The sequence below is a fragment of the Labeo rohita genome, chromosome 10, assembly GCF_022985175.1.
Source record: "Labeo rohita strain BAU-BD-2019 chromosome 10, IGBB_LRoh.1.0, whole genome shotgun sequence".
In the NCBI taxonomy this organism is placed as follows: Eukaryota; Metazoa; Chordata; class Actinopteri; order Cypriniformes; family Cyprinidae; genus Labeo; species Labeo rohita.
Genome location: NC_066878.1, coordinates 16228383 through 16372561, shown reverse-complemented (window position 1 = coordinate 16372561; position 144179 = coordinate 16228383). Strand labels below are relative to the sequence as shown.

Here is a 144179-nt window from a genome sequence, read left to right as displayed (position 1 = left end):
TATTATACTTATACGAAGAACGTGAAATGCACTTCAAAATTGAACTTTTGTTGTTGTATGTTTGTTTTTTTAACGAAGTTGTAGTTTCCTTTAGTCAGTGTATTGTAACGTTACTGCGGAGAATGAGCTCCATTGTAAACGAATAACTTCACGTTAACTTAACTGTCCCAGTTAGGTCGCTAGCAGTAATAAATTAAATAAATATTAGCAGAAAGTTGTAAAACTGTTTAGAGATGTATTACAGTAACCTAAAGTTAATAATTTATGGTGGAATGTATATAGGACTACTTATGTTACTGAAATCACCGTCTACCTTTACTACAGTTTTAGTATTATTTTACAGCTGATGAAGGGTTCTAGACATACAGTTTCTGACTACAGTTTGTTTGGTCGCATTAATGGTTATCACATTTAACTTTATATGGGAAATGGCTAATGTTAAATGAGACATTGTTGATTTAAACCGTGCCGCACGAACCTTTCAACTTCGGTCCAGTATGTAAGGTTAGGCTCAGCGGCCGCTCAGAGAGATGCGCTCAAATTCAGTTAATTCTCTGTTTAGAAAAGTCTAAAAATAATCACATTTCCCAAAAGAAAGACGTGATGGGAGAAACGAAGCTTTTCAAAGTTTCGAATCAATTAAACGAATAGCTTAATTCGCAAAATGATTCACTGCTTCCAATCGTTCGTGACACAACGGCGACGCCTGCTGGTCAAAACAGGGCAAGCGTCAGTTGTTTGGAAAGCGAGCACTAATTGGAATAACACTAAATGTGTTTTTATGGTTTATTTATATTGAATATTGTTATGCATATATTAGAATCGCCTCTAATTACAGCCATTTCTCTTATAAAGCTATGACAGATTTGCATGTTTTTTTTAAATGTGTACTAAATGTGTTTATACTTATTTTTAGACATTGGGTTCTTCAGTGAAGGAAAAACTACAACAGTGGAATCTCATACATTAAACATCCACATGCCAATTAACTGAAATATTTCAAGGTAAGTAAACTATTTATATTAGTGATCCATATACATTACCAGTCAAAAGTTTGTGGACAGCAAGATTTTTAATGTTTTTAACGAATTCCCTTCTGTCTAAGCCTGCATTTATTTCATCCAAAATACAGCATTTAAAATAACCGCTTTCTATTTGAATATATTTAAAATGTAAATGTCCAGTCTTTTCAAAGCTTTTAAAATAGAAAGCAGTTATTTAAAATAGTAAAAATATTTCACAATATTACTGCTTTTACTGTATTTTGGATCAAATAAATACAGGCTTAGTGAGTAGAAAAGAATTCTTTAAAAAACTTTAAAAATCTTACTGTTCAAAAACTTCTAATTAGTAATGTAGGTTTTGTTTGTTAGTAATGTAGTAATGTTTGTTTTATTTGTGCACATTTGTGTATGTGTTGATATAAATAAATATGAATTGATACACATTTATGACCCTGGACAACAAAACCGGTCATAAGTATCATGGGTACATTTGTAGAAATAGCCAAAATTGCATTGTATGGGTCAAGATTATCAAATTTTCTTTCATGCCAAAAATCATTAGAATATTAAGTAAAGATCATGTTCCATGGAGATATTTTGTAAATCTCCTACCATAAGTATATTGAAACTGAATTTCTTATTAGTAATATGTATTGCTAATAACTTCATCTGGACAACTTTAAAGGCAATTTTCTCAATATTTAGATTTTTTTGTACCCTCAAATTCCAGATTTTCAAATAGTTGTTCTATCCTATCAAACCACATATTAATAGAAAGCTTATTTATTGAGCTTTCAGATGATGTTTATATTTAAATACAAAAAACTTGACCCTTATGACAGGTTTTGTGGACCAGAATCACATTTGTTGGTTTTGAATTCAGTGTACATCTTGAAAATATGTCAGTTGTGTGTGCATATTTGTGTTTTGAATGTATTATATTTTCACATTCTTGTACACTTATTTTGTACACATTTGCAGTATGACTGTTTTACATTTAAAAATATATTTGTAAAAAAAAAAATATTTGCATATTTAAATAAAATATTTATTTGAAAACAAAGTAGTGTTATAGTGTATTTTTATAAAAAATAAATAAATAAATAAAAACTGATATAAATGAATCTAGATAATTAACTCAACTGTTGGGTTACTTTTAACCCAACTGGATTTTAACCCAATTCATTGGGTTAAAATAACCCATAGATGGGAAGGTGCTATACCAACCCATAGTTGGGTTACTAGTTGGGTTATTTTTAACCCAACATTTTTTAGTGAGTAACAACTGCAGTTGATCAGTTACAGAAGCATACAAAAACACTCTCAGCCACAGTTCATGTAAACATTTACAGCTGGTAGGATGATTTTAGATTTCTAACAGTTTATTATTGGGCTGGTTCGTTCCTGAGATAAATCTATTACACAACAGAGTATGGGCATGACAAGTGAAAGTGGCAGTGCATTATGTATTTATGTATAAAGGGAAAGTGGACCACTGATGTAGAATATGTAACTACACAATGCAATGTGTCAGTTTAAAGTATGCAGTATTTCAGTCAACAGACCTGTTACTGTGTAAAGAGCCGTAATGAGCAGCAGAATAACCACAGCCAGGTAAATGTTTAGTCCCAGAGCCTGGTTGATAAAAATGGCTCCTGCATACATGTCCGCCTGAGAGAGCAAAAAAAAGGAGACATGGTGTTTGAACTATCCATTTCAAAACAAAGTCCTGATATTTGAAATCTAAACCCACTTTAGTCTTTACTTAATAAGGTTTTCATTTTTTTTTTCTTCACAGCGATATCAGGGCAGTTGTATTGGCTTGACATTATACTCATGTTTAAAAAATATTAAAAATTAATTTTAATTCAGAATAAATTTTTAAAAAGCTGCATTTGATAGATGAATAGCATAGATGATCATAGATTATCAAAATGCTGGTTAATATTTTTTCAGTTAAGCGTCCCAACAGTACTGCATGTCAACAACCTCTCAAATTATTATGATATTACTATTTGGAGATTTTGAACTCACAGAGATTTTGGTGAAAATGTAAAGAAACACGGAGAGCACAGAGAGGTAAATACGGATACGCTGCCCACCAAAACGTTTCTTCAGGTACTCTGGCATGGTCACAACCTGCAGATAAAGACAATAAAGGATCATAAAGATGACAGCGCAGAGATAAAGCGGCCGACACAATTACACTGTAAAAAACAATTTGTTGAGTCAACTTAAAATAATTTGTAACCTGGCTGCCTTAAAATTTTAAGTTCAGTCAACTCAAAAAAAGTTTATTCAACTTGAAATGTTAAATTATACTAAGTGACAACTTAGATATTTGAGTTGAATCAACTTAAAAGTTTCAGGCAGCTGGGTTACTTACCCATCTGTTAAGTTTAGCAGACACAAATATCTAAGTTGTTACTTGGTGCAACTTAACATTTCAAGTTGACTAAACTTATTTTAGTTGACTGAAGTTAAAATTTTAAGGCAGCAGGGTAACAAATTATTTAAAGCTGACTCAGCAAACTGTGTTTTTTATTTTTTACAGTGTATGTTGTGCAAGTTGGCAATATTTGAAAAGTTTGTTCTGCCAAGCTGATTGGAGAGGAAGAAATGTAATCATACCCCAGCCTTTATGTAGATGGGCACGAACAGCCATCCCAGAATGATCACAAGAACAAGAGCCTGAGGAAACAAATGAAAGAGACAATCAGTTGTTTTCAATCATGATGTTTTCTAGACATATTCTCATCAGTGTGGTTACTGTTACTGTTAGCTAAATCTAAAACGACGAAAAGTTACTTGAAATGAAACTGGAATAAAATCAAATTTAAGATGAAAAATGTAAACTTAAGAAATAGGAAATTAGAAATGTTGCCTTTGGCAACTAACCAAAAATAAGTTGTTGAAGTGCTTAATAAAGTGCCAAATGAAAAAAAAAAGCTAATTAAAAACATTTAAAAATAAATTAAAATCACTAAAATTATGAAAAATAAAACATAAGATATTATTGTTATTACTAAATAACACTGATGTCACAGAACTTGTGGTTAACATGGTTTTGTTATAGTAAAGTGTAGTAACCTTGTTTTTTGGCATATTAATTACCATTTGTAAAACCACAGTTTTTTTTTTTTTTTTTTTTTTTTGGCCTTCTTCCTGCTTTTTTTTAACAGACAGTAGAGATTGACAGGAAAGCATATGAGGTGAAGAGCTGGGAACGGGATTGACAAAGGACCACGAGTCAGGACTCAAACTTGGGTCACAGAAGTGCCGTTGCACTATATGTCAGTGCGCTAACTGCTAGGCTATTAACACAGACTTAAAACCACATTTTTACTACAAATACCATGGTTAAAATATGGTTAGAATACCAAAACCATAGTTCATTTGTAGTTACCATGGTTTAAGTATAGTAACCATGTTTTTTTGGTCTTATTTGTAGTAAACCGTGCACTTCCTGATTTTGCTGAGTTAGATGTGTTCCTGGGTCAACATATTTTAATCCAAAAATTTAATCTTGACCACATCCCTACACCTAAACCTAACCTTACCCATGAGTAATCCCTAAAATCAGAGGAAATGATAGATGAATGACACTAATGTACAAGCACCAAACACTGATTGTAAGCCTAAACTTTACAAAAAATATAAACCTATTTTTTTTCAAATCTGATTGGTTAATCACAATGTTGTTCCAGGGTCAACAAAGATGTTGATCCCAGAACATGTCATACTTGGTAAAATCAGGTTCTGCGTGAATGCGTAAAACCGTAGTTAATTTTTGTAAGGGCTGTCACTTTGGTCTGGTTTATTCTTGGTTACATGACAGAGCCTTGACACACGTTTTCTTGTCTTTGTGTAAGCATGCGCTTCAGTTCGCCATAGGCCATGTGCTTTTGTATCTATGTGAGCATGCATGTGTTTATTTCCTCAGTGTACGCTTTTGTCTCGTGTCTTCGTTAATCGTGTTGTTGTGTTTGGTGTAGCACGTGGCTCAGTTCTCATCTGCCGCATGTTCTCGTTATGTTTTGTCAGAGCACATGGATTTGTTTTTGTTTCTATGTGCCATGTGCTCCCCCCGGCCATCTTGTGATCTGATTTTTACTTTAGTTGTTCCACCTGTCCCCCCCTTGCTTCCCTATTTAAGCTCCTGAGTTTTTGTCTGTCCTGTGCTAGTTCGTAGGCATACATGCCCTCATGTTTGGCCTGTTACTGAGTTTCTCCCCATGGAGAAACTCAGTAACAGGCCTGAGTTTCTTCCCCATAAAAGATTTCATTCAAGCTCAAGCGCAGAACGTTTGCAGAACTTTATTAATTGATCAACGTTTGCAGAACTTTATTAATTGATCAACTTTTTTAGCTACAATGCTTTAAAATCCAAAGTGCCTACTTACAGAATATTATTTGTCTTTTTTAATGGTCGATAAGCATATATAGTAGGCTAAAACATAAAATCTTGTCACATACCACAATTATTAGATTTTAAATAATTATAAAAATGTAATTGTTTTTTTGACATACATTCCACTCAAATCCTCCGATAGCAATACCAGCAGCTGCTCCAGTTCCTGCTATTCCCACAAAATGAACACTTCCGATGTTACTTGCAAAGAGAGAGGCTCCAATCTAAGAAACAAAAATCATATTAAAGCAAATATTAATATGCGCTTCATGTTATATTTACTAAAATACTATCTGTATATTTTCATATGATGGATTAAAACTGAACAAAAACATACGTGATCTGCTACATTTTTGAATGTCAGAAAGGTTCCAAAAAATTTAAGACTTTAGCATTGGATTGTGTGGAACTGCATTGCTTCAGACTATATTAAATCTGTCTGCTTGACTATATCTGATACAATCATCATAATGATAAGCTACAAAAACCGCGCAGTAATGATTGGAACAATGAACTTCGTAATAAAAAATAAAAAAACGTTAAAAAAATTGATAAAATGTGATAACTTTAGTATTGACCAGGGCATCGCCCTGACATCGCCATAAAAACGACATGAGCAAAGCATATCAGTACTTTCAGCTGTAATGAAATGTGAATCGCATCTGCCATCAGTGCATTATGGCCCCATAAAAGATTTCATTCACATGATATTGTGATATCAAGGTTCTGAAATGGAGGGGCAGTTAGGGTCCTTATCATGCCATATCTGTGATAATGTGAAATCACTGGTCATGCTATTGATACATAATTAGTTCCCATACTATAGAAATTCGCCACATTTAGCATCACAATACATCACTAATGATGTAGAAAATGATCAAGCAATATCATTTTGTCAATGCCAGCCACATTTTGAGTGCAAAACAAATTGCATTTAAGCTTTAAAGCACAGTCATCCTTCATCTTGGTCTCATTTACTTACCGGCCACCACACCATACTTCTGCCAGCCAGGAAAAAGCCCCCTACTGTGGCTCGATTGGTCCGTACCATTGCCTTTAAAAAGATCGAGCCATTCAGTTCAGCACATATACAGTTCCAGATACTTAAATATTAGACAAAATCATATGTGACTTTATAACATGTCATCCCTGTAAGATCAGACACACTTCATAATAACTCATCACATTTGTGGACCTAAAGGTTGATGGATTAGTGTTCAATGTTTTTGTCTGTTGTTTGATGAAATATGTTTACATTTTCTCAAGAGGCTTTAAAATTATATGGATTTCAGATGTGCAAATACAGCTAGAAAAATATGGTGTTATCAAGAAATCCCAGAAATGTCAATTCCAGCAATTAAACTAATTTGTAAATAATTTAGTAAAATAATTTCTAAAAATGTATAACCAATTTCTAAAAAAAAAATATTTTTAGTTTTAAACAGATGGAAGTATTATTAATAGTTATTTTCAATTAGTGAAACATCATTGGAACAATTTTTTACACACACACACAAAACTTGCAAAAAAATGCATTACATTTTATGTTTTTCTACAGGATTTTAGCATTTTTTAAATAAAACAACTTTCTGCAAAATCAGTCATAATCCTCATTCTGTCTTCAGACTTATCTCATACAGCCATTGCACATTTATATGTTGACACAAGGTTAAGACCTTTACAGGTGGATAGAAACTACTGATCACTTACCCATATTCCTACAGCCAGAACCACCAGAAAATATATAACAATCACTGAGATGTCCGCTGGATTGTTAATATATATGGTGACGTTTTTCCTGTTATCATTACGAACCCAAGAGAATCCAAAATAATCTTCAGCCATTTTAATTGTTTTTGAAGGGGGCTGGTGGACCAGCACACTGCATCCCTTTCTGAAACAACAGTGAAGATACCTTGATCAGATGCTCACCTGCAGGTGTGTGATCATATGTGCATGTGCAAGCGTTTACTTATATGTGTGCGTCTAGAAATGGGTGTGACCTTCTTAGAGTTCATTATATAAGTGTGTTTGTGAAAAAAAAAAAAAAAAGCTGTCAATAATTTGAGATTGAGAATCATTATGGATCAACTTTTATTGCAGTAAGTGTGAGACTGGGTTCCTTAAAGCCTAAGAGCACAACAGCCACATTACCTGCATCTTAATTAATGGGTGTCACTGAGTCAACAATGTCAAGTAAAAATCCACTACTGAAATTTATGGTCTAGACATTAGTGTATCTACTGTAACATTGGTTATAAGGACACCCTGAGGTGCTACATGGCATTGCAGCTTGAAGACAAAAGAAAGTAAAAATGGCTGATGAAACATCAAAGACAACCATTAAAAATTTAGCATTTAAGCTTCCTACAGTATAGATGGGGTTTCATCAGTCTCTCCTGTTGCGTCACTTGATGTTAATGGGGAAACACATGTTTACTGTTATAGAAGCCTGATTTTTGTAGTTATACAAACCAGTAGTTCTAATCAGCCAAATGAACAGTAGCCTACCGCTATATAAGTCGGGTCAGAACACCATTTCATCAGAATGTTTTCCTTTCAGCGACGAGATCATCTCTTTACTGACTCTTCTATCAAGAAGCCAAAGAAGAAGAAGAAGAAAGAAGCTCAGCTTGCTGGTTGCCACCATAGAAGACCCCCCCGGCAGAGGAAGTAGCGAAATGCCTTCCCCTGCGTTTACAAAGAGCAGATTTTTGAGCAAATTTCCTGTGACATTGTTGCAAATGTTACAATGCGACTCAATGCAGATGGGCATAGTGAGTGCATCACCTGTATGAGCAGTTCTCATTAAGTTGTAATGCTTTCACTGCGAAAGCAAGAGTTCACTCTTCTCTGCTTGTGGATCACCTTCATTAATGAAGGTGGTCCTCCCTGCTCTGCTCACCCATTTCCTTTCTTTCCTCTGTCATGCTGGCTAAGCTCCCGCGTGCACTCTCCCCTCATCGCCTCGTTTCACCAGTGTGCTTCACACGTGAGGATCAATGACTTGTCAGCTGTGAGTGGCTCATTTCCTTCTGCGCTTCTGAGTAGATTGCCGTTGATAACTCCATGTTCTTATTGGCATCAGATACTAAAGAGTGGGTGTGTTCCGGTGAAGAGCCTGAAACCAGTGTGGACAGCGAGATGATCTGCATGCTGACGAAGGCTGTGGAGGATCTCGGCCTGGCTTGGTCGGCTCTGGAAGAGCCCAACCACGGCCTCTTCGATCAGTGGTACCTAAAGGGCCGTGACAACAATCCTCAACCAGAAACCATGGAAATGGCGCCTTTGCCTCACGCAGATATGTCCTGAGAACTGGTTTCTGTTAGTAGGACTGAAGGAAGCTTACTTTCACATCCAGATAACCCCCCATCACAGACCGTTCTTGAGATTCACATTTAAGGGAGTGGCCTATCAATACACAATCCTGCCATTCTGACTTTCTCTGGCCCCACACAAAGTTCATAGACTAAGTATCTGTCAGACAGATGGGCATAGACTTCTGAGACTTCTCCACATTTTGAATTACCCGAACAATTGGCTGTTTTAGCCAGATTAGAATGGAAACTCATTCACAGGTCACTGCTGCTCAGCCACCTAGAGCACTTTGGGTTAAAAATTATATCAGGAAAACCCATCGCTGTATCAGAGCTACGGCCCCTTTGAAAGCTTCTTGCCTTTTTCATTGAGGCGTCCTCTCGGGACTGAGAAGATAGTTACAACAAACTCCTCCAACCTAGTTTGGGGTGCTCTGTAAGAGGTTCAGACCGGCATTCGGCTCCTGGTCAAACTTGGAGCAACAATTGCATTTCAACTGCCTCAAGATGATGCTGGTTTTTCTGGCCCTAAAAACCTTCCTGCCAGCCTTAAAGGGGCACCCTGTCCTGGTCCGCTCTGACAACATGACGGTGGTAACCTACATCAATCACCAAGGCAGTCTCAGTTCACGCTCCCTTCACAGGCTGGATCGTCAATTCCTGTTATGCACACAAGGCAAACTCCTCTCCTTGAGAGCAGTTCATGTGCCGGGCAGACTGAACCAAGAGGCAGACATGCTGTCCAGGGACAATGTATCTCCAGGAGAATGAAGATTACATCCTCAAACGGTTCAAATGATTTGGTCTGTCTTCTGGAAGGCAGAGGTGGACCTCTTTGCCTCAGAAGACAACTCTCAATGCCCAATTTTATTTTGAGACAGCGAGATGCCCTGGCCTATGAATGGCCTAGCGCCCGACTGTAAGTATTCCCCCTGATTGCCCTGCTTCTTCAGGTCATCAGATGGGTCAGGGAAGTCAGAGGCTTATGCCTCCTGGTGGCCCCACTCTGGAGGAATCAGACATCGTTTCCCGAGTTGATTCAGCTGAGGGTGAGTAAATAATGGGGTTATTTTTATTTTTAAATGAACTATCCCTTTAAGGAAGACTCTTTTGATTAGCTAGAATGAAATAATATTCTACATTTTTGATTGGGCTAGCGGGAAAAATCGTTCATGACAGTGGAAACAGGTTTATATGAGCCAGTCACATGAGCTGTACATGTCATGTGACTCATTACCCATCATGACAACAGTAAAACGTGGTCATATCAGCAATAAAAGGTCCATTGTCTGTTATCAATGAATAAGGCACAGGTTACACAGGTAACCAAGCCAAATTTGCATGAAAAATTTGAAACCGATGCAAAATGTGCATTGGGAAATCTTTCGCCCTTACATAAAATTACAAATCCTGCAGATTCATGTGGAATTGAATGGAGTGATTTACAGCATATGCTCGTAGTGCTAGCAGGAGCTAGCAGGATCATCAACTAAATCCTGGCCTCTTAAAAGAGAAGTCCACTTCCAAAACAAAGATTCGCATATAATTTACAGGATGTGGTTATTTTCATTTAAAAAAAACTATTTAAATACTTTTTAATCTCAAATGCTCGTTTTGTCTTACTCTCCCTGAACTCTGTGTATTCTGTCTCAAGACAGAATTGTATGTTGAAAAACACCAATCGCATTTTCTCCCTCAACTTCAAAAATCATATCAAAATTACCCTGCATCTGTCACGGAGTGAGCGATGAAGCGTGAAGCAGGTGGATCCAAATGCAAACTTTTATTAACAGGATGAGACAAAGACATGGTCAAGGCAGGTAGGGTCAGACAATGGCAGACAGGTATATAGACAGCAAGACAAAGAGTAATCCGTAACACAGGCAAGGGTCGATCCACGGCGAACGTTATCCGAAGGGAGAGACGAATAGAATAATCCAGAGAGTTCCGATAGGCAGGCAGCGAGACAGACAAGACGATATAACGATGCAAAGGTACAAGACTCGGATGACTAAGAACAAGACAGGACTAAACTAGAAAACACAATTGAACTAACTGGCTCCGTAAAGTTGCTAACACACAATACAGTGATAAATGCAATCCAATACTCGGCCGTGACTGACAGGAAGACCGGGGTTTAAATAGTGTCTCTGATTGGTTACAGGCGATGGCCACAATGGCTGATGCGGAATGTAGTCCGGGGTGTGGTGTAACAGTTAGTGAAATGTAAATGTCACAGCGACCTCTGGTGGCAGACAGACTGACGTTCAGGAGTGGGTTCGTGACAGCATCGCTGCAGAAGTACCGACCCAGTCTTTGCAAAGTGAACATGCAAAGAAGATCAAAAACCCTTAAAAAAGGTAAAACAGCAATATAGGATGATTTTGAAGTTGAGGGAGAACATGAGATGGGAGTTTTTCGACATACCCTAACTGTCATGAACCGGAACAAAAACAGTCCACGCACTGTAAGACAAGACGAGCGTTTGGCATTAAAAACGATATAAACTATATTATTTTTATTAAAATAGCCAATCGTTATGCTAGATAAGATCCTTCTTTCTCGGCTGGGATCATTTACAACTGCATTTGGGATCGTTTGAAACAGCATTTAAACTGCATTTTGGAAGTTCAAAATCAGGGCACCATATCAGTCCATTATATGGAGAAAAATGCTGAAATGTTTTCCTCAAAAAAATAATTTCTTTACGACTGACGAAAGAAAGACTTGAACATCTTGGATCTTGGATTTTGGTCCCTTGACAAAGTGTAACTTTTGTAAATCCTTTGCCTTTATCCTCTACATCAGGGTTCACCAAACTTGTTCCTGGAGGGTCGGTATCCTGCAGAGTTTACCTCCAACTTTCCTCAACACACACTTTCAAATATACCTTGATTAGCTGATTCAGGTGTGTTTGATTAGGGTTGGAGATAAACTCTGCAGGGACACCGGCCCTCCAGGACTGGGTCTAGCGATCCCTGCTATACATACACTACATAAATCGGAATCAATGGATATTTTGCACTTTTAGCTGCAGTGTAAACATGATACAACACTGCATGTCTTTAGGATCAATTATTAACCAGTGATAACTTGAACTTTTTCTGGCTGAGATAGTATGCACGTCTTGTTGGTTGTACCATGATACCTATTGTTTTAACAGGGAAATTGTCTATCTACTCTCTTTTAGTCCAGACATTAATAGATTACTTTTAAAGGTGCACAGATTTGAGTTAAAAAACAGATCATATGGTACAAGGTCTGGTTGAGAAAGACATTTTTAGCTTCTCAACAATCCCTCTGAAATATCCAAGAGTCATATCTCATCACAGCCATGAACATTTATCTTTAAGATGTAAGGTCTTATAGTCATAAACACCCAACCTTCTGAATGGCCTTCATCTTATTTACTTAACAATACTATTATAAATCGTTTATACAATGTAACTCCTGCATATCACTGATTATGATCTATTTGTGGTTAAAGGCATCTGTGCCAGAACATTTACATAATCAAAAAGAGCATGATTACATTGACCTAAGAAATGGTGACTAATGGGTTTTTCAGAAACTGAGTCAAAATTAATATGCATTTTAATGAAAGCTAACATAATCAGAAGTGACTTTAAGTTCTTAACGCACATTTTTTAAAATATTTAAAAGCTCTGCCTTGAAACAACTTTCCTACACAGATAGCATAGGCTAACGAATATGTTTGTTTCATTTGATTCTGAAAAACTAAAAGTAACAAACTTTCATTACATCTCAAATACATGCGAGTGGACACATCTTAATCATGATTAAAAATAAATAAATAAAATGTATTTTTCAAGGTAAATATCAAATATAATGAATTATTCATTCATTATGTTTTAAGGAGTCACACCACATGACATTTCACATCCTGAACTAACCTTGCAAGGTCCAATTATCTGATATTTTTAAAAGATTTATGACCCTGACAGTCATGGCGTAGTCATGAGGGTCTATAGGTCTCTTTTCTATAATGTAGTTTTCTGTTTTTGTTTAGTTTGTTTGTTGGTTGGACCACATGACAAAAGGTCTTTAAACATTAAATGTAGAAGTTTAGTTAAAATATAATTTTTATTCCAAGAAATAGTAATAAAAATGGTGTCAAACTACATTGGATCATCTCATCATTTTTTTTTTTTTTTTTTATAAATTTCTAATGATTTAAAGTTGATTTAAAATGATTTGATTAAAGACAGTTGTACCACCCTGACATACAGTGCCTTGCTAAAGTATTCATACCCCTTCATTTTTTTCATGTTTTGTTATGTTGCAGCCTTATGTTAAACTGCTTTAAATTACTTTTTTGCCACTCCACACACCATAATGACAAAGCACAAAACAGGTTTGTAACAACTTTACAAGCAAATTTAGTAGTAATAAAAAACTAAAATGATTCCGTTGCATAAGTATGCTTATCATACCCTTTTCTGGGCCACTTGAAATTGAGCTCAGGAGCATTCGTATCGCTTATAGATGTTACTACACTTTGAGTGGAGTTAAACTGTGGCAAATTCATTTGAATGAGTATGATTTGGAAAGGCACACACCTCCCAAATAAAAGGTTTAATAGCTGAAAACGCATTTCAGAGCAAAAACCAAGTCCTGAGGTCAAAATACCATAACTACCTGCAGAGCTCAGAAACTTGTGTCAAGGCACAGACCTTGGGAAGAGTTCAGAAAAATTCTGCTGCATTGAAGGTTAACAGAAGCATGTAGTCTCAATTATTCATAATGAAACAACTAGGACTCTTCCTAGAGCTGGCCTCCTGGCCAAACTGAGCAACTGATGGAGAAGGGCCTTGGTTAGACTGGTGACCAAGAAGCTGATGGTCACTCTAGTTGAGCTCCATGATCATATATGCATCATATATGAAGAAACTTACAGAAGGACAAACATCACTGCAACTCTCCACCAATCTGGTCTTTATGGCGATGAGACCAAACTCAATCCTCTCCTCAGTGACAACACATGAAAACTCACTTGGAATTTGCAAAACAGACCTAAAGGACCTTCAAACTGTGAGACACAAGATTCTCTGGTCTGATGAACCTCAATTCCCAGCATCATGTTTGAAGGAAACCAAGTACTGCTCATCACCTGCAGAGTACCATCCCAAAAGTATAGTATGGAGGTAGCAGCCTCAAGCTGTGAAGCTGTTTTTCAGTGGCAAGAACTGAGGGACTAGTCAGAGTAGAAGGAATCTCAATGCACCAAAATATTGAGATAGCCTTAATGAAAACCCAGTCCAGAGCATTCAGAATCTCAGACTGAGCAGAATGGTTACGTTCCAACAGGACAATGACCCTAAGCACACAGCAAGAGTGGCTTATAGACAACTCTGTGAATGTCCTTGAGTGGCACAATCAAATATTTCTGGAGAAACCTGAAAATGTCAGCCAGCCCCCATCCAAGCTGACAGAGCTTAAGAGTTGAAGAGGTGAGGTGAAGAATGGCAGATAATTGCCAAATGCAGATGTGCAAAGCTTGTCGCATCATATCCTAAAGACTCGAGGGTGTAAAGGTACTTCAACTACGTACTGATTTAAGGGTATGAATACTTATGCAATGTACTTATTTCAATGTTTTAATAAATTTACAAAGTTATCACAAATCTGTTTTTTTGTCATTATGGTGTATGGAGTGTAAATTATGTGGGGAAAATGTAATTTAAAGCAGTCTTAATTTAAAATATGCTGCAACATAACAAAACGTGAAAAAAAAAAATGAAGGGGTATGAATACTTTCGCAACACACTGTATTTAGTTGCATTCCCCCCAAAAAATATTTAAATAAACTTTAAATCAGCGTCATATCCCAACTTTATCTAATGAACACTTATTTTAATTGGTACAATGTGCTTCATAGGAATGATGTAAGCATGAACCTGTAACCTTAAACTAAAACCCTCATTGGGGAATGAACAGGTTGTCTGAAAATACTGTAAGATCATACAGATTTGTCACCACTTCGCCCAAACGTAAAATGGTTATGAACTGTCATGCGATTGTGTTGTGAAAGCAGATTAATTTTGGCTACATACAATCAAGTAATCAATTATTTATGAGTCGCGTGTGTTTGTGTGTGAAATTGTATAAAACAATAATGTGTGTAACCACAATAAAGTTCCAGAAATAGACTGCATTTTGAGAGTTCCCATGGTAAGCAATGTCTTTAATGTCATTCTTACATAACCTTGCATATGTAATCCTAATCAAAAGACTTTTGATCACTGCGTCTCGTAACAGAGTACCGCCCACATTTTGGACAACAACGTGCTGTTGCGAGATCAGCAGATATACACAATTCACAGGGCTAGCAAGGTGTACAAGGTGAGCTCGGGGAACGACAGACAAACACATCTAAGCAGTGATGGAGGTACAGTTTAAAGACAAGTGAAGAAGAACAACGTAATAAGGTGTAACATCAGCACTATACTGTGCCACGTACTCAAGATCTCATCCTGTAATAAGTGTTACAGAGTTTCTACAAAGATCGAGTCCTTACAAGTACACACTAAATAAATGTCACGTGGAGACCAGCAGGCTATCAGCGACTCGTTGCGGGGAGAAAGAAGAGAATCGTATACAGAAAAACAGGTCAAGGACAGGAAGAGAGGAATAGGTTGGGAAAATGAGGGTGGATAAATACCCCTTTTTCACCAAAATGGTCTCAGAACTGGCTTGAGGACTCAACAACTTGTTTATGATTATTTGACTGCAAATTTTGAACATATTAGCACTAAAAATAATCTGAATCAGTGCTATCAAGAGAAATAATTATATTTAATATGCTGTGAATGTTGAGAATACATTTAAATATTCAAATTAATTTCAGTTAGTGTCAGAATTCAATTTATGAATATTTTTTAAAATGCTTTTAGTTTTTAGAATTTTTAAAAGCCATTTGAACAATTTTATTTTTGCTGTCAAATTTTCTGTATGCTAATAATCAATTTGCATGTATGATATTTGTAAATAATTTCATTTCTGTTTGTTTTTGCTTGTGAATTTTACCAGTTGCAGTAAGAACTGCAATTCGTATTAGCATTCAAAATACATCACAAGTGATGCATAAAGAATAAAATGACACTATGCATCAACTGAATGCTTTATATTATAATGAAAGGGGTGCAGTTGTTTTGAGAACTTGGACAAGTGACAACTTGGACAATTATCCAGGTTTGCCATCTCAGAACCGCCTTTTCCGCAATGGAACGGTTCCAGGTACCGGCTTCCTGTTGGTGCAAAAGGGGTAAAAGAGGTGAGAGAGATCTAAAGAGAGGGAAGTGCTGCCCTGAGGAACCAAAAAAGAGCATTGAGGTGTCACAAAGAGACAGGAAAGATGGAATGGAGAAGAAAGAGAGAGAATGAAGGAGCAGACAGAGAGAAATAAGATAGAGCTTCAAAGAAGACAGTGTAGAAGGGACAAACGGGTGCTACTACAGCTAGAAGTGGCCGATCCCTCAGTTATTGGCGTCTCCTCCTTCGCTGTCCTGCTGGTCGCTGGTCCACAGGGTGAGGTTGTCCCGCAGGAGCTGCATGATGAGCGTGGAGTCCTTATAGGAGTCCTCGTTCAGATTGTCCAGGTGGCCGATGGCGTCATCGAAGGCTTCCTTGGCAAGCTGGCAGGCCTGCTCGGGCGCGTTTTGGATCTCGTAGTAGAAGACGGAAAAGTTGAGCGCCAGGCCCAGGCGGATGGGATGGGTGGCCGGCATGCCCTTGCTAATATCGAAAGCTTCTTTGTAGGCGCCTTCGGACGATTCGACGGCAGAGGCCCTCTTTTCGCCGGTGGCCACTTCGGCCAGGTACCGGTAGTAGTCGCCCTTCATCTTCAGGTAGAAGACCTTGCTCTCCACCTGGGTTTCGTCACAGTTCTTGATGAGGTACTGGTCCAGCAGGGTGAGGACGTCTTGGCAAACCGACTCCAGCTCCTTCTCGATGGTCTCTCGGTAGACACGCACCAGTTCCAGCTTCTTCTCGTTGCCATCCGCCGCCGTCTTCTGCTCTATGCTGGATACGACACGCCAAGATGACCGCCGGGCCCCAACTACGTTCTTATAGGCCACCGAAAGGAGGTTACGGTCTTCGTTGGACAATGGCTCATTCAGCTCTGTGACCTGATGGTACAGAAAATCAGATGTTGGGTCAATAAACAATTATAACACGTTTGGAATTGGAACTTTATGATGTACAAAAGGTGTCCAGACCAAAATCTGTGATTTGAAAGCATTTGAAAGACAACGGATAAGACAATATTCGGCTGAGATACAACTATTTGAAAATCTGCAATCTGAAGTGGTAAAAAAATTAAATATTGAGAAAACCACCTTTAAAGTTGTCCAAATTAAGTTCTTAGCAATGCATATTACTAATCAAGTATTAAGTTTTGATATATTTACAGTAGGAAATCTTAATATCCTAACGTTTTTAGGCATAAAATAAAAATTTATCATTTTGACCCACACAATGTATTGTTGGCTATTGCTACAAATATATCCGTGCTACTTATGACTGGTTTTGTGGTTCAGGGCTGCATATGTAATAATATTAATGAAAAAGTTCGCTAATACAATTTTAAATGGTGATATATTGCATATACGTCAATGTGAAACCTGAACAGTTATGTAAACATCATGATTAGTAGATGAGGATTGTTATGAATAATCGTAAGAGATTTTATTCTCAACCTCTCCGTTTTTAGTCAAAATATTTTTTATGCACCGACCTCCATTATGTTTTAGAACTGTATTAATCACCATCACTTCTCCAGGTCTGAAAGACACCATTTAAAAATTCCCATTCCCATGATATTTACAGGTTTTCCATCATCATAGGAACCCTTTACTGAAGATGCCAATGTCAAACAGTCAAAGTGGCACAAAAATGACTGTATCTAATTAAATCAAACAGGTGATTAGAGTGATGTTGCTTACATTAATTCAGAAACGATAAAAATATTGTAGAAATCAGCTGTGTCCTATTTGACCCACGCTGACTGACAGACTGACTGACTGACTTTCATCCTTTGTGCTCGGATGTCAAACCAGACAGCTGATGCGGAACTGCTGGGTCAAATATTGCGCTTTATTTCACCTGACGACAATTAAATACGAGGTGATAAAACAATATAAGATTGTTGGACTATAAAAGAGCGTTTCTAAATTAAAATACAGCTCTGCTGTTGTTTTTTAATCTATTTGCTTGGAGATACGGATGCACAATGGATGTGGCTGAGGGAGTCATAGCGCCGCCCTTGTTCATCCACTGTAAAGACTGACATACACGATACAGAACCGAAACCTACAATTTATTAGCCTTATGTCGCAACAGCCGTCGCGTTTTTGTCCGTTGATTATTTATTATAATATACCATAATGTTTAAATGCATAACAGTTGTTTTACAGCGATTAAAGGAAACAGATTGAAATATTTTCATTGTTTTCCTAACCCTCATGTCGTTTTACACCCGCATGCTTTTTTTTCTTTACAGAAAACAAAACGAGGTTGAGCGAAATTTACTGACTGACAGTAACCATTCACTTTCACTGCATCTGTTTTCCATACAATGAAAGTGAATGGAGACAGGCTGTCATTCTGTCTAACATCTCTCTTTGTGTGAACAAAGTAAGCTATAGTGGTTTGCAGTGACATGAAGGTGAATAAATTCTAACAGGATTTCCATTTTAAGTGAACTGTCCCTTTAACACCATATTTTATATATAACAAAGACGTCCTGCTGGTGACAAAGGCGAGAGCCTCTTCAATGGCATAAACTAGAAATGTACCTTTATTTGAGCATTCTTTAAAATATATTAATCTAACAGACACACACACACACAAACACAAATGCATACATGTTATATTGAAGTTGTTAATATACATGCAATGAATTGCATGTAACGTTATATTAATAAAAATGACCCACCAGCTTCATCGCGGAGGCCATGTCATCGTAGCGCTCCGCCTGCTCCGCCAGACGGGCTCTTTGGATCAGTTGTTCCCTATCAGCCATCCTCTCTGGTCAAAGGCTGTCGGTTCGCACCGGGTTCGGTCGCTTCTCAGCAGAACACACTGGTTGTGTGAGAGAGAGAGAGAGAAAGAGAGAGAGGGGGAACGCGCGCTCCGGTCAGCACACAGGGCGCGAGCAGAATCTGGAGCAGCCGCGCACGTGAGGGTGGAACGGCGAGCCAAAGGGTTGAAGGTGCAGATTTGTATTTTTCTGTACGTCTATGTATTTTTCGTAGCGCTTTCGTTCCCCTCCCAGCCCTCTATGTCCTCCGAGTTTCGCCTGGTTCTTTTTCGTTTTTTTCTGTCGTCTTGTGGGGTGCTGCTGCTGCTGCTGCTGCAAGCGTCCTGTCAATCCCAGCGAACAGGGTGGAGGGGGAGTTGGAGGGGGGGTGCGCGCACTCGCTCTATTTCACGATGACGTCATTTTCTAAAAATAGCCGCATGCCCTGCAGCCGCGCACCTGCGCAGTGAGGTTTGCTGCATTGTTCAATGCAGCTGCACAGCGCGCGTGCGCGCGATAAGCAACTCTTCCGCATTCAAATGAAGCGATGCTTCTGTCTGTCCCAAGACTTACGATTAAAGGATAATGGCATGCATGGACATGCCTCCTTAACAATGACTGAACACACAAAATGCATGGACTGGAGTGGACAGATGCTCTTTGCAGTTCATTCCTGGCACTGGCTGATGTCCCTGCAGTTACTGCATTATAACAATGGGGCTAAATTGGATCAATCTGACCTTGGGGATAATGTAAATTTAAAAAAAAAACAATATAATAGACCTTTAATTTTGTTGAAGTAGTCATGTCCCTAACTTATTTGTCTTTGATGAAGGTGCATGACAGTTATAACCATTAGCATAACCAATCTTAACTCCTGTTCAACAGCTTTGCAATAGCAAAACATTTTGTCCAACTTTAAACATAAGGCCGGGCTTGTACAAATGCACATCCATGGGACCAAGATTTTGAATAAAATATAGCTGCAAGCAGCAATTACCGGGGTTCAAGCGTTTTAAGGACTTAATAATTATAGACATTTCAAGATGGTTTTACCCCTAAAAGGCTGAAAAATCATAAATAAAATCACTACAAATATTATTTAATGATTTATCACTTTTGACAAGTACGCAGCACTGGTCCAAAAGTAATATGGTGTGGTTAACTAGGAGTGACAATGACACACATAATTTGGTGCCAATATACCAACCAATTGCAGAGAAACCGCTCACTCCTTTACTTATGAATGCAGGGTTTGTACAGATACTGTAAAATAAAATTCCAGGACTTTCAAGGACTTTTCAAGCACTCCTTTTTTTGTTTTCAAGGACTTTAGTCAGAGATCTCATTTACGGTTTGATGTTTTCTACTTTTTAAGAAAAAAAATCCAAAAAAAAAAAAAAAAAAATCTGCGAAAATGCTCCAAAGTTCCAATCTGAATCAAATGATTTGTGATCGCTCCAAAGTCCCGATCTGAATAATGATTCGTGAACCATCATCTCAGATCAGGACTCGGGTGCGGATTGCGAGTCATGCAATCATCTGAAGTTTCGATCTAAATCAAATGATTTGCGATTCATGACTTGAGGTTCCAAACTAATTTATTCGCAATATGCAAAGTTCCAATCTAAGTCAAATGATTCGCAAACCCGCTCCGAAGTCCTGATCTAAATCAAATAAATTTGTGATACGCGATCTGAAGGCAAGATTTGAATCAAATGATTTGTTTTACGCGATCCAACTGGAGTAAAAAAAGTTTGAATCAATCAGAGTGGTTCTGGCTTAAATGATTCACTCAGTTAATTTGTTTTTTCTGTTCCTCTTCTTGTGTCTTCAGCCATGTTTACACGAAACTGTCAGTACTACTGGTGTAGCTTAATAGTTTTATGACATGAAATAGTCTGAAATAGTCAAAACAAGTATGACTTTTTTTTTTTTAAATTTGCGTGAAAAGATGTGCTTATTAAAAAAAAAAATCAACACTTATTACATAGATAACTTGTCTTTCAATAATTCAAACACTTTTCGAGTACCTTTTCAGGAATATTGCACTTTTTAAGGTTTTTCCAGGCCTTAAATATCAAAAAGTCAATTCAAGCACTTTAAGCACCTTGCACGAACTCTGTGAATGGGAGAAACTGCAACATGGCAGAATAGTCCCGCCTTCTAAATGAAAGAGTCAATTACTGATTGGTAAAGTCATTGCATCACTGCAGCGACCGTTAGAAGCTCTGGTTCCGGCGCCAATGGCTGGTTTAGCCTGAAAAATAAGTTTTTACACACTATTTAAGCATAGGAAACAACATTCATGGGGCAGTTCCTTTCACGTTTTGTTGCTGATTTAAAATATGTAATTTAATTGTGAGTTCAGGTTGGTCTTGTATGAGCTGCCCGGAGGTGTTGCAAATATGGCCGCTGAGTAAACAGACTTTCCTTGAAAGGGGCTTTGGAAAGAGCCTTCTCCTGAACACTAGGTGGCACTATATTGAAACTGTGCAGGTAACCTCAGGACATGGTTGTCATAACAAACTCCATGTTTGGTCAGAATGTCTATTTTGCCGAGATCTTTGTCAAATTCATTTGTGCGTTATTTCAGAATGGTTGAGTCTGTCAAAAAGCTTTTGATAGCTTTTTGTTAGGACCATCTGAAGCGTTTCACGTTTAAACCCCTAAAAATGTGCTATATTTAAGAATTTTTTGCTGAACTCCACCCACTTTGGTTACTGTTGCTTGCTCACTTTTACAGAATTAATGCCAACTCTGATCAGTCAGCTGAAACGAGAAGTCTCATTTGAAAGCAACTGCAATTGATCACATTAGTATTTAGTGCATGGAACTAACGTTTCAACAAAATCTTACAGTGTTTCTCTGAAATGTCCACTGAAAACCCTGTAGAGACACAAGGCTTCCATTGACAGAGAAAAGCTTGTATAATAACATGGAGGACAAAAACAGATCTAAGGCACTGGTTAGTAATGTTTTTAAGATGAGGCCTAGCAGTAATCAACAAATTGATCCTATTATGTACAATTTGCTGAGGACCTACCGTTCACTCAAACCTAGTAAAAACTGATGGCTTCAGGACATTGCAGGTGCATGTACAGACACTCTGAAAACGTATGACTCATCCATTTGAGTGTTTGATGATGAGGCTGTTTGCTTTATTTCTCTCTGATTAGATGATAGCAGCAGTGCATTAGCTCTTAAAGCAGAGGCACACATTGCCTTTCCTCCACTGTCTTTTCTCAAGGGGCACTGGCGTTCATTTTCTCCACACAACTTTCCCAAAAGGTCACCAGTCGATTGTCCTTGTTGGCACAAAAGTCTGTGAAATCCCGCAGCAGGCGGTCGGCCAGTTTCTCGTCCCCCAGCACGCCAGTCCTCCAGGCTTTGGTTAGCATGGTGTTGTACGCCCAATTGTAGCCCACTCGCTCCTCAGAACCAAACAGGCTCTGATTGGCAGAGGTAGCGGAGTTACGGCGGCGCCGCTGTCCACTAGAGTATTTCCTTTTTGAGTAAGGTAGCTGAAGAAAAACTGTACCTGGATAAAGAGATGAACATTCCTGAGCGATAACAACAGAGCAAGATGAAGAGATGGACAGAATAAGAAAAAAAGTAATGCTAGTAGTTTATATCATTCATAAAAGCACGTACCTGTTACATGGATGTATTGAGGTTTGTTCTCTGATGGAAAGTTAAAAGCTGATGCTGAGAACTTGTCTTGAACAAAGCCAAATCTTCAACGAAACACAGGAAGTTGTTTTAGTATGGAAAAACACACCTTGATAAACAAATTTAACTAGAAATACACTACATGCATTCAAATCACTAACCCTAACTTTGAGAAACTGAATATTCTATGCTTTCCTTACCTGGAGAGTATGGCCTCCTGAAACAACTGCATTCTGTCCCAGTATGTCTCTGGCTCAAACCCTAAATGAGTACAGCAGTGACGTAATGGAGGATATCGTAATTTTACTTAACATAAAATGACAAAAGCAATTCCACAAGATATTGAGACAAATTCTGTTAAAGAATCCATCCAAGATTTTAATCATAAATAGTTTACATACACCTTGCAGAATCTGGAAAATGTTAATTATTTGACCAAAATAAGAAGAATCATACAAAATGTATGTTATTATAATTTATTTTTTAGTACTGACCTGAATATGATATTTAACATAAAAGATGTTAACATATCCTGAAGAGGTTCAAACATATCCTGAAGAGGTTAACTTCAAAAGGTTACATATGCTTGATTCTTAACATTGTGTTGTTACATGAATGATCCACAGCTGTGTTTTTTGTTTAGTGATAGTTGTTCACGAGTCCCTTGTTTGTCCTGAACAGTTAAACTGCATGCTGTTCTTCAGAATAATCCTTTAGGTCCCACAAATTCTTTGTTTTTCAGCATTTTTGTGTATTTGAACCCTTTCCAACAATGACTGTATGATTTTGAGATCCATCTTTTCACACTGAGGAGAACTCTCATATGCAACTATTACAAAATGTTCAAATGCTCACTGGTGCTTCAGCAGGAAACACAAAACACTAAGAGCCAGGGGGTGAAAACTTTTTGAATTTAAAGATTAGGGTAAATGTAACATATTTTGTCCTCTGAGAAACATGCAAGTATCCTCTGTAGCTTCTGAAGGCCAGTACTAAATTAAAAAAATAGATGATATTTAGGCAAAATAAGAAGAAAGTACACATCTTCATTCTGTTCAAAAGTTTTCATCCCCTGGCTCTTAATACATTGCGTTTCCTTCTGGAGTATCAGTGAGCGTTTGAACCTTCTGTAATAGTTGCATATGAGTCCCTCAGTTGAAAAGATGAATCTCAACATCATACAGTCATTGTAGGAAAAAACAAATTTGTGGAAACTTAAGGATTTTTCTGAAGAACAGCAGGCAGTTTAACTGTTCAGGACAAACAAGGGACTCATGAACAACTAACTATATGCGTTTCGTAAAATCTTTCCTATTTTGAACATTAATAATGAACATTTTGCAGATTCTGCAAGGTGTATGCAAACTTTTGACCTCAACTGTATTCAAAAGTCTTTAAATACCAAAATAGAATATTTACCTAATATTTGTGCATTATGAGTATCTAAGATATTAAAGTGTCAGCTTAGCAATGTGCAAAAGCCAAACAGAGCCAATGTATTTAATCAACATCAAATTAGTGGATTTTAAGACATCTATAACCATCACACCATTCGGTGAGTTACTTTTTCTGTCCTCACCCTCAAACAGGTTATCACAGCCCTCCTTTAGCAGGCACTGGATATTTAGGGGGATAAACAATTGGGCACGGAGAGGGTCACCATATAGGTATGATGACAAAGCAAAGGGCACCTCCAGCACAGGCACAAGCAGGAATCCGCAAGATGCTGCCTTTCTGTGCCAGCCTTGCACCTACGAAAGAAGAGTCGTTATGTTTGTGCCCTTAGTGGATAGTAGTTAACTACAAGTATCTAGTTGACCATGGTCGACAGTCCTCAATATGAAAAAAATGTCATCCAGAAACTCGTCACCTCTTCAAGGATTTTTTAAAATATGCTCATCCTATGCTCACCATTTCAAAGAGTACAGCTGCAGTAACAGCCATCCAGTGCAGCTTGATTTCAAAGGCAGCGCTGAGGGAGAAGTTGCCATGGTAATAGCAACTGCACCATTCAGTCCGATCACTGCGATTGTTCACATCAACGTCCAAGGTGACTGTTTTCTGCTCTGGAACCGTGGCAGCTGAGAGGGGAGGGGCAAAAACAGAGCGAGAAAGATAGAGAGAGTAGAAATTGCCAAAAGGATGAAATGACAAAGAGGTCAGACAGAGTTATTAAGAACTTTAATGGGTCAATGGAGAGTAATTGTGATAAAAGAGTTTATGGCAGTTAATGCTCATGACATCTGAAACAAAAACTGAGAATGAATTGAAGTAATGATTCTGAGATCCAGAAGATTTTTCATCATGCAGTGTATTAAAGGCATGATGTATGAAGCTTTTATGGCAGGAAAACACTGACAGCTGAGTGCACTGGTACAGTAAGCAAAATCAGACAGGCAATGGGTTGGCAGAAAAGCTTTGCTCAGGTTTGGGAACAATGCAGGAACATCATTCATCCAGCGGGAACAGGACAGATGGAGGAGAGCAGGAAGAACCCATACCACAGCACTACTGGACCACAGCCACTACTTCACCACAGCATGCACTACTGGTGTATAAGACATCATTATGGCCCACCCAACACAGCGGTTTGATTGGTATATTGGGGCATCAGTCCATGCTCTGATTCGAACAGCTTGCAAAGCAATTTGTATGCTGATTGGGTAGAATACATGTAACCACGCCATTTGGAGAGTGCATGTACCATCACGCGCTTGATGGCTAACGGAAGAATTGCAATCACTGTCTATATTAGTTAGAAAGGGAATCATGAAGTCATCGACGTGATTGGGGCATTGTGGGAATGAACAGGGTGAACTAAAGGTGGACTAGTTTTCTATAATAGCATGCAGTCCTGGAATGGAGAAGAGTCACACAAAGTCAGACGATTAAAATTTCTTGAAGAAAATGGTTGGATCAAAAGCTTGACTTGGTGTTTTCTGAGAAGAATATTATGTTGCATAGTCATTAAGTGATGTTGTTGATCTTGTTAGTTGAGTTGAGAAAGTATCCAACTGCGCATTGATGTTGGGTTGACTAGTAGATGGCATAGATGGAATCTGAATGCTTTAGTAATGAGAAGAAATGATTTGACTTTGTGTGACTCATTCATTCAACTAGCCTTCCAGAACGTTCAAGGGAGGGAGTACGGCATACTGCCACCGCTGCTCTGGGGCAGAGCCGGCTGTGTGTACCTAGCAGTGCGGCAGCTTGGCTGCGTCCTCCGAAGCTGCGGCTGAAGGAGCTATGCCTACTTGCGTATGAGGCTGGCCGGCTGGGCAACCAGGGCAGCAGGAAGGCAGGTAAGTCACAGGGCCGACGTTCCTCCATAACAAAGGCCACCTCAAACCACTTTCTCTGGAACAGGGCGAAGTCCTCCAAAGCTGCAGCAGACCATACACTGCCTCCACCTGGGGGAAGCTGAGTCGTAGGGGCTGCAGGGAATAGAGGTCTATTTTAATGGAGGGCAAAAGCACCAAGACACCAATAGTACTGCAGACAGTATTGCTTATGGATCCTGCAACCTGAACACTGATATCAGTTAAAATCAATGGAGGAGTAGTATTACTGTTTTGGTGGTTTCTAGTAGGTGATCCTACACTGCTGCAGTATTACTTTGGATCACTAGGCGCGTTTCCATTAAATATAAAAAAAAAAAAAAAATACCTTTGGCAATATTTTATAAATGTCAAAAAAGAAGTATTGCGAAAGGACTTTGTTTCCATTAACCAATGTTATGCAACTAAAACGTAATTTTTCAAAAGTCATTTCAATGGATTTTGGTGAGATTTTGACGGATTTTGGCTAGTGCTACTGTATTAGCCATTATATTTAATCAACCGAGGCGTATGCATTTATCTTTATAGAAACAGCACGGAGAGCTGCTTCTAGAACGTGCCTCGGCACAGCTGGTATAAACACAAGCATTGACTAAAGTGGCCGCGATCAGCTCCGATGTCAGAGCTGCAGATGTGTGAAGAGTATTCTAGGCATTAATGTTAGCGAAAGTGTTTCTTGGAGGTTATAGTACATTGAAGAATGATCATATGATTTATTTACATACGCCATGTGACCTGTAAATGCAAAAACATGTTTCCATTGCAGTTTCACAAAATATCCTTTTTTCGAATTGCCTGACAAACCACCTCATGCAAGCATAAAAACTTATTTGCGATATATGGGCATTTTTTTGAAAGTGACGCATTTCCATTAGGCAACCTACACTTCAGAAACTTGGGCCCTGTCCCAAATCGCACCCTAAACCCTTGCGGTCCACATTTTCATAACGTAATGCCGCTTAGACTGCTGGGTAGAAGTCTGCCACAGAGCTCACCTCAGCGTGGCCTCGGCAGAAGAGCAACCTTCTGAAAGGTAAAAAGATGAATGGGACACTCTACTGTTTCGTGGACTTAACAGACACGGTCACACAGTGGCCATTATAAGTCCGCAAGAGCGTAAATGCACATAAAGGGCCAGATTTACTTTCAGCTTGCGCTAGCACAAACCCTGTCAGGATTTACTAAATACACGCGGTATGAAAAATTGGCGTTAAAAAAGCCTTGGACACAGGTATTTTTTTGTGACTCACCTTACTGAATATGCATTTGTATGAATGTCCCTTTTGATTTGGTAAATTTATGGAAGGGGAGTATTCAAATTAATCACATAACGTGATTTACTAAGATTTGTGCTCGTCAATTCACTGGTATTTGTGGCATTATTTAACTCCCAAAAAAATGTCTTAAAGCAGGAATTAATTTGCACTGTTCTTGGTAGATTGCACTGGTCATTATGGAAATGAGATGTTGTGTCTGTGTTCTTTAATGTGCACCTTTTCAGTAATTCACCCGCAGAATTTTCCCCTCCCATCGGCGCTTTTATGGAATTGCACTCTAATGATACTAATTGAGTACATCTGGCCCAATCTGTGCCATTTGGGACAGGGCGTTGGCAACCCCTAGCCCAGTAATCTTGACAGTCAAGTCAACTCTTACCCTTCTCGTTGTCTTTGTCGACAATCCGGTAGAGGTAGAACCCATAGACAAACGTTCGCATGGCATCACCAGAGGCATGAACAATTAGACCTTCATCCAGCATTTTCTACAGGGGTATCATAGAGATGATCATTTTTTAAATACAAAAACAGACTACTGTGGCTACTACAGACTACTTCCGCAATTTTACCTGCATGATTTCTACTGCAATACCCTGTGTTGCAACATTCTCCACAGTGCTGATCAGCCAATGTACAACCTCAGCACTGACAAAGCAGTTAGGAGGCAGGCCCCTCTGCTCTGGCAAAAGCTGCACTCCAGTGCTGCAAGCACAGGAAGTCAATTTCTATCACACATGGGTGACATAATAGAAGACTAATAAATAATTAAGGATTCAAAGACTCTCACGTGGGATGCTTAATGGCTTCCAGGATCTCCATTAGTGTGGAAGATGAGGAAAGACTCAATCCACTGGACCCTGACTGCCCGCTGTAATGCGACATGAAAGTGGAACTTTTTGACTTAAATATATAGGAAGCCATGTTCTGACAATTGGAATAAGGTAAGACTCTCTCTTACCCAGTCTCTGCACCAGTGCCTGGGGTTTGGTCTCCTGTGGCTTGGGATGTAGCTGATGGTCTCTCTCCTGGTTGGTTGCCTCCTTTGTCCGACAACCCACTCTCAGTGTGATTTGCTGGAACCTGTTCAGCTGGCAACTGAGGAACCCAGTGGGAATGTGTCAAGATATCTTCATGCAAACAACTTTATATAACAGCACTACACAGGACTAACAAGGGGTGCAAAATGTTGAGATATCTTCATGCTATCTGCAAATGTTGACTAGCAAGAATGCATCTTACATAGAAATATCTGGTACTTGGCTATTTGGTGTTGTCAAAAGTACAGACCGCAAAACCATTCGGTATTGCAATTTAAAAACATCTATTTCCCGCTAACATTTGAGCGGTGTTGAGTGGGTTCTTAAACACTGCTGATTGACCATAGTGCTCATGCGCTCAACAAATATCAAGCGTAGCGTTAGTTCTGGCAGGTCATGTTAGTCAAGCTTGCATCAGCTGACTCTCAGCTGATCCATGTCTTCCTATAGGAATATGACGCCTATTTCCGCTTCCTATATAAGGTCCTTAAGTATTTTCAGCAACTTTCACATTGTTCAATAGCTAATGACCCTCCTCCATCCCCAACTCCTCCTCTAATCCAGTCAGAATTTGGCCTTCTGATTCTCTTTTCAATCAGACTCATTTCTGATGTCAATCATCTTTGACACTCACACAGATGCACACAGGAGCGTTTGTAAGCCGCGACTATCAGCAGATCTGTCTATGAGCAGATATATTAAAGGAGACGTTAACTTCCAGAACAAAAACTTACAGATAATGTACTCACTCCCTTGTCATCCAAGATGTTCATGTCTTTCTTTCTTCAGTCGTAAAGAAATTATGTTTTTTGAGGAAAACATTTCAGCATTTTTTCTCCATATAATGGACTGATATGGTGCCCCAATTTTGAACTTTCAAAATGCAGTTTAAATGCGGCTTCAAACGATCCCAAATGGAGGAAGAAGGGTCTTATCTAGCGAAACGATCAGTTATTTTAATTAAAAAAAATACAATTTAAACGCTTTTTAACCTCAAACGCTCGTCTTGTCTTGCTCTCCCTGAACTCTGTGTATTCTGGTTTAAAAAAAAAAGTTAGTGTATGTCAAAAAACTCCAATTGGATTTTCTCCCTAAAATTCAAAAATCATTTCAAAATCATCCTACATCGCTGCAGAAGTACCGACCCAGTCTTTGCAAAGTGAACATGCAAAGATCAAACACCCTTAACAAAAAAAACAAAACAAAGTTTAGGCAGAGCAAGACAAGGCGAGCATTTGACATTAAAAAGTATATAAATTGCTTTTTTTTTAATGAAAATAACCAATTGTTTCGCTAGATAAGACCCTTCTTCCTTGGCTGGGATCATTTACAACTGCATTTGGGATTATTTGAAACCGCCTTTAAACTGCATTTTGGAAGTTCAAACATGGGGCACCATTGAAGTCCACTATATGAAGAAAAATCCTGAAATGTCTTCCTCTAAAAACATAATTTCTTTATGGCTGAAGAAAGAAATCAATATCTTGGATGACAAAGGGGTGAGTACATTATCTGTAAGTTTTTGTTCTGGAAGTGAACTTCTCCATTAAGGGATTCGCTGATAGACGCAGCTTTCAAACACTCCTGTGTGCTTCTGTGTGAGTGCTCGGTGAAGAGCGTGAACACGTCGCATACACAAGTTCATTAAGTCAACAGCGTTCAAATGTTAATGGGAAATCGACGTTTTTAAAATTACTGTACCGAATGGTATCGTGGTCCATACTTTTGACAACACTACTGTCTACACAAAATGTCTACCAGTTTCTTTGATGTTGTCTTCATCACCTCTCTTCATAAACAACTTTGACATTATTTAAATGATTTACCACTTTATAGCATGCTTGTCGATTACTGTGGTATCATGAGGTATCATAGTTCTAGGAACTTTGACGTTATGGGAACTAGTCAGCAGGATGGTAAATATGTTTACATGGCTACAAAGGTCAGGTAACCGGTGTTTCGTATATGAAATCAGCATACACTTACGTCACAGGTATTTCCTATAGAACTGTTTTAGACCCTACTCTGAAGTTAATTTCTAATTTGGAGCTAATTTGGTTCCCCCAAACTGAGTTCCTAGAACTAAAACTGTTCCAAGTTCCAGCGGTGCGTACACACCAAAAAGTGGGTATTTCCACCAATACCTATAGGAACTATGAAAAGCTTCTTCCGATGCAAAATATCATGTCGTTAAAAAAAGGAAACTTGCTTTACTTGTTGGTCAGATGGCCTCTTCCCATCTGCTCCTGGCCAGAATTAGCTGCTATGTAGAACAGTTGCTGTATGCCGCTAGACAAAAATCTGGCTACGTGAGATTAGCAGTACTCTGAATGAGCACAGGATGTGAAGTGAGATTAAATGAAAAGTGTACATGCATTCTTCTACTGGCCAACAGGAGTGGTGCAGTCTAACACTACAGTAGAACTCATAGTGGTTAAGATGTTAAATGAAGTGAACCTAATAGTGCTTTTGCATTTTGTTGTATTAAGTATGGATACGCAGACAAACAGGAATGTCTCGTATTTTCACTCTGACTACAAAAACACCAGATAGAAACATCAACCTTCACATTTTACTGCTAGTGAGAGGTTGGACAAGTACACAGGCATGCACACATGGTTTAAACTCAGACACGCGCATTGCGAGAGACAGGCGGCTTTCACAGAGCAGAGAGAGGGCAGTGACTGACCTGAGAGTGACAGATGTAGGAGGAACGTGGACTACGAATAAAGTCCAAAATGAAGGCAGCATCCTGTCAGCATATTAGGAGGAAAACACCAGAAAGAGAGAAAATAACCCCCAGGGATCAGAGCAAGAACAAGGCAGTAATGGAAGAGCAAGAGGCAAAGGTCAAAAGAGGCAAGGAAGGAGCAATAAAACAAACCCACTGAAAATAATATCCATGATTCAATACCAAGACAACAGGAAGACATAAAGAACTACTAGAGATGTAAATTGATTAAAAATGCTGAACTGTATTAATGACGCTAAACGCAACTAATCACATATTTAACCCTGTGGCATTTTATAATTGAATTTCTTTTCATTCTGTTTCAAATACTGTGATCAGTCTTTGAAGGATAAGTACACTTCCAAAACAAAGATTCACATATAATTTACTCACCCCCTTGTCATCCAAGATGTTCATGTCTTTCTTTCTTCAGTCGTAAAGAAATTATGTTTTTTGAGGAAAAAATGTAGCATTTTTCTCCATATAATGGGCTGATATGGTGCCCCGATTTTGAACTTCCAAAATGCAGTTTAAATGCGGCTTCAAACAATCCCAAATGCGGTTGTAAACGATCCCAGCTGAGAAAGAAGGGTCTTATTTAGCATAATGATTGGTTATTTTCATAAAAATAATACAATTTATATACTTTTTTAATGACAAACGTTCATCTTGTCTTACTCTGCCTGGACTGTTTTTGTTCTGGTTCATGCCAGGGTATGTCAAAAAACCCCCATCTCATGTTCTCCCTCAACTTCGAAATTGTCCTATATCGCTGTTTTACCTGATTTGTTGAGGGTGTTTGATCTTCTTTACATGTTCACTTTGCAAAGACTGGGTCAGTACTTCTTTGTAGAATGATTTTGAAATTATTTTTTAAGTTGAGGGAGAAAATACGATTGGAGTTTTTCGACATACCCAGAATACACAGAGTTCAGGGAGAGCAAGGCAAGATCGTTTACAACTGCATTTGGGATCGTTTGAAGCTGCATTTAAACTGCATTTTGGAAATTCAAACTCGGGGCATCATAGCAGTCCATTATATGGAGAAAACTGCTGATATGTTTTCCTCAAAAAACATAATTTCTTTACGACTGAAGAAAGAAAGACATCTTGGATGACAAGGGGGTGAGTACATTATATGTGAATCTTTGTTTTGGAAGTGGACTTCTCCTTTAAACCAAGCAGACAAAGGTGAAAAATTGAAGCCAGCAAGCAATAAACATTGTACAAATACAATGGCTCTCTTCCCCACACAAAAAGCACAAAGAGGCACACAGGAAGCTAGAAACTAGACAACAGCACAGTCCCTTCGGCTGTCTGCCTTGGGCTCTCACCTTACGGGGGCTATCGACATAGGTGGTTGTTAGGGCAACGCTGGCAGCTTCACTGAAAGGTCCACATGATTTCCCACCATGCTGAGCAGCAAGCTGCTGCTCTTCTAAACTCCTGCAGATCAAAGACATCTCACTAGCATTGGAAAAAAGTCTGGAATCTCTGGCATTTTATAAAACCCTTACCATATGCAGCACTAGATAAAAGCCCAAATCTCTATGTCTCTGGCACGCACAAGCACTTGTTTCTTATTGACGTAGCACTGCAGTATGGTATTTTATTGGGTTTCCCGATATCTTCCTGCACAAACTCACTTCTGTGTCTGATCCAGCTCCAGAAGTGCAGAGAGGGCAGAGGTGCCCTTTTTCCCCACAGGGGGCGCTATAGGCTCCGGGTTGTGGGATGAGAGGGCTCCTGTGACCTGGAGGCCTTTAATGGTAGCTCCTTTCTGTAAAAAACAGAGCAATTGTTATTTTATCACCCTGATGGGAGGTTCATTAGTGCTTATCCCGAAGTTGTGTACTCACACGGATAATTCGATCAGATCGGTGACGGCGGCGAATCCTGTTCAGGCCTTCCAAAAAGCGAATAAATCCGTCCAAAAGAGACCAGTCCCCAGAGCCAGAGAGGCCATCCCGCCCTGCCCCCATTCCCTCCCCATACACGTCCCAGTGACCCTCACCATCCGCCACTCGCCTGGCTCCGCCCGCTGGCAGCAGCAAGAAGCGTGTGCGCCAAAACTTCAGAGAGTCGATAAGACTGTGGAAGAGAGAGGAATGGGATCTTATGGGGATCTGCCTATGTAGGTTTTGTGTCAGAGTGCTAGTAAAGCCACTTGCCTGAAGTCCTCTGAGCCGGCAGAGCAGATGTACTGGTCCAGATAGTTCCATTTGTACTCCTCCAGCCGCTCGTGGCTGAACTCCACCCAGAATGGCAGGAAGTGGGCATCTGCATGTGGAGGGCACAGATTGTAGCTGTACTGAATCTGTGTGGATTCATAGGGATACCTACAGACACAAAACACACTTGTGGGCATTCCTAGAAGAACAAATTACATGAGACTGAGGGTGTGTTCACACTTGCCATGTTTGGTTCGAATAAAACTAACTCTGGTGCAACTGCTCTGTTAGTATTCACACCAGGAAGTCCGCTAGTTCACTTGCTTTGGTCTGGACCAAACACAATGTTAATTTTTTTTATTTGGCGTGGGCATCTTTTGGGCAGGTGTGATAACAACAATCGCACTCGGTTGCAGACAAAACAACCGTACCAAGACCTAGCTAAGTGGTCCTAGTGGTCTCGGTCTGGTTTTAGGCCTGGCTTTCCAGACCAAAGCAAATGAACTATGAATAAATTATTTCCTGGTGTGACTACACCTTTGAACGCGTATCCAAACCCTGGTTTGCACCAAACAAGTGGAAATTGAAATAATGGAACTCTGATGCGGTTCGAACGAAATATGAATGTAACAAGGACCAAATACTTCTGAACAAACCAAAAACAGGAAGTAATGACCAGATGCAATGTTATGCGATATGTTTTCTTGAATAGAACAAGTGGTGCATCCAAAACAAAATGAGCAGAGGGCAAATGTGCAGCAACAATTCAACCTGACCAATTAGGTTGTGAACATATCACTATGCCTTTAGGTTTGTTGTCAAAAATGTCAGTGTGAATGCTAAGCGAACCAGGACCAAATGTATCATTTTCCTTTTTGGTCCGGACCAAACGAACCATACTACAAGTGTGAACACACCCTGAATGACTACAAACATAAACTGACTTTGGGAGGTAGCGGGTGACGGTAATGATCTTATCTTTAAGGCAGACTTTATGAAAGGTTCTCCCCATACTGAGCCAGTAAATGCTCTCCTCCTCCTCTGGTTTACGTCGAGACACCAGCCCTGAAAAGCACACCTTTAAATCTCTCACCACAATGGACCATGATTTATAACAGGAAGGCAAGTCTATTTTTCAAAATTCACGTAGTACGCAGAGCTGCGGGGCATCCAGCAGGGGATGTACCTCGGGAATAAAGGGGGCTGCTGCTGAGGGGCGGGGCTATAGCCGGCTGTGGCTTCCTATTAGGCTGTACAATGATCTGGTAGCCCTGCATCAGTCGTTGACAGATGAACTCTTCAAACACCTGATGGGCCGACATCACTGGAGATTCATCGTCACGTCTACAGAAGATGGAGTGTATTCATTTTGGATTAAGATCTTCAATATACACAAAATCACAAATGAGGTTTAAAAGTCTCAGAATACTTGTGAAAACATTTTTCTAGGCACACAAACATTCTCAGTGTTTCATGGGTGTAGGCAGGTGCTAAAGTGTTCTCTTGGTGCAAATTTCTTGTTTTAGTTCTTGGATTGGTGGAGATTTCTTTGTAACATCGTGAATAACAGTTTAACAGTAACAAACATAATTTATTTAAATAGCTAAAAGAATGGGAGGTGAGGCATTAAAGCGGTCACATTAGGCGATTTCATGTTCTACTTTGTCTGTGGAGCGTACAAGCGGTTTGTGCATGTATAAGATCTGTAAAGTAGCAAAGAATAAACTCTCAGAACTAAAGAGATATCCTTTTTAAAAGTTAAGACTCATCCAAGCCTCCCTAAAACGCCTCATTCAAACATGGCCTCACAAATCTACATCCCTGTGTGGACAGATTTGCATAACACCACTCAAATGTATACTCAAAGAAAGAAGGCGTAACTTATTTTAGTATGATTGCCACCGCTGCCGCCATGACGCGGAGATGCTGTGTTTCATTGTGAAAGCAAAACTACTTTGTTTGACCTTCCAAAAGAGGACACAAGAAATCAGAGGTTAAGATGCATTTACAACACTGTTCCAGCACAGTACAACCTAAATATTCGCATATGTGCAGCGTATTTTACAGAGGACTGTTTCCTGAACCTGTTTCTAAAAAGTGGGGCAATTCCAACTTGCAAGGACAGAGTGGCACTTCTGTATGTTTGTTTTCATATTTAATAAATGTGCTACTGACTATTCAAACACGAGTTTTGAGCAGTGTAGATTAGCGCTTGTTTTTCGTTTCTACAATCAGAAATACAGACATGGTTTTATGTTTACATCTGTTGTACCCACTGCGGCACAGCGCGACACAACACAATGCAACGCATAAGTAGGGGTGTAGCGATACATGTATTCATACCGAACCGTTGTGCTCTTGTATCCTACCTCTCTCATTCGGCACAAATCCAAAAATTTCCACAATATTTTCATATTTGTGATGTATCTAAATGCTAAAATATGATTTCTTATATAAATTATAGACTTTGTACTTCAGTCGCGTTCCAATGGTGACAGAATGAGGTGGGCGCGCTGATGTTTAGTTCACTGTATTTTATTTTGATAAAGTAACGTTAACGTTATCTACTGCACTGTCAAGTTAGCAATGGTGGAAGCCTGGAACTTACATTTTGTGTGTGTGTGCGCCGGCGCGATTACTTAAACTGTTTCCTTATACCAGCAAAATCAACTTAAAACACTGTCATTTATTGTCTTATTAATAATGCATCACTGTAAAAGGTCTTTTGTAAAATAAAGAAAACAAATAGAATGTGGCTTTCTGCCATTTGAGTTTCCTTTCTGTCACAAAAATGAACTGAAACTCAGCATATATAGGCTACGTTACGTGTGACACTGTTTTTTCCCTTGTTTATCTGTTAACTAAATCAAATATATTTCAAATATTTATTCCTTGTATGTATATATGTACTGCAGATTATATATATGTATAACATTATAATTTGATATAATATTTAGTATTTTCACATCTAGGTAAAAAAAAAAAATTGTAATGTGTACTACAGTCTGTTCAAAATAAATGAAAAGAAATGAACCGTGACATCTGTGTACCGTTACACCCCTAATAATAAGACGTTAGAATCGGTCATTATGTCCCCACTGCATGCAACAAATGCCTTGTTTATAACGGGTGTCAGTATTGCTTTGGAAGCTGATATTCCAGATATGGTAAGGGGCGTGGCACTTCTGTCACATGCTTGAGGTATTTGGCCAATCACAATGCACTGGATAGCTGGTCAATCAGAGTACACTGCACTTTTCAGAACAATGAGCTTTGTAAAAAAATGGCGCGTTTAAGAAAGGCGGGGCAGAGAGGACCAACAATAATGTACGGTATGTGAAAAATAATGTGTTTTTTGGAACCTTAAACAACATGAACACATTGCATTACAACAAATACACAAAATTATGTTCTTTTTAGCAACATCACATGACCCCTTTAAAAAAAGCAAATACCATTGATTAAAAACCTTGTAGCTCACAGTAGGTTCGTCTTTAAAGGTTTAAAATCTACAGTTAAAATCGGTTGTCCTATGGAAAAAAATGAATGTTTTTACTTCTAGAAGCCAATTGTTGCACTCTATAACAGCCAGTAGCCGATATATACACTGTCTAGCCAAAAAAAAAACAAAAAAAACACTGTCTGGATTTAAATAAGTTTATAATTTAAAATTAAATAATTTGTGCACAAAGAAAATTGCAGGGTCAGAAAACTCTTGGATTTCATCAAAAATATCCTAATTTGTGTTTTGAAGATGAACAAATGTCATACAGGTTCAAAACCACATGAGGGTGAGTAACTGATGACAAAATTTGTTTATTTAAATCCAAACAGTGATTTTTCTTGGCCAGGCAGTGTCTAGACTACCTACAAATAGGGCAAAAAACAGAAAGCAGTTTTTTACCCTGTACCACCCAACCCCTAATGTGTTTGTACCTCTCCATGTCAGTGTGTGGCAGCAGGTCATAGCATCCCTCGGTGTAGTCATTCTGCAGGGTTTGGCGGTCGGGAAAGTAATCGGTCGTGAGGGGGAGGCAGGCGGGAGTGGTGAGGGACTTCCAGTCCACCCCGACCGTGCAGCAAAAACTAGGCACTGTCGGAGGGGCAGACAGCAGCAGGACTTCAGGAGCACCCCCATCACACACACAGAGCGTCCCACAGCGCATCACACGTAGACACACGCACCACATGGATGCAACAGACCGCATTCGTACACATTCACACGTAAGGCCCGATTGAAAATTAGCAGACAGATTGAGAGAGAAAGAGGCAGTAGAAGAGAGGGTGAACAGTTTCAGGCAGACAGACACATACCAACACGCAGAACAAAGGAGAAAGAGAAAGTGGGAAAAGAAAAAGGAGTGTGTTACCATCATTGTCATAATTGAACTGAAATTACAGTGAACGCTACGTGCAAAATTAACATGCACTAAAGGCACTGTGAGCATCGTGACATCACTGATGAGTAATAAGTGTGAACGGCCATCTGTACAAACACACAATTGGCAGAAAAGACAACCAGTACTTGTAGCATTCAGGCAAGGCATGCGTTGGCACTGTGATTTTACATATTTGTGATTGGTGATTTTATTGAGGTTACAAAGCTTGTGAGTGGGAGGGAACTGAAGTTTGATACTTGATTAGAGAGAAAAGGGAATTTTGGAAATAGAGGAATCCCCGGGGAAACATGGTATAGAGAGAAAGCCAGAAATCCCTTTAAAATCTGAGGAATTCACTGAATGAATTGCGCCTATTGCTTGAAATGCTTTTTAGCACCTGATTCGGTAATTACCACCGTTTTCCTGTCAGCTATGTTTGCTAGATGCGTCTTATTTGTGAATATTACTAACCAATTAGCATGCTAGCTTAGCCTACACCCTAATCAAACATGCATTTAATTCTTATTTTCACTATTATCACTAGTCAATTAGTGTGCCATCTTATCCTACATCTTTTATACTCTAATGGAATAAATATTCAGTTCTTATTTGTGAATATTAATAGCCAATTAACATGCTAGCTTAGCCTACACCTTTTACACTGCAATGAAACAAATGTTCAGTTCTTATTTGTGAATATGACTAGCCAATTAGCATGCTACCTTGGCCAACACCCTTTACAACTAAACGGAATAAATAATCAATTCGTATTTGTGAATATCACTAGCTGATTAACATGCTAGCTTAGCATACACTTTTAAACCCCAATAGAATTGAAATATTCTATTCTTATTTGTAAATATCAATAGCCGATTAGCTTGCTAGCTTAGCATACACCATTTACATCCTTACAGTACAAATGTTCAACTCTGAATATCACTAGCTGATTAGCATGCTAGCTTAGCCTTTACCTTTCACACCTTAATGGTACAAATGTTCGATTTTATTTGTGAACATCACTAGCCGATTAACAGGTTAGCTTAGCATACACCCTTTACATCCTTACGGTACAAATGTTCAACTCTGAATATCACTAGCTGATTAGCATGCTAGCTTAGCATACACTTTTAAACCCCAATAGAATTGAAGTGTTCTATTCTTATTTGTAAATATCACTAGCCGATTAGCATGCTAGCTTATCCTATACGTTTTACACCCTAATGGTACAAATGTTCGATTCTATTTGTGAATATCACTAGCCGATTAGCATGCTAGCTTAGCACACACCCTTTACAACCTATTGGAACAAATAATCAATTTGTATTTGTGAATATCTCTGATTAGCGTGCTAGCTTAGCCTACACACTTTACAACCTAATGGTACAAATGTTCTATTCTTATTTGTAAATATCACTAGCCGATTAACATGTTAGCTTAGCCTACACCTTTTACATTCCTATGGTACAAATGTTCAACTCTGAATATCACTAGCTGATTAGCATGTTAGCTTAGCCTACACCTTTTACATTCCTATGGTACAAATGTTCAACTCTGAATATCACTAGCTGATTAGCATGCTAGCTTAGCATACACTTTTAAACCCCAATAGAATTGAAGTGTTCTATTCTTATTTGTAAATATCACTAGCCGATTAGCATGCTAGCTTATCCTATACGTTTTACACCCTAAAGGTACAAATGTTCGATTCTATTTGTATATATAACTAGCCGATTAGCATGCTAGCTTAGCCTACACCTTTTACATTCCTATGGTACAAATGTTTAACTCTGAATATCACTAGCCGATTAGCATGCTAGCTTAGCCTACACCTTTCACACCCTAATGGTACAAATGTTTGATTCTATTTGTGAATATCAATAGCCGATTAGCATGCTAGCTTAGCATACACTTTTAAACCCCAATAGAATTGAAGTGTTCTATTCTTATTTGTAAATATCAACAGCCGATTAGCATGCTAGCTTAGCATACACCTTTTACATCCTTATGGTACAAATGTTCAACTCTGAATATCACTAGCTGATTAGCATGTTAGCTTAGCATACACTTTTAAACCCCAATAGAACTGAAGTGTTCAATTCTTATTTGTAAATATCAATAGCCGATTAGCTTGCTAGCTTATCCTATACCTTTTACACCCTAATGGTACAAATGTTCGATTCTATTTGTATATATAACTAGCCGATTAGCATGCTAGCTTAGCATACACCTTTTACATCCTTACGGTACAAATGTTCAACTCTGAATATCACTAGCTGATTAGCATGCTAGCTTAGCACACACTTTTAAACCCCAATAGAATTGAAGTGTTCTATTCTTATTTGTAAATATCACTAGCCGATTAGCATGCTAGCTTATCCTATACGTTTTACACCCTAATGGTACAAATGTTCGATTCTATTTGTGAATATCACTAGCCGATTAGCATGCTAGCTTATCCTATACGTTTTACACCCTAATGGTACAATTTTCGATTCTATTTGTATATATAACTAGCCGATTAGCATGCTAGCTTAGCATACACCTTTTACATCCTTACGGTACAAATGTTCAACTCTGAATATCACTAGCTGATTAGCATGCTAGCTTAGCACACACTTTTAAACCCCAATAGAATTGAAGTGTTCTATTCTTATTTGTGAATATCACTAGCCGATTAGCATGCTAGCTTAGCATACACCCTTTACAACCTATTGGAACAAATAATCAATTTGTATTTGTGAATATCTCTGATTAGCGTGCTAGCTTAGCCTACACACTTTACAACCTAATGGTACAAATGTTCTATTCTTATTTGTAAATATCACTAGCCGATTAACATGTTAGCTTAGCCTACACCTTTTACATTCCTATGGTACAAATGTTCAACTCTGAATATCACTAGCTGATTAGCATGCTAGCTTAGCATACACTTTTAAACCCCAATAGAATTAAAGTGTTCAATTCTTCTTCGTAAATATCAATAGCTGATTAGCATGCTAGCTTAACATACACCTTTTACATCCTTATGGTACAGATGTTCGATTCTATTTGTGAAATTCACTAGCTGATTAGCATGTTAGCTTAGCATACACCTTTTACATTCCTATGGTACAAATGTTCAACTCTGAATATCACTAGCTGATTAGCATGCTAGCTTAGCATACACTTTTAAACCCCAATAGAATTAAAGTGTTCAATTCTTCTTTGTAAATATCAATAGCTGATTAGCATGCTAGCTTAGCATACACCTTTTACATCCTTATGGTACAGAGGTTCGATTCTATTTGTGAAATTCACTAGCTGATTAGCATGCTAGCTTCGCCTACACCATTTACACTCTTATGGTACAAATGTTCAACTCTTATTTGCGAATATCACTAGCAGATTAGCATGCTAGCTTAGCTTACACCTTTTACACCCTAATGGAACAAATATTCAATTCTTTTTTGGGAATATCACTAGCCGATTAATGTGCTAGCTTAGCCTACACTATTTATACTCTAATGAAGCAAACTTTTAATTCTTATTTGTGAATATCATGAGCCAATTACTGTGCTAGCTTGGCTTACACATTTTACACCCTAATGTACAAATGTTTGACACTTATTTATGAATATCACTAGCCGTTTAGTGTTCTAGCTTAGCGTACACCTTTTATACCATAGTGGTACAAATAATCAATTTGTATTTGTGAAAATTATTAGCTGATTAACGTACTAGCTTAGCCTACTCCTTTTACACCCTATTGGAATAAATGTTCAATTCTTATATGTGAATATAACTAGCCAATTATCATGTTAGCTTAGCCTACCCACAAGAAACCTAAATGGAACAAATGTTCAGTTCTTATTTGTGAATATCAGTAGCCAGTTAGCATGCCACCTTGGCCTACACCCTTTACAACCTATTGGAACAAATAATCAATTTGTATTTGTGAATATCTCTACCTGATTAGCGTGCTAGCTTAGCCTACACCTTTTACACCCCAATGGCATAAATGTTCAATTCTTCTTTGTAAATATCACTAGCTGATTATCAAGCGAGCTTAGCCTACACACTTTACAACCTAATGGTACAAATGTTTATTTCTTATTTGTACATATCACTAGCCGATTAGCTTGTTAGCTTTGTACCCTAATGGAACAAATACTAAACTCTGTTAAACTGTGGGTGGTGTGAGAATAAGATTCAGGCAATAACAAACGCTCAAGTGGCACAACCATTTAGTGAATTCCCTCAGAGGTTGTGGACCACCTTCTTCGCTCATCAAACTTTCACCCATAAACAACACAGCCACTCAACTCTGTCATTTATATGATCTACCGCACCAGCTCGAGATACCCAAACAACCTTATACAAAGATAAAGAACAGTAATTCCCTCAAGGGCACACCTGATTTGAGGTGTCTAACCCAAAAGTGCCAAAATCAAAGATAAGAGTAAAGACTTAAGTACCTTAAATCATTCAACAATAGATAGCAGATTTCCTGCCCAAACCCCCACCCTTGAAATATGAAAGCATTTAAGTAACTGCAGCTAACCAAAGTATATTTCTGGCGTATGTGTGGTAAATTTTCATTCACTTCGAAGTGAATGAAGACTGGAGATGTGACGTGTTTTTGATTCTCTTCAATGATGGGGAAGAACTCACTCGGATCTGGACTGGAGTAATCCTCAAAGGAACCACGGTTCACTGGCGTTCCTACAAAAGCAAGAGCAGTAACAACATGAACTTAACGTCTGGTTTCACAGAGAACAGTCATTTGATGACCAGACAATGTAATTACAAGAGTGGCTCCAAGAAGCATTTACTGGTCATACTTAACGATGCATGAAGGTCATGTACGAATGGAAATCGCAAAATTCTCTTAAATGATTCTGGTTTCTTGACAATGGCACTAAAGAGATAGATCACCCAAAGATTCTGTTATCATTTACTCTCCAAACTTTCTTTTGTTGAGCAGAAAGAAGATATTTTAAAGAATGTTGGTAAACAAACTTTGGACAGTAGCCACTGACTTCCCTAGTATTTTTTTGTCAGACAGAATGGCAAATTCAGCGTTATGATTGGTCAGATCGCCTGTCAATAAAGCAGTTTGCGAACGGTCAATTGTGAAGTTTTTTTCAATTTTTGGTCCAAACACGGACCCGCTCATGACAGTCATTCCTTGCATGTTTTTTGAATCACTGCAAAAAACAGTTCAAAGCAGTTATTTGTTTGGGACTCAGACTACACAAGTTGTGTTGCCAACTCATCTAAGATCATTAATTCAGGAATGAGACTATAACAGTCACACTGCATGTTTTTTGATTCACAACAAAGAACCAGTCCACAAGAGTCAGGTCACAAGAGCTGTTTGGGACTTAAACTACACTAGTCGCATTGTATGTTATGATTCACAACAAAGAACAGACTCATAAAAGTCTTCTGTTTGGGAATCAGACTATGCCAGCTACATTTTATGTTTTTAATTCAGTACAAAGAATCAGCTCTTAAAGGACTAGTTCACTTCAGAATTAAAATTTCCTGATAATTTACTCACCCCCATGTCATTCAAGATGTTCATGTCTATCTTTCTTCAGTCGAAAGAAATTAAGGCTTGTGAGGAAAACATTCCAGGATTTTTCTCCATATAGTGGACTTCAATGGGAGCCAATGGGTTGAAGGTCCAAACCACAGTTTCAATGCAGCTTCAAATGGCTCTACACGATCCCAGCCAAGGAATCGTAGTGAAATGATCTGTCATTTTACAAAAAAAAGTAAAGGAACACTCCAGTTTTTTTTTTTTTTTTTAAATAGGCTCATTTTCCAGCTCCCCTGGAGTTAAACAGTTGAGTTTTACCGTTTTCAAGTACATTCAGCTGATCTCCAGGTGTGGCGGTAGCACTTTTAGCATAGTTTAGCATAGATCATTGAATCTGATTAGACCATTAGCATCTCACTCAAAAGTTTCAACATTTTTCCTATTTAAAACTTCTGTAGTTACACTGTGTACAAAGATGGACGAGAAATCAAAAGTTGTTACGGCTATGAACTAAACTCATTATGGCATAATAATCAAGGAACTTTGCTGCCGTACCATGGGTGCAGCAGGCACAATGATATTTCGCAGCCGTCAACTCTGCCGGCCACAACTCTGTGTCTATGCAAACTTAGTGCCGGTCACTTTCAGGCGCTGCGAAATATCATTGCGCCTGCTGCACCCATGGTACAGCAGCAAAGTTCCTTGATTATTACGCCGGAATGAGAGTATAGTTCCTAGCCATATCAGCCTAGAAAATCGCAACTTTTCATTTTCCGTCAGTCTTAGTACACAATGTAACTACAGAAGAGTCCAAAAATATCGTCATTATATATGGTCATTTCTGAGCCAGATGCTATCGGTCTAATCAGATTCAATGATCTATGCTAAGCTATGCTAAAAGTGCTACCGTTAAACCTGGAGATCGCCTGAATGGATTCGAAAACAGTAAAACTCAACTGTTTAACTATAGGGGAGTTGGACAATGAGCCTATTTTCAAAAAAAGTGGAGTGTTCCTTTAAGATTTGTATACTTCTTAACCACAAATGCTCATCTTCCACTAGCTCTGCGATGTGGGGTCTATGACTTGACATATTACATAATAACGTTGGAAAGGTCACGCATGGTTAGTTCTTAATCTGTGTACTCCGGTTAAAAAAGGAAGGGTAGGGCGAAAAACTCTCTAATTTTTTCCTCCAACTTCTAAATTGTCCGACATCATTGTTTTACCTTTGTTTGTAAAGGGCGTTTGACTTTCTTTGCATGTTTGATTCGTAAACACTGGGTCGGTACTTCCACCTACATCATTCGTGACCTTTCCAAGGTGATTACGTAATGCATGAAGTCAAGCTAGTGCAAGATGAGCATTTGTGGTTAAAAAGTATAGAATTTTTTTTTTTTTTTTTTTAGAAAATGGCCGATTGCTTTGCTAGATAAGATCCTTATTCATTGGCTGGGATTGTGTAGAGCTGCACTGAAACTGCAAATTGGACCTTCAATCCATTGATCCCCATTGAAGTCCACTATATGGAGAAAAATCCTGGAATGTTTTCCTCAAAACCCTTAATTTCTTTTTCGACTGAAGAAAGCAAGACACGAACATCTAGGATGACATGGAGGTGAGTAAATTACAGAAAATTTTAATTCTGGAGTGAACTATTCCTTTAAGAGTCACTCTGACATTCATAAACTGTCTTAATATCTTTTAAAGAGCCACTGTGTAATAGTAGGTTATGTAAGTGAAAATAATGCACCAGTGCTGTTGCTACTAGCTGGACTTCCAGAGACATTATCGGGAACTCCTGTGATGTACAGTCCATTCTCTCCTGCATGTCGGGACGCTGTCCGCTTGCTAAAACACACACATTTATACCATTATTAGTCTATCATCATTAGTTTATCACGTTGTTGCATTTTCCCTTTCCAAATAACCCCTTACTCATGTGTGCGTGACTGACCTTCCCGTAGCTTCGTGATAGGCCAGTTCCAGCAGCTCGGCTGAGGTACGAGCCGGGTCTCTCTGCTCACTACCCTGCAGCTCTGCCATGTTCTGTCTCGTCTGATGGTGGATCTGGATTGCCTCTCCAGAAGGACCTTGAACATCCACACAATATTATATAAAAACACGTAGAGACTCTAGTGAAGTATTAGTGGTCGTTATGCAAAATATTTGACCACAGAATGCAGACTGACCAATCAGAAGCAAGTATTTCAGACGTGAATCACTTACCCACAGGGAATGTGTGCATCCATCGACGGCGGTTGGAGGTGAGTTTCATTGGCATGCGTGAGGGGGCGAACGGGTTGATGAGGGCCCTCTGGGGCGTGTAACCACCCGGCCGTACGTGCAGGGTGGACTCGGCACTTCCCACCGTGAAGCGGCCCGGAGCACTGGAGTCCCTCTGAGACTCTACCATCCTTTCTAGCAATTCTGCCGCAATGAGACAGATGAGAAGCAGTGAACATCAGCCAGATGTTTCTGTCTACATCAACACACAGGTGCACACTGATCGGTTCTGTACCTCTTGTGCAGCTGGTGTACCCCAGGGAGCTGCTGACCTCGTATTGGCCCTGAGCCGGGCGTGGGATGAGCAGGATGTTAGAGATGTGGCTCAAACTGTCATCTGATGCCAGGCTCCTCTGTTCTTCTGGTCCTGTATGCCTGGTTGGGGGAGAGCTGCCCACTACACCTCCACTGACATCTGTTGAGCCCCAACTTTTCCTGCTGGCTGACTCCCTCTCCCGGCTCGACCTGACACACACAATCAGAGGCTGAACGTATAAACTGCCATATATACAGAGGAAATTGTCAATATGATTAATTCTAAAATCTTAAATAGGGATGCACTGAAATTATCACAATTGCAAGTTTTTTCTCACAATTGCGAGTTCACATCTGACAATTCTAACTGTTTTTTCGCAATTGTGCGTTCACACCTTGGAATTCCTTTTTTCTCGAAACTGTGAGTTCACATCTTGCAATTGACATTTTTCTTGGAATTGCAAGTTCACATCTAGCATTTCTGACTTTTTTTCTCAAAATTGTGAGTTTACATTTCACAATTCTTTTTATTTCAGAATTTCAAGTTCACATCTCACAGTTCTTTTTATCCCACAATTGCGAGTTCACATCTTTTTTGTCGCAGTTGCGAGTTCTTTGCAATCTTGCAATTTTTTTTTCTTGGAATTGCGAGTTCAAATCTTGCAAATGACAGTTTTCTAACATTTGTGAGTTTACATCTTGCAATTGCTAGCTTACATCTCATAATTCGTTTTTTTGCATTTTGCATTTGCAATTCTTACTTTTTTCTTACAATTGCGAATCTGACGTTAGAACACACAAAATATTCTGTAAGTCAGAACTGTGAGATGTAAACTCGCAATTCTGGGAAAATATCAGTAGTTTTCCCCCACAAACTGAACTTCATTACTTCATTAGATAAAAAGTTGCAATTACCTTTTTTAAAAATATTTAGTGGCAGAAATGGGCTTCTATAAATAACTGTATATGAACATTTAAATTGCACATAAGGCAGTTTTAATGAAATAATTATTTTCACACGTAATAAAAACCTGTTTATAAGCTGTTTTTCTGCAGTTGAAAAAATTAATGAGTAGTTACGAGACAGGACACATTTCAATAAGTTGTACTGTTTCTTTCAACATACCTTCTGATGTTCATTCATGTTTATTTCATGTTATAACTAGTACTAAAGAGAAGATGATCGGGTTCACAGAGGTACTACATCAGGGATAGGCAAGGTCGGCCCTGGAGTGCTGATGACCTGCAGAGTTTAGTTCCAACTCTAATCAAATACACCTGAACAAGCTAATCAAGGTCTTCAGGATTACTAAGGCAACAGGCGGATGAGGGTTTTTTTCAGGGTTGGAGCTAAACTCTGCAGGATATTGGCACTCCAGGACCAACGTTGACTATCCCTGCACTACATCTTTCTGTCATGCTACATTAAAGAGTGCCAAAACTGTACTTACTGTTTGAATTTCATAATAAAATAAATAGAATATCAAAGTATATCATATCAAAAATAACAGAACACAAAGCTTATTGCGACTACAGGATGGTAAACATGGTACAAGTAATTTTAAGTGAAGTTTTGTTCACACGCAAACTGAAAATAAAACAGACTAAAAGACTGATCTAAATAAAGGTCTATTAAAATCATGAAATCGATACCATTTCCATCCATAATATCGGCACTCCCAAAATTTGTTCAATTAGCTTCCTGACAAATATTTTCGTTTAATTTTGGTGCATGACTAACATGAAGTATCTTCCCATCCAGAAGCTCAAGCGAGCAGATTTGTAAAACTGCAGTCATAATTCAAGGAATGTTTTACCCAAAAAATGAAAAATGACGACGGGATTATTATTTAACATACCTGAAGTTGGTGGACCTCTGGGCTCTAGAAGGTCCAGGAAGCCTAAAGACCTGAGCATCATACGCATCGTAGTCCACCTGGATCGGAAGGCTATTCTCAGTATCTTTGGGGGCACAAAGAGCTGAGAAAGACAAATCCAGCTCAAGTCAGATCCCCGCAAACCCTTATACAATTTAAAAAACTAAAATATAAAACCTACTAGTGACCTACTTACAATGTTCTTTGCTGCTTCTGGCTTTCTCAGCATGAGCCTTAAGATGAAAAGACATCAAAATGACAGCAGCTTCATTAGCAGTTTTACAAATCTTAAGTTGTCCTCATAATAAAAATGTTAGAAAGTCAGAAGGTGTTGTCAGCTAAAGAGCCATATTTCTAACCTTTTTTCCAGCCAGCTTGATGCGTGGTGTAAAACAGCTGCATGAGTTCTGGCTCTTTGATGTGTAAAAGCTGTAGAATTCATATTTATCATAGTGAGCTCATCTGCATTAACCTATTAATGTTTTTTTTTGCACCTAGCAGTCAGTAGCAATAGCTCTGAAATCTCACCTGTGGTTGATCCAGTGAGGCAGGTTGTAGTCATCGCCAATTCTAGAGTCTCCGTGCACAGTGCGGTTATGTAACTGATAAAATGATATGAAAATGTTTTTCAGCTCATTTAAAAGTATTAAAACATTCAGATCTGATTTTATGCTCAAATGCCAAACCTAATATGGTCTTTACCAACCTTGAAGAGTGGAACAGCGTGGAGGGGCTGCTCTCCCATGCATACCAGATCAACACCGATGCCTGTTAAGAAGATACCATAACATAAGCGCCCACCGCACTGTGCTACTAAACAAACAGCAAATGTACAACAAGCTCACTGACCGTTGTCAATCATGCGTTGTTTGGTGAGGATCATGAGCAAGCGGTCCACCTCGAACACACCCACTCCTGGAGTAATGACCACTGACATCTGACCCGTACGGTCAAAGTTACGGTTGATGTAGTGCTTATCAAAGACTGAAAGAGACAAAACAGGACACTGATATCAGGACAAACAGCTCTGCTGAAGTGCTGTGGAACTGTAGACTAAATACAAACCATTGAAAGACAAGTTGATAGCTTCCAGATAATTCCCCTGAGCAGCAGTGGAATTGTGCCCGCACAGGAATCCATCTGCAATATTGCAACATAAACATAATGTGTGTCAATCTTAGACTCTTACACTTGCAGTAATGGCATTTTCTGTTTTCAACATTGATAATAAAAAGAAATGTTTCTCGAGCAGCAAATCAGAATATTAGAATGATCGCGTGACACTGAACCTCGGGTTCGAGCCTCCATTAAGGACAGCAAGCCAAGTTTGTTTACTATTGCCCATCAGGACTGGATCAGGACTCAAATATCTATTTGAAAGTTTGCTTCAATGTTTTTGGAGATGTGAGCTTCAGGGCGTTAGCAGCCATTCAGCACTCATAAACCCGCCGAGAGCAGCCTTACCTCGGCCAGATCTTCTGGAATTTGCTGCTGGCTCTGATGTCTCTATCATGGTTAAACATGAGATTCATTTTGGGTAAATCTAATGGGCAGTCTTTGGTCTCGTTAATCTATTATTTGTTCCAGAGCAAATAGTTTGAATGAATGAAACAACTCAACGTTCCCTCGTTACTAGTTCTAAAGTGACGTTTTGGAATTAGTAATGGAGGTTTGGGCTCAGCTGTTCAACTATCAAACTGAAATTTGAATGCATGGCAGAAGGAAGTAGCACAAAAGAGGGTTTTTAAAGACACTTCATTGTTGTTTCTTATGTATTTACACACTCATGCTGTCAGAACATTGTATAAATGCAATATCACACTTGTAGCTGTGCGATATGGCTTTATATCGACATGCTGTGATTATCTGCGGCCTCATGCCTAAGCCAAATCTCAGCTGTGCTGATACACAGGCATGCAGATTTACAGCCATAGAGCACTGCTATTCATGTGATATTGCCCATATATACACATATATGTAACAGGACTGCATACGCACCTGCTCCTTTAAGACGCACCAGCACAGGATACTGTATGAAGAGTTTTTTAATGGTGATGAGCAGAGATGTCCACTCATCACGCCTTTCATTCTGGGCCACCACCCTGCATAAGAATGAAAATTAGGGCTGCTGCTTAAACCAGTATAAATACACAGTGCCTTGCGAAAGTATTTATATCCCTTTATTTTTTTTCCACATTTTGTTGTGCTGCAGCCTTGTGTTAAACTGCTTTAAATTACTTTTTTCCCCACATCAATCTACATCCATACACCATAATGACAAAGCACAAAACAGGTTTATAACAACTTTGCAAATTTATTAGAAATAAAGAACTGAAATGATTCCATTGCATAAGTATTCATACCCTTTTCTGGGACTTTTGAAGTTAAACTCAGGAGCACTCACATTGCTTGTAGATGTTACTACACTTCAAGTGGAGTTAAACTGTGGTAAATTCATTTGAATGAAAGGTCTAACAGCTGAAAATGCATATCAGAGGTCAAAACAACAGCCTGTGGAGCTCAGAAACAGGATTGTGTCAAGGCACAGAACTGGGGAAGAGTTCAGAAAAAAATTCTTCTTCATTGAAGGTTCACAGAAGTATGCAGGCTCCATTAATCATAATGGAAAATTCTTGGAACAACTTGGACTCTTCCTAGAGCTGGCCTCCTGGCCAAACTGAGCAATTGATGGAAAAGGGTGACCCTTTGGTTAGACTGGTGACCAAGAAGCTGATGGTCACTGTAGTTGAGCTCCATGATGATATATGCAGATGGGAGAAATATACAGAAGGACAAACATCACTGCAAAACTCCACCAAACCGGTCTTTATGGCGGTGTGGCCAAACTCAGACCTCCTCAGTGAAGACACATGAAAATACACCTGGAATTTGCAACAAAGCACCAAAAGGACCCTCATACTGTGAGAAATAAGATTTTCTAGTCTGATGAACCTCAATTCCAAGCATCATGTATGGAGGAAACCAAGCATGGCTCATCACCTGCAGAGCACCCGCAGAGCAGGTAAAGTGTGCTGGTAGCAGCCTTATGCTGTGGGGCTGTTTTTCAGTGGCAGGGACTGAAGGACTCTTCAAAGTAGAAGGAAAGCTCAATGCACCAAAATATTGACTGGGCAGAAGGTTCACCTTCCAACAGGACAATGACCCTAAGCACACAGCAAGAGTGGCGTATAGACAACTCTGTGAATGTCCTTAAGTGGCCCAGCCACAGCCTGGGCTTGAATGCAATCAAATATTTCTGGAGAAACCTGAAAATGTCTGCCCGCACCCATCCAAGCTGACAGATCTTGAAAGGTGGAAGAGGTGAGGCAAAGAATGGCAGATAATTGCCAAATGCAGATGTGCAAAACCTGTCGCATCATACCCAAAAAGACTTGAAGCTGTAAAGGTGCGAGTAACGTAAAGGAATGAGTTAAGCGTATGAATACTTATGCATAGTACTTATTTCAGTGTTTTATTTTTAATAAGTTGGCAAAGTTGCCATCGTGAAAAAATGAAGGGGTATGAATACTTTTGCAAGGCACTAAACCAGTAGACTTAATGCTTGTGAACTTCTGGACCTGTAGAAATCCTCATAATACCGTCCCTCATGGTCTTGTCGGACTGATGATCTTTGGAGCTCTGGGAACTCTTCTACATGAAGAAACATCCATAATCAATTACTATCGTTCAAATTATACAACCCAAGCACTTTTTTACATATGAAACACTTACCCAGTGATTTGGCAGAGTAGAAGGTACGAGAGAACAGCACCACTGTAACCTCATGGCTGCAGTTCTTCTCCTAGAAAAGTGGATATATTTTAACAAAGACAGTCCCAATGAGCATCATAATCAGCTATATTGTTCAGATAACATTACTTCTGGTCAATGATAAAACTGACACTCACTTTCCATTTGGCAAACAGATCCGAGAGGAAACCATTGACAGCTTTCTCAAAGTAAAGATCACCTGTGAATGAAAACAGCAGCTTAAATGACGTGAAATAACGGATTTATTCTTCTAATATTCATAATGGTTAAATAAACGGTCTGTTTACCATAGATATCAAAGTCCCACATCTCACAGCTCATCTGAATGAATATATAAACCATCGCAGAGGTGGACCGAAACACCACCTATGTGGAGAAAACAGTGAACAATGTATAGTGATGGATAGTAACACAAATTGAATTTTCAGTGAGACATTCTCACCCTTGTATCTTCACTGATGTAGCCACAAGTGACCTTCTCTCCTTTTACCCATAATTCACTGGCCTGGGCCCTGAAAACCATGATAAAATGATTTTTTGGGTTAGACATACACTACTATTCAAATGTCTGCATTCATAAATGTTTTCTCTTATGCCTAAAAGTTCTGCATTTATTTGATTAAAAAAATGTTTTTGAAATATTATATTACAAAATATTATTACAATTTATTTAACTGGTTTCAATTAGAATATTTTTAAAAATGTAATTAATGCTTGTAATTAAAGAAATGCTAATTTTAAAGAAATAAGTCAGATGGATTTAGAGGATTTTGCATCTGAACTCTTCGATTACATATGCCAATTATGTAATAGTTCAACGGTGCAATTACAAAATAAATAAATAAATCCACTTACATTATTCTGCTTGCTTAAGATGTGTGTGTCTGTGTGTTTTCCTACAGGTCATCTTAAGTTTTTTTTTTCATTGTATTAATTTTTACATTTTTTACTTTTTTATATTTAAAGGAGAAGTCCATTTCCAGAACAATTCACAAATATTTTACTCATCCCCTTGTCATCCAAGAAGCTCATGTCTTTCTGTCTTCAGTCATGAAGAAATTGTGGTTTTTGAGGAAAACATTTCAGCATTTTTCTCCACATTATTTGTATACTTTTTAAACACAAATGCCTCAAATGACTCGAAAAACCTGACGACTCGAAACAGGTGAAGTCCATTGTATAAAAAAAAAATCCTGAAATGCTTTCCTCAAAAACCATAATTTATTCACAGCTGAAGACAGAAAGACATGAACATCTTGATGTCAAGAGGGTGAGTAAATTATTTGTAAATTGTTGTTCTGGAAGTGGACTTCTCCTTTAAAGAAGAAACTACATATAAAAATGTGGCATGCAGTTGCTTCAAACAATGAAACAAATAGCTTTGCTTTAACGATTCAAAACATCATTCAATGTAAATTGTGATAATTGTTATTAATAATCGCAATTTCAAGGTAATAATTGGCGATTATTATTTTTGTCAGTGTATAAGTCATTAAATGCATACTTCTGACTGTACAATACTCGAATTGACAAATCAGATTCATGCATTTCAAACAGCCTGTAATTATGGATATTGTTACCTGATCCCTGCAAACTCTACTTTCTGTGTCACATAGGCACATGTGCTCACCTGAAAGAACATCACAAACATAAATATCATTGCAAGGCATCAAAAATGAACATCCCATGCTGACTTGAATCTAGTCTACTCACTAAGCTCTTCTTTAGTCTCCACATGTCTCCTCGTCCAATATACTGATCTTTGAAGGTGAGTTCCACCAGATCCAAAGTCACATCCTGGTAAATTTCAATGGAGCATTAGGTAATAAGGTATGAGAGGCTGTGCTATTTTGTGAATACAATTTTTAATTAAAATAGTAGGACTGTGCAATAAAGAGTATTTTTGTATAAAATACCTTTGGGTCCACAATATTGATGATGACATCCTGGTATGCGCGAAGCTTGAAGGCCTGAGCCACAGTCTGATCTACACTGATAGTTTCTGTTAGTGGCAAAAGAGAAAATTCACTTAGAATTATTAACACTGAGATACAGTTGATTAGACACTAGTATAGAAAATTAAGTGCTAATTTAAAACTCACCTTTCTGCAGGTCTTCTTTCAAACTCTTGACCTGCAACAGCAGAGGACTAAGACAAAGACACAGAAATATTATCAATGCATATATTAAAATACAGATTATACTAGTATGTGTACTTACACAAGAAAGTATTGGGTGGCACAAGATAAGTACATAGGTTAAGGTTAGGTTTAGGATAGTTATTACCCAGTTATTATAATTGCTATAATAAATGCATAGTATTTACACATGGAACATTACTGTAAAATAAAGTGCTTCCAATATACCAGGCAGTTTACAATGCTGTATAATATAGAAGACAACAGTGTAGTTTCATTAATACACTGAATTTGTTTTATTTTCATATTTTCTGTTTTAGTAATTTTGTTGCATTTTGTCATTTTTATTAGTTTTTCTTTTTAAATATGTAGTTTACATGGTCTACATAGATTTGTATAATTTTCGTTTTAGTTCAAATAAAAATTAAAATAAAAATGGTTAATATATATTCATTTAAACCTTTCACACAAGACTATGATGTAACATTTTTTTAATTTGATCAATTTATGACTTTTTATAGGATAAAATTTAACATATTTGTAGACAAAGGTTGGGATGAGTAAGATTTGTAATATTTTTTAAAAGAATTATCTTATGCTCATCAAGTCTGCATTAACTTTATAAAAAAATACAGAAAAAAGCAGTAATATTATAAAATATAATTACAGTTGTAATCATAATGATTTTCAATGTGGATATATTTTAAAATATAATATCTTTAATTTTAATATATATTTTATTATATATATATTTTAATATATATTTTATAAGTATATATATATATATATATATATATTTTTAATATATATAATACATATATAATAAATATAATATATTTATATATAATAAATACAATACAATATATATAACATAAATATAATTTTATTTAATTTGTTCACGTGATGCAAAGCTGAATTACTCCAGCCTTCCATGTCACATGATCCTTCAGAAATCATTCTAATATGCTGATTTATTACTTTTATTATCAATGTTGGAAACAGTTGTGTTTCCAACAATACTTTTTTCAGGATTCTCTGATGAATAAAAAGTTAAAAAGAACAGCATTTATTCTAACAATATAGCAATATAATCATTTCTAACAATATAAGTCACTTTTATAACACAATTTTATCAATTTTTTTTTTGATAATTTTTTGACAGATTTATCCATTTTCCTTGGTGAATAAAAATAATTTCTTAAAAAAAAAAAGAATACAAATCTAACTGACCACAAACTATTAAATATTGTTACAAAAATTTCCATTTTAAATAAATGCTGTTATTTAACATTTTCATTTATTAAAGAATCCTGAAAAAAGTATCACAGTTTCCAACGAAATATTAGATATTAAGCACAACTGTTTTTAAAACTGATAATAAATCAGCATATTATACTGATTTCTGAAGGATCATGTTACATTGAAGACTGGGGTAATCATGCTGAAAATTCAGCTTTGCATCACAGGAATAAATTACATTTTAAAATATACTGACATAGAAAACAGTTATTTTACATTGAAATAATATTTCACAATATTATTTTTTTTTCTGGATTTTTGATTAAGTAAATGCAGCCTTAATGAGCATTAGAAACTTCTTTAAAAATATTAAAAATCTTACTGATCCCCAACTTTTGAATGGCAGTGTATTTCTGTGAGACTGACCTGAAATTATATTAATAGGTTTTTTTTTTAATACATAGTTTATGTAGCCTATATAGTTTTAGTCTGTATAAGTTTTTATTTGTTTAAGGTTTAGTTTAAAATAAAAAGGAAAATAAAAATTGTTAAGTTTCATTTAACATTTCATTTAACCAAATTACAGCTTTTTATAGTTTTTCCTAATGATGTTACAATGAAATGCCACATATTTCTGGACATATTTCTTTGAGATCAGCAGAAATCAGTAGAAAGCTCCTCTTACCTGTACTCATCATTTGGATGTGCAATCTCGACAATATCCCCCAGTTTAACCTGAGAGAACACTTTAGGATTCATCATCAACTCATCGTCTGTGGAGAAAGAGTAAGTGTTAAGAGATGCGTGCAAAACACAAGCATGTTAAATAAACCGGTGTCATAAACTAAAACCAGATCAGTATTAAAATATGAAGAACATTCTCACCACTCCCTCCAAAGCCCTTCTTGTGCACCACAAGTTTGTAGGACCTGTTTGCCTTCATGGTGACAGTCATTGTCTTGATGATGATGTACAGTCAGTCACATACACATTTACAAACTGAGAAATATCCAGTGCTTAAGTAGTCGGCAAAATATCAACATCTTCATTTCCGCATCCTTCAAAACGACATACTATGCATCAACAAAAGTATTAAAGTGCTTGAAAATGAAGAAGCACAATAAAACAGTCTGTCAGTCTGTCATCCTCCGGTTTGTTTACAAGTCTCGTGACTCATTTCTTCTGACCCCAGAGAACGCTCTACAAAAACTTCTTCCAACTGTTAGACACGGGTTTATTAGAAAGAGAGTCAATATTTATATACACACCAACAACGCGCAGCTTAACTCATATCTGCCAGAAATAATGCAACATTTGTACTGTTTTCTAAACTAAGCTGACAGTGTCTTCTTCGGGCTTGTGGTAATAGAGAGAAGCACAGCGCCGCCTAGCGTATTGGAGATTCGCACTCAAAAACAAGTCTGCCTCTATTCTAATATAATATAATATAATATAATATAATATAATATAATATAATATAATATAATATAATATAATATAATGTAATTATAATATAATATAATATAATATAATAACACTGAAAGGTGAAGCAGTATTTTTTTGTCACTGCTGTACATACAGTTGTCAAAAGTTTACATATACTTTGCAGAATCTGCAAAATCTACCAAATTGTATGTTTTTTATTTAGTACTGACCTGAATAAGACATTTCACATAAACGTTTACATATAGTAAACACATATTATACATACACAAGAGAAAATAATAGTTGAATTTATAAAAATTACCTGTTCAAAAGTTTACATACCCCTGATTTTTAATACTGTGTTGTTTTCTGAATGATCCACAGCTGTTTTTTTTTTTGTTTTTTTTTTTTTGTGATAGTTGTTCACGAGTCCCTTGTTTGTCTTGAACAGTTAACCTGTCCGCCGTTCTTCAGAAAAATCATTTAGGTCCCACGAATTCTTTGGTTTTTCAGTATTTTTGTGTATTTGAACCATAGACTGTTAAAAATATGGACGTAGTGTCTGTGACGTCACCCGTAGGTTTCTGAAGAGCATTTTTGAAGCTCTTAGTGGGCGGGAGTGGGCCGTCGCCATCTTGGAATCGCGTCACTGCACGTCACTCTCGGATAATTGAAAATGGGCAAATAGGCGGCAATCCACCTGTCACTCAAGTGGCCACGCCCTAAATTATGCAGAACTTTAAGGCTTAATATAAATTAAACGGATGAGTTATAAAAAAAAATTCACCCCCCTCACAATTGACCAAAACCACTTTTTGAACCAGGCTGTAAACATTTTTTTCTGCTGTTAAGTTTTTAACATGGGCATTTTAACATGGGGGGTCTATTGCAGCCAGTCTCTAGCGGCCAGTTGATGAATTGCAGTTTTAGTCACTTCCATGTGGGCTTCAAGAGGGAGACCCGCTTCATTTGAACCCTTTCCAACAATGACTGTATGACTTTGAGATCCATCTTTTCACACTGAGGACAACTGAGGGACTCATCTGCAACTGTTACAGAAAGTTCAAACACTCACTGATGATCCAGAAGGAAAAATTATGCATTAAGAACCGGGGGGTGAAAGCTTTTTGAATTTAAAGATCAGGGTCAATTGTCTAATTTTGTCTTCTGGAGAACATGTAAGTATCTTCTGTAGCTTCTGAAGGGCAGTACTAAATGAAAATATATGATATTTATGTAAAATAAGACATATCCTCATTCTGTTCAAAAGTTTTCACCCCCTGGCTCTTAATGCACCATTTTTCCCTCCGAAGCATCAGTGAGTGTTCGAACCTTCTGTAATAGTTGCATATGAGTCCCTCAGTTGTCCTGTGTGAAATGATGGATCTCAAAATCATACAGTCATTGTTGGAAAGGGTTCAAAAACACAAAAATGCTGAAAAAAAAAAAAAAAAAAAAAAAAAAAAGAATTTTTGGGAACTAAAGGATTTTTCTAAAGAAAAGCAGGCAGTTTAACTGTTCAGGACAAACAATGAAATCATGAACAACTATCACTAAAAAAAAAAAAAACAGCTGTGGATCATTCAGATAACAACACAGTATTAAAAATCAAGGGTATGTAAACTTTTGAACAGGGTAATTTTTATAAATTCAACTTATTTTCTCTGGTGGACTATATGTAAACGTTTTTATGTGAAATATCTTATTCAGGTCAGTACTAAATAAAAAATAACATGCATTTTGTATGATCCCTCTTATTTTGGTAAATAATTAACATTCTGCACAACTGTCTTACCTCAAACTTGGGTAAGATAGACACAAATACTGATAAAAATTTAATAAGCTGTGCTCAGTGATAATGTATGTTTATTTCGTCTGCCAAAGGAAGATAAAAAAAAAATACAAAAGGTCGCAATAAAACATACAATGCAATTATTAAATGGCAGTTTATGCAGCAGTACAAAATACTGACGTTAATACTACAGTATAAATCAAATGTGTGAAATCATATCAGATGTCAGTCCCTTATTTTTATGTGTGCTCTGATAAGGTGGTCCCTCTCAGAGAGTACATTAATGATGCACCAACTCAGAGGTTGGTTATGTCAACCAAAACCACTTTGTTTTCTACTAGGTTAAATATTTATTCTGCTCTGTAATACAAGTCGGTTATTTCTTCTTGAACCACTGGGGGTCAACAACAAGACTTCTTCTTTGGTTTTTCTTGTGTATCTTCCAGTGCTTTATTATCTGAAATAACAAACCCACATTATTGTACTTTATACTACACAACATTTACAGCTATGTTATGATTTCAGAACGCAAACTCTTACCAAGAATATTTCCATCTCCAATATGAGCGGTGCTGGTTCCTGTCTCCAGGTCCTTCAGAATAGAATCTTCAAAGGCCAGAGCAGCCACCCGAAAGAAAAACTCCTGGACGTTTTCCCCTTCAAACCCACAGTATTAACAGTTACATGTAGCATCCATCTAGTACTTTGTGCAATGGACATAGCAACAACTATGAGGTACATTTATCCTTTCAGATTGTACCTGTTTTTGAGGACACAGCCCAGAACTCAGCATTCATTTCTGCTGCAATTTTTATGGCATCTCTCTCTGTTCTCTGGCACTCTTCTGCAGACTTGACATAAGGACAGCAGGGAGTCTTTAATAGCTTTTACAAGTAGTACATGTACATATGCATGCTTGTCTGTGGGGACTTTTCTCACCAGGAGGTCTCTTTTTGTGCCAACCAAGAACACAAAACAGGAGTCTGGTTCATTTTCCTGCAGTGCCTCTGATAACCACTGTCTGAGAAACAACCAAAAAAATCATTCAAATTAAAATAAACTTTCTGATTATTCAAAACACTACTACAGGTTTTACTTACCGTGTGTGTTCCAAGCTCTTGATATCCGCCATGTCGAAGACAGTAATAATAACTTTTAAATAGAAACACAAAATATTATAATGGGGTGTTAAAGGAATAGATGTGGAGAAATTCAGCATTACATCACTTGCTCACTAATGGATCCTCTGCAGTGAATGGGTGCAGAATGAGAGTCCAAATAGCTGATAAAAACATCATAATAATTCACAAGTAATCAACACCACTCCAGTCCATCAGTTAATGTCCTGTGAAGTGAAAAGCTAAATGTTTGTAAGAAAACTAATTATCATTAAAGCATTTTAACTTTAAACTGTTAGCAAAATACTAGTCCATAATCCATAATAATGCTGTTTCCAGTGAAAAAGTCCATCAACTGTTGTCCTCTCATATCAAAATCCACTGACATATTTGTTTAGAACTGTTTTGGGCTGTTTTCACATGTAAACAGTGCTTGATCTGTGCATATTTCTCTCCTGATTCATAAAGAGAAATTCATATTTTTCTCTTGATTTAAAGTTAAAATCTTCATGATGGACTTGTTTCTTGCAAACATGTATCTTTTCACTTCACAAGATGTTTCTTGATGAACTGGAGTGGTATGGATTACTTGGATTATTGTGACTCTAATTCTGATGGCACCCATTCACTGCAGAGGATCTACTGGTGAACAAATGATGCTGTACATTTCTCCAAATCTGTTCTGATGAAGAAAACTCATCTGCATCTTAAATGGCCTGAGGGTGAATACATTTTCAGCAAATGTTATTTTTTGGGTAAACTGTTCCTTTAAATGAGAACCTGCATTTTACCTTGAGCTCCTCTGTAATATGCTGATGCAATGCATTTGAACTTTTCCTGACCAGCAGTGTCCCATCTGCAAATATTGAAAATATATACAAATTGAAAAGACATGAACATTTCTTATGAACAGACATGTTATTTAAATCATTCAGAGAAATACTCACATTTGAAGAGAAAAGGGCAGCCCCGACATCTCAAATCTCTCAATCTCAAAGTCAACACCTATAGTAGCTTTGTAGTCTCTCTCGAACGCGTCTTTACAGAACCTATGATATACAAGCACATAACGGAACTTAACGTCCATGAAAAATACAACATGTATAATTTAAATAAACCTTATGTATACACTTTTTTTTTTTTACCTGTTTATTAAGCATGTCTTTCCCACATTGAGATCTCCAACCACTACTGCTTTTGACATCTTAAGCCTGTCATACCTAGATGATAATATACATATAATTATATAATAAATCTCTCTCTCTCTACCTATGGGCCATTCTATAGAATTGGTGCAAACTGCTGTCCGGCAACCAAAAAACACATTTAAAAAGCATGTAAGTATTCATATCTTAAATGTTTACTAAGATCTTTTTATTATATATTGAAACCCACAATAATATTTAAAATATCAGTAAGCTTAATATACAGGTGCATCTCAAAAAAATTAGAATATCATGAAAAAGTTATTTTTTTTTATTATAACTTATTTTAAAAACCGAAACTTTCATATATTCTAGATTCATTACATGTAAAGTAAAATATTTCTTTTTTTACTTATTTTTTGGGGCTTTTTATGCCTTTTGTTCAAGACAGGAATCGAATCAGGTCGCCGTGAGCGCAGTTGCGCTGTATGTCAACGCAACCACAAGGCTATTGGCGCTTTTACTTTTGTTTTTTTATTTTTGTTTTAATTTTGATGATTAGAGCTTACAGCTCATAAAAGTCAAAAATCCAGTATCTCAAAATATTAGAATATTTTCTAAGATCAATCAAAAAACGGATTTGCAAAAAAGAGAAGTTCAAGTTTTTTAAAGAGTTCATTTATGCACTCAATACCTGGTTGGCAGCACATATTACAGCAAATGACCTGCTCCTAGCACAAATTACAGCATCAGTGAAGTGTGGCATGTAAGCACATAAAGCACAGTAATATCATGGTCAGCAAACCACTTGGAAGTGGTTTTTGCACTGTGGGCAGGTCCTAAAGTCCTGCTGGAAAAGGAAATTAGCATCTCCATAAAGCTTGTCAGCAGATGGAAGCTTTGGACTTGATAAAACACAATGGACCAACACCAGCAGACGTCACCAAATCATTACTGACTTCAGAAACTTCACACTAGACCTCAAGCAGCTTGGATGCTGTGCCTCTCCAGTCTTCCCCCCAGCACCACGATTTCAAGATGAAATGCAAAATTTACTTTTATCTGAAAAGAGAACTTTGGACCACTGAGCAACGAACATTTATGAACATTTAATGAAACTCAAATGTAAATATTCTAATATTTTGAGATACTGGATTTTTAACTTTCATTTGTGGGCACAGGTGGTTGTCCCGAACCCTAACCCCTAATTTTTTATTTTTTTTTTTTGCATTTTATTCTATTATTGTTTTTTTTAAAAATATCTTTAATATCTTTTGATTTTTTTTTTTTTTTTTTTTTTTTTTTTTTTTGGAATTTCACATTAAAATTTCTTTGTAAATTATGAAAATTCATGTAAAAAAAAAAAAAGTGTATGTTTTAGTCCACTGGCTGAGACTCTCATTGGCTGTCACTCTCTCTCATAGCTCCATGGTTAGAAGAAGGCCTATTATTTTGAGGTAAAAGTGTTCAAAAGTATGAAAAATCTGTGTGTAACTTTAAAGAATGTTACTACCGAATATTGTATATGTGTACAACTGTTCAGAACTGTGCCGATTAGCATCTTACCTTCAAAAGTATCTAAAATGGTCACAAACTAATCATTTAAAGTTTTGGTAGTGACATCAATGTTTTTTGGGGTGTTATCCCATAAAATTGTCCTTTATTTGGGGGAAATACACAAAATTTCAGTATAGTTATGCAAATTTTTTGTATTTTAATATGTTCTAGTAGTGTTTCAGTATGTGGGTTAAATTTCTGTAATGTGACGCGGTCGCTACCAATACATTACTGTCACTACTGTAAATGTGCAGTCACGACCGAAACGTGGGATGTTTTGTCAAAAATAAAGTATACTGAATTATCAACTAAGATGTTATGATAGTGCTTGGCTGTGTTTCAGTACTGACAAATTTGGGGAGGGGACAAATATTCCAAAACTACCAACCCTTGCTGACGTGCCGTCCGGTCTTGGCAAGCCAACTTGGCTTTTGTATTCCAATCATCCTTCATCTGTACGCAGGCTTGTGGATTATAACACTGCAAAATAACAGAACAGAACTAATAAATGCAGATCAACTCTTATGATCATAAACATAAAATACTATGCTTATGGCAATAAACCGAGTAAGAACTGTAGTTTTGTCTAGTTTGCTACAATGTTGTCTGTTCCTTAACATGACCCACTACTGAGAAAATTAGTACAGGAAGCAGCTGTGGGAAGCCTTTTTATTTGAGCACAATTAGCTGCAGTCCTGTGATCCTGATGGATCCATCTGCACTGAGGCTCCTCTGTGGATGTCACGCATTCTCAATATACTAATCTGATGTGCTCATGACAGTTTACAGAACGCTTGCTGAATTTACTGTAGCGCTACCGGATGATTCAACCTTTTCGAATACAGAATGATCTATTCCATTAAAGTACCTGTAAATAATTGACATTAAAATGACAACAGACTCTGTACCTTTGGAAATGTCGATATGATCCTGTCTCTGCTGACAGGAGGGCTGAAATGCATTGTCTTGTCAGCAGGTTGTCCAGGGAAACTTGCCTTTGAAAGACACACACTGTCAGCACAACCAGATAACCTGCTGTAGGTGTTTACTCTGAACATTTAAGTTACATCAGCCTGAACTACTTGGTATAGCGTACTTCATACAGTAGGTGTATACTGGATATCCAACAAAGCCATAATAACTTTAAAAACATTTTTTTTAGACATGGTAGGAATGTTGTGGATATCTTTTGAGTTCAGAGTATTTTACTTCATACAGAAGACTACAGAAATATTTATGGTTAAATGAGGTAATTCCTATGTAAACACTAAGTAAACAGAGCTGCATTTTTTGCACGGGATTGGCAACACGACATAGCGCTGTAACGACGCAGTACCTTGTCAAATCTTTCAGACACATTGCTAATCGCCGTGTTAGCTCATTAAGACCTAATGAGACGGTATAAAATGAATAGGTGTCGTGTACTCACGGATATTCCTGTAGCGCAGTCTAATTTCTGCCGAATGCGTGCTGACTCTCCGCATCAAACCCTACCGTCATCGCCATAGCAACGACGAGCCGGAACCCGCAGTCACGTGGTACAGGAGATACACTACGAACGAGATACACTATAAACGTTTTTTTCCCTTAAAACATAAAACAAAATGATGTCTTCCACTATGTGTGCGAGAAATTACACCTGTGTAATGGTGCAGTATATACTGGAAACGCGGGAAAACAACAGAAATAACGTTACATTAAAAAATGCTCTAAAAATGTCAGTGTTTCGGCGTGTGGCCAAACTGTACCGTTTACAAATTACATGCCGAAAATTGTAGTTAGTAAACTATTAGATTACACATGTTACTTAATGTACTATGACTGCATTTTGATTACTTTTGACCTAGCTTATTCATCACATACAGTGGGTACGGAAAGTATTCAGACCCCCTTAAATTTTTCACTCTTTCTTATATTGCAGCCATTTGCTAAAATCATTTAAGTTCATTTTTTTTCCTCATTAATGTACACACAGCACTCCATATTGACAGAAAAACACAGAATTGTTGACGTTTTTGCAGATTTATTAAGTATTAAGGTCCTAAGTATTCAGACCCTTTGCAGTGACACTCATATATTTAACTCAGGTGCTGTCCATTTCTTCTGATCATCCTTGAGATGGTTCTACATCTTCATTTGAGTCCAGCTGTGTTTGATTATACTGATTGGACTTGATTAGGAAAGCCACACACCTGTCTATATAAGACCTTACAGCTCACAGTGCATGTCAGAGCAAATGAGAATCATGAGGTCAAAGGAACTGCCTGAAGAGCTCAGAGACAGAATTGTGGCAAGGCACAGATCTGGCCAAGGTTACAAAAAAATTTCTGCTGCACTTAAGGTTTCTAAGAGCACAGTGGCCTCCATAATCCTTAAATGGAAGACGTTTGGGACGACCAGTACCCTTCCTAGAGCTGGCCGTCCGGCCAAACTGAGCTATCGGGGGAGAAGAGCCTTGGTGAGAGAGGTAAAGAAGAACCCAAAGATCACTGTGGCTGAGCTCCAGAGATGCAGTCGGGAGATGGGAGAAAGTTGTAGAAAGTCAACCATCACTGCAGCCCTCCACCAGTCGGGGCTTTATGGCAGAGTGGCCCGACGGAAGCCTCTCCTCAGTGCAAGACACATGAAAGCCCACATGGAGTTTGCTAAAAAACACCTGAAGGACTCCAAGATGGTGAGAAATAAGATTCTCTGGTTTGATGAGACCAAGATAGAACTTTCTGGCCTTAATTCTAAGCGGTATGTGTGGAGAAAACCAGGCACTGCTCATCACCTGTCCAATACAGTCCCAACAGTGAAGCATGGTGGTGGCAGCATCATGCTGTGGGGGTGTTTTTCAGCTGCAGGGACAGGACGACTGGTTGCAATTGGGGGAAAGATGAATGCGGCCAAGTACGGGATATCCTGGACGAAAACCTTCTCCAGAGTGCTCAGGACCTCAGACTGGGCCGAAGGTTTACCTTCCAACAAGACAATGAACCTAAGCACACAGCTAAAATAACGAAGGAGTGGCTTCAAAACAACTCTGTGACTGTTCTTGAATGGCCCAGCCAGAGCCTTGACTTAAACCCAATTGAGCATCTCTGGAGAGACCTAAAAATGGCTGTCCACCAACGTTTACCACCCAACCTGACAGAACTGGAGAGGATCTGCAAGGAGGAATGGCCGGGGGTTTCCCAAATCCAGGTGTGCATCTTTCCCAAAAAGACTCATGGCTGTATGAGATCAAAAGGGTGCTTCTACTAAATACTGAGCAAAGGGTCTGAATACTTAGGACCATGTGATATTTCAGTTTTTCTTTTTTAATAAATCTGCAAAAGTGTCAACAATTCTGTGTTTTTCTGTCAATATGGAGTGCTGTGTGTACATTAATGAGGAAAAAAAATGAACTTAAATGATTTTAGCAAATGGCTGCAATATAACAAAGAGTGAAAAATTTAAGGGGGTCTGAATACTTTCTGTACCCACTGTAAATTTCAGTAGGAATTTTCTACCCAGTTCATATAAGAAATACAAAGAGAAAGAAATTACATTCTATTCTTTATTGTCTACAGCATGAAGTGAATTAAAGGGATAGTTCACCCAAAAGTGAAAATTCTGTCATTAATTGCTCACCCTCATGTCTTTTCAAAGCTGTAAGACCTTCGTTTATCTTTGGAACACAAATTAAGATTTTTTGTATGAAATCCGAGAGCTTTCTGAGAGCTGACACGTTCAAGGCCCAGAAAGGTAGTAGGAACATCAATAAAATAATCCATGTGACATCAGTGGTTCAACTTTAATTTTATAAAGCTATGAGAATACTTCTTGTGTGCAAAGAAAACAAAAATAATGACTTTATTCAACAATTTCTTCTCTTTCGTGTCAAAAATATCTTAATTTGTGTTCTGAAGATGAATAAATGTCTTACAGGTTTGGAACGACATCAACGAGGAATTAAAAGAGAAGTTCACTTTCAGAAAAAAAATTACGGATAATTCACTCACCCCCTTGTCATTCAAGATGTTTGTGTCTTTCTTTCTTCAGCTGATAAGAAATTATGTTTCTTGAGGGAAAAAAATCAGCAGTTATCTCTATATAATGGACTTCAATGGTGCCCCCAAGTTTAAACCTCCAAAATGCAGTTCAAACGCAGCTTCAAAAGACTCTAAACAATCCCAGCTGAGGAAGAAGCGTCTTATCTAGCAAAATGATTGGCTATTTTTGAAACAAAATGACAATTTATATACTTTTATAACCTTAAACGCTCGTCTTGTCTGAGTCTGTGTGAACAGACTTAGCCTGTGTGTTTTTTTCCAGTTCAATACGTTCAAGACAGTTAGGGTATGTCAAAAACTCCCTTCCCGTTTTCTTCCCGAACTTCAAAATCGTATTATATCGCTGCAGAAGTACTGACCCAGTGTTTACAAAGTGAACATACAAAGAAGAGCAAACGGCCTATACAAAGAAATGGTAAAACAGTGATGTAGGGCGATTTTGACGTTGAAGAAGAAAACGAGATGGGAGTTTTTCAACATACCCTAACTGTATTGACCCGGATTACACAGACTATGCATGCGCATCGCAGAGATGAGACGATACCAGCATTTAAGGTTAAAAAGTATATCAATTTGTCAATGACTGATCATTTAGCTAGGTAAGACCGTTCTTCCTCGGCTGGGATCGTTTAGAGCCCTTTGAAGCTGCATTTAAACTACATTTTGAAAGTTCAAACTTGAGGGCAAAATTTAAGTCCACTATATGGAGAAAATACCTGAAATGTTTTCCTCAAGAAACATAATTTCTTACTGACTAAAGAAAGAAAGACATGAACATCTTGGATGACAAGGGCTGAGTAAATCATCTGTTTGTTCTGAAAGTGGACTTCTCCTTTAATGACAGATTTTCATTTTTTGGTGAACTATCCCTTTAAATGTCAGAGTTTCCTAAACTGGGGTTTACAAAGGAACTACAGGAGTTTTGGGAGTTGATTAAAATCTAATTAAGTAAATCATAAAAAATGTCAACTTAGTCAACCAGTCAAGTTTTTGAACAGCAACATTTTTAATGTTTTTTTAAAGAATGCTTTTCTGCTCACCAAGCCTGCATTAATGTGATCCAAAATACAGCAAAAGCAGTAATATTGTGAAATATTTTTACTATTTAAAATAACTGCTTTCTATGTGATGTATGTTAAAATGTAATTTATTCCTGTAATCAAAGCTGAATTTTCAGCATCATTACTCCAGTCTTCAGTGTCACCTGATCTTTACAAATCATTCTAATATGCTGATTTGCTGTTCAAGAAGCATTTATTGTTATTATTATTATTATTATTATTATTTAAAACAGTTGAGTAAATTTTTGTTTTGCATTTTTTTTTATTCATTAAAAAACTGAAAAAATTCTACTCAGCAGTTTTCAACATAATAATAATAATAATAATAATAATAATAATAATAATAATAATAATAAATGTTTTTGGAGCAGCAACTCAGAATATTAGAATGATTTCTGAAGGATCACAGGAATAAATTACATTTTAAAATATATTCAGACAGAAAACAGTTAATTTAAATAGTAAAAATGGTTCAAAATCGTACTGTTTTTGTTGTACTTTGAATCAAATAAACTCAGGCTTAGTGAGCAGAAAAGACTTCTTTGAAAAGCATGAAAAGTCTTACTGTTCAAAAACTTTTGACTGGTAGTGTACTTTTAAAATGAAAACAACACTTTCACACTAAAATACAGAAATATTTTGTTTACCTGCGTGTCAGTGAAACAATTATTAGACATCGGAGAACTGTCTTAATGTGAATATGTTGTTACGTTATTGAAATATTAATTATTATTAAATGAATTAACTATCATTAATATAAAATATTTTAATAATAAATGCAACACTCTATGTCACGTAAGATTGTCAAAACAATGGCACAACAAATGCGCAATATAATCAAATCTACAGGCGGGCCAATGAAATATTATTGTGCAACTTTTTTTTTGGTCAGGCAGTGTAAAGTGGGTTTAAAGTCAGGAATCTTGTGACCAATCAGAATTTTATACTAATTAATATAGGCATTGTCTTTTTGTAATATGGACATAGATTCTTTTGAGAAATAAAAGGCTACACACGGCATCAGTCAATGTTAAAAGAATTGCTGCCAAACATACAATATACCAGAAACATATTAATCACTGCAATAATAATTCCATCCTAAAATCTAAAGTATTTGCTTATTTAAATCCAGAATGAAACTGGATTTATAAGCAGTGCTTATGTCAGGCATCTCCAACCCTCTGCTGACTTCAGTTCCATGCCTGCTCCGACACACCTGCCTGTATTTATCAGGCCCTGAACAATTTGATTTGCTGGTTCAGGTTTGTTTTGATTGAGGTTGGAGCTGAAGGACGGTAGGACGGTAGCTGTCCAGGAGCAGGGTTGGAGACCCCTGGCTAATATTGACCTGGTAGTGGTGCATTACCCTGAATGACCGCAGGGTGGCAGCACATCACCTCTAACAGCTTTGGGTAAGCGAGAATGCTGTGTCATGCCAAGCAAGTTAGATTGTGCTCTTCACGCATGGTGCTTCAAGGATGTTTTTCACCTGAAGGGATCTTCCTGTCTTTTCACAAGTCATTTTAAAACAATGACTGAACAAATCATCTAGATGAGCTGCATCAGTGTCAGTAATCCAGGCCACAGTCATTTTAATGGCTACTGAAGGGCAAAGGTGACTAGGTTGAATCACTCAGTCTGGCCTTGGGTCTTATTCCATTTCACATTCATCAATAATGATGGACAGTTTGTGAAGCTAAACTGATTCATTTCTAATTGATCCTATCTGTGTCCTGGCTGTGATATGAATTATAAATAAAATACTAAATATATTTTTACACATACGCATTTTTATGTGTGTGTATGTATGGGGAAAAAATATACATATATAAAATAAAAAATACTAAATACTAAATATATTAAATATATTTTCAGACATATGCACCAATTTTATGTGTGGGGAAAAATATCAAAAATAAAAAAATATATATTAAAAAATGTTTTACAATTTAAAGATATATATAAAAAACTATATATTATATAAATATATATATATATATATATATATATATATAATGTTTATGCTTTATTTCAGTCATAATTATACACAATAAAATAAACTACTAAATATATTTTCATACATATGCACCAGTTTTATGTAAGTGTATGTGTGAAATAAAAAATATATTAAAAATATAAAAAAAAAACATTTAGTAAAAAAAATGTTTAACAATTTGAAAATATAAAAAACTTACTTTTAAAAATAATTATATAAATATATTTTTGTTTATATTTCAAATTTATACACAAAAAAATAAAATACTGTATATATTAAATATATTTTCACACATACGCACCAATTTTATGTGTGTGTATGTGTGGAGAAAATATATCAAAAATGAAAAAAATGTTTTACGATTTAAAAATATTTTTAAAATTAAAAAATAATTATAGATATAAAAACATATTTTATGTTTATGCTTTATTTCAGTCATATTTATACACAATAAAATATTAAATATATCAAATATTTTTTACACATACGCACCAATTTTATGTGTATGATAAAAATGAAATAAAAATATATCAAAAATGAAAAAAAGCACTTATTTATTAAAATGTTTAACAATTTAAAAATATAAAAAAAAAAATTACTCAAAATAATTACAAATAATTATATAAATATATTTTGTTTATGCTCTATTTCAGTCAAATTTATACACAATGAAATAAAATACTAAATATATTAAATATATTTTCACACATGTACCAATTGTATGTGTACGTATGTGTAAAATAAGAAATATAAAAAAATTATATATATATATATATATATATATATATATATAATGTTTTACAGTTTAAAAATATAAAAAATACTTTTAAAATTAAAATATTAAATTTTTTTATGTTTATGCTTTATTTCATATTTATACACGATGCTAGCCGGATTGCTATGCTGTCTTAATTTAGGTTGATTTTGATAAATTTTATTGACTTTTTTATTATTATTATTATCATTATTATTATTATTTTGTATTAAAATTCAACAAATACTATATTCCAGTAATGAAAATCTTTTTTTTTTATTTTTTTTTTTATTTTAGAACAAGACAAAATAGGACATACAGTACTGAGAGAGAAGAAAATAGGAGAGAGAAGAGATGAAACAAAATATATCAAACAAATAAAGAGAGAAAATAAAGAAATAAAGAAAATAATACTGAAAATGATCAAATAATAACAATATAATTAATATTTATATAAATAAATAGATTATGAAGGAGAGGGGAGGGAAAAATTGAGAGTGATTTACAGAAATCACATCCAGATGTATTAGAGTAATGAGAATAAGGGAACTGTGCTTAACTGTCATGGCAATAACATCACAATGCAAAACAAAACAAAAAAGGCGTTGTTTACTTTATGCAAAATGTACTGTGAGCTTCATAAAGTGTGTAATGTGACCTGACTGAAGTTCACCCAGCCACCTTATATCAGAGTGACACATCACATTTGTCCATGTGAACGATTTGGACTCTGAATCCAATTTGTTGTCAAGACTCCAAAGCTTAAAACCGCTGTTTACCATTCTGAAGGATGAGATTAAATTGAGTGCCTTCCTCCTCTGTCTCTGCGGTGTGTCCTTCCCTGCTGCTCATGACAGTCACAAGGTCTTCCATTGGCCGGCCCTCCTGCTTGGCGCTGCTGTAGCATTCATCTGTTTATTTCTGTTTTTCAGAACAAATGTACTCTTTCAATAATCTGGAGTCACAGTGGTCACAGCTGTGACATAAACCACCATACTACAGTCTCAATGGGACAAAAATTACCTTCTGAGTGATGAACACATCATTTCCTCCTGCCAAACATGTGATTACACCCATGTCATGTATGGTACCCTCTAGAGGTCGACTGATATTGGATTTTATTGACCAATAGTTTTTAAAATGGATACAGAACGGAATATAAATAGTGCTCTACTGTTAAAAAAAATAGCCTATTGAACGATATTTTGTAAATGAATAAAAATATTATTATTAATTATATATTGATCATTACAGTTAGTTCATTGTTCATTAATGTTAACAAAAGCAATTAAAAATTTTTAAAGGTGTCATCAGATGCCCATTTTCCACAAGTTGATATGATTCTTTAAGGTCTGAATGAAAAGTCTCTAATATACTTTGATTAAAAATTCTCAATGGTTTTGTAAAACAACACCCTTTTTACCATGCCAAAATCAGCTCTGCAAAAATCATCTCATTCTAAGGGGCTGTTCCTTTAAATGCAAATGAGCTCTGCGCGCCCCGCCCCTCTCTTCTCGCTGTGGAGTGACGAGCTTGTTTACTTTAGCCGCATTTAGCTGCATTTAGCTGCTAAAATTCCGAACCACCACGTTATAAGGAAAGGCGATCGCAAAGATTCATAAAAAAACACTTATACACATTTCTGCTGTAAGTGAAGCTGGATCATGAATGATTTGCGCGAACATAGACGGATATATGTAGATCGGGAGCCACATTCCCTTCACAAAAAATATAATCTACTGGGGGTTGAACATTAGGACACGCAAAGTGAATCGTGCACATCACTGGACAGAAAGTGAGGCTTCTACAAAAGGGATTTCTCCGTTAACAAGCCTCGAATCGAAGCTCTGATGTCTCGGTTCAAATGTCATTTCACTAGATGACAGTCATTCAAGATTTAGTGATCCAAACTTGCTAATGATGTGGGAACACAAATTCGAAAATCATATGTTGTCCATAACAACATAAAGACATCTCTCATAAAGGTTGCTAATTAGCACACAAAATACCATTGGTATACTACATCCACCACCTCACCCGGAAGTTGTACCCACATTCTTTTTTACAGTAGCGCCATCCGGAAACTTGTGGATAGGGACTTTGCTGTATAATGACGACCTTCTGAGCCGCTCCAGCAATAGACCCAAACCGGGAAAAACTATCGGAATGGATTTTTGCCGATAACGATAGTTCCGCCAATCAACTATCGGTGCCGATTAAGCGGCAAAACTGATACATCGGTCGACCTCTAGTACCCTACTTTTTAAAAAATTTTCATCAGCTTTACATTTGAATTTAAAGGGCATGGTGGCCATGCTCAGGGAACTCCAGAGTCTCACAAGAGAGAAAACTTCCCACATACCTCATTAACACCCACATTGGTGAGAGAAATATGATTTGTGTTTTGTTCCCAGCAAAGGAAGTGTTGAAGACAGTTGAATACAGATAATGTGCAGGCTATCTTTTATTCCTATACTTGTCTTGACAAAAGAGCTTCATTTTCAGAATACACCTCCTGTATGAAATAGCATGTAATATAAAATCAGTCTTCATTCTGAAGGTTATCTTTCCATATTTCACCTGGTGCGAGTTCAACAAGTTCATGTAAATCAGATTCCCTGCGCTCACGTTACTAATTCTTGCGAACAGCGGAACTGCTGTGGCTGATGTTGAGCTATATGAATTTACAATAAATATCTCAAAAAATCTTAACACTCTGCAATGTTCTTGAGAAGCTGATTGTTTAGGCGTATGTAAAAAGCTAGTGCTACACAAATGGTGTAAAAAGACACATTCTGGTGATTGTGGCCTATTTTTGACGAAAGACGATGAGTTTGCACAACTGATAGCCTATTAATTGTAGGCTATGTTTAATATTTATTAATTATGAAAGGTAAAAATACTTTTTTTGGATTGCTTGTTTTGGGGATTTTATTTTATTCTAAAAAAACAAACTGGACACTGGTGATAAAACATGACCCTTCAGAATGTTTATATGAATTTAGAATAATATTAAAACTCTAAAATGGCACATTCTGGATGCAACAAGTTTCCACAAGTGATAAACACTCTTTTTGGTTTGTTTGTTTTTGGTTTGTTTCGTGTTTTGTTTTGGGTTTTTTTTGTTTTTGTTTTTTTAACAAATCGGCTTAAAAATGGGCTGTTTTTTTTTTTTTTTTTTTTTTTTATGAAATTCATGTCCTAGTTGCATGGGTTAAATGGGCTCTTGGTTAAATAAACACTACTTACACTATCAGAAAAAAAAAAAAAAAAAAAATATATATATATATATATATATATATATATATATTTACATTATTCACTATTCAATTAATCACTATTTTATTTATCTATTTATTAAAGCCACGTTTAAATCTCATCATTTAGTGTTTTTAAGCATTTTACATTTACTCCAAATTAATAACTTTATAATAACTTTTATTTGTGCACTTATGTTTAGCTACTCTTTTTAACTGATAACATTTTTTTCCGGATCATCAGTCATCAAAGCTCAGTAAATATTTGTCACAGACCAATTCCACAAGCGATAAACACTCTTTTTGATTTGTTTAGTAGATTTTTACATTATCAGTGTAATCACTGCTCTGTTTATCTGTTTATTAAAAACATTTATGAATCTCATCAGTTAGTGTTTTTAAGCATTTTACATTTTCTTCAAATTAATAACTCTATAATAACTCTATTTGTGCACTTATGTTCAGCTACTGTTTAATTGATAACATTTAACTATTTTTTTAATTTTTCGGATCTTCATTCATCAAAGCTCAGTATATATTGGTCACAGGCACTGAGATTACCATGTTGATTACTCACTAAAAACTTCCACACGTCATGTTTTCAGGCCATTTTAAGTCTTACTTTGACGTAACAAAGTAGTTATATCTAAGTGTGTGAGTTGTTTACTTACTTTTTTAAACTAGTCTTCGTATTAACGCAGTTATATTATCCATTCAGACTGATTTCTTGACTCGGAACGCGCTCGAACACAGGAGGCGATGCATGAACCAATCACCGCGACCATAACCAGTAATATCCAATCATATCGCGATGGAGGCAATTGCCTCCTCTCACATGACTTTATCACATGTATAGCAATGTGTATTTTAGTTATTTTATTTTTTTTTTTTTTTTTTTAAGGCCTCTTCAGACTTCCTCCAAAGGATTGAGGTTAAGGTCAGTTTGAAAACATCCTGTATTCTCAATTTTTTCTTAATCGAAGCAGATTTGTAAATATTTATAGACATTTGTTTCTGATAGTGTAGATATATAATGAGTTGTATAGTGTGGTCAGGAAAAGCATTAGTGATAAAATGGAGGAGGTGGCACCCACACATGATATAATAGCTGTGAATATCTTGAACAGATTAATTCGAAATGCTTCCTTGGTACATAAACCTTTATTTTGTCAGTTCTGTAGGCTGGTTTGTCCTGGTACTCTAGAATTAGTGGCGTGATAAACAATGGGCCGTGTTAGTAATGACAACAATAAAGGGTCATCAGGGTTTGCCTACTAATTGGTCCATTATACCAGATCATTCCAGCCTCTCTTTCTCCCTCATCTTCTCTTCCGTCCGTCTCTCACTCTCACAGTTCTTTTTACTACAAACCCTCTGCAGACATAAATCAATTGAAGAATAATTTAATTGCACATTTAATTAGCATGTTGATTGCCGTGGTGCAATGCACCATAAATAAAAGCAGCATTGAGCTTCTACTGTTGCTTGAGTGGACTGAATTGACACAGAAGGAAAATCTGATGTCCAGGGAAAATTAGGCAGGAAGAAACAATTTCCTCATGGATTACATACAATGCACTAGCCTGCAGCATATGACATACATGCATGCAAATGATTTATTATGGAGGTAATGCATATGGCCACTCACTAGTGATCTTAGCTGGCCCAAGTTATTGTTTTTAACATTTAATGAGGCTGATAATGCGCTTGATGCTGTGAAAACATGCGTATATTGAAATATGTATCGCTGACCATATGTTGTCTTGCTTTAGTGCACACAGTATAATGTATCTATGCCATGTTATAACAGCATTAAATGCTGTTACTGTAAAAGTACAGGCAAAACGTTTCGATTTACAACATTACTGTTGGATTGCATTGCCTGTTTATGTGAAAAAAAGTGTCAAACACAAGCAATTATGGGTAACTTTGATGACCAAGAATTGCTGATGCCTCACTCACCCCAACACAAGAAACAAACCTGCAGCACAAACAACATTTGCATAATTCTTTTTATTCACTATTATTGTTCTGTTATACTTTATTATTTATTTCTTTGTTTCTTTTTTGGTGGACATCCTGTAAAATCAATCCTGAAGCCCTTGTTTGGGTTTGTTGTACATCGTCATAGCTGAACAGAAGGAGGATTGGAGTGGGATGGACCCCTTTAATCTGTCAATCAGCCCTACATCTTAAAAAGTGAATTCTTTTTTCTTTTTTCTTTTTTTCTTTTTTTCATTGTCTCACAAAGTGTACCTCACATAGTATTTACACATACAGTGGACAACGTCCACTCAAAATGACACCAGAATAGAAAGATTCTGCTCTTTTAAAGATTTTCTTTTCTCTCTCCTTCTCTCGTTGTCTGATTTAGACAAAATTTGAGGAGTAGATCCTCTTTTAATGTTTTCGTGCTGAGTTTAGGTTGCGCTGGACGTAAAATGACTCTTTCTGCACATAAAACTCTTTTCAATAAATACCTCGCAGGAAACAACTGTACAATCGTACACAGTGTTTGACTTTGATATATTTTTGGAGCATGTTAGTAAAACTAAAAATATAAGAAAGCAAAATTAAACTATAATTTATCAAAAACCCAAAGTAACAAATTCATGCATATTTAATGTTACAATATATATATACTTTTTTTGTCCATAAAAACCGAAAAAGTAACATGATTGACGGGCCTTTTTTTATTTACATTGATATTGGCACTGTTTATTTTTCTTTGAATCTGGAATGAACGTTATGAAACACTTAATGCTAACGTCAGTGTAACACTCTCATGGAAAGAAGGACGCTTGCTCTAAAAACTCTGGATTACATCCTATTTTAGGCAAAAGGAAAAAAGAACAAAAAGAAACAAGAAAATAAATTGATTCCTAGGGGTCAGACAGCCGAAAATAAACAACAGTGTGAATGTGAGTAAAAAAGCCATTTGACTCCATATTCAGACAGCGGCAGTTTTCACCTTTGGAGCAAAACCAAATGACATTGTTATATTTTTTGTTGTTGTCTTTTAGGATACTTTTAACCTCTCATATACAATTATATCTTCATATAAACTCTTTATATCATCTCTGAAAGCAGCATTACTTAAATCAGGCAAATCAAAGACCCTATAAAGAAAGACAAAGGAACTGTAAAGGAACAGCTCACCTCAATTACAATTTTATCATCTACTCACCCTCATGTCACTTTAAATCTTTATTTCTTCTGTAGAATGCAAAAAGAGATGTTTAGCAGAATGTCCACGCTGCTCTTTTCCACTCAATGACAGTGTATGGTGAGCAGGGGCTGTTAAGCACCAAAAAAGCCACATGATATATTTGTGTGAGGAAAATCCTCAAATTTAAGTCATTATTCACTGGTAACCTTCTCGAGCTCTCAAATCTCCTTCATGCTCATGTATCTTCATATATCAAGACACATCAAGATTTGCCATGACAGGTTTGACTTGCATATCTTAACCAGTTGCAATGCACAAATTGTGCATATAGCTTAATCCACCTAAATTAAATTTTGCTTCTGGTCTCATCCGCTTGAAATTGCAAAATTGGTGTGTCTTACCATTTTTTTATTATTGTATTATCTTAATTATGAGCGCATTGGTTTGTTGCTTCACTATAGCGGCTAATGAACCAGAAGTCTCGCCCACAGGATGTAATAATGTTGTTGAGGGACAGCATTCTAATGCTTTTCTAAACCTTTAGAATGACAACCTTTGTTTGGAAGATGAAAAAATGGGACAAAAATAGCTGATTTGCACTAATTGAGGAACCTGAGGGACAAGAATCTCATACAGGCACTGGGTTGGACTCTTTTGCCTGTAAGAAACCACCTATAAACTTCCACTAGCTGCCACCTAACAACAGCCTTGCAACCATTTAGAACACACTAGGCAATGGTCAACTTTTTTTCAAATTACAAAAAAAATGTAGGGCTTGTCCCAGTACCCAAACTTGCAGTCTGTGCGCTTGACCACTTGTTTACTTGCATATTTCCTGTATTTGACCCAAGTGGTCAAGTGGGCGTGAAAAACCACAAGTGTCTGTAAAGCTTTTGACACACTTACAACACAATACCGTTGAAATGCAAGTAACTTTTTTTAAACAGAGCTTTAGTTACACTTTTTCCATTTTCAATACTTTGTGCATTTAAAACAAACTTATATCTGTTCACTAGTTCATATGTAACAGGCAACACAATTAATTCATTGTGGTGCCTTAAATGAAATTATAAAAGGATGTTTTTCTACCAATTTATATGTATTATCTAATTCATTTAACTTATACCAGGAAGTTTTTCCTTTCTTAACATTTTTGAGAGTTTTTTGTACATTTTATGAATTCTAATAGGGTTCCAAAAGCGTGCAAAGTTTCTGGCAAATTTCTGGAAACTTTCCAAAAATGTTTAAAAAAATGTTTAAAGTGTTTAAAGTTTCCAAAAAATTCTGGAAAGTTCCCGGAATGGTTTCCAACCTTTACAACTCTAGTTCTTGAACATGATGAATAATGGGATATGCTTAGCCTCATATGCTGCTCTGAAGTGATATTAAAGACAATATGCATTAAGGGAGCTGCTTCAGTCTTGTGCACTTACTTCCTGTTATGTGCACACACATCCACAAAGTGTGGGTATTGGGACAGAACCAACGCCTCATTCTTTTCTTCCCTTGAGAAAAAAAGTGCACTTAATTATTTTTAATGTGCATTTGAAGTGTTCTTCACATTTTAAAAGTTTTTTAGAAAAACTATACTTGCAGATAATATAATATCAATGACTTAAGTGTACTAAAGAGAGTATAGTTTTATGACTCTGTTTCTGAAGTGTACACTTAAGTACACTTTTTAAAAGCACAGTTTGCAATGATGTCAAATTAAAAGTTTTGCTTAAAAATACTAGGGCTGGCAAACAATTAATCATGATTAATCACGAATAATAGCATCCAAAATAAAAGTTTATGTTTACATAAACGTTTTAATAATCTTTTGTCATGCTATTTTGATAAGTTCTAAAGTCCTTGATTATAATTTGAACTGTATAAGTGTGTATCTTCATTCATTGTGATGCAACTAATTTGAATATGTGCATGTGACTTTAAAACATATTCCAAAGTGCACAAGTCAAATATAAAGTTACTTTTTTGGTGTTTTTTGTCATTTTCACCATTCACTCTCATTGTATGTAAAAGAGAAGCATGAACATTCTGCTGAACATCTCTTTTTGTCTTCCTCAGAAGAAAGATAATCATTCAGGTTAGGAATGACATGAGCAAATGAGTGCGTTTTCAGGTGAACTATCCCTTTCATGGACGTTAAGGAATTCCTGCTGTTTGTCAGGGAAGAGAGGAGCAGGGAGATCTGTTTCCAGTGTTTCCATGTCAAACATGTGCTTGACAGCTGATCCCAAAGTCCGTTGTGTGTGAACAAACGTAACGATGGTGTATGTGTGTGTGTGTCTACATACTCATATGTTCAGTGCAAACACATTTATACCAACCTTGTAAAATCCTCTTTGACCTTTTACGTTTTTGACATTGATAAATCTAGCAGGATGGCAGCATGTAGCCCTTTCCTCTGGGCCTCATATGAGTTTCCTGTTTTAACAAGCGTTTTTTGAGGGCACTCAGATCGATCGACAGGCGGGCCTCGTCGTTCGCCAAGGGTTTTTTTTTTCCATACTGTATGCCGCGCCTGCCGCCCCTCTCCCCCCGTCCCCTCGTCCTAGCACAGCCCAATGTACTTGAGATTGTTTTGGATGATCACGTCCGTCACCGCGTCAAACACAAACTGGATGTTGCTGGTGTCAGTGGCGCAAGTGAAGTGCGAGTAGATTTCCTTGGTCTCCTTGTTGCGGTTGAGGTCCTCGAACTGCCTTTGCACATACACGGCCGCCTCCTCGTAGGTGTTTTGCCCCTTGTAGTCGGCGAAGCAGACCGTCAGCGGAATACGCTTGATCTTCTCGGCCAGCAGGTCCTTCTTGTTGAGGAAGAGGATGAGCGAGGTATTGGTGAACCAGTTGTTGTTGCAGATGGAATCGAACAAACGCAGGCTCTCCGCCATACGGCTCTGTGAGGAAACCAAAGACGAGAAATGGTTAGTTGAAGCGCTAACAAGAGACCTGGCTCCCCTTGGAGCTGATGAAATCAGTGGCCTTTAACCTTGAAAGAGAGCAAACAGGGTAACGTATTAAGTTCCCAGATCTAGACGATGGCCTGAATGTCAGTGGAGATGACACAGGACAACAAATCACTACAAGCTGGGACTTTTATTGTTGTCGCAACAGGGGACAGACATTGTGCTTCAACTCTCACAAACTTGCTATTTAAATTCGAACAAGCCTCTAAACCTAAGTATTAAAATTCTCATCTTGCACTGTTTGTGCTACATGAATGATACCTCAAATTGCATGCCTTGTTGAGGGTAAAGTGTGCCATCAGAATTACAATCCTCCCTAGGCAGGCAATAAAACAGGCCAAAAATAGTTGGCATGCAGTGAAAGAGGAACATGAGGGACAAAAAGCTCATAGAGACATTGGGTTGGGCTCTTTTGACAGGAAGCAAACATTTCACAACGTTTCTTCAGATGACATTAAAATTGTTCCATTTGCAGGTGGATTCATCGATCAATGAATCATCATTTGTTTCTTCTCTTGTGAAAAAGTGCACTTAATATGCACTTGTAGTTTAAGAAAAACTGTACATGTAGATAATTTTAATATTAAATATAGTTTAAGCACTTATATAAAAGCATATACAAAAAAAGACATTACATATTATTAAGCAAGCCTGTAACCACCTATCAATGATTTACAGGTAATTTGCCATAGCAGTATGATATTTGTTTTAACGCTTATGACTGTTATAGTGCCAGCTGTGGTCCAATCTCCCTAAAACATTACATGCTTGTTTAGAATCACCTGTCGCTTAGCGGGTTTTGTGAAGTTTTGAGTTTTTGTTTAGGCTTTATAGGATTTTGGGTATATTTGGATGGGCCCCTTTTCTAAATAACCCCGTTATAGCTTTCCAAATGGTAAATTTCAACATTTTTTTTGCTAATTATTGATCTAGAGAGTCTTGGACTGCAGTGTTTTCAGACTGAGCAAAAAGCCTAGTACTAGGGTCATTTAACCGTTTGATTGACAGCAGTGGTTCTAGAGGCAAAGTTGTTTGGAATGATAAGATCTATCATATGATATGAATATCATGCATATGTGTGACAAAGTGCACAATATACAATCATTCACACAAAATGTGACATCGTACCTCCAGTGGCCAATTTCTTTAAAATAAAAGAGTCAAACAGGCCCACCGAGCTTTGTTCCAAACAACCTCCGTTAACCTTGTCTAACAGGTGCTCAAAGTTCATCGGCCTATGGCAGGCATGTTTTTTAGAGATACGCAAATGTCCTTATAGCCACTTGTGGCACTTTGCGTACTGATTTTCATGTTGATAGAACAAACAATTCTGTAGTTATGGCCATTTTTATTTTTTTCTTCTTATAGCACCACCAAGTGCACCTCAGCAACTTTTTGTGTGACCTAGGATTCAGCTCTTAGATACGCATTGTAAGTTTGGCGAAGATATCTCATTCCATTCAAAACTTGCAGCCGTTTTAGTTAAAGTGGCCCTGCTGAGTGGAGTGTCGAAAGTTCAACGTTTTTTGAGAATTATTGATATTTACTCTCCAGAGAATCTTCTTGCACTGATTTGGTTCTGATCGGGTGAAAAACCTAAGACTAGTTCGCAAAAGTAAAAGTAAATCCAAGATACATTACATTTTCACATTTTGTCCGGTCTGTGCCAGGGATTCCATTGAGATAAGACACTTGAGTCTGCGATAAACAGTTTAGGAGTTATGAGCGATTTCATACTTTTGATCTCTGTAGTGCCCCCGTAAGGACAATTGAGATAAGCCTTTGTGACATTGTAGACGGATAGAATACTACTATCCCACTAAAGTTTCAAGTCTCTACAACTTATCGTTTGATCTGCCCAATCAGTTTCACGTGAAGATTGCTAATCCTTGGCCACTCTAACAGTTACAATAGGGTTTCAGTGCTACACACTTGAACCCCAAATAATATTGCTGAAATAAAAGTCCATTTAGGTGTAGTTAATAAGAGCAGTTTTTTTAAAAGGATAGTTCACCCAAAAAGAAAATACTGTCATTAATTACTCACCCTCATGTCATTCCAAACCCATAAGATCTTTGTTCATCTTCAGAACACAAAATAAGATATTTTTGATGAAATCTGAGAGCTTTCTGACCCTGCATAGATAGCAACGCAACTGACACATTTAAGGCCCAGAAAGGTATCAAGATGAATAAAGTCATTATTTTTGTTTTCTTTCTGCACAAAATGTAATCTCGTAGCTATATAACATCACGGTTAAACCACTGATGTCACATGGACTATTTTAACAATGTCTTTACCTTTCTGGGCCTTGAACCTGGTAGTTCTGTTGCTGACTTTGCAGGGCCAGAAATCTCTCGGATTTCACACAAAATAACTTAATTTGTGTTCTGAAGATGAACGAAGGTCTTACGGGTTTGGAATGAGGGTGATTAATCATTTCATTTCAGTTTCATTTTCAGGTGAACTATCCTTTTAACACACTTAATATTCAAGTATACTTAAGTGGGTCAAAAACTTTAGCTAATTACATTTAATATAAATTTGAAATATAACACAGTTGCATTTAATTGCAATTAATATGTGCTTAAGTCTCAGAAAACTATATATTCACTTTTCAACCTGATCTCATGACAAAAACGTGGGAACTTTTCCGACATGACATATTCGAAAGTGAAATGTCCACTGAGTGGAGCTAAAAGAGTGTTAGATTTTCCCCCGGAACAGATGAACGTACATATGATACGTTTTATGTGACGCTGGTTTTGTTTGTGTCACCACAGTTCTGACTGGAAATGTCCATGAGTGGCGCTATAACTCTAATGCTCTATGACGTTTTAAAATAACGTATCATCTGCGCTACACCTAACTCTACCCGACAGTATGAACAAACACAAATGTGGCTTAAAAACGCAATGGCATGTTTTTCTCTCATCTTTTAGCTCTTGCATCATGAGTCATGTTTTCACGGGATTCGTACCCAAGTCCAATTCCATGCTGGCTGAGCTACCGAGCAAGCTCATTACGTCCAGAAAGCGAAACATATGGAGCTGTGTACAAAAACGATTACAAGTACTCACTGTTTTACCGCCTCTAGTGTTCATTTCTGTTTGAAACTGCAGTGATATGTACTTATTGGTACGTATTTTGCGTCTTGCGAAAAGTTCCCACGGGTATGTTTTCGTCATGAGATCAGGTAGTCTGTTTTCACTAAAGTATTTTCTTTAGAACATTATGTACTTCATTTTCTTCAGGGCTTTGAAGTCTTTTTTCATTCTATCATTGTTTTGGCATAATACTCTGCCTGTCATTTGAATGTTGACACATATCATATTATACTTTATCTACAACAGTCTTTCTGTAAACACTGCCAAGCCATAATAGGACCAACTGAAACGAACTGTCCCTTCCTGTAAAAATTAAATGGTATAATAACCTCCTAAACAAGAAAAAAAAAATCCAAAAATATGATTAAAAGCCAAACACAACATAATCCCTAAAAGAAACACACCGAGCTAAAGCAGCTCACAGAATCCCGTCGATTGCAGCAAGCATCATATGGCCAAGCGAGGTTATTAACCTCTATTTCTCTAGCCCCGCTGAGTTCCCTATCTAATTCAATTAGTCACCTGCCCATGTTCAATTACCTTGCTGTGTTTGCCAGGGTAATGCCCATAAAACAAAGGCAGAGGACAGGATGTAAATAACACCCGTGAAATGCGCAGAACCATTTTGCTGGCGACATCAGCTGAGCCTTTTTACGATACCATCATCTGTCCAAGTAATGCATTTTAATCCTTGAAAATGTGCTTTCTGCAAATATTTCATGGTTATAGTGTTTACCAAACATAATTTACTACATTATCTACTTTGGCTGCATAGGTAAGACTGTCAGACCACGATTAAAGAAGGCACATCAAGTCTGCACATCACAGGATATATACATGATAAGCAGTAAGCCGTTATTGATATATAGTGTGCAGCGTTTACCACATTCCGTGTAAGTGGTGTGCGTGCTCCCCTCCCACAGCAATGGCTGCAGGCACGTGGTTGGGACGAGCAGCTTGTGACCGAGGGAGGAATCTGATATGAAGACTGGGCCGCTGTTCGAAAGGTTACACAAAACATCATCGTGCTTTAAGCAAATCACAAGATCATCTACGAGAGTGAGAGTGGGTTTTACAGAGAGATGAATAAAATCAGTGAACTATGTGAAAATGATGATGGAGGAAGAGTTGCTGTGATAAAAAATAATGGAAAGACCTCATCACTGAGCCTCTTTCATAATTTTGGTCTCCTTCTTTTGCCGCAGCACTGAGGTTATTCATGTTGGTCCTGAAGCAACATTCCCATCGAGCAGTCAGATGTGAGGGTTAGGGTTATAGTTTAAGGTTGAAACCCAGTGGTTTTTAACCTTTAGGTCAAGGATCCTCAAATATGATAATTCCCTCGTGATGGATCTCTTTTTTAAAACCTAAACACAGCTACATGCATTCATGTATAAATACTCATTTATACTGTAGACTGAAAAAAAAAGGTTCCCTCAGAAATGTCTAGTAAATGTTTAGATATATTCATACAGAAATGGCATTACTGTAACACACTGAATTAGAGGTGAAATTTGAAAAGAGGAGAAGTGATATTTTGTTATATATTTTGTTAGAGTGTAAGAAAACAATTTAAATATATTATAAAGACCCCCCCCCCGAATATTTTTTTTTAATTCCAAAATTAAATAATTATTAAATAGAAATTGGTGTAGAAACTGCTAGTTAATTTTACAATTAGTTACAAAAAAGGGCAAGTAACTTGCTGAATTAAATGTGACATTATAAAGCAAAAGACTGAAATTGTATTTTCTTGGAAAATGTACTCCAATAAATTTTAATATATTTACAATTTCATTTTTTTTTTTACATATATCTATTATCTTTTATCATATTTTAATTATATATATATATATAATTACTAAAGACAAAGCAAATTATTTTAAAATGAAATTAATTCAATTTATTCTATTTTGTCAAACTAATAATAGATGCCAATTTTTCTAGATTTTTAATATTTAATTCATATTTTAATACATTTCTATGCCACTTTTTACAATAAAATTTCAATTAAATCAATTGTTACTGTTAAAAACTGAATTATATGTGACATTTTAAAGCAAAAGACTAAAACAGTATTTTCTTGGAAAATGTACTTCAATAAACTGTTTTAATTTATTTACAATTTCATTTTTTTACATATATCTTTTATGTTTTATCATATTTTCATTTTATATATCTAAAAAATTCACTAAAGCCTAAGCAAACTACTTATAAATGACATTAATTCAATTTATTATATTTTGTCTTCTTTTAAACTAATAACAGAAGTTAGTTTTTCTAGTTTTCTAATATTTAATTCATATTTTAATACATTTCTATAGCACTTTTCACAGAACAATTTCAATAAAACCAATGAATTAAATGTGAAATTTTAAGGCAAACGACTGAAACAGTATTTTCCTGCAAAATGTACTCCAATAAACTTTGTTTTTATTTATTTACAATTTCATTTTTCCATATATCTTTTTTGTTTTATTTTTTTATCATATACATTATCTTTTTATCATATATATAAAATGCACAAAAAGCCTAAGCAAACTATTTAATTAATAGTTTAAAAATGAATTAATCACAATTAATCACATCCAAAATAAAAGTTTTTGTTTACATAATATATGTGTGTGTACTGTGCATATTTATTATGTATATATAAATACACACATACAGTATATATTTTGAAAATATTTCCATCTATTTAGATGTATATATTTATATTAGAGCTGTCAAGCGATTAATTGTGATTAATCTCATGCAAAATAAAAGTTTGGGTTTGCCTAATATATGTGTGTGTGTGTGTGTGTGTAATTATTATGTATATATAAATACACACAAATTAATGTATATATTTAAGAGAAATATGTACAAAATATTTTTATTTGTATATAACTAATTTAAAAAAAATTATAATAAATACAGATACTTGTAAATATTTCTTAAATATATACATGAATGTGTTTGTATTTATAAATACATAATAATTACACACAGTAAACACACATATATTAGGCAAAATCAAATTATTTATTATCGTGATTAATCATTTGACAGCCCTATATTCATATATTTTATATTATATACAAATATATGGAATATATGAAGATAAATTTTTCTTAAATCTATACGTGCATGTGTGTGTATTTATATACATAATAAATATACACATTACACACACATATGTTATGTAAAGAAAAACTTTTATTTTGGATGTGATTAATCATGATTAGTCGTTCGACAGAATTGGACCGTTCGGACCAAAAGCATGTTATTGGGGAATAAGTGCCATTTTAAAGGTTGTTTTGGTCACGCAAATAACATTATAGGCCGATATATATCTTACAGTATGAGTAATCCTCCATGACATTCAAATGTAATCTTTGAAAAATGGCGCACATAAATTTAATTATTTGAAAAAAAAAAAAAAAAACCCTCTTGTAAACACACATAAACATTTATCCATAGCGTCTAGCCAGCTGTCAGATTGCGAGAGGCTGCGATTTTCGCTGAGGTTCTAGAGTGTACTCATATTCCTACAGAGAGAGGCCCTCCAATGGCTTTGAATTGGGCTTTTTGAAATCAGGTCACACCATTAGCCAAACGTCTCGGCAGATCTTAAGGTGTCCATTAAGCAATCGGGCAACCCAGGGGACGGGGTGGAAGTGCTTTGTTGAAGCTCAGGGTGTTTCCAACTACAGCCTTCTCCAGAGCCAAGTATGGGAGAGATGGAAGGAGAAGAGAGAGAGAGAGAGAAAGAGAAAAGGAGGCAGGAAGCCAGTGGGAGGGGGTGCCCCGCTGAGACACACCGCACAGCGTGACGCCCGGCCTCTCCCTGCGCACTCCAGACACAAGCCTTCATTAGGCTTAAATATTAATAAGGAGGTTCAACAGTGTATTAATGCTTTGTTTCCTGTAAATAAGAACTGTTGGATTGAGACGTCTCGCTCTAGAAAATCCATTTCACTGAAGCCAAGTGAAAATGACTCTTGTCTAGTCTTCTAATAGCCCGGCAGCAACAAGAGAGAGTACATTTCACTATACCTGCTCATAATTGGCACGCTTTGTGTCTCACATTTGTCTCTCATTCTCTTTATTCTGCCCTACTCACATTTCCTTTGTGGAAGATATGAATATTACACAAAGATTATCTGTATTAGAATTTAGAAACACTCTCTGCTTTTCATTAAATTATTATAGGAACTGCATCCCAGGCTCATTATAAAAAATCGTGACTGGCACAACATATTTTTACGCTGCTTGTTGCACGTTTACAACAATTTTCCTAGTGATCTGTCCAGTGAGTGGAGCCAAATGCGAATTTAGTTTTATTCGAAACAGATGAACGAGATGTTGTACACTGTAAAAAGTTTTCATCAGTTTCAACTTAAAAACTTAAGTTAAGCAGCTGCTTTAAAATGTTAAGTTAAATCAACTTAAAAGTACGAGTCATTTCAACTAATAAGTTAAATCAACTTAAACGTACAAGTCATTTCAACTCACTTTATTGTAGTGAGTTGAAATGACTTGTAATTTTAAGTTGATTTAACTTAACATTTTAAGGCAGCTGCTGAACTTAAGTTTTTAAGTTGAAACTTGTAAAAACTTTTTACAGTGTAGTTACCACAGCAGCAGTGTTGCCAAGTCTGCAATTTTCGTGTGGAACTGGGCTACTTTAACACTGTTCCTGTGGATTGTTTTTCATATCTGCGAGCTGAACCTCCCAAATAACGTAATATTTAGCCGCTGGAATAGTAATTTTAGCCCCCGGAATGTGATTTTTAATGGGGGACCTCCCTCAAAACGCAATTTGGCTACTTTTGGGCTAGTTTTGAGTAACAGTTAGGCGGGTTTTGTTGCACAGCAGTTTGGAAATTAAATTTCAATCGGTGGCACTAAAAGTTAATTCACGTTTGAAAATAACATACCACCTACTCTAAACCTAACCAATAGTGCTAATAAAAAAAAAAAAAAAAACGTAGTGTCATTTTACACTATGTGCAAATGGCCCGACTAGTTGGCAGAGGCTATTTACACCAAGCACACCAGTGTGTGATTGTGGTAGTCTAAACTACAAAAGATGACTGTCAAATGTCAGCTCCAGTGGTGTAGATGGTGAAGCGAGTGCTGTAGTCTTTTCCACACACTGTAAAATGTAATTAGTTGACTTTACTTAGAATAAGTGTGGAAACCGATTGCCTTAAAAAAACTAAGTAAAGTGAAATAGGAATAGTATGTTGTACTGACAAATGCTTACTTAGTATAGTTTACTTACACAAAAGTTGTAGTAACTAACAAAGAACTGTTAGGGGTACTTGATTCTTTACTTTAGGTTTACTCTTGACTTAGTATAGCTACTCACTGTAGAGCTGAAGATCTTTGCCCGAACCTGACGGGACCAGACGGTTCGAGGAGGTGAAACGGAGGCTTGCCTCTGGCGATTACGTTTGGGCAACATTTACACAACTTGCAAAATTAGCCAGGTCAGTACTATGCATCCCGGCCAGTAGCAGCAGGGATAAAGAATTATAATTATTAAAATTATAATTTACACTCAATTTGTTATTATTGCATACTGTTTTATAATGTACTACAATACTGAGGTGCAGATAATTGCCAATATTTGCAATAAGTAGTATAAATATCAGAAAATACTGCTATTTTAACATAGTTATAGAATCTATAGCTATTTGAACTTAGTGTAAATAACATCTATCGTTAAGAAAATATGCTATTTTCACTTAGTGTAAATAGTATCTAAATTAAATAGCTTCTATCGCTATGTACATTTAGTGCAAATGGCTGCTGCCTAAAAAACACTTTGAGCTCTTTAATTATAACTCTAGTTTCATGGGACTTGAGTGCTTTGCTTTGCAAGTGTAATGTTGTAAAGTGGAAGCATACAGCTGACTGTCAAGCTATTGTTTGTCTCGATGACAATTCTGGTTGATAAATTTATGTGTTCACAATTGCTTTGAAATGAGTCAGTTCGGCAAATGTGGCTAATATGGTTAGCTTCAAAGCTTCACTGAATGCAGGGAGGCTAAGCTGCCCGGGTTGCTATGGATTTTCTTCCCTGACATCCATGTTTATCAGTAATTGAAACACATGAGTCAGTGTCTGTCTAGCTCCCTTGGCATCCCTCACCATTACTGGCAATGGCTGCAGTAAAATGCAGTATAATGTATCAAAATACTAATTAAGCACAAGATTTTTTCATTTTTTAAAAGAAAATATAAGGTGCTTGTCTATCACGTCATCATGGTAGTGTATTGTGGATGGCTGGATGTTGCTTATCAGTTGCTAGTGTGATCTGAGTGGCTGTTAGCATGTTGCTGCTGTATGCAGTTGCTAGGGTGCTCTATGTGGTTGCTGGGTGTCAGGTATCTTTTTTCATATTTTTGAATCAAATCATGCTTCATATCTGTAACACAATCAATACAGTACAAGTTACACATGCCAGTCACAAATTAGAAGTACAAAATGAGCATTTGTAAAAAAAAAAAAAAAAAAAAAAAAAAAAAAAAAATGTCATCATTTATGCGTTTTGGTTCAGATCACAAGTAGATTATGGAGATACATTCCTGTTTACACCTGGTGTTTTAATCCATCTCTTTTGTCTTACTTTAAAGGCAAAGTCTATGGTTGGGTGAATTAATGGGCTTTTTCTGAACTAACATTGCAAAACAAGTTTGTGCAATTTATATATGAACATGAAAGGAGACAACGGAAAATGATACAGAGCGCAGCAGCTTTCACTTCTGTTTTGATAGCTGAAAAACTTTGCCGAATGCTGTGGGTTTGTGCTAAATTCAGTAATAGTAAGAGAATATTGTGCTTGTTCCACTTTTTTTTTCACCTACAAACCAGACTTTAGCCAGCAAAGTTTAAATCCTGACTGGCTAGAGTGCTTTAACAACATATCCTATAATGTTTAAGATACAGGTCAGTAGGCAAAGAGTAGGGGGTCTTTAGTGGCTGTTCGAATGCATTCAACCACTCAAGTGTCTACAATACGAAAGCAATCCAGTTGAATATGTTTTCGAAAGTACTGCATAGATTGCTTACAAACTGTATACTGTTACTGATTCCAAAATACCTGACAAAGTTAATAACATAATCTGTTTACATTTTAGGTAATATAGGTAATGTAGTAATGGTAATACAATTATATAAATAAATAAAATTAAAATAAACAAAATTATATAAATAAATTAATATACCTAAAAAAATATGATCTTACCTTTGACTTAACTCGTTTATCACATTGATTTAAACATACCATATTGACATATAAATATAATAAGAAAGAAAATGTATTCCATTCGCTGTTATTAACAACATTAGATTACAAAATAAACATTAGATTACGTCAAGGTTTGACAAAAATGGGGTTCGTGAAGGAACCGCAGAGGATTTGTGAGTTTAATGAAAAGCATAAAAATGTAAAATTAACAAATTATTTTAAAATAACAACAATCAAAATAACACTTACTAAACAAGATGAAGTGATAATTCAGTTGATTTTTTTGTGTAAGCATTGTAAAATGTAATATAGTCTAATTATGATTAATTAATTTTTGGAATCTGATTATGGGGGTGTAACGGTATACCAGAGGTGCTCAACCCTGTTCCTGGAGATCTACCTTCATGCAGAGTTCAGCTCCAACCCTGATCAAACACACCTAAACCAATTAGGACCTGAAGGAGCACTTGATAATTACAGACAGGTGTATTTGGTCAGGGTTGGAACTAAACTCTGCAGGAAGGTAGATCTCCAGAAACATGGTTGGACACCCCTGTGGTGCACAAACATGACGGTTCAGGACGTACCTCGGTTTTACCTCGGTTCGATATGGTTTCAGTACAGCAGGATGAAAACAACTAAACATAAATTTTAAACAAAACATTTTTTTTATTATTTAAACAGTGATTTACTGAATAAATTGCTCTTTCTTTAGAAGTAAATTCTATTACAATTAAATTTTTCTTAGGGATAAAAATCTACCTCAGCTTCTGCTCTAAACTACAGGCAACTCTTTTACATTAGTTACAAGTAACAACAGAGCCCAAACTTAAAGTCTTTCCTTGGTTGAAACACTAACTGAGCAATTACGTGAGGGGTGAGATGTTCAATCATGTTTATTTCTTGTACAAACTAGTAATAAAGAGGAAGCGATGAGCCAAGAACTGAACCAAGAACTGAAGTGTTTATACGTGAGCTGTTGCGCCACATTAAAGAGCACCAAAACAGCATTTATTGTCTGAATTTCCTGAAAAAATGTAACAATTTGTTCGGAACACACAAAATTTTTTGGTATGAATATGTGTACTGTTACACCCATAATTACATGTAATCAGTTACTACTGAGCACTGGTTTTTGACTAACTGATACCTCTAGAAGTGATCAAAAGCAGACATGCTACAAATGTTTTAGACCCTGTTTACACCTTTATTTAGCTTTGTCCACCAGTGATTGGATCGACAAAAAACACATCTTAAAAAAACACATCGGATGCTAAGTTCACTTTTTCATGTTGTTTGAACATTAATGTGTGTTGACAGTGTATGTACAAATCTACCGTATAATGATAAAAATCCACGCAGTGGTGTTTAATTAATCTGTAAAAATAATATTCCCTTTTTTAAATCGAGCCATTCTCAGATGCCTGTCGTTGTGCCGTCACACCATCAGAGGCCGCTCCACGATAGTTGATTGACATGAGCGTTTTACCTCAGATCAGCTGTAACAGTCCGCCCTCTTTGTTTTGATCCCGGAGCAGGGATGTAAGTTAGACAGGAATATCTCCGATTGAGCGATTGAGGTGTTGTGTTGCTGGATGTAATAATGAACATAGTGGTCGTCGTTTACTCGCGACATCTGAGCCGCTGAAGATGCAGTGGATTATATTTTTTTGTGAATGGAATGCACCTCCCGATCTACATATATCCGTCTATGTTCACGCAAATCATTCATGATCCAGCTTCACCTACAGCAGAAGTGAGTATAAGGGTTTTTTTATGAATCTTTGCGATCGCCTTTCCTTATAATGTGCTAGTTAGCAAGTTTAGCCACTAAACGCGGCTAAATGCGGCCAAAGTAAACAGGCTCATCACTCCACAGAGAGAAGAGAGGGGCGGGGCAAGTAGAGCTCATTTGCATTTAAAGCAGCCTCGACCAGAATGAGATGATTTTTGCAGAGCTGATTTTGACAAGGTAAAAAGGGTGTTGTTTTACACAACCATTGAGAATTTTTAACCAAAGTATATTATAGACTTTTCATTAAGACCCTAAAGAATCATATCAACTTGTGGAAAATGGGCATCCGATGACCCCTTTAAAGGACTAGTTCACTTCCAGAATTAAAATTTCCTTATAATTTACTCACCCTATGTCATCTAAGATGTTCATGTCTGTCTTTCTTCAGGTAAAAAGAAATTAAGGTTTTTTAGGAAAACATTCCAGGATTTTTCTCCATATAGTGGACTTCAATGAGATCAACGGGTTGAAGGTCCCCGCCGAGGAATAAGGGTTTTATCTAGTGAAATGACTATTTTCTAAAATAATAAAAATGTATATACTTTTTAACCACAAATGCTCATGTTGAAAAAGTCAACTAATGAGTTGTTAGTTCATCTTTGTGCTCTGGTTCACAGGGTGAAAAACGCATTCTCATTTTCTCCTTCAACTTCAAAATTGTCCAACATTGTTGTTTTACCTTTTTTTGTAAAGGGCGTTTGACTTTCTATGCATGTTTGCTTGGAAGTACTGGGTCGGTCCTTCCGTCTACGTCACGCATGACCTTTGGAACGTGATTACGTAATGCGTGAAGCCGAGCTAGTGCAAGACAAGCATTTGTGGTTAAAAATATATAATTTTACATTTTTTTAGAAAATGACCATGCGTTTAAGACTAAATAAGACCCATATTCCTTGGCTGAGATTGTGTAGAACTTTTTGAAATGGCGATTTGGAACTTAAATGAATATCTTGGATGACATGGGGGTGAGTAAATTATTTGGAAATTTTTATTCTGAAAGTGAACTAATCTTTTAATACAAGCTGTAAACAGGGTTTTACTTTCTTCTGTGGATATTCTGAAGAACGTTGGAAACCCTTTGTTTTTCATTGTATGAACAAAAAAACACTGAGACATCTTTCGGAATGATCTTCTTTTGTATTCCACAGAAGAAAGTAAGTCATGCAGATTTGGAATGACAGAAGTGTGAATAAATGATTACGTGATTTAAAATTTTCATTGCTGTTTAGTCAAAAATCTGACTAAAAAAGAAAGATGGAAACTAATGTGCTTCAATAACTGATGCCATTTATAAAGTGAGAGACGGCAGAAGTCCTTCATCAGTAAACTTCCTCAAAGCCAAATTTATCCTTCCATGTTGCCCAAGCATCCCTCCCATGATGACCCAGATCTTGAGTCCGTCTCCAACTCCTCCCAGCCAACTGGCACCAAAACAGCATTGCTTCAACTATTGCGCAATGCAGGTCCTTGCGCTATCCTTCTCCGCCGCTTGTACGAGCGCACTTGTATCCTCTCTCCGGTTGCCGAGCACCAAGTAAACCCACCAACCCCCCTCTCCCGGTCACAGCTCATTGTCAACAGCCCAGGATTAGGAGCGTTTGACTGCTCTGTTGCTTGGCAACGGTTACCATGGAAACCTTTTTTAAGGGAGGGCTGGGTCAAAAAAAAGGAACCTGGAAAGGGATGTTGAAGGGGGAAAAGAAGATAAAACACGCCGTGCCACAAAATTGACAACTGTTGCTTCAACTCCCCAGCTGAATTAGATGATTGCGGATGGCAACTGAAAATTTACATTTGTGGCAATGAATTACTGGAAGGCTTTTGTACCAGATGTGCGGGAATACACTTTCCCTTAATGATGGACTGTGGGAATACAGCAGAGAGGATGTTTCTAATACAGATCTGTTGAATTTCAGCTAATTAAACTGTTCAGTTGCTTTCATTAGGTAAAAGATGACTTAAAAGTATGGTGGGACTGGTAATACTTTAGTTAAGGAACCTGTTCTCACTTTTAAAGGGGTCATCGGATGCCCATTTTCCATAAGTCGATATGATTCTTTAGGGTGTTAATTAAAAGTCTATAACATGCTTTGGTTAAAATTTCTCAATGGTAGTGTAAAAAACACCCCTTTTACCTTCTCAAAATCAGCTCTGTTCACAGCAACCTGTTTTGCTGCATGTTTCTTTAAATGCTAATGAGCTCTGCTCACCCCGCCCCTCTCTTCTGAGACATAATGTTTACTTTAGCCACATTTAGCTGTGAAAGACGATTTGCAAAGATCCATAAAAACTCTTATACTCACTTCTTCTATAGGTAAAGCTGCATCACAAATGATTTGTGCGAACTTGCATTTAGACAGATCGGGGATCAGCGGATTTCCTTTAAAAACTAAAGTAACATTAAAGGGGTCATCGGATACCCATTTTCCACAAGTTGATATGATTGTTAATTGGGTCTATAACATGCTTTGGTTAAAATTTCTCAATGGTAGTGTAAGAAACACCCCATTTACCTTGTGAAAATCAGCTCTGCAAAAATCAGCCTGTTCTGGTTGATGTTGCTTTAAATGTTAATGAGCTCTGCTCGCCCCACCCCTCTCTTCTCTCTGTGGAGTGACGAGCCTGTTTACTTTAGCCGTGTTTAGCCACAAAACTTGCTAACTAGCTAGATTCATTAAAAAAAAAACTTATACTCACGTCTGCTGTAAGTGAAGCTGGATCACAAATGATTTGCGCAAACATAGATGCATTTATGTAGATCGGGAGGCGCATTCCCTTCACAAACAAAAGTCATCCACTGTGTCTTCAGTGGCTCAGATGTCGGGAGTGAATGACGACCATTATGTTCATTATTATATCTAACAACAGAACAGCTCAATCGCTTAGGAGACATTCTTGTCTTTACCTGCCCCGGCGTCGACACAATGGCGGATTGTTACAGCTCATTTAGGGCGGGTCTAAGGTAAGACGGCCATGTACCTCAACAGTCGTGGGCGCGGCCTTGTTCTGTGTGATGTCACACAGCCGAGATGCTGAGAATGGCTTGATTTGAAAAAGGGGATATTATTTAAAGGGACTAAACAAAAACCACTGGGTGGATTTTTATCATTATAGGGTGGTTGTGTACGCACACTGCCAAAACACATTTATGTTCAAACAACATGTAAAAGTGAATTTTGCATCCGATGACCCCTTTGCTCATTAGCATGCATATAGACAAGTTTCGGTGTGATGATGTTTTTGTAGGTGGAACCTATCCGGAGGCAAACAAAAAGACTGCTACTTCACGTAGACTATGGAAGTTATGGAATAAAATAATAAAAAATGACAAATTTGAGTTAGTGTTTCAAAAAACTGACTTTATTCTCATGATTCTGAGATTATATCTCCAAGATTATATTCTGAAAAATCAACTTGCCATTCTCTATTTCCCCTCGGCTCAGAACCATGAGTTTGTATCCCAAACTTCTGGCTTTTTTCCTCAGAATTAGCTATTGTTGAGTTATAAAGTCAGAACTAGGAGATATAAACTTAGCTGGTTTGCGTAAAAAAAGTTTAAAAAGTTAAATGTTATGTAAAATGCTATAGGTTTGAATAGTATTTCATGCTGTAAGTGTAGGGCTAATACAGTATATCCCCTATGAACTGCATATGTGAATATTATGTAGACCTGTTGTTTACAATTAAATTTATGCTTTAAAAGTAGTTTTAAAGACTGTCCTTTTAAACATTTGCGTTTAGTTTCAAATGGTGTCTTTGATGACAATGTTCTCTAAAAATTATTTGCATTCCAATTCTGACAGCTAGAGGCACGACAATACTTTTTTTTCTCTTATTTGCATGAATTTTACCTATTTCCCTCCATTTGTTACCAGCGTTTTTTTTTTTTTGCCACCACACTGTGTGCGCAGCTGCAAGTGACGTAACTGTGACATCTACTCCAAATTGGTCTATTACTAACATATTGGCTGTTTATTTGTGCTTATAAGCACATATTAATGCCTTATTCTGCATGACTGTATTTTAGATCTCCCCATACCTAATCTTAACAACTACTTTACTAATTAATAAGCAGCAAATTAGAAGTTTATTGAGGCAAAAGTCCTAGTTCATAGTGGGAACTGGGATTTCAATGCTGTAACTGAAATGTTTTCATGGATTTATGGTAAACTTCTATGTATGAAATATCGCTCCACTTAAGCCTGAGTAAAACTGCTTTTTGCAAAGCTCGTGACAGCTGGAAATACATAGATAAACACAGTAGATAATTCATTATCTGGGAAAGGTACTGAGTGTTTGCTGTGTTCTGGAAATCTTGCCTTAAAACATTTATTTTTTTCTCTTTTCTTTTAATTATATAGAGGTTTTAGTGATCAATGAGACCTTGGTTCAAATTAATATTTGGTTTTAGTTAATAAATGCAGTTTATATTTATGAAATCCCAATGTTGAAAACAGTTGTGTGGCTGATTATGTTTGTGGAAACTTTGATACATTTTGTTCTGGAATTTTTGAAGTTCAGAAGAACAGCATGTGTTTGAAGCAGAAATCTTTTGTAATGCTATGTCTTCACTGTCACTTTTTATCAATTCAATGCATCCTTGCTGAATTAAACTATTACTTGCTTTCAAAAACATTTAAAACTTGCAAACAACAGCCAAAGACACCCTGTGAGCAACGTGTATTGCTGTAGGGGAGGTCCTTTAAAGGGAATGAATTTAAAAAACAAAACATTAAAAAAAAACGAGGATTTTGCCATGCAAATTGTCTGACAGCTATGAAATAGAACACTGTTAGCATGCTAATTAAAGCCTAGAATTGAAATTATTTTTGTAAAATACAATAAATGAACTAGCTGACCTTACTTCATGACTATTCAGCAATTGTGACTCATTTATTTGTTCCATTCAAAATCCACTGGGCTCAAAAATCTGTTTGACCGTGCATGACGCTTCTGCCTGTAGCTGTATACTGGTTTAATATGCTGTGAAAAACCACAGTGAGTCCTGTTTTCCTATATAATGACTGTGTTTAAATATCCTATATACAGTAGTGGCTGTCTAGACACATTACTGCAGCACAAAAGCTTTTAGTGTCACTTGCCCGACCCTGTCGTCTTAGTCAACATTGTCTATTTAACACACAAGTCACCAAGATTTTCTCCTATTAACTACATTCTTTGAAGCATCGCCGCTCTAGTTCTTGTCTAATGCTCGTGTCTCTCCCTCTGGCTGACAGTCCATTCAGACAGACTGTCTCAAGACCACGGAGCATTGCTTAAAACCCTTCTCTGCCACTCTGACTCAATCATTCAGTGACCGCGCTGATCCCCTTTGCCTTATCCGATGCATGAGAGTGAGCGAATGCACAGAGTGTCATTTTAGAAATTCTGCTCCGCACTGGCAGAACCAGAGCAGATTGGCAGCACGCAAGCGGCAGCACATGTGGGCCAGTTCAGAGATGAGTGCTTATTGAGTAATCTAATTCAGAGGCTCACCCCAGACCCTGGAGCTCAAACACACGCTCATCTAGCTGTTAGCGTATGTTTACGAAACCCGTGAGGCCCTGTGTAGTCCAGATTTTCCATGAGCCTTTCCTGGATTGTCAGGGAGAACAAAAGACTTAGCACAGCTTTCTTATGAGCAAGGAAAAAAACCTGATGTGTCATATTTAATCTCTGTATCTTAAAATCAAGCTTTTTTTACTTCTGTAATATATACAGTTGAAGTCAAAAGTTGACATACACCTTGCAGAATCTGCAAATTGTTCATTATTTTACCAAAATAAGAGGGGTCATACAAAATGCATGTTATTTTTTATTTAGTACTGGCCTGAATAAGATATTTCACATAAGATATGTTTACATATAGTCCATAAGAGAAAATAGCAGTTGAATTAATGAGCATGACCCTATTCAAAAGTTTACATACACTTGATTCTTAATACTGTCTTGTTACTTGAATGATCCACAGCTGTGTTTAGTGATTTTTGTTTAGTGATAGTTGTTTATGAGTCCCTTGTTTGTTCTGAAGAATCAGAAAAATCTTTAAGGTCGCACAAATTCTTTTGGTTTTTTAGCATTTGAACCCTTTCCAGCAATGACCGTGTGATTTTGAGATCCATCTTCCATGAGTATAACTGATGGGTTCATGCAACTATTACAGAAGGTTCAAACACTTACTGATGCTCCAGAAGGAAACAAGATGCATTAAGAACTGGGGGGGTGAAAACTTTTTTGAATTTAAAGATCTGGATTTATCTTGTTTGGTCTTCTGGGAAACATGTAAGTATCTTCTGTAGCTTTTGAAGGGCAGTACTAAATGAAAAAAAAAAAAAAGATATTTAGGCAAAGTAAGAAAAATGTACCAATCTTCATTCTGTTCAAAAGTTTTCACCCCCCCCCCCCTCCCCCAGCTCTTAATGCATCGTTTTTCATTCTGAAGCATCAGTAAGTATTTGAACCTTGTGTAATAGTTGTATATGAGTCCCTCAGTTGTCCTCAGTGTGAAAAAATGGATCTCTAAATCATACAGTCATTGTTGGAAAGGGTTCAAATACACAAAAATGCTGAAAAATCAAAGAATCTGTTGGCTCTAAAGGATTTTTCTAAGGAACAGCAAGCAGTTAAGGACAAACAAGGAACTCATGAACAACTATCACTAAACAAAAACACAGCTGTGGATCATTCAGGTAACACAGTATTAAGAATCAAGTGTATGTAAACTTTTCAACAGGGTAATTTTTATAAATTCAGCTATAATTTTTCTCTTGTGGACTATATGTAAATGTCTTTTACGTAAAATATCTTGTTCAGGTCAGTACTAAATAAAAAATAACTTGCCTTTGTATGATCCCTCTTATTTTGGTAAAATGTTTAACATTTAGCAGATTCTGCGTGTATGTAAACATTTGACTTCAACTGTATTTCTGAAACAGGATATTCAAGATATTCTAATCCCAAAGCTAATTGATTAATCATTTGCAATACTGTAAAACCAGGAACTTGTATTAGGAAAACACTATCCATTTGTTGACTTTAAAGGCAATTTCGTTTGAATCTAGCATGATCATCATCAACACACCTTATAAACATATGGCTGAAGGTAAATATATTTGAAGATGATCTGCAATGCTGCAGTGTTTTTCAGCCAGATAAGATGGCAAATCCGCAGAAAAGAAGGAGGTCCTTCCCCCTTCAGTATATTCTCCTTTCACCACTCCCCTAGCAACTGCTTCCTTCAGTTTCCTCACTTCCCCTTCGACTTGTTACTTCCTTTTTATTTCAAACTTTCTAGAAGACACACAAAACTTTCTCTGACCCCCATCACATCAGCAATTTTTCCCCAGTGCTAAATCTGATAATTCTCGCGGGTACACCCTGACACCTTGCACTGTGAACTCAATTATCACTCTTGTACATCCCCCCTCCCTCCAAGACTCACGGAACACGTTTATTTTTAACTCCCAGACGCTAATTGATATTCCAAGCTAATGCACTACTTGGAAGTTCTTGTTGTGAGTCGAGGGAAAAGGTTTAGCGTGCACAGGTATGCAGTCTTTGAACTCGCTGATAAGCAATTAACTTTACCACATGGAGAGAGAACGTATGTGGTTAGATGGTCGTTTAGAAAACTTAATTCAGAGTTATAACACAAACACACCTTTAATTAACGTCGGAGGCAAATATAATCAGGTTTACTCTGTAAATATCTTAATAATAATGAATAATAATTAAAAATAATAATAATAATTAAATGATGTGTTGGTCTTAGCTAGTTTATCATCATTACAACATAGTTCAAGGATTAAATGTTTTTCCCAAAACCACAATTCCAACGAAAATTCACAAACAGCACTTAAAAGTTATATTTTCGGCCTTTTTATGCCTTTGTCATGCCCACGGACCATTGGCTGAACATCTGATGCACATCGCACACAAAATTGTAAACACTTCAGGAGTTTCGAAGCTGTAATCGGATTTGTTGAACTACCCTGGTGAAAAAACCAGCATATGGTGGTAGGTATGTTTTGATGCTGGTTTAAGCTGGTCCTTAGCTGGTTTATGCTGGTTTAAACTAGTGCTTTACTGGTTTATGCTGGTCATGTTGCTGGTCAAGGACCAGCTTAAACCAGCAAAGGATCAGCTTAAACCAGCATAGGACCAGCATAAACCAGCAAAGAACCAGCTTAAACCAGCATCAAAACATACCTAACCAGCATCCAAGCATCAAAACATACCTACCAGCATATGCTGTTTTTTTCACCAGGGTATACAGGTTTTTCGTGAGACGCATGTGTCACGTTTTATAACATTCCACCAGGTAACAAAGATGTCATGACACCAAGCCCCCTCATGGAATAAGAAAGCTGTCAGGTTTACAACTGTGAAGATGAGCGTTTATCAGGATCAACTAAATGCTGGATTTTCAAAAGTCTGTAATATTTGTAGCATAGGATCTTTCAAATATGTCCAGGAGATTTACACACCAGTGTGTTATTGTAAGGACATTTCCACGCTCCTAAACATGACGTGGCACAAACTGAAACGTGACTGGTTACTTTACCCCCAGTCATTTGGCCTCATGGCCGGTCCTTGGCCATTCAAAGTGGTCTTACGTTCTGGTTATGCGAGGCTATATGCAGTGTTTCTTGTTAGTAAATTTGGAATTATGGATGTGCAAACAAGTTATTGCAGCTTTGGGAAACAGTCATGACTAGTTAAGTTTTATAATACTGCATTGTACTATGGTGGTTATTATAAGTACTGTTGGCCATTTTAAGAAAGGGATCTACAACCCCACTTCTGGAGAGCTTCCGTCCTCCAGATTTCAGCTCCAACCCCAATCAAGCACACCTGAACCAGCTAATCAAGGTTCAGGGCTCCCTGATAATTACAGACAGGTTTGTTGGAGCAGGGCTGGAACTGAAGTCTCCAGGATGGTGGCTCTCCAGAAGCAGGGTTGGAGATCCCTGTTCGCAGGGAATGCACCACTGGTCAAGGTGGTGCGTTAGTTGGGAGGCCAGGTGATCTGCCAGTCTAAATTGCTGAAAAGGGCTCCAAACCCACAGTCAACACACTTTAGGGGCTTTCGCGTGGAAAGAACCTTTTCAAAGTTCCTAAAACTATTGGCAGAAGTACCCACTTTTGGCATGTTCGCACAGCAGGAACTAAGAATGTATTTAGTTCTAGGAACTCCATTTGGGGGAACTAAATTCAGAGTAGGGTCTAAAACAGTTCTATAGAAACTTCCAGTGAAGTAAGTGTACACCGGGGGCCTCAAAACTCGGTCCTGAAGGGCCGGTGTCCTGCAGAGTTTAGCTCCAACCCTAATTAAACACACCTGAACCAGCTAATTAAAGTCTTACTTGGTATGATAGATACTTTCAGGCAGGTGTATTGAGGCAAGTTGGAGGAAAACTCTGTAGGACACAGGTTAGGGGTTAGTACCAAGTTTGGAGACCCCTGGTGTACACTGATTGGCCAAATGCATATGAAACATTTCTAAAAAGCCATGTAAAAATATGTACTCCACGAACATGGAAAACAGCGATAACACCATTTAGCCACCTGCTGTCTGCAGGATTGTGTTCTTTTCTCAGTCTTGACGATATGTAACACTGCAAGTCGTCGTTGGAGATTTAGTCAGATTTTCAAACTCTTTCAATCACGTAAACTGTGCGTTTACATTCCATCTCCATTATCACGAAGCCTATGACACACAACAAAAACACTTCCAATCACGGTGTCCTCCATTCACCGGTTGTTGACATTTGTAAAAAAAAGACATCGCTGTCGCCCGCTTCAGAGTTCCTGCTGCTGGTGCAAATGCAACCAGGAAAATGGCCCGAGGGCAAAACTGGTTCTCTAGGAACCACCATACCTGCTAGTTCCTACAACTATGCACCCCTAAAAGCTCCTAAAAGCTTTAAAAGGCTGGGAGACCTTCTAAAACCAACAAACCAGCTATGCTGTTTAGGCTGGTAAACCACCTACCCTTGGCTGGTCGCTCAGCATTATCTTTCTGATAAAGTTAGATGACCAATGTAGTCTTGATGTTTAATCCAGTCCAAATCTACTGGTAACATCAAGCTTCAAAACTAGCTATGCTGGTCTTTTAGCAGGGTACTGTTAGGTCTCTGAATAGCTTGAATGTGACTGAAAGCTTGCGTGCTACAGGAAATGTGGAAGCAAGATGATAAAAGCAGTATGTTTGTCAGTGCCACAGACCACATGAATATACTGTAGAGATGTACGTAGCCTAGTGCAGATAACATGTGTCTCTGCCTGCATTATCTGTTGGCCTAAAGTCAAAATTTGGCTCTCCTTACCGTCTGGTTGTCTTCATAAAGCTTGAGGTCATAGCCACTGAGCTCCACACAGAATATAATGGCAGTCACACCCTCAAAACAGTGGATCCACTTCTTCCTTTCTGAACGCTGGCCGCCCACGTCAACCATTTTGAAGGTGAGCTCTTTGAAGGTGAATTTGTTCTCAACAATGCCAGTAGTCATGTCACGTGAGCGCAGAATGTCCTCGACGGTTGGGATGTACTCTGGTGCAGAAATGCGGTCCAGGTCATTTAGGTAATAGGCTGTATTGTCCTCTAGGTGGTACTCATTGGAGCGGCAAAAGCACTCCTGGACACCTGGATCGGCCCACAAGCGTTTCATCACCCCCAGGAGCTCTGGCGTGATCTCGCCCTTGCTCTCGGCAGGCCCAGTGAGGGCGAAGAGTTGCACTGCATCGTAAGCCCGATCAGGGTTGTGGAAGTCGATCTTCAAGGTGGCAAGGGCGCGGATGATGCGTGTGAGTGAGTCAATGGCGTTGTAGAGGATGAGGGGCTTGTATTCCTTGCAGGCCTCCAGGTTGAAGCCTCCACTGTGGATGATCTTCATCTGCTTCACGATGGTGCTCTTGCCAGAGTTGCTGGTTCCAAGCAGCAAGAGTTTGATCTCGCGCCGCTGGCGCTGGCTTTCTGAGCGGAGGTGTCGATCAATGCGACGTGAGCGCCGGGCGGCCTCCTTCTCCTCCGAACTCTGCCGGCACCCCATGGTTGACTTCAGCTGCTAATCCCAGGAAGTGGGAGAGTGGACTATAAATGAACGCAACGTAAAAAGATATGGTGATGCAGTTCAGCTGATACTAGAGGAAGTTTTTGCTGGAAATCAATTTCGGATTGGCGCTAGACAACATGCGTTGTCCAAGTCTACAGTTTATGTTTTTTTTCAAGGGTTGATGTTTTGGCGTACAATGCTACCATGACATGGTGGAAGACCCACTCAAGCCCTGGCATAAGGGCGTGTTTGCATTCAAGATCCCAAGGACTTGGGGTTCATAGGCAGGCTTTAAGTGGATGTGTCAGTGTTCATCGAGAGAAAGTCGAAACCGTAAGATTCCTTCGCTCTCCTCCCTCATGGCGTCCAATATGCTTCCCTGTATTTCTGTGACTGATTCATCTGTTGTCAACTCCTCCCTCCTTTAATTTTCTTCAGACACTTTCCATCCGATGGAATGTCAGACCTTTGTCGTAGACTGTTTTGGGCGTCTGTGTACTAGATCGTCCTGCTTACGTAAGCCAGTGAGGCAGCTAAAGGCCCATGTTCCTGTAGGTCAAAAAAAATACAAAACATTAGTAATCATGAAACAGAGAGGAGGAAAAGTAAAACTGAGAATTCTAAAAAGAAAGTTTCTGTCTGAGAGATCTTAAACCTTCCTAAGCCTTCTGGACTGGACAATGTTCCCACAAAATTAAAAATTAATCACTTCACAGTTCTTAACTTCAAAGTCAACATAATACATGCCTTCATAACCCAGTTTTACCTCTCTAATGTGACGTATTTCTAAAACAGAATACACAATGAGAAAAAACTAGGACTTGGACTAGGACTTGAGTTTGTCCATAAGGAATTGATTGGATTGTAAGAAGAGCATTTCATACCAGGATGGAGTCCTGAATGAAACACTGCTGGCACCCACTTTTGAGGAGGCATTTTAACCAAGACTGAATGTCAAGTTTGCCATCAAAAGCTCCTAGATGCATCCCAATGATATGGCTTCTTTTCAAATCTGTCTTTATTTGCTATTATTACTGCAACTTGAATTATATTTATGTTACCTGGAATAATATTTAAGAAAAATGATATATTACCTACAGAAATGCCCTAAATCAAAGCCTGCTGTACATAGCTTATCCAACTACTGGCTACTGTCTTGGTCATGTGAGAAAAAAAATTCAAGACATACTTTTTTTGGTAGCATTATGAAAGTAAATAGTGTTGGGTTAGATTTAGTATCCTGTTGCATACAACAGAAATCTTTTGAACAAAAACACTTTGAACAAAATTACACATGCAGAATAAACAAATGTACATGTGTACGCTTGTCACAAACCCAAGAAAAATCACACCAATTGCTTTCATGTGCCCACAAGTAACAAAACCAGAATAAACTCAAGCAAAGCATGAACAGACATGGTGATTAGCACAGTCAGTCTCTGTTTGCTCTACAATATACTTCAGCAACACACTTCTGCTTTCTCAAACACACACGCACACACCTTAGATTATGGTTTGTATCAAAAATCTAACCTTCTCCATAGTAAGCCTGTCCCATCATGCACTTCCTTGTCACCTGCATCTCTCTGTGAACATACTGTAGATTCAGGTCTGCCAAGATGGTGATCCAGGACACAAAGCCCACACACACATTTGTTCTCAAACAGACACATCCACACACGCACAAGCAGAGGCAGGCAGGGTGTGAAACGGAAACAGATGTGAGATGAATGTCCTTCCCTGAAGCAAAAGGTACCGCCCATTCTACTCTCCCTTTCCCCAAGCCTCAACCGCTGAGCTAACTGATAGCAGGTGGACTGTTTATTTACTGTCATGGTGGAAAATAACTGGCTCAGACCAGAAGGTGCTTCTCTCCAACTCACTCCAATGTAATAAATGCAACAAACCCCTTTAGAATCCTTTTATGGCAGGGCTCAATAATAAGGTAATTTTCTGCTGGCTCAGTTGTTTCAGTGTTTTTACTTGTCCATTTGTTTTTATTTCAGTGACCCCACTGAATAAATAAATTCTTCAGAATTTCTGAAACAAAATCTTACGCAAGTATGTGAACGCAAATGCTTCTAGCTATGCAAGTTCGATTTTGTGCGTCAGTGTGTTGTGAAAGGGTCACAATAATGGACAGTAATTCAAACCATCTTCTACCACAGAAAGTCAACTACTGTCATGATGAAGCAACAATGTGAGGAAAGTCTTACTGAGCATATGTTTATATCTGCCTAAATAATAAAACATGCAGTTTAATAGCAAAGGTTACAACAACCCGAGAACCACACAGAACACCCTAGCAACCGCACAGCAACCACCTCAGTAACTGCATAGTAACAATCACTCAGAAAGAGCCTAACAACTACTCAGAACACTCAAGAGACAGAACCTCACAAAATCTTCACAACTGCATAGTAACACCCCGAGAACCACTCAGAACACCCTCACAACAGCAGAAGAACACCTTAGAAACTACCCAGAACACTGTAGAAACCTCATAGCAAGATAGTAAGAATCACTCAGAACACCCCTTTTAGCAACTGCATAGCAACACCATAGCAACCACTCAGAACACCCTAACAACACCATAGCAACACCCTGAGAACCACTTAGAACATCAAGCAACAATTAAAGAACCAATTAAAACACCCATTTAGCAATTACATAGCGACACCATAGCAACTATTCAAAATGGCCCATTACAACACCCAAAGAACCACACAGAGCACATTAGCAAAAACATAGAAACACCCTAAGAACCACTTAGAACACTCAAGCAACAACAAATGAACCAATCAAAACATCCCATTTAACAATTGCATAGCAACACAAAACAGTATTTCTTAGTGGTTCTCATCATAGCAATTTCCTTAAGAACCATGCAGAGCATAGCAACTATTCAAAACACCCTAACAATACCATAGCAACACCCTAAGAACCACTTAGAACACTCAAGCAATGACTAAAGAACCAATCAGAACATCCTTTAGCAACTGCATAGCGACACCATAGCAACTACTCAAAACACCATAGCAACACCATAAGAACCACACAGAGCACCCTAGCAACAACATACAGTTGCAATTGAAATTATTCAACCCCCTTGACCTGCAAGACATTTTGCTGCAGAGAACAAAATTTTGTGAAAACAATTCAACAAAGCCATCAGTACACTAGTAGAGAAAGTTTATTCATACACATTTGAGTAATTTTGAGAACGTAAGTTGATGACTAATGAAAGAAAATTAAATTGGCTCTAAACATTCATGTTCAAAATTATTCAACCCCCAAAAGTAAAATCTGGTGCAGAATCTTTTATTCCTTAAAACCACCAATAAACGCTGTTTGGAAGTGCTTAGAAGCTTCTGTCACCTTTCTACTGCAATCTTGGTCCATTCCTCGCCTGAAAAAGCTTTCAGATCACTGATAATCTTTGGTTTTCACATTGCCACTGCTTTTTTTTTAAATTCAACCAAATATTTTCAATGAGAATTAAATCTGGAGACTGAACAGGCCACTCAAGAACATTCTATGACTGATCCCTGAACCAAGCGTAAGTAGATTTGGATGTATACTTTGGGATGGCTGTCCTGCAAGAAAGTCCACTGATCATCAGCTTCAGTCTTTGCATCAAAGGCATCACAATTCTTGCCAAAATGGCCTGATACTTCAAAGAATCCAGGATGTCCTTCATACAGTCATGTTTTCCACTTCCTGCTAAAGTAAAACAACCCCATAACATGACTGATCCACCTCAGTGTTTGACAGTGGAGATGGTGTTCTTCTGCTAATAAGTTTTGCCTTTTTTGCACCAGACATACTGCTGATCCACAGGTCTAAAACGTTCCAGATTGGTTACATCACTCCATAAATCATTCTTCCAGAACTCCGCAGGTCTATCCAGATGAATTTTAGGATGTTTAAGTCTGTCTTTTTATTCTTCTTGGGCAAGAGTGGTATTCGGCAAGATGCCTCAACATGAATGCCATACTTGTCTTGTGTTCATCTTATACTCTGCATTGAAATGTTTTTCCTCCTTTTGTTGGGTCATCTTGCAAGTATTTGGCTGTACACTGCAGGTTTTTCTCAGTTGCTCTGATCAAACATTTTATGACATTGTGCTTTTTTGTTCAACACCACCAGGTTTTCTAGTACAACACAATGGTACAACACAGTTTCTGGTACAACACAGTTGCTTTTAAACTAAAGCAACTTTTAAATGTCTTGGAAATCTTCATACAGCCTTAGACTTTATAATATAATACAACTATTTCTTCTCTATAGCTTTTGTGAGAGCTCTGTTGATTTTACCATTTTGCTACTCAACTTCAGCTAACTGGACTAACTGTATGTATGTGTAACAGCTCAAGCTTATTCTGTTTTTTAAGGCTTAATTGAGTTTCTAAAGGCTTAATTGTGTTTTAAGACAATTTTGTTCCCCACCATAAAAATAACTGACTAAAAAACAGCAATGTTGAACAGGGGTTGAATAATTCTGGCATACCTGTGTTATTAAAAAAATCAAAAACTGAAAGACATTACATTATATATTGACATTATCACTTTTAATATACCAGTAATCTGTTAGAGATGCAATTTTTATAAAGTCCTGGATCTTCACAAAAGCTTGTATTTGTAAAGTACTATCGTCTCTGGGGGGTTGAATAATTTTGATTGCAACTGTAGCAACACCCTAAAACCACTTAGATCACTCAAGCAACAACTAAAGAACAAAACAGAGCACCCATGTAGCAATTGCATAGCAACACCCGAAGAACCACTAAGAACACTCAAGCAACAACTAAAGAACCAATCAGAATACCCATTTAGCAACTGCATAGCGACACCATAGCAACTACTCAAAACACCATAGCAACACCATAAGAACCACACAGAACACCCTAGCAGCAACATAGCAACACCCAAAGAACCATTTAGAACACTCAAGTAACAACTAAAGAACCAATCAGAGCGCCCATTTAGCAGTTGCATAGCAACACCCTAAGAACCACTAAGAACAACTCAAGCAACAACTAAAGAACCAATCATAACAACCATTTAGCTACTGCATTCCAATACCATAGCAACTACTCAAAACACCATAGCAACACCATAAGAACCACACAGAGCACCATAGCAACAACATATAAACATCCTAAGAACCACTTAGAACACTCAAGAAACAACTAAAGAACCAGTCAGAACACAGATTTAGCAACTGCACAGGAACACCATAGTAACTACTCAAAACAGTAGTTCTTAGTGGTTCTCACCATAGCAACACCCAGAACCACACAGAGCACCCTGGCAACATAGCAACACCATAAGAACCATTCAGAACACTTATGTAACAACTTAAGAACCCATCAGAACATGCCATTTAGCAACTGCATAACAACACCATAAACAACCACAAAGCAACTCCACAGACACTCTCCACAAAAACACCCTAGCAATACCATAGCTACACCCTAAATGCATGATAGCTTACACCAGACCAAAAAAACCCTACCAGTCATTTTTTCATATCCTTGCATAACACCTTGTTCTTCAGTCTGACAGCATTTGCATGCATTACCCATCTATTATTGAATGCATTCTCAACAATATGGATAAAGGATCCCTCAATATGATGTGAGCCCTAAAACAACTCATAATGAAATATGTACTTTGAAGGGGAGTAGATGAGCTCTAAAGGTGATCTGTTAGAACACAAGAGCCTGAGGGACAGCATAATAAATGGATGCTCTTTGTGACAGGCCGTGTGCTATTGGCGGTGTAACAAATGTGAAATCACGCCATGGCCTAGTTTCGACGGAGAGATTACATTTCCTAGATCGGTCGCACAGAGAGAGAATACATCTCCAAGATCTGTCACAGACACAATCCTGCTCTTAGAAAGATTATTGCACAAATATGTGTGGCAGGATTTGACGGGGAAAAGCTACAGCAAAGCACGACCCACACAAAGGAAGGTACTGTATATGGAGGGGTTTTTCTGTTGATTCAATAAATGTTTCAGAAATCATGTCAAACTCGTTCAAGTTCAGCTAGTTGCTCTGCTAGTGTTGTGGAGCACAGGACACTTTTTTGTCCCGTGGGTATGTTTTTTTTTAAGCATTAGAAACACTAACCAATCTTTTTCTGTTGTTGTGAAAACTATATTTTTTATTGTCTAATGTAAGATTAACCTAGCATAAGTAGCTAATTTTTGAAACAGCAGTTTGTTGGCAGGGGGTAATTGAGAATGAATGGGGGAAAGTCACAAGAGAGGAGGCAATGCCTCCACTGCGAAATTATTGGATATGACTGATTATGTTCGGCTGTGCTTGGTTCATGGTTTATAAATGGTTAGTTCCAGTCCTCAATTCTGATTGGTCAGCAGCTGTGTTTTATTCATGATACAGCACGGCTATGACCGCTTCACCCAACGACTCTGTATATCACTAGAGCCAAAGCCACTAGATGGCAAGCCTGCAACCATTAGCCAAAAAAGCGTAACGACTAAAGCTAATGCTTCTGGTCTGGCAGTATGTGAGAAAGGAGACCAGAGGCCGTTTTTTTGAATGGATGTCAATGGAATAGAGGCTTCACCATGCTTAATAAACAGCTTTTTTTTTGAAACAGCTTGTCATTTAATGAATCGACAGCCTATATGCTAATCTTCAACATGTTTTACACTAAACAATACTTTTGGACTGAACTATTTTTAGAGTTTACCATGAAAAAAATGTTGTTTTATAATTGAAATCACTGACTTTTTGTGACAGGTGGGATTCAGCTTATGGCACTTCTCATTCATTCTTATGGTAAATGGCGATTGAGTGTCGCACAACTCTGACTAAAATTCAATGACGTCAATGCTGTAATGTGATTGGTTATTAAGGGACACGTGATCCAAGTTAGCCGTTACACTTTCTCCAGTAGACGTTTTTCCTGAACGTGGAAGTCACGCCTGACTTTTAACTTGAAGAATGCTTTGCATTTCCGGTCTCCAGTGTTTCTAGTCAAATTAGCATATATTCCGATCTGATAATCTAATGTTAAACCTAGTAAAATGTTTTTAAAAAGCACATGACTCCATAGCGGCATCACTTTGCAATGTCGCAATGACCGTCATTTGTCAGTGCCTTACTCCGCAAAGTTTAATGAGTGTGTAGATGACATGGAGCTGAATGGGTTCCTATGGAAACCGGAACAGAAGAGCATCCAATCAGAAGTTAGAATTCGTAACAGTGGCGCTTATCGTTAACTCAGGAAAAAGGTCTATCCACAAGTTTCCAGGGGGCGCTACTGTAAAAAAGAACATGGGTACAACTTCCGGTGAGGCGGCAATAGTAGTATACCAATGGTATTTTGTGTGCTAATTAGTGAGAGGCAAAGTGTTTTTCGTATCATTGTTTACCTTGTAAAGTTGCAAACCTTTATGAGAGATGTCATTACGGTGCTCAGGGACAACATGTGTTGTTTGAAGCTGTGCTAAGTTTGGATCGCTAAATCTTGAATGACTGTTAACTAGTGATGTGACATTTGAACCGAGGCTTTGGAGCTTGTGTTAAGGCGTGTGCCAGATGAAGCCTCGATTCGAGGCTTGTGTTGTTAAAGTAGAAATCACAAAACCAGTGACAAACGAAGCCTCACTTTCTCTCCAGTCCCATGCGAGATTCACTGTGACGGTTTAAACCCCCAGATGTTACTTATTCATTTATACTTTTAAATACCCAGTCATACAAGTGATATTAAAAATATAAATGATTTCAGAAAAATTAAATATTTGCCATATGCACTTCATGTGTACATTATTGTTCTGTTACAGATTATCAGATTAAGCATACTAATTTAATGTCACAGTTTAATGGGTAAATGAATTCATCAGAGATTCACCAAACAAACACACACACACTGTTAGACTTATATTTGTGCATGTAAATGAGTCAATCTGTGAAATGTGTGGTGAATACTTCGTCCGACGGTTTCTTTCACATGCTTCTGGCTACTTTGTTTTTTGCTAACCACCAGATCACGCTGTTTTCGACTCACTTTAGGCTTTGAATCTTCCTGAAACGGTTAGATGAAATGTCGGTGCTTCACTACCGTCAGCTGTTGAATGAATGAGTGTTACATCCCGCTTGTTTATTTCGAACCGGAAGACGCTCCCACTTTTGACGCAAGGGCTTATGGGGTGTGGGAAACTTTGTGGATAGTAAAAAAATCTCTGACTGAGCAACACCCCTGGCAACATAAACAGTCAATAACATAGTGTGAAAACTGCAAGTATTATGTATTTCAACTGATTTAACTGCTTGTTATTTATTTAATGAAGTATGAGTGACCCCTCCTGGTGTTATGTTGCTTCTTTCATCTTTTATTTTGAGACCACGCCCTTCCCCGTCTAATAAACGCTTCTCACACGATGTGTGTGCGCGTCTATGTGGAAGCTCCGAAGTCAGGAGGGAATATTTCTGTATTTATTAGTTTTCTGTTTTAGGTATGATTCTGTATGTCCATCAGTTTACACTGTAATGATGATTGCAAACTCACGCTTTGCTGCGAATCGGTCTGTTTTAAAACAGACGGAAAACAGACGTTTGCTCATGCTGTGAGATGTATGTGTGTGAGAAAATATCATATATGGTGTTAAAATAATGAATGACAAAGCGGATTATAAAAGCTCCTATTCTCTGTTTAGATGAGGCATGTTACACCAGCACATTATCTAGCCCTGTACTATTGCTGTCACGAACTATTTTTTGGCGGAAGGGCACCATTTAATGAACTTGCTTCAAAAAAGTAACATATCAATACATACATTTTTGGTTTTAATATTTTTTATTGTGTGATAACCATGTTATTAAAGCAATAAGCCACAAGAAGCCGTGGTTTACAGTAGCCAGGTTTCCATCCAAAATGGCAAATTTAACTTATGCTGAAAAACATATATTGCATAAAACATTTGCGAATAAGCACCGTCTCCATCCAACAAGTCAAAGAGAATAAAATCATCAATTCCTGGTACACTGATACTACATATTACTAAGAAAAGAAAAGCCACTGAATATAGTAATTTCCATATGTAATAAATTACTTGTGCCTTGTGTCACTTCCATCACTCGTTTCTGATGCGATACTTCAAAATGCGTATTAAAACAGGGTGATGGAAACAGCTAGTGAATATATAACAGCTAACCCCCTAAGCTGTTATAAATTCACTGTAAACCATGACTTCACAGGGCTTATTGCTTTTATAAAACGGTCATTCCATATACATAGTAAGGTTTCACAAAATAAAACGGCGAATAAAGTCTAATGATATAAATAAATACAGTATTCTTCCACCAAACAATGTAGTTCCTCAGAAACAGTTGTGGTTGCAACAAAGTGCTTGCCAAGCAACAAACAGAAGTAAACAAAGGTGAATATTTGTAGAGTCATTTACAACAGCTTAGAATGTGGCTCAACCAATCAGGATCAAGGACCGGAACTATCGATTTTATAAAAAAACAATAAGGTGCTCGAAGCCCTGCGGTATTGTAAATAAGTCTGAACAAACAATATAATGGCGTCAATGGGAAGATTAATTTTAAAAAGTAAACATTTTCTTGTGAAACTGAGTTAGGCCTTCTTGACTGTATCCAACCATTAAAATAAAAAATGACAAATGATTGAAATGTTTAAGACTCATTTAATTAAATGCAGTGTCTATTTACACTTAGTTCAAATAGCCTGCCTTGTTGACAGAGGTTATTTACACTAGCTCTAACCACTAACATGTGGTTGGGCTTGACAATATTACAAAGGACGCCTGCTAAACAAACAATTCAGAAGCGTGTAGCAGATCGACTTGAGTTCGAATCCGCATTTTGCGAAACTCGCTCTTCTCCCTTAACATCACATATCAGATCAGAAAGGAATTTTTTTTTAGTAAAATGAAGGAAATAATCGAAAAGTGGAAAAAGTGCTTTACAGGTGTTTGTCGGTTAGGGTTAGGGGAAGGAGGACTACTATGCTGTCCCAATAAGGCAGCATCCATTTAATAATTTTAATAAAAATGAGAATTTACACTCAGAACATTACTGCATACTGTTTTATAGTGCACTACAATACCGAGGTGCAAGTATTTGCCACTTGCAGTACTATAAACATCATCTAACTAATATTATTGGCAATAAAATAAAATAAAGAAAGAAAATCTATCGTTATTTGCACTGTGTAAATAGCATATCGCTAAGAAAATTGTCACTTAGTGTAAATAGAGTCCATTGCTATTTGCACTTAGTGCAATTGTAAATAGCATCTATCACGGAAATTTCACTTAGTGTAAATAGCAACTAATTAGTGTTTGCACTTAGTGTCTATCGTTATTTACACTTTTTACATTATAGCTGCCTACCTTTAATTAAAGCCTATTTTGTCTTACCATAAACATAATATGTAACTTTGTACGTAACATTCTGTATAGCTCTGAAATCACTTTCAGAAGCGTGATGGGAAGACAAGGGAATAACCTTACTCCAGTTTCTCAGTTGACCGCACTGACCAAGCTTAACCTTCAACCCTATAACGCAAGTTATTGTACTAATGATTTTTTATATAATAATGACTACACTGTAAAAAACAATTTGTTGAGTCTACTTAAAATAATTTGTAACCTGGCTGCCTTAAAATTTTAAGTTCAGTCAACAAAGTTTATTCAAATTGAAATGTTAAATTATACCAAGTGACAACTTAGATATTTGAGTTGAATCAACTTAAAATTTTAAGGCAGCTGGGTTACTTACCCATCTGTTAAGTTTAGCAAACACAAATATCTAAGTTGTTACTTAGTACAACTTAACATTTCAAGTCGACTAAACTTATTCTAGTTGACTGAACTTAAAATTTTAAGGCAGCAGGGCAACTAATTATTTTAAGCTGACTTAACTTAATTGTGTTTTTTATTTTTTACAGTGTACAATTTTATACTTTTTATAAATTTTTCATGTTTATATATAGAAAATCACACAAACCAGGGTTTGGATTTGCATTTAAACATCCCAAACTGAATGCAGTGTCACTTTGGATTAAAGTTTTTGCCAAATGCATAAGCGTAAATGTAAAATAAACAGAAAATATAACAGCTCATGCAATATTTAGTTATGAAAAATACAAAATGGATCCCATTTCATATCCTGTTTGTGGAAAGTGCCATAAATATTCAAAAAGTGCTTGATCTCATTTCTGCATTTCTTCCAGATCAGCATTACATCAGTCAAGCGGTGATGCTTTTAGAGCTAATACCATTTATATAATTACTTCTGAGCAAATCTGGCAATTGGAGTATATTTATGATAATTGATTATTCTGCAACATTTCACGGCTGTTGGAGACTAAGGATGACAGCTGGAATGATTGAGAAATGCAAAACGTGCCAGACCGAGTCTCTTCTTACCACTTCCGCTTTCGCAACGCGAGCCGTGCTTGGATGTCTAAACGGACACTGTCGCTTGACGTAAGCATCATCAGACAAAACTGTAACCTAGTAACCAAAACATGCTTTTGTTGAGGCTTTGTTGAGTGTATCAGAAATGCATTGGCAACATGTTTTAGAAATGTGTCCCGAGGCCATGAACGAATGTGTGAGTGGATGGAGAACGACAGGGGTCTCACGGTTAAGCCAGACTCATGTTTTCTCATGAGCGCTGAGGTAATCTGACCCCACCGGCTCCCTTTCGCCTCCAGAGATCAGCTGCTGTCAGGTTGACATATTTCCTGATTTTAATGCACCCATAATTATAATGATTTTTCAAAAAGCTGCACATGGGAGAAAGGCTTAATGTCATACTCTTGTGCAATATGCTTGATATGTGAGTTTTATGATATAGAGTAGGAGAACGTTTACACAAAACTAGTTTCCAACCCATTTTACCTCTAGAATCTATGGAAGCTTGTTTCTGCCACTGGATAAAAACTTTAAACAAAAAGTAATTATTTATCTCCCAATTTTTTTTTTTTTTTTTTTTTTTTGTAAATCCTGAGTTTATATCTTACAATGCTGAGGGGGATAAAAAACAGAATTACAACCTATAAAATGACAATTCTCAGGGGGAAAAAAAAGAATTGCAACATGTAAACTGGGAATTGCAAGTCTATATTTCACAATTCAGAATTGTTTCTTGCAGTTTCTCAATTCTTAGTTTATATCTTGCAATTCTGACTTTTTTCTCATAATACAGACTTTTTTCTCACAATTCTAACTTTCTTCTTACAATTCTAAGCTCATAACTTGCAATTCTGTTTTTTTATGTCTCAGTTTTGACTTTTTTCTCACAATTTGGGGTTTATATCTCATAATTCTGGCTTTTTTCTCACAATTCTAAGTTTATATCTCACAATTCTTACTTTTTCTCGTAATTCTGAGTTTATATCTCAATTCTGACTTTCTTCTCACAATTCTGAGCTCATAACTTGCAATTCTTTTTTTATCTCTTAATTCTGACTTTTTTTTTGCAATTCTGAGTTTATATCTCGCAATTCTTGTTTTTTTCTCACAATTCTAAGTTTATATCTCAAGTCTGACTTTCTTTTTAATTCTGAGCTCATAACTTGCAATTCTGACGTTTTTCTCACAGTTCTGAGTTCATATCTCAATTCTCATTTTTTTCTCACAATTCTGACATTTTTTTCAAAATTCTGACCTTCTTCTCAATTCTAAGTTTATATATTCGTAATTCTGACTTTTTTCTCACAATTCTGAGTTTTTTATCTCGCAATTCAGATTTTTTTTCTCACAATTCTGAGTTTATATCTCACAAACCTGCTCTGTTGCTCAATTCTGAGTTTATATTTCAATTCTGACTTTCTTTTCCCAATTCTAAGTTTATATCTTGCAAATCTGAGTTTTTTTATATCTCAATTCTTATTTTCTTATGTTTTTCCTCACATTTCTGACATTGTTCTCACAATTCCAAATTTATATCTCACAATTATGACTTTGCTCACAATTATGACATTTTCTCATAATTCTGAATTTAAGTCTAATTTAATTTTTTATCCAATTTATATCTTATATAAAACGTACATTTTGATTTCATGCTGACTCAAACTCGACTAGTAAATCCATGGCCTTTGATAAAACTGACTATTCCTCTAGAGACACTGAAAAAGTTAGGAAGCAAAAACAAGCATCTGAAACAAATGAAAGTCAGTGTACCTGTCAGATGAATGCATTCTGAGGAGCACTGAGGTCGTATTTGTATTGAGTTGGTCACCCATGTGACCCTGGCCACTATAGACTACTCCCTTTCCCCAGAACAAACCCAGCTTTGTGCAATAAATAGATTATTATATAACACGCAATGGCATCTCTGTCTTATTGATGAATGCTTGTGTTATGTAAGGCTGCCTGCCAGTTGAAACTCTCTGGGATACACTCCTGGTCCAACTCATATATGTCTGACAAATATTACATACATTTCACAGAACGGGAAACCTGTGTCACATTAAGTGTAAGCATACTATGGTTATTGTATCATGACGCACAGATTCGAAAGAGCCTCTTGAGATCTTTATGTTCTTCCTGAGTTCACCTTTATGTTCCTGTTTGTAATGTTAACCAACAGTCAAATAGCAATTTATACATTGTTTTATGCAGAGTAAACTACATTTTTTTCTTACTGAATATCCTGTTTCACTGCTGATACACAGTGACTCTACATTGCAACACACAATTGTTAGATATAAGTGTAAGTAGAAACACTTTGTTTCAACAAAATTGCTGGGTTCGGCCTGTTGGGTCATTTTATTGGGTTATTTTTAATATTTTTTACCCAGAGTAAAAAGAGTGGGTAGTTTTTCTGTAACTAAGTTACTGGGTTATTTTTATCGCTGGGTTATTTTTTTCTACCCAACTGCTGGGTTGAGCCCGTCTCTGACGAAACAACCAACAATAGTTTACTTAAATAAAATAACCCAGTACGTTTGGTAAAAACATTTAACCCAACCAGCTGGGTCAAAATAACCCAGCATGTGTTCTGTCCAATATGTACCCAGCACTGGGTTGCCAAATAACCCAAGTTGGTTTGTTTTTAACCCAGCATTTTTAGAGTGAATCATTGTTTAGTAATCTAATTGTACAGATTTTTAACTTTTACACATTTTTATGAAAAAGTGATTATGAGAATTTTGGGGAAGGACTGATTAATTTTCATGAAAAAAAAAAAGACTGAAAGAATTGTTATATATTTATTTTTCCTTTTGGGGGGACAATAAATAGATAAGTAAATAAAAATCCAGAAAAATGCACCTGATTATCTCCCATGATCAAATATATAATATTTATATAATAATATAATATTTGTGCACACTAACATCACAAACCTACGACCTTTTCTTCCCCTATATGTAGAATGACCCAGAGAGTTCATTCCTGCCATCTGTGTTGAGGACGGCTTGACGTCAGTCCCTGTCCCCCCTCCACCCACTCTGTCTCCGTCCCTCCGGTATTCTAACACACTATTTAGGGAGGGTTGCTGTCCATATATCACACCGCTGTATTTCCCCCACAATGACTCATGCCCCAGTAACAGACACTAATTGATTACAGTCCAGAACCATTATACAGAAACCATACAGTATCCCAGCTCAATGAAACAGACTCATAAATCTTATCACATCTCATCTCATCTCTCTGTATTATTAATAAGGCATCACAGAAAAGGAAGCCACAGTAATGTAAACTGAGTTTGCCAACTGGATAGGCATTCCTGAGGGCAACCGACTGCTGAGATTTGTTGTGTCAAATGTACAAGCACTAAACGCTAAAGCATTAATATGTCTGATATCAACTCTAAAGCTATTAATCCACTCCGAGCTAAGCTAGTTCTCAAATCGTGCGTCGGGATGAGCGTGTTTTTGTCTGTTGCAGCCACGGGAAGAGTCCTGGGTTACTGTGTCAGTGGGCAGCTGAGACCACATACCGACCAGAACAGATGCAGTCTTTGATCACACTGACAATAGTGAACAATTGTACAATTCACCGAACGATGTAGAAACAGATAGCATTTCCCTTAATTTGTCCTCTTGGTTTCAACTGTCCGTCATAAGAGCAATCATTGTTTCAAGAGATGCGTATCAGAGGGGAATTTTCAATGCCTCGCAACCACTGTTGCAATTGGTTTCAAGTGAATTTCCTGCTGTACTGTTCATTTTTGTTGGGCTTCTTTTCTTTCTCATCTTTGGATTGAAGACATAGGGTTTCAATTTGGCCAGCCGAGAGCTGCGGCGCTCAGAGTTGCATCGCGTGACGTCAGAGATTTGATGGAACATGCATGACTCAAATCAGCCATTTAATTGTTCTTGTGAATTCCACCGCAGAGCGCCTGGAGTCCACTTGACGGAGAGCACAAGTGAGCACAGACAGAAGAAGAGAAGCTTTTATGGGAAAATCATGTATACAATCTCCTTCATTTCAATTATTACTCTTATAGACTAATGGAGTGCAAATTGGCCAGAAACATACTCATATCCAGAACTGCACGTATTTAAGTCATGATTTCTGCTTCTTTAAATTAATTAAGCATAATTGTCTGCGATATGGTCCACTGGTTATCTAGCACTGCAGTGACAATGTATTTTTGTAGGCATGCGTCACCCTGTTATTTTTTTTTTTTTCCACAAATGTTTCACGTGTTATTCATCTTCACAAACTTCAACTTCAAACGACATATCATGAAAATCTGACTTTTTCTATAAGTGCTATAATCGGGTCCCTGGTGCATCTACCAACCCAGAAAATGTGACAGCCCATTTTTGTTTTGTTTTTTTTGTTTTTTTGCTGAGCCTTTCTCTGCAAGCTTGTGAAAAAATTAGCCAGTCAGATTTCGCTCCTCTGTGACGTAGAAAGGAGATCTTATTATAATATTACCACCCCTAATCTCCACGTTTCCACCCACGGCGCCATCATTGTGTTTTCATAAGCGACAACGTTGTACAAATTTTAACACCGTGGCAAAAGTTTGCACAGACGAGCACAGAACACTAGAGTCCCAGCCTCAGAGGAGACAAGAGAGCAGTGGATTTATTGATTTATTTACTGTATATTATGCTATAAATGTGATTTCTTTCCCAGCTGTTTACTTTCACAGACGTAACTGACTGTTTTTGTAACTTGTGTGTTTTTAACATAACCTTGTGTTTTTGACAGTTAAGCGCAATAAGACTTGAAAGAGAACTTAGTTTAGTACTCACATGCTGTGTGACAGCCACTTTCTGTGTGCGTGCTTCAGATGTGTGCGCTCAGAAAACCGTATATTAGAAGTTTATACTTATATGGTTTAAAACTCATGATTTTAACACGATAGACATGATAATCAGAACCAAACAGATGTTTTTGGCAGAGTATCTGAGATATGAGCTATAATGGCACAGCTCTATTCTGGAAAAGGGGGTGGGGAGCAGCAGCTCATTTGCATTTAAAGAGCCATGCACGAAAACAGCATGCTTCTGCTTCCACTCAAAATAGGCATTTTCAAAATGACATAATAAACAATCTGTGGGGTATTCTGAGTTGAAACTTGTAAAAAGGGGCATAATAGGTCTTTAATGACATTTAAAGCCTAAACACCATTACCAGAAGTAAAAAAAGCTAAACATAGGCTATAAACAACACTATGGTCACATGACTTCACACCTTAGCGAACTATGGTCACATGACTTTCCTGTCACTGAGCTTTCCTGTTCAGTATGCCGTTTATGTTCAAAAAGCTTTACAAGGAGGTATTACTAATGTATTTTACATTAAAGAATAAAACATTTTTAATATTTTAATCTTGTGTTAATCACAGACCTTATTTCAGGCATTTAACCTCAATAATTTCAAAAAACCCACCGACTTCATGATGATAGAACTAAAATGATGACATGTACTAAAATGCTAAATCCTTTCCAGGTTTTGACCTACACAAAAATATGTCATGTCTGCAATACGCTATTTATCTTGAAAACATTGTATTGCTTTTCATTTGACACTACTTTCATGAGCTTTCATGCTTGGTGTTGCCAGATGTCAAGAGTTTAAATCCCCAAATCAGAGATTTTCTCTTAAATTTAGACATTTTCTGTCAAGTACTTTGTAATCTTCCCAACATGGACTCCATGCACACACGCTCTCTCTACACTGCATGATGATCTGAAAACACTGATGAACATGAATGTTGGAGTTTATCAATCTCCACTGTGATGTTTGGTTCAAATTCATGTAATACAGCCAGTCTGTGTTCCTTCACAAGGCTGTATGCGCTGCAGCTAAATCTGCAAGGAAACCTTCTTAGTGACAAACTCCAATAAATCTAAATATAAATCTTGACTATATTTGCAACTGTAGTTGCAGCGTAGTCTATTATTTTTTTAAAGGGGACAAGTTGGTATGATTCTTTAGGGTATTCATAAAATGTAACATACTTTGGTTAAAACAACACCCTTTCTACCATGTCAAAAACAGCTCTGTACACACCGAGCTGTTTCAGTGCATGTCTCTTTAAATGATAATGAGCTACTGGTCACCCCGCCCTTCTCTTCTGTTTTCTGTGTACTTGGTGGTGTGTTACCATCCAAAACTGCGTCAGAAAATTAAAACAGTGAATGGATTATCATTGTAGGGTGGTTGTGTCCATACACTGCTAAGGCATTTATATGCAAACACCATGTAAAAGTGATATTTTTCTTTAATAGAAAAGAATGAACAAAATTTGAAATTATTGGAATTAATACATGAATTAGCTTTTAAGAGAAGCTTTTTAAGATTTCACCATAATGTAGAAGATAAATATAAGAAATTATGAGATAAAATAAACTCTGCATATGAGTTGACATTCTCTTGATTTGGGCTTCCGTGAAAAAGTGCAACAATTCTAATGAAATGTAAAGGAAATTTCTCTGTTTCACAATCGTGAATAATAAATTGCATAATAATTTATCCCTCAGTTGGTCGCTCAGTAAAAATGACTCATGTTGATGTTTATTCTTGCATAAACAAATCTCCATACCAGAGTATGGGTTGCGTAACAAACCAGCCAAATTGCTGCTCAAAACAAGCCCAATCATGGCCAAAACTAGCCCAATCACTTTCCAGGAGGAAATGACTATCAAAATCAGCCCAAATTCACGTTCTGCTGAGTCAAAAGCTGCATCCAGGGGTTTCAACTCAGCTGAAATCACATTTCGTGGGGCCGTGGGTTTCGCTTTAACTTGTGGACTGAAAAACAACCTGGGACAGCAATACAAAGCCACAATCACACTAGACTTCAAGCAAGCGAAATTTCTTCAGACGTTGCAGCGGTCGTGATATGACGTCGTGCTCTGCAGTGTCTTTTTGAAAACTTAAATTCAACACATAACACATAATAATACATCTAAAATGTAAAAACGCACAATCTACTCCACTTTAGAGTAGAGTAGAGTTATATTAAAAACTATCTTGGCACTTCCAAGCTTTAGAATGGCATGGTGTTTCTCTTCATCAGTCCAAAACAAGTCCTATAAAGTGCATCTATCCATAATAAAAAGTGCCTCACACGGCTCCAGGGGCTGAATAAAGGCTTCCTATAGTGAATCCAAGCATTTTTGTGTTGTAGAATAAAAAAATATCCAGAACACATAAGCGCTTCCGGGCGGATAACGTAGGACATCTGCATTGCGCTGGTCAGTCTTGCACAAACCAGTGTTTGTTTACAGGAGCAAAGTAAGCAAAGTTTCCTTATTTTAGCAAATTCTCGTTTTGTACTTCTAATGTTTGTACTTTGTGACCAGTGCTGTGTTTACCTCTCCACGGCGTATTTGTGTTCGTCACTTCCGTGCTGTGCATGCGCGATGCTGACATCCTACATCATCTGCCTGGAAGCGCTTCCATGTACGACCACTTGGCACAAGCTAGATTAAGGTGAATATTACATTTCAATATGGATATTTTTCTTACAAAACTGCATCGATTCGCTACAGGAGGTCTTTATTCACTCCCCGGAGCTGTGTGTGGCACTTTTTATTATGGATGGATGCACTTTATTGGAATTGTTTTGGACTGATGAAGAGAAACACCCACCCATCCCATTCTAAAGCTTGTATTCGAATGTATGCCTCTGAAGTAGGAAGTCATATACACCTAGGATGCCTGGAGGGTGAGAAAATAATGGGATAATTTTCATTTTTGGGTGAACTAACCCTTTAAACCGGATATTATTTAGGTAGCTAGTGAAAACATTTTGACACATAAGTGTGTGTTACATTTGTACTGCACTTACCAATAGCTATTGCATTATTTTTGGCACTGCCAAGAAAAGCAAAAACTGACTATAGAAGAAGATGGTTTGTGCTACTGCTATAGAGCCCCTTGTGGCAAATGCTAAAGTGCCATGAAAGATCAACTCTGAGCAATAAAATACTGCTTCAGGTAATTTTGCCATAGACTGTATTATAATGAGTAACTTACAATGTTTTATTCAGTTGTTGTCATGTTAAATACAAATGAAGTCATATTAAAACATTAGGCAAATTTTTCATTGCCCGGAGCTGGTTTCGGGCAAGGAAACTAAGTATGTAAATAATTAAATAAATTAGCACGATAATATCATGTATCAGCGATATCGCAGGCTGACTTAAATATATCCTTAACTATAACTGCAGATGGAACTTGCTGCTTTGGCAAGGGGTGTGGCAGTACTGAAACACCGTCTAAGCCAGGGGTGCCCAACCCTGTTCCTGGAGATCGACTTTCCTGCAGGGTTTAGTTCCAACCCTAATCAAACACACACATCTGTAATTATCAAGTGCTCCTTGAGATCCTAATTAGTTGGTTCAGGTGTGTTTGGTCAGGGTTGGAGCTGAACTCTTTTCTTTTCTTTCTTTTGAGCACCCCTGGTCTAAGCTGTTCGCCAATCGTAACACAGTGGGACAGCTAACCAATCACAACACATTTCATTTTTTGGCAGGCGGGCCTTTGTCAAACCTGGAACTAATCGAACCATTTGTGCCGGGCTGGGGAGAAAAGTATTGTAATAATGTAAATTATGTGAAAATTAATACATGAGAGCATGTTCTAGTACACCCCAAAAATAAAATCAAGACTTTTAAAAGAGCATAATAGGATCTCTTTAACTCGTGAAAGAAACTTTAAGTTACATTGTGAAACTGACAGAAACTTTTTTATAGTCGCAGAGCAAACAATAACGTCAGTGTCGGGGGCGGCTCATTATGAACAAATGGATGTCACAATATGAACTTTCAGCACAGAGAGTACTCTAAACCCCTGAAGAGCGCTAACGCCCCAGAAGCAGCACACACACCCAGCATGACTTGTCAGCTTTTAAAGATTGCCACAGTTGTAACAACAATTACAGCTAATGATTCTGATGCAACACATTCAACACTGCACTAGTGCCAGTGCCACGAACCAATAAAACAACTGCTTTAAATAAAGAGAAAAAGAAATCAATACAACAAAGAACACAGCAGATCAAATTGTTTCCAGGCCATTAATGCAATTGTGAAACTCTGTCGCTTTAGCATGTGGTTAGTAACTGTAAGCTGACCGATTAACACATTTTGACCGAGGGGGCAAAATGAGGCAGCGTATCCAAAAAAAGTAGCTGTGATTGGCTAATTACCCTTATCATGGTTGAAACTGGCCCGCTAATCAGCCTGAATGGGCTGAACTGATGAAAATAGATGGACTAATCACAAAGTACACAACTCACCCACTCAGGAAACACCACTTCGGTCACATCCGAATTGAAATTAATTGATGTTATAAGAAAGCTGCACAATGATACCTTCCTTGCACATTGACGGAATTTTTTTTTATCAGTGACAGAAAAATCTGAAGGCTGTCCTTCACTTCGACAGATTACACTGAGGTGATCTATTATAACTTTTATATACTACTATATAATATATATAACTATTATAACTATAATTCCCACCCCTGTCCAGTTGGTGGCGAGTGCGCTCTGGTGTAGCAGCAGAGCTCGAGATCCAGAACAAAAATGAAACTGTTTGATTACGCACTGGCAGTACCCAGAATCTACAACGATCTATCACGCCACATTAAAGAGCATCAAAACGGTATTTATCAGGGGCGGACTGGCCATCGGGAGCATTGGGAGAATTCCCAGTGGCCTGGCAGCCAATTTGACCTGCTGCCCTACTTTTTTTTAATTTTGTATTGTTGTTGTTGTTGTTGTTTTTGTTGCCTGCCGAATGTACTAAAGTGATTATTTTGGAAATGTAGCAGTCTGCAAAATTACTACAACACAATTAAGTACTACAACACAACCCTACAAAATTTTTTACTAACGTGTTTTTACTAAAAATAAAACCAAAAACCATTTATTTAAACCATGGTAACCACAAATTAACAATAGTTTTGCTACACTGTAGAGTTTCACCATGGTATTTGTAGTAAAACTCTGGTTATACAAATGGTAATCAATCTGCTGAAAAAACAGGGTTACATACTTTTACCATAGGCCTAATGGTTCATTTATATAGGATATAGATTCAAGATGTAGCTATTATTATTGTACTATTTTTTACATTTAGGCAATTAAGATAAAACAATAACACGTGGTCCTGATGTAATACCTGATTTTGTTCTAAAAACAAATTACAAAGAGGTGGTTGTTTTGCAACAAGGTGGAGATTAGATATGTTGATGAAAAAGTGACAGGTACAAGAAAATTTGTGAAAAACAAACATTCACATAAGAGACAGAGAGATGTCAGGCAAAATGAAAAGACTAAAAAGGAAAATTGAAGTTCAAGAGATAACCTTTAGTTATTTTGTGCGGCCCCAGCCTAGGATGATGATCATACAAAAATATTGTTGTCCGTGCTTTTTAAAATTTGGTGTGGGTTTACGGGATGACCTGGATGAGTGTAAGATTTCCCAGCCTGAAATTTTGTCCCAGTCCGCCCCTGGTATTTAAAGCTTGAATTTCCTAATGAAATGGACAGAATTTGAAATCTGACTTTGTTTAATATCAAAAGTAACACAAAGCTTAGCCTATAGCGATTTATTGGATGGGAGGCACATCTACTGTTCATTCCATCAACTAAAAACAGCATAGACCAAAAGATCAATTGGGATTTACGAATCGAGATTGGTTAAAAAAAATGAGGATATATTAAAATCGCTGTTGGGGTGTGGCATTGATCATGAAAAGTTATGCAGTCTCATCTGTTCATCTGTTCTCTTCAAAATAAATGCATAAGCCAATATCGTCCTGTAAGTTCATAATTAAAAATGAAAATGTGAACAAAAATAAAAGCAATTAAATGTGTCATTACAATTAAAATATGAAAAATTTAAATGACGGGTAATAATAGATTATGACAGAATTTTTACGACCCTGTCCGTAAAAATGACGGACAATGTTAAAGTCTAACCCAACCTCTGCCTGTAACACTTGGTGTTTTTACTTATTTATTTTTTTTAGAAATTATTGTTTCATTTATTAATTGTTGAATCAATTTTGCAGCCACCTAGTTAAGTTTACAAATAAAGCTACTCAACATGTTTACTGTCAAAACCCCCAAACTAGATGACATTTTGATATATTAAAAACTCAAACTGGATGAGACTATGATGTAACGTGGTCTTAAAAAACAGTACGCTAGTATAAACCAACAAAATGATATTCTCGGTTGCATAAGTAAATGTTGTTCCACTAACCCAGAAACTGTCTAAACCTCAAACGTTACAGGAATTTATACTAGACTTAAGAAAAATTAAAGTAGAGAGGAAATTTAGAGTAGGAAATTTGCCTGCCCATAATAAATCTACAAATGATTCAAATACTCACAATTTTCCTGGAAAGGAATCACGTCAGTTTTGTTTAGTCAGGATGTTCTTCTGGTGACTTTAACTCCAGCTTCTCATATGCTAATAACCATTGGTTTGAAAGACTCTGAAACACGTTAGCCGCAGAGCTATCAATGACCGAAAAAGGATAAACCAAAACCGGTAGTAAGTTGCAAAATCAAAATGACAAAAACTGAAACAGCATCAAATGGAAGCGAGATCCAAGTCTGAGAACGACTTGTTGGGTTTTTCTGAGAACGTTCTCTGAGATTTGGGACAGAGATTGCGACGGGGAAGATTTTCATTTCATCTGCAAACCTCAAATGGCAAACCACGCTTATTCACAATGTCAGACGTGCCTCAGAACACCACTGCGACCTGACTACCGACAGCTGCCACTAGACAGTATGAGATAGATTATGAACGGGATGAAGCAATCACTAACGTACAGTGTTCCAGATCAGACAGGAATCAGTGTGGTCTTGCTGGGGTTCTGACTCATTGGTGGTGTACAGGAACCTGCCTACGTCAGAAACAAGTTAGATGTAGGTCACAGACTAGATATCCAGCATGCTGCATATGAAGACATATACTACACAAGACATCTGACGTTGCCCAAATAGTATCTCTCAGCATTTTCTCTGCCCCATGTTGTGGTTTCCTTTGGTTGACCACAAAAGGAGATGTTAGTCTAAATGCATCTTTATTCCATGCAGTGAACGTAAAGGGTGACCAGGAACTGTCAATGTCCGAAAATGGCAAAGAAAGTACCATGAAAGTACCTTAAGTGCAGACCACAGGATTTGTGTGGAGAAAAGAACAAATTTAAGTTAGGTCGATGCTAACAACCTCATGGGCAACGCGCTGACATATAACGCTGTTGTGCTTCAGGCATCCCGAGTTTGAGTCCCACCTCGTGGACCTTTCTCGATCCCACCCCCCATCTCTCCTACTTTGCTTCCTGTCAAATAACTGTCCTATCATAATACAGCAAAAACACCAAAAATAAATCTAAAAAAAAAAAAAACAAGTCAGTAGTCACTCAAAATGTTTTTCTCTGACATTGTTCTCAAATTTACAGAGCTCTAAAATAAAATAAAATAAAAATGAAATAATATAAAATGAAATAAAATACAATAATATCAAATAAAGTAAAACATAATAAAATAAGAAATATAAAATGAAATAATATCAGACAAAAAAAGATCTAAAATAAATAAAATACAATACAATAAAAAATAATAAAAAATAAAATAATATAAAATGAAAAAAATTAAATAGAACAAAAATTAAATAAATAAAATAAAGTAAAACAAATTAAAAAATCTAAAATAAAATAATAAAATAACATAAAAAATAAAATTAAAATAAAATAATATAATAATATAAAATGAAAAAGTAGAATAAAGTAAAACATAATAAAAAAATATAAAATAATATAAAAAATAATATCGAAGAAAATAAAAAATAAAATTAAATATAAAATTAAATTAAATGAAAAAAAAAAAACAAAATAATATAAAAATAAAAATAAAATGCTAAATAAAATAAAATAAAATAAAATAAAATAAAGTATTGTGGCCATCAGTTAAAAATTAGATAGCATGACTTAATGGCCAAGGTTTATTAATTTTTACCCTAGTTTTTATTAAAAAATGTTTCCACGAGTTATCAATTTGTGGCCACATTTTATTAATTTGTTGCCCTTCTTTTTATTAAATAATTATAATGACTTATTAATTCTTGTCCACTTTTTATTCATTTGTTCCCTCATTTTTATTAAATCGTTTCCATGACTTATTACAATGTTTTATTAATTTGTTACCTCATTTTTATTAAAATGGTTATATAACTTAACACAGTTTATTCATTTGTTCCACTCATTATTATTAAAACGGTTCAATGACTAATTAATTTAAATGTAAAAACACAAGGGAACAAAATAATAAGTCAAGGGCACAAATTCCCAACCCGCATATCATGTATGGGGCTCAATCCATGCGTTTTGAATATTTTCAATGATTAATGTCAAAATACATCTTGATGTGATAATATACATGAACATTAATGACATTTGAGAGCTGCAGCAGAGAATATTATCAGATAATAATGACTTTTATCAAGTCTTTTGTTATTTTATGAGCTTGACAGTTCTTGGTCCCCATTCACTTTCATTGTATGTTAACTAGAAGCATGAACACTTTGCTAAATTTCTCCTTTTGTGCTCCATGAACAATAAAAAATCATAAGGGCGAGTAATTGATAACAGATAGAGTGATCTATTCCTTTAAGGCCCGCCCTGGTGGGTTACCAGTACAACGTATTATCATGTTCCTGTATGCACTTCCAATCACATACTTCCGCTTAATTTCCTTTCTTTTTTTGCTACGACGAGATACGAGGCCTGCCAAGGGACAAGTGCTTAGACTCGAGTCACGTCCAGCCTGAGTACTGGATCAGGGAGACAAAAAGATAGAGGCCTTCCCTTTTACTGTAAGTAATAGCACTTAGGTGATTTTAATTATGACAGGTTATGAAGATTGGCAAAGAGCTTGAGGTAAAGACGCGAGACAAAGCTTTATGAGGATGAATGTGAAGACACAGCGTCGGGTTATCAGGATGAAGTCGTTCTGCATTATGACTAATTGCTAAATCAGTCAAGGTCAGAGTTTTTCCTCTTATCTCTGACAGAAGTTACAGTATCTCAATGAACCACTGAGCTTCACTGAAGTCTCAATTAGTTATGTGTCTATATATAAGCAAAGCTACTCAACTTTCAAATCCAGAACCTTTTAGCCTCAAACAAAAGTTACTTGCAAGTTTTCTGCATGGTAACTAGCTTGTATATTAAAGGGAAAATTCTGTCATTAATTACTCACCCTCAGTTATAATAGAAGTGAACAATAGCCTTTAAAATGACTTAAAATATACATGTATAATAGCAATGAGGCAATAATAATTAGTTCAAATAAAGTGTCAAAAGCAAGAAATCATATGGTTTTATTGAACAAAACTGTTAAAATACATAATGTGTTATAAACAATATTAGGCTTTATATCAAATGACTGCAGAGGGCGCCAACAGCCTGATGATTGTTTTTATACTTTACTGCTCCATCTAATCTGTTTAATATTGACTCAAAAACATTACATTCAAATGCTCACTTAATCTTTAATATCTGGCCATTTCTTTATGATAGAGAAGCTACAGAAACTGTAGTTTCTTGAATATGTAGACATCAAAACGTGTAAACTTTTATTTTGAAATTGCAATACACAGTTAGCATAACTGATAAAGCTAATGGTGCATTCTCCTGTGTTAGCATAGGTTTATAAATGATTTACCTTACAAATCTGATGAAATAGCGCACGTTACGTTCCCAGATGAATGTTATAATAAACCCAAACTCACAACAACATGAGATGCAGTTTGAGACGCTTCACACATGTAAATGATGACAGTTTGTGTAGAAGTATTTAAATGTGGCTTCAAATGATCCCAAATGTGGTTGAAAACGAGTCCAGCCAAGGAAGAAGGGTCTTATCTAGTGAAACGATTGGTTATCTTCATAAAAATAATAGAGTTTATATACTTTTTAATGGCAAACCCTGTCTCGTCTTGATTTCCTCAACCTCTGTTTTTCTTTCAGTTCATGACAGTTAGGGTGTCGAAAAACTCCCATCTCATGTTCTCCCTCGACTTCAGAATCGTCCTATATAGCAGTTTTACCTTTTTTGTTGAGGGTGTTTGATCTTCTTTGCATGTTCACTTTGCAAAGACTGTGTCAGTTCTTCTGCAGTGATGTAGGATGATTTTGAAATGATTTTTGAAGTTGAGGGAGAAAATACAATCTGAGATTTTCAACTTACCCTAACTGTCTTGAACCAGAATACACAGAGTTCAGGGAGAGCAAGACAAGACGAGCGTTTGAGAATGAAAATAACCGATCGTTTCGCTAGATAAGACCCTTCTTCCTCGGCTGCGATCGTTTACAACCACATTTGGGATCATTTGAAGCCTCATTTAAACTGCATTTTGGAAGTTCAAATTCTGGACACCATATCAGTCGATTATATCGAGAAAAATGTTTTCCTCAAAAAACACAATTTCTTTACGACTGAAGAAAGAAAGACATGGACATCTTAGATGACAATGAGAGTGAATACATTATCTGTACATTGTTGTTCTGAAAGTGGACTTCTCCTTTAACATGTGGAATGCACCACTTCCGGTATTTTGCTGATTACTAGACACTGGCAAAATACAATTAAGGATTTTTTAAAATCGAGTAATCAAATAGAATCGAGGAATCATTGCAGCCCTTATTTACAGCATATTATTCAAGCTAGCGACAATGCTTATAGCTTGCATAAGCATTTTTTTTGCTTTCTTTTGGAACTCAGTGACTGTTATATTTGGCCCCTGGCCAAAGCCTTTATATTTATGCGCACTACAGAAGATAAAAAATGAGTGAAGCATTGTGTAAAGTAACATATTTACCATGTTTATTTTGTTCAGAGTTTTTCCAGGCATGTGCGTTTCATCACGTCTGTATTGTATGCATTGTAAATGAGTTTGAGGGCATCACATGATGAGCTTCAAACAATCACATTTGTCCAAGGCTTTGTACGCTCATGGCCTAAAACCGACCCTAGATGTCTTGCTCGAAGGACACGGCTTTGTTGTACCACAGTGCAAACATCAGGAGAAACAATGAGTGGCAGTGTTTCAGTCAATAGCAGCCCCAAAACAGAGGACTTTTGATTTGGCTGGGGCCAGCATTGATGGTGGGCGACTGTATAGCAGATCTGTTTTTGTCATAAAAGGTCCCATGAGAGGTAGCGGCATGGCCTGGCCCCTATTAAAACTGTTGTTTGCAGTCACATGGCCTGCTTGCTCTGACAATGCATGTCTGTGTACTGAGAATGTTTCTCTATACATGTGAGAGCTAATGGGAAACCGTCTATTAGGGGAAAACAGATTGAACTACGGGAAACGGTGTACAAACTTTTGGTTGGACTTCAAGTTCTGAGCCTCACAGTCTGCGTTTGTCCACAACCTTTTAACCGCATCTGCCGTCCAATAGAAAATACAAAAGAGGTCTGATCAAGCTCAAGAGCAACGTGTTGCTAATCTGCGCTGTTTTGGTTGTGTGTAATGTTCAAATTCAGGCTGTGATAAGATATGAGCCGTTTTGAGGCACAGCAGATTTCTGACGGGAAGGGTGGGTTTATCTTCTGCGCTAGCGCTAGCTGCTGCACTTAGCTGGGGTGTGATTTCACTATTCACTGTAAACACAGACCGTGGGGAGTATCGGCACAAAACTGGCCAGAATGATGCTTATGAAGGGTTGTCAGACAGGAACATACCTGACTTTGAAGCCATGCACTAGGCTATACTAGCTCTATCCATACTAATTAGCAAAATTTCCAGACAAATAAAGGTCCGTTGTCAACTGTCAATAATGTAGCGATGTATGCAGCACAGCTCACATACAAGTCACTATCAAACCAAGAAGCTTTCTGTGGTTAACACAGCGAATTTGCGTGACCAACTTGAACCTGTTGAGAAATATGTGTGCTGAAATTTTTTGCCCTTAAACAAAATTCCAGTTTGCGTGAATTTCTATCCGTTTGAGATAGTTCACCCAAGAATGAAAATTATGTCATTAAAGGGATAGCTCACCCAAAAATGAAAATTAGCCCATTATTTACTTATCCTCCAGGCGTCCTATGTGTATATGACTTCCTTCTTTCAGACGAATGCATTCAGAGTTATATTAAAAATTATCCTGTCACTTCCAAGCTCTGTCATGGCAGTAGGTGGGGGTTTCTCTTCATCAGTCCAAAACAATTCCAATAAAGTGCATCCATTCATAATAAAAAGTGCCTCACACTGCTCCAGGGAGTGAATAAAGGCCTCCTGTAGTGAATTGATGTGTTTTGAAAGGCTTTTTTGTAATCCATATTCAAAATGTAATAATCACTTTAGCTTGCGGCAACTGGTCGTACACGGAAGCAGCTCCGGGCGAATGACGTAGGACGTCGACGTTGCACATGCACCGATGAGTCTCGTGAAAACCAACGTTTGTTTACAGGAGCAAAGGAAGCAAAGTTTCCTTACTTTAGCGAAGGAAAACCAGTCTCCTTTTGGTTTATATCGAAATCCTCCAACATTTTTCTTTACAAATCCTCATTTTGTACTTCTAATTCATGACCGGTGCTGTGTTTACCTCTCTCCATGGAGCATTCGTGTTCGTCACTTCTAAGCGGCACATGCACAATGCCGACGTATTACGTCATCCAAATGAAACAAGTTCTGTGTACGACCAGTGAGCGTAAGTTAGATTAAAGTGATTATTACGTTTAAGATAAGGATATTTTTCGTACAAAATAGCATTTGATTCGGTACAGGATTCGGTACAGGAGGACTTTATTCACCCCCCAGATCTTTTTATTACGGATGAAAGTTCTTTATTGGACTTATTTTGGACTGATGAGGAAAAACACCCGCCTATTGCCATTCTAAAGCACAAAAGTGGCAGGATAAATTTTAATATAACTCAGATTGGATTCATCTAAAAGAAGAGGGTCATATACACCTAGGATGCCTGGAGGGTGAGTAAATAATGGGCTAATTTTCATTTTTGAGGTGAACTGTCCTTTTAATTACTCACCCTTATGTCATTCCAAACCATAAAACCTTTGTTCATCTTCAGAACACAAATTAAATCTGAGAGCTTTCTGACCCTGCATAGACAGCAATGCAACAGACGCGTCTTTTTGACATATAAAAGGACATTGAGCTTTAAAAATATCCTTTAAGTTCCAGGACTCAGAACTTTGTTGTCAGTCTAAAAACAGCTTATATCGAACACAGTCTGCCAAAACGACAGCTGCTGGAATGTGGAATTTGGAATGTTCTACTCTATGATGTAATACATAGATAAGCACTGCCCCCGCAGAAGAAGATCGACATCGCTGTCTGTTTAGCCCCGCCCACCGATTCACGCATAGTGTTTACCAGAGAGTTGAATCCGCAGGTCTATGTAGAAACCAAACGATAAAGATGGCTCTGAAGACAAGATGCTCTGTAGTGCCTTCCTTCTGATCCCAATGTTAGAAAAGCGTGGATGAACTTTATTTTGAATGAAGTTCCAGACTGCGTCAGTAAGAACTCGGCTCTTTTACTGCAGATTCGTTTACAAAGAGGCTCAGCGTTCTGCCAACACATTCTCACTCCCAACTCGTCACATACTGATGCTTGGTCAGGGCCCCATTTTTTGACGTGCATGTCTTCCATAGCTTTAATTAAGAAACCTTTGGCGTCAGTATGCTGGAAATTTTATCGTCATGATTAAATTACATATTGGGTAATCATTTTGCCATTATTGCATTATTTTTTTAAATGTAAACAGTCAAAACAATTATTTTTACATTTCACTATTTACACATTTATGAGCACGTAACCCAACCCCTGCCCCTAAACCTAACCATTTGTCAATGTAAAACACAGGATGTAATAGGCAGATACAACTACAGTCACAATTTATTTAAAAAGTGTTAATATCCCAAGTCTTCCAAGGCAAAACGATTGATTTCTCAGAGGAATAAATGCAATCACCATCTCTATCTGCCATACAGCTCATTGTATGTGCAGGCTGTGCACAAATGTAAAAATTGCTGCCAGAAGAAGTAGTACGTCAGCTTTAGTTGATTGCGTCATGCGTTTTGAATGTGATATGTGCAGGATCTTCAGTGATTAAAACCTTATGATTTACTCTGTTCTTCGCATTAAGATATCAGAGGACTTGGAATGCAACGTGACATGTTTGTAATACTTTCATACTGCTTTTTATGGTCAATTTTTGCAAGAAATACCTGTCACTCTACTTGTATTTGCCTGTTGCGTGTTTTATATTGTTCAGACTAGAGGTCGACCGATTATCGGCCCTACCGATTATTGGCGCCGATATTAAGCATTTTCACGATTATCGGAATCGGTTATTTTCAAAACCGATTTGCCGATAAAAATAATTTATTTTTGAAATGCGCTCTTTGGCTCCGACGCAGCCTGTCAGAGCTCACCACTCTGTGCCCTAGAGCAGTCTCCGCCCGCCGCGCATCAGATTTGTTGGAAGTCGCGAGTCCGACCAATCAACTCCAAGGCTGAAGGAAGTGAAGACACAGACAGAACGCGCTTGCTGGAGCTGCGTGCAGCGTGCGGCAGTTATCACTTGTCTCTCAAAGGTAAGTCAGCAGCAGAAGTTGATTGTGTTTTAGTAATTCACAATCCTTTATGGTGAAGTTGCAAAAACACCTCAATGTTATCTTGATTTCCCGGATGCGGAAAACACGGACGGAATCGCGGAATCCAGTCATATAAATGGAATGTACTGTATACTGTTAACACTAAATGCCACGGAATTTTTCAAAGTTTGGATGAGTCATCAAAGTTTGGATGAATTAATCAAAAGTAGGACCGTATACTAGAGGTCTGCATTCCCGCGGGACTCGACCAGATTTTTTGCGACGCGGGAATAAATTTACAAACAAAACGCGGTAGCGGTCGGTAACTCTGGTGTAATTTGGACGGGAGCAGGCGGTGTAATAATTTCCTTTTCCCGACGTCCTTTCTGAACAGCATGTCTGTCCTTTAGTCTTTGGCTTTACTCATTCTTATAGAGCACCTGTACGGCCTGCGCTCATGACTGTTATGCACGCATGGACTGCGGCGCATTTTATTGGCAAGGTCTGTGCACGCAGGATTTGCATAACGGTCATCAGAGCGGGCTGTACAGACAGAGGATGGCACATGGCCGAGCAAAGTGTGGATGCGCTGTCCTTGAAGGACGTTCAGCTTGGACTAGAAAATGGTCAGTTTACTGTTAAGAAACCGACATCTATCATTTAGTCTATTACTACTTGTTGTATTTATATATATTTTCCTTTGTGGGAGAGACGTTGAAATCGACGTCGGGACATTTTTTCGTTAAAAGTTATTTTATTTAATATTCTTGTCAGAGCTCTTGTTATTATTAATTATGACAAATTTCATTTTTACACTAGACACATATCGGTTCAAAATATCGTTTATCGGTGCATTTGATCTGTAATAATCGGTATCGGCATCGGCCCTGAAAAACACATATCGGTCGACCCCTAGTTCAGACGTGAGTAGGTTTAGGGTAGGGGTGGGGTTAGGTGCTCCAAAATATCTATGAAGGTATAAATTTATATAAAACGATTTCCATTTTTGCAAATCCATGCAAACCATTAAATGCAAAAAACTAGAAGCAATGGAGAACCCTGCACATCCAAAAGTGACGCTAGAGAGGTCCTAACCAAGTGTCAGAATGTGACGAGTTATAGCCTATTACTTCTAAATTGTGATGTTTTTTGAACCACTGATGTCACATGGACTATTTTAATGATGTCCTTACTACCTTTCTGGGTCTTGAACGTTTCAGTTACGTTGCTGTCTATTAAGGGTCAGAATGTTCTCAAATTGTATCAAAATATCTTATTTTGTGTTCTGAAGATGAATGAAGGTCTTACGGGTTTGAAACAACATAAGGGTGAGTAATTAATGACAGATTTTTCCTTTTTTTAGGTGAACTATCCCTTTAAGATTTAACAAGATTTAAAACCGTGACAAAATGGAAGAAGCAACAGATCTTTTCTGATTGAAATGGTGATTGAAATGGATTATCAAAAAATAAAAATGTAGGGTGGTAACTTGATTCAGTCCATCAGCTGTTGATCTGATTGAGGCACTGTAAGAAAGGGTCCAGATTTAAGTAAACAAAATTAATGCAGAAGTCTGGCAAACATCACTAGAAGATCGATTTATGACATTTTGATTAAAAATTACAAGGTCAAAACATTAAACACACACACACACACACACATCAGATCAATAAGATCAATAAAATGCATTTAGAAAGACAAAAGAGCGAATTTCCAATTCATGCCGATCTGAAAATCTTTCTCTGGCAAACCAGAGAAAAATACTGATGACTCCTCTTGCAACTGACAGATTTTTATCTAATAAACTGCTCTCTAGAATGTACATGTCCCTCCCCCAATACCATATGCAACGACTAGCAAACAGCAAGTCATCTTTCACCATTAAAACTTGTGGCCTTATCGCCTAATAAGACGAGCTGTTTGACAGGTCCCACCACAACTTCCTGTTTTAATAGGAAATATGTGAACACTGGTAACAAAGCATCAAACACTTAGCAGTTTCATATGGTCTTTAACTTTTATTGAACCTGAAACACGCCCTTATGCTCAAAACAGTGGTTTGACTATCACCTAACTTTAATAGTTAATAGTAACCTAACTATTTGACAACTTTAGACTGTGCATCCTGTGGAGCATCATTGTGTTCACTTGCCTGGCCATAACAGCGGTCATATGACTGAAGGAGAGCTCATGGGGTGGTGGCACCCCCTCCACCTCCCCCTCAGTCATATGACCGCTGTTATGGCCATGCAGACGAATACAATGACGCTCTGTGCATAACGAGAACAGAAAAGAGGACCCTCTTAGCTCATCTACGCTCAGTCACACACAAATACTGTAGGATGTTTCTTAAAAAAAATTGCGATTGCATCGCTCAGAGGTGCTCTTTTATAGTCCAGGGGACATAATGAAGTTATAATTCAAGTAAGCATCAACTTTGTCTTAAAATTGTATTTTTTTGTAACGTTATATAAACAGCGCTATTCACATTGTTGATCCCAGACCACAAAACCAGTCTTAAGTATCACGGGTATATTTGTAGCAAAAGCCAAAAATACATTGTATGGGTCAAAATGACTGATTTCTCTTTTATGACAAAAATCATTAGGATATTAATTTAAGCAAATTTCCTACTGTAAATATATCAAAACTTAATTTCTGATTAGTAATATGCATTGCTAAGAACTTAATTTGGACAACTTTAAAGGTGATTTTCTCAATATTTAAATTTGTTTGCACCCTCAGATTCCAGATTTTCAAATTGTTGTATCTCTGCCAAATATTGTCCTATCCTAACAAACCATACATCAATGGAAATCTTATTTGAAAAACCATAAAACCACTTATGACTGGTTTTGTGGTCCAGGGTCACATTTATTCAATATCGCTGCATTATTAATAAATAAAACAAATTACATATGATTATATAATTTGTGATTTCTTTCCTATCGAGTGTGATACAATATTTTACATCAGGGTTTCTCGATCCATTCCTACAAATGGCATAATCCCCATCAGTGTAATCTGTATGAAAATACCTCTCAGCTCATCAAATTCTGACTGATACATTAAAATCAGCTTTATGTCATTACCGAAGTTGGTTGAGGTTCACGTATGCGGAAAATGTGATTAAATGACTGCATGCGTGTAACTTAATCTAAATAAATAGCGAATGAGCCAGTTGATATGCTGGATTGTATAATCGAATATGTCATTATGATGCATTATGGTATTATAGGATTTTTTTTTTAATGCCAGGTATTTTTAAAGCTCCTAAAACCACTTCCCCTGGTGGCGTGTGTGCACAAAAAGATGCAAACACCTCTGAGTCCCTCTCCCGTACCTGCTGACCTAGATAAGAGTGTGTGTCTCCTCTTCCTGCCAAGCGCCATTTCCGTGTGATAGAGCCAGACGTCGCATGCAGCCATGCTTGACCAATGAATGCCACAAATGGCTCATCCAACTCATTCACCTTTACACCTTTAGTTTCGAAACATGATGCGCCTATCATTTGCAAATGAGCTCTGGTATATTTTGTTGATGTTTAAATACTTTCACCTTTATACTCTCTTTAAAAAAGTATAAAGACTGACCAGCCTAAGTTTCCAACAGTGGCTCAACCAAAGGAGTGAGTTTGGGGGCGGGACTATCTGTTTGTCCAACCAGTAACAGAACAGTGTTCAGGAAACCTGTTTGAAATAATCATTATTTGTTCCTGAAAGAGTGGACACAGCCATTTGCAAATTTTATGGGTGTGGATTCCGGTCTCATCCGCGTCTTTTTAGCTGTACAACACAGCTCGTTGCTGCTTGATATTACAAACTGGTGTCTTACCATAGTATTTTAATGTATTATCTTAATTATGAACACACTGGAACACACATTTTTTTATTTAATATACTTTAGCTATTAAAATAATAATAGTAATAATAATAATAATAATTATTATTATTATTACTATTATTATTTATTATTATTATTATTATACGCTAAATAATATGTGTATTTAACAAATAATATTTAAAAATATAAATATAAAAAATATTTCTAATTCTTAGTTTCTTTCAGTTAGCATAAATAATCTGACATTGACAAATACATAAAAAATACAAATATTCTGTATAGCTTCTCTCTTGACCTAAGTCTTGAAAATGTATAATAATTAAAAACAATTATTTAATAAAATAATTCAAATATTTTATATGAAATATAGCATGTCACATAGCTTAATATGTGAGAAAAAATGACAGTAATTATAATTATAATTAATAAAAGCATGACAGCGGCTATTTACACAAAGTGCAAATAGCGATAGATTTTATTTGCACTGTTAAAATAGCAGTATGTTATGCTATTAATAAAACTTACTGCAAATAGTGGCAAAATCTGCACCTGATTATTATACTACATTAAAAACAGTATGCATTAATAACAGATTTTAATACAGTTATTGAATGGATGACACCTTATTGGAACAATAGAGCCCTTTTAACACCAGCGAGGCATTTTATTTTCCACTTTTCAATTATTTCCTTCATTTTATTGACAACAAATGCCTTTTCAATCTGATATGTGACGTGAAAAGAGAGAAGAATGAGTTTGGCAAAATGTGGATTTGAACTTGTGTCAAAAAGTCATCACTATGTGCTTTATGCCACTGGAGCCATTGTTTTTGTAATATTGTCTAGCTCAACCACACATTGGTGGGCGGAGTTAGTGTAAATTGCCTTTGCCAACAAGGCATGCTATTTGCACTTGTAGATAGACACTCCGTAAAAGCATTGGAAGCATTCCTCATTGTTTTCATGATAATATTCTTATAAATAACAGAATATGTTATCTATCACCAGCAAATAAAGTCCAGTAGACTACGGTTTCTAACAGCCAAAACAGTCTCAGTTCTCAAACACACTTCCTTCTGTACACCTCAACACAGTATTATGAAACCATTCTGTTATATGCAAAACTGCTGTGGAACAAACTGCTGATAACAACGACTGTACACACAAGCCAGTGCTGAGTCGACCCATCAGGAGAAATGTGATCTTGACGACAGAATTAACAGTCGGATCCATTTCATTCTGCTGATGTCATGACAACAGTGCTTTTATGCCAAATCACTTTGCTTTGTAAATGAACACGCATAAAGGTGCAATAAGCAAACACATAAAGGTGATACAGACACAAACTTGGCATGAATGGGAAGGCTGCATCATTTAAAAAGCCAAGTTTATATAGCTTTCAAGTCCTTTGAAAGCCCTGCACAAACACAATTCACATTTTCGATGGTAAAATATAAAAATCTGCATGCATAAATAGGTGTATGTAAGAAATTTGTTTTTAAAAGTAAAAATACTTAATATAGTCTCAATTGCTTCTTTGGAAGGGAATGCCATTGCTTATTGTTCAGACAGGAATTTATTTCTTAAAAATGGCCTGTTTGTTTGGTTCACAGAAATAACTATTCCACTTATGGCGACACTATGGGCAACATTCAGTAGCCACTTTTCTCACAGATCGTTTGAGCTGCTTTTAAGTGAATTCTAACACTTATTTAAACTTTAACAGAACCAACTGGATGTGACCTGTATCATAGAATTCCACAGTGCTTCTTACAAATGAACCATTTGGATATAGCTAATGACTTGTTTCAATTCAACAAAGGGCCTCTCTCACATGTGTTTCCATAAAACAAGGGCCTGGTCACCTCCTGACCTTAAACTTGTCAGAGTGTTGGATTTTCCATGCTCTCACTGAGAAAAGCCCTTTCAGTTGACTTCACCGAATACACCAATTCCAGCCAGTCTATGTCAGGAGACGAGTCTTGCACAACATGCATGCTGCATTTTTTCAATATGATATCACTTAAAGGGAAACTCCTGCTGAAATGACAGATTATTATTTGTCAATCAATCTGAACCTTGTCTGAAGTTCTTTCCACAGAACCCAAAAGAAAGCATTTTGAATAATGTACTAGTCATTTTTATCCTGAAATTACAATAAGCGGGGACTAAATTCTCTAAAAGGCAAAAGCGCCATAAAAGTGCAATTATAGTGGTCCATTTGATTTGCTATCTGAAGCTTTTACAGCTTTGAAGTTGTACTGATGTCTGAATCATGAATGGCTCTGTTGAGTCAGATCTTATGAATCAATTAATCCTGAAAACCGGTTTAATTTGATTCAATCTCCTTTCATTGTAAGTGGATGTAAAATAGCCAACCTGATCTTATGACAAAAATGTATCTGTGGGAACATTTTCACAAGATGCGAAATACATGTATGTTTCGTGACATATTCGATGTGAAATGTCCACTGAGTGGCGCTAAAAGAGTGTTCCCCTAAACCTACCCGACAGTATGAACAAAAGTGAAGGTGACCTAAAAATGCAACAGCAAGCATTGTAGTACGTTATAAAACGGTATGCAGTAATAACGTATTGAGTGTAAATGACCATTTTTATTAAAATCATTGAATGGATGCCACCTTATTGAGACAATAAAGCCCTCCCTACACCTACCCCTAACCAATAATCACCTGTGAGGCACTTTTCGTTTATTTCCTTCATTTTATTGAAAATAACTGCCTTTCCAATCTGATATGTGTTGTGAAAAGGCAGATGAACGAGTTCTGCAAAATGGGGATTCGAACTCGGGTTGGTCGCGTCAAAAAGTCACCACTAGATGCTTTATGCCACTGGAGCCATTGTTTAGCAGGCATCTTTTGTGATGTTGTCTAGCCCAAACACACAATAGTGGGCGGAGTTAGCATAAATAGCCTCTGCCAACAAGGCGTGCTATTTGCGCTTAGTGTAAATAGACACTCTGTAAAAGCATTGGAAATATTTTTCATTGTTTTCATGTTAATATTCTTATAAATAACAGAATATGTTGTATATCTCCTGCAGATAAAGTCGAATAGGTTATCGTTTCCAACAGCCAAAACAGTCACTTGATTTCAGTTTTTAAACAAATGTGAATGTGACCCAAAAATGCAAATGCAAGCATGCCGTTTTAGCTTGTTTTTCAATCTCTCATTTTTTCAGCTCTTTCTTCACGAGTCATGTTTTTCACAGGATTCATACCCAAGGATTCTGCATCCCAAGTCCAATTCCGTGCCAATGAGCTATCAAGCAAGCTCGAAGTTATGTCCGGAAAGCGAAACATATGGCGCTGTAATGACATACTTATTCGTACGTATTTTCGTGTCTTGCAAAAAGTTCTGACAGGTAACCAGCAATCAATCTTTAGTTTCAAAGAAGAAATAGCCATATTTTAGAACAACATAAGGGATTTCGAAAGTTTAAAGTTATGTTTAAAAAAAGTGTCGTTTTGTGCCATTAGTATACTTAAGTAGTAATATGCCACACATTTGAGCTGTAAAAACACTACACTATTAAAGATCTGACTAATCCACAAACCTCTAAAAATGTCGCACATCTTACTGCAAAATACTCAGGAGCCACAAACAATAAACCAGATATAATAAATAAAACTAATTACTGTTTTAATAAGCGCTACCCTTTAGAAACTGTATCCTCAATGGCAGATGTCTGATTTGTCCTGAGCATTAATGAACAGCTGGCTATCAGTGCATGTAAGGTCACCAGCGAGGTGTTTTGCCAAACCCCTACTGTTGTGCCAAAACCAAGTTATGATTGTTCAAGCATTCACTCCGAAAGCAGCATTTGTATATTTTGGCATTTCCCTCTCAAGAATGTTCCTATCATTGTTGAACTTTGACTAAAAATTTTTCTCCTTATTATTTTCATGCATCCCGTTTTGGTTTTCCAGCTAACAGAATTTTTTAGTCTCCATCAGACTCATGTGCGACAACCCCACCACAAACTAAACACAACCTGAATCTAACATATCTTCGGTGACACAAACATACTAAATAAAAAATGTAATGATTTTCTTCAGTAAAATATAAATTAACATCAAATCTGTATGCATGCATGCTTTGCTATCGCAGCAAGCTCAGGTATTTTTAAAACATGACCCAAATGCATAACAATCCGACATTCTGTGGTTTAGACGATTTTGGTTCACAGATAAATGAGCTACCTAGAAAACAAAGCCTAGCGAGTTAAGCTATGAAGTTTATTTTTAACCACCATCATTCGAGTCTAAGCTTTCATTGTGATCATTCTGTTGTTGACGTTTATAGTGTTTGAATATGATACTGATGCCTGTGTTTTGACGTCCATGATTATCCTCGCAATTTTACAAGCAAATGAGTTGCAGTATCAAAATGAGGGTAAGCCTCCCATAACGGCCATCATATCAGACGACAACACAGGATGTACAAATATTAACTGGTACTTAGCTGATGTTGCACAACCATCCTGCAGTTTGGTCAGTTTGTGGGTTGTGGAGGGGGGGTGGAGTGCTGGCGGTATCTGCTCATCTTTGCATAGTCTGTGTTTTCCTGCCTTTGTGAGTACCAAAGCATCTTTACTGTATTAGCAATCTATTGAGCAACACCGGTGCCAGTGTGCTTTAATGAAGTGAACTTAGCTAGCGTAACTGTTGGCCGGTCTTGCCAAACCTCCCCAGAGGAAAATTACACTGCTCTGTAATTGCTCGGGAGTTCTCAGCTATGTTTCGTTGAAGCATCAACTTTGTCTCAGATGTTTTTCCAAAAATACTTTTAAAAATGGTTCCACCAAACCTCGTCATTGCACAAAAGGTTACATTAATAAAGTTACATTAAGCCCCTGTTTCATAGGTATGGCTTAAGCCTAGTCCTAGACGAAAATGTAAGTCTGAGCTGTTTCAGCTGAAAGAAACTTGCACTGACTGATTTTAGTAATGTTGTTTTCTAAGGCACATTTATAAAAATGATTAAATGTCTTAACTGAACTATTGCCTAATCCTGGCTTAGGCCTTCATGTTCTAATATTAAGGAAAAATGTTCTTTTAGGAACTCTTCAATAAAAGGTTCTTCGTGGAACCCAAACTGGTTCTTGTACAGAATCGGAATTGGTTGTAGACGAAGTCTAAGAGCAATAATATCAATGTGGATAGCCTATTTCAAATTATTTGATATTAGAAGAATGTGATGAGAAATTATTGAGTTCATATTGAAACTTCAGACTTTGGCATTTAGGCAAATGGGAGCAGTCTGAGACGCTGCCGAGAAACTCGATAGGGTATAAGCGCAGGATTATCAGAGTCTTTTACTCTAGAGAAGCAAACTCTCTTTACTCAAGAGAGGCAATTTGCCTTCCCTTTAATCTTTTTGCCATCTAGGAGAAACAATTGAGACTTTAATGAGATTTCATTTGTAATGGGTAAGTGGGCCTTCCCGTGCATCCGTTCTTTCATTGTGGCGGATTCTGGCAGGAAATATGTTTTATTTTTCTCTCTCCTTTCGTTCTGTGTACTGCATCAACCTCCGCCCCTCTGCCCCTACTATCTTTCCACCATTATACCCCCCCACTCCAGCAACCTAACCCCTCCCTGTGCAGGTTCCCTCGCACACATGCACGCACAACGCTGTCACCAGGCTACGCCGCCCTCGTTGCCCTAATAACAATCCTAGGAATTTTAGTTGGGGCAAAAATGCTTCGAATGACACTTGCTGGGGAAGGGGGCCTCCCCACCGGGGGACCACAAACTCAGCACGATCGATGGGAGTGAACGCGTCTTTGGTTAACGTGGTGGAGCAGTGGGAGTCAAAGATCAGCAGGAGTATGGCCAAAAAGAGAATATCGACATGGGGCTTTCAGTACACTGCCAACAGAAGCAGCAGCCCTTTCTCTTCACGGGGTGTGCACCTTATCCAGCTCCTTCTATATTCACCAGCCAGCAGAGCGTGGCATGAACACACTATACCAAGTGTACTGCTTTGAGATTCAATAATATGTGACTGTTTAACATTGCTCGAGCAAGATATCAAAGATGTTTAGTCCTCAATCATACACTCACTAGCCAATCCAAGGCACAGGAGGGTTGCTTTAGCATCATCCCTGAGCATCACCTCACCGAGATGGAGGAAAATACCATTCTGCTACCCGAGGTGCTAAACACGCTCATGTTCACCTTCCCGAGCCAAAACCAAACCCAAGGACACTACCGGAGAAGCTATCCTTGGTGTGCCAACAAGAATAAGGGTGTGTGGAAAGAAGACTGAAAAAAAGAGAAAAGGCTTCCTCACCGTTTCACCGCTTGCCGTCCATTCACCAGCAACACTGCAGACAAACATTCGCTTGGGAGGCAGAGGGAGCGCGCAATCCGTCCCTTTACTCCTGAATCGCCAACATCCTCAGATCTGCCCGAATCTCCTCTCACACATGCATTCATTCACTGGCACTCTTTCGTTGTGTCGTGCTCTCTCCTCCTCTCTTATAATTGTCGGTGTGCTATTTCCCCTCTTGTTAGCTCCAAGGCAGTTAAGAGACACTGCAGCGATGGGGGAGGAGGGTGTGTGTATGTGTGTGTGCGCATGTATGTGTGCTTGTGTTCAAGTGTGTTCGTGAGTGAGTGAGTGAGGGAGTATGAGAGCAACGGAGGGAGGAGTCAGCGGGGATAGAGGAGAAGAGAGGGGAAAACAGCTAGTAGGCTTAAATCCTGAGGAAAAAGAGAAAGCAGAACGGGGTGCCGAGAGATCTCTGGAAGAGAAAACACAAGCAAAGAATGACGGGTATGAATAGAGAACAGGGAAGGTTTATCTATGTGAATGCACGATATGGCAGATGTTCTGCTGATTCGCTCAGCCAGCTGCAAGAGTCGGTTCCACAGCAGGGTTGGTTGCGATTTCATTGATGGCTGAAAGAGCTTGCAGGGAAACGATACAGAGCGAGAGATAGAGGCAAAGGAGGGAGTTGAAGGGGAGGGAGGAGATGACGGCAAGAGACCAGGAGGGGGTTGGATAATGCTGTAATATGTTGCTTCTGTGCCAACTGTTTCTGTGACAGAAGGACCACTTCCTCTGCAGCCATTGGTCCCCTGCTTGTACGGATAGATGCGCTGACAAATAAAATATCCAGCAGTGGCTCATGGGTGATTGGAGCATGCTCCTCTCCCACCCTTCACCTCCCGCCCCCTGTTGAGGCAACAAGATTCTGCCTCACCCCAGGCAGCTGAGGACCACATCCAGTGCGTTTGCGCCTTGCATCCTAAACAACACTTCACGATCACTAACGTGTA

The 144179-nt window shown here is 37.3% G+C and overlaps 5 protein-coding genes across 11 annotated transcripts in view; all 5 read right to left on the bottom strand.

Moving 5' to 3' along the window:
• The window catches only part of LOC127171710 (sodium/glucose cotransporter 1), a 16150-nt gene extending 8803 nt beyond the window's left edge, over window positions 1–7347 (bottom strand). Inside the window, exons 1-6 of the mRNA XM_051120518.1 lie at window positions 7126–7347; window positions 6398–6469; window positions 5535–5639; window positions 3636–3695; window positions 3039–3143; window positions 2570–2675 (exon numbers count right to left, since the gene is read on the bottom strand). Coding sequence (XP_050976475.1) covers window positions 2570–2675; window positions 3039–3143; window positions 3636–3695; window positions 5535–5639; window positions 6398–6469; window positions 7126–7260 — 583 coding nt within the window. The 5' untranslated portion in view covers window positions 7261–7347. The remainder of the gene's footprint in view (window positions 1–2569; window positions 2676–3038; window positions 3144–3635; window positions 3696–5534; window positions 5640–6397; window positions 6470–7125) is intronic.
• Window positions 7348–14920: 7573 nt separating this feature from the next.
• Window positions 14921–19139, bottom strand: ywhah (tyrosine 3-monooxygenase/tryptophan 5-monooxygenase activation protein, eta polypeptide). Its single transcript, XM_051120529.1, has 2 exons — window positions 18691–19139; window positions 14921–16882 (listed from the first exon to the last, which is right to left on the bottom strand). Exons 1-2 carry the CDS (start codon window positions 18775–18777, stop codon window positions 16229–16231), a joined length of 741 nt encoding a protein of 246 aa, XP_050976486.1. The 5' UTR covers window positions 18778–19139; the 3' UTR covers window positions 14921–16228.
• depdc5 (DEP domain containing 5, GATOR1 subcomplex subunit) lies at window positions 19058–55836 on the bottom strand. Of its 5 annotated transcripts, none has more exons than XM_051120508.1 (42): window positions 55354–55836; window positions 55154–55241; window positions 53194–53240; window positions 53008–53093; window positions 52805–52888; window positions 52672–52721; window positions 51534–51603; window positions 51379–51457; window positions 51229–51290; window positions 51053–51122; window positions 50899–50971; window positions 49319–49422; window positions 48386–48460; window positions 48170–48304; window positions 48027–48088; window positions 47849–47922; window positions 47680–47749; window positions 47517–47553; window positions 47303–47423; window positions 45424–45653; window positions 45132–45332; window positions 44860–44995; window positions 44656–44753; window positions 42030–42080; window positions 36937–37120; window positions 34187–34344; window positions 33945–34065; window positions 33001–33168; window positions 32689–32920; window positions 32476–32609; window positions 32164–32275; window positions 30788–30850; window positions 28020–28156; window positions 27849–27929; window positions 27631–27763; window positions 27441–27546; window positions 25641–25880; window positions 24358–24527; window positions 24026–24197; window positions 22647–22707; window positions 22429–22511; window positions 19058–22315 (listed from the first exon to the last, which is right to left on the bottom strand). In XM_051120508.1, the coding sequence occupies exons 1-42, from the start codon at window positions 55421–55423 to the stop codon at window positions 22020–22022; spliced, it is 4824 nt and encodes a 1607-aa protein (XP_050976465.1). In that variant the 5' UTR covers window positions 55424–55836; the 3' UTR covers window positions 19058–22019. The 5 variants fall into 5 exon arrangements, with proteins under 5 accessions (XP_050976465.1, XP_050976467.1, XP_050976466.1 ...); XM_051120510.1 differs by having other exon boundaries at window positions 25701–25880; XM_051120509.1 differs by having other exon boundaries at window positions 36937–37093.
• Window positions 55837–57742: 1906 nt separating this feature from the next.
• On the bottom strand, window positions 57743–63026 carry rab36 (RAB36, member RAS oncogene family). Of its 2 annotated transcripts, XM_051120526.1 has the most exons (11): window positions 62935–63026; window positions 62414–62500; window positions 61894–61985; window positions 59949–60023; window positions 59751–59852; window positions 59595–59659; window positions 58786–58837; window positions 58625–58706; window positions 58446–58536; window positions 58226–58342; window positions 57743–58142 (listed from the first exon to the last, which is right to left on the bottom strand). In XM_051120526.1, exons 2-11 carry the CDS (start codon window positions 62465–62467, stop codon window positions 58087–58089), a joined length of 786 nt encoding a protein of 261 aa, XP_050976483.1. In that variant the 5' UTR covers window positions 62468–62500; window positions 62935–63026; the 3' UTR covers window positions 57743–58086. The 2 variants fall into 2 exon arrangements, with proteins under 2 accessions (XP_050976483.1, XP_050976484.1); XM_051120527.1 differs by lacking the exon at window positions 59949–60023 and having other exon boundaries at window positions 62935–63013.
• Window positions 63027–76222: 13196 nt separating this feature from the next.
• gnaz (guanine nucleotide binding protein (G protein), alpha z polypeptide) lies at window positions 76223–143796 on the bottom strand. Of its 2 annotated transcripts, none has more exons than XM_051120418.1 (3): window positions 143188–143796; window positions 101221–102495; window positions 76223–78681 (listed from the first exon to the last, which is right to left on the bottom strand). In XM_051120418.1, exons 2-3 carry the CDS (start codon window positions 101941–101943, stop codon window positions 78337–78339), a joined length of 1068 nt encoding a protein of 355 aa, XP_050976375.1. In that variant the 5' UTR covers window positions 101944–102495; window positions 143188–143796; the 3' UTR covers window positions 76223–78336. The 2 variants fall into 2 exon arrangements, with proteins under 2 accessions (XP_050976375.1, XP_050976376.1); XM_051120419.1 differs by lacking the exon at window positions 143188–143796 and adding an exon at window positions 103480–103675.
• Window positions 143797–144179: the final 383 nt, after the last annotated feature.

Coding starts and splice junctions, on each gene's coding strand:
- depdc5 (XM_051120508.1), bottom strand. CDS start 55,423: ATGACTGTCACCATGAAGGCAAACAGGTCCTACAAACTTGTGGTGCAC. Junction 49,423..50,898: donor TATTATGAGGATTTCTACAG/GTCCAGAAGTTC, acceptor ATTCTTATGCAG/GGTGGTGGCCCAGAATGAAA. Junction 34,345..36,936: donor CCACACACTGACATGGAGAG/GTACAAACACAT, acceptor CATCTTCTGTAG/ACGTGACGATGAATCTCCAG.
- rab36 (XM_051120526.1), bottom strand. CDS start 62,467: ATGCATTTCAGCCCTCCTGTCAGCAGAGACAGGATCATATCGACATTT. Junction 58,707..58,785: donor AAGAGCTTGGAACACACACG/GTAAGTAAAACC, acceptor GTTGTTTCTCAG/ACAGTGGTTATCAGAGGCAC. Junction 58,537..58,624: donor GCACAAAAAGAGACCTCCTG/GTGAGAAAAGTC, acceptor CCTTATGTCAAG/TCTGCAGAAGAGTGCCAGAG.
- gnaz (XM_051120418.1), bottom strand. CDS start 101,943: ATGGGGTGCCGGCAGAGTTCGGAGGAGAAGGAGGCCGCCCGGCGCTCA. Junction 78,682..101,220: donor TTTATGAAGACAACCAGACG/GTAAGGAGAGCC, acceptor GTTTCCTCACAG/AGCCGTATGGCGGAGAGCCT.
- ywhah (XM_051120529.1), bottom strand. CDS start 18,777: ATGGCTGATAGGGAACAACTGATCCAAAGAGCCCGTCTGGCGGAGCAG. Junction 16,883..18,690: donor TGGCCTCCGCGATGAAGCTG/GTGGGTCATTTT, acceptor CTGTACCATCAG/GTCACAGAGCTGAATGAGCC.